The 144179-nt window shown below is 33.3% G+C and overlaps 5 protein-coding genes and 1 long non-coding RNA gene across 11 annotated transcripts in view; 5 read left to right on the plus strand and 1 right to left on the minus strand.

Annotated features, from left to right (window-relative positions):
• The first annotated feature begins 512 nt into the window (after positions 1-512).
• Positions 513-4408, plus strand: LOC129906905 (uncharacterized). 2 transcript variants are annotated; one of them, XR_008770868.1, is made up of 3 exons: positions 543-2441; positions 2544-3303; positions 3421-4389. XR_008770868.1 is itself a non-coding variant. In XM_055982901.1 (2 exons), exon 2 carries the CDS (start codon positions 3708-3710, stop codon positions 4371-4373), a length of 666 nt encoding a protein of 221 aa, XP_055838876.1. In that variant the 5' UTR covers positions 513-3303; positions 3421-3707; the 3' UTR covers positions 4374-4408. The 2 variants fall into 2 exon arrangements, 1 of the variants encoding a protein (XP_055838876.1); XM_055982901.1 differs by having other exon boundaries at positions 513-3303; positions 3421-4408.
• An 8400-nt stretch (positions 4409-12808) lies between these two features.
• On the plus strand, positions 12809-14726 carry LOC129908114 (uncharacterized). The gene is made up of 2 exons (XM_055984417.1): positions 12809-13130; positions 14455-14726. The coding sequence occupies exons 1-2, from the start codon at positions 12809-12811 to the stop codon at positions 14724-14726; spliced, it is 594 nt and encodes a 197-aa protein (XP_055840392.1).
• On the minus strand, positions 14083-16188 carry LOC129908120 (uncharacterized). Its single transcript, XM_055984431.1, has 4 exons — positions 16129-16188; positions 15805-16071; positions 15035-15754; positions 14083-14969 (listed from the first exon to the last, which is right to left on the minus strand). Exons 1-4 carry the CDS (start codon positions 16186-16188, stop codon positions 14823-14825), a joined length of 1194 nt encoding a protein of 397 aa, XP_055840406.1. The 3' UTR covers positions 14083-14822.
• A 40059-nt stretch (positions 16189-56247) lies between these two features.
• Positions 56248-63516, plus strand: LOC129906915 (uncharacterized). 4 transcript variants are annotated; one of them, XR_008770877.1, is made up of 3 exons: positions 56248-56327; positions 61913-63236; positions 63290-63516. It is a non-coding gene; the product is annotated as an uncharacterized LOC129906915 (long non-coding RNA). The 4 variants fall into 4 exon arrangements; XR_008770876.1 differs by lacking the exon at positions 56248-56327 and adding an exon at positions 56345-56486; XR_008770874.1 differs by lacking the exon at positions 56248-56327 and adding an exon at positions 56774-56878.
• A 19207-nt stretch (positions 63517-82723) lies between these two features.
• Positions 82724-89767, plus strand: LOC129908125 (uncharacterized). Its single transcript, XM_055984444.1, has 2 exons — positions 82724-86587; positions 89474-89767. Exons 1-2 carry the CDS (start codon positions 82724-82726, stop codon positions 89765-89767), a joined length of 4158 nt encoding a protein of 1385 aa, XP_055840419.1.
• A 5906-nt stretch (positions 89768-95673) lies between these two features.
• The window catches only part of LOC129906886 (xanthine dehydrogenase), a 148849-nt gene continuing 100343 nt past the window's right edge, over positions 95674-144179 (plus strand). Inside the window, exons 1-2 of one of the 2 annotated variants that reach the window (XM_055982852.1) lie at positions 95674-95953; positions 125023-127620. In XM_055982852.1, coding sequence (XP_055838827.1) covers positions 95879-95953; positions 125023-127620 — 2673 coding nt within the window. In that variant the 5' untranslated portion in view covers positions 95674-95878. The remainder of the gene's footprint in view (positions 95954-125022; positions 127621-144179) is intronic. The other variant, XM_055982851.1, reaches the window with a different exon arrangement.

The following is a 144179-nucleotide window of genomic DNA, read 5'->3' on the forward strand; positions in this document are numbered from 1 at the left end:
CGGATGCCCTTAGTCGCATACCTCATTGTCTGGCTATTTTAAGTAGTCGCATACGTCAAGCGGAGCATTGTCTGGCTATTTTAACTCGGTCCAAAGCATCTAAGACATCTTTGTTAAATTCATCAGATCAACAAGACGCTCCCAATCGAGACTAACCTATCTGGTTAGGACCATTTCAAATAATATCAACAGGTGATGTGAATTCGAGAATTAAAATGGGCAGCAAAACTAAAAGAGTTCACAACAATCAATTAAAAGTTTTTTTTTTCATAACATCCATTTAATGCCAACAAAAACACACCAAAAACAGATACAAAAATATATCTTCTATTTCAAATATATATTTTTAACAATTTTTGTCTTTCTTTTCAGTATTGATCAAGTGAAAACAAAGGAAATACAAAGGAAATACAAACTATTATTTTATTTATAATTATTAATTATAGTTTCTAATTATATTACAATACAATATTAAGATATTACAGTAAACAAAAAAAAAATGTTCAATTTTTATAGTTTTGAAATAACTATGTTCATGGTAATTATTCACATCTACCCCAGGCAGTCACAGAGACCCTACAAAATAACATCATTAGAAGAGAATTCACCGGTAGTTTTCGAAACGGTAGAACATGCGGTCTTCTACAGCGATTCATGGACAATTTTAACAAAGTTCACACCGATTGACTACGAGATGGTGATAAACATGGTGGAGAAGTGTGAAAGAAAACTAGAAAATATGTGCAGCAGCATTCCGGATTCCGATTTTGAGCGATATTGTCACTTGATAGTCCAAGAAACAGAAACGAATATAGTGAACCTTCAGCAAACTGCTAATCGCCTGAAAAAACTACTACACTCAAACCGCCAAAAGCGTGCATTAGATTTCGCCGGAGGTTTTTCGAAATGGGCTTTTGGAACGATGGACAGTGAAGATGCTACACGGAGAAAAATGAATCTAGTATTTTTCACCCCAAATGACTAGTAAGATAATTAAAGTTAAAAGCCCTAGATTTTTAATAAAACTTATCTTACGTGTTGAGAATTTCGTGGCTCCGTAAAGTAATTTTTACAAGTTAATTATAGTGAACAAAATAAAGTAGTACAAACTTTACCTGTAGTAATATTTTCTTTATGTAAAGTAAAATATACTTTCAAGTAAAAAAGTGTATTACTATTTTTACTCCACGTTTCTAGTAAATAATATTTTATTGATTTGAGTAAATATAACCTCATACTAAGGTAAAAGTTATACCGAATTCTAGGAATTTTTCCCAATAGAGATCATTGCCATAGAAACGTCTTAATGCTGTCATTGAAAAGTCTGCCATTTTGCTTTTCTTTTGTTTTTGATGTTTTTTTTTCAATCATAGTTGAGTGCGGAATATCTAGTTGTTTTTATAATTTATTAAATTCTTAAATTTTTCCCGGAAAATGGAAGATAAAATCTGGTTGTCGTAATTGTGTGCGTTGTTTTTTAATAAATAAACCATTAACAAAAATGAACGGTAATTATTACCTAATTGTTTTCTTTGCCTAGTACGCAGATCGATCTAGCTTAAATTTGTTTCTAAGTTTGTCTTCACTTTTTTTCCATGCGTTTAATTGTGTCGGATAAAAAATTTACGGCTGGAAACAAATGCTTGATTTTTAAGCTGAATCAAGCAGAGGAAAAGAAAATTAGTTGCAAGCTATTATTACCTATAATTTGTAACAGGGCGCCTCTTCTGGAAATAGTTCTTAGCATGTCAACAAGTCTTAACATTAAATGTTTCATGGAAGCGCACCATTTCATGTTAGAATTCAATATTAAAGGATTTAAACTTAACTTTACGTAGTCTAACATCAAAATTTGACATCAGATGTAATTTTTCCTTTTTGAAATGTAGTTTTTTTCAGTATTTTTTGTCTTTTTATGAGCGTGGTGATCTCCTTAATTGAGGCTGGCATATTCTTCACATAAAGTCAATTTCATACTACTAATGATAGTTTTCTAAAGAAAATTGTAATGCATGTATAAACCAATATTATAATAAAATAAAGATAATAACAATTTTTGAAAAACATAACTGGGTCACACGTACTTTCTCCTAAATGCCTTCCAGGAGTAAGAACGTGTTACCAAATTATGTTTTTCAAATTTGTATTATTATTTTTACCTTTATTTTATTATAATATTGGTAGATAAATGCATTACAATTTTCTTTACAAAACTATCATTAGTAATATGAAATTGACTTTATTTGAACCAATCTTTAACTAAATTATCGTGAAATATTTATATTCCACAGAAGTTTATTTTACTTTAAAAAGCAATATTTTCAGCCTTACAGTAAGGTAAAATATGTACCTTATTTCTAGTCAATTTTGTTTGAAATTGATACAGGAAAAAGCTTTACTGTAAAGTTAATCAGAAGCCACAAATTTACTAGAACAGTAAGGTAAATCATATTTTATTGGGGAGTCATCCCTATATTGACCTTACATTATAGTTAAATATACCAGAAATAAAGTGGTACATACCTTATTTTCTCTCCGTGTAGGAAGGTCTACCATCAGCTGGAATTCCTTCATAAAAGGGAGGAGGAATCGTTCCAGTTAATGCATCGCCAAATGACTGTCATGAAATCGAACTTCGACACATTGAGCAAGCCCATAGCTCAATTGGCAGCGGAGGTAGAAAACATCACGGCAGGTATGGAAAACCTTAGTGAGACATTCCTTGAATACAGCCAAAACACAAACGAGGAAGTCGCAATGTTAAAGATAAGAAGCGAAGCCAATGTAATGACATCAGTAATTACCGCAAAAATAATTGGAGATCCAAAATCAACAAGCCCTGGAGTTGTCAATAGTAGATGATCTCTACAAAAATAAACTCCATCCTTTTGTGCTAGACGAAGGTAATATCACTGACCTGCTTCGAAGCATCCCCTTTAAAGGAGGGCTGTCATTCGACAACGTAATACATTCAGCGGCTAAAACGACCGTCTTTACAACTCAAGGAAACCTACTTGTGAAAGTAACGCTTCCCCTGCCAGACTCTTTGCGTTACGACACACACAAAGTATACGCCTTGCCAACAGTGTTAGACGAACAATGGGATTTGGTTATCGACACAAGGTTCGAATACATCGCAGAATCTGATAACCACGACCATTTCATAATGTTTAACGAAGAACAGTTTTTCCGATGCTCACACGTGGCAATAGGAGAATCGACAAGAGAGCCCAGTACTCACATCAGGTTCAAATGATTGCCTAATTGAGCTCCTCAAACACGCAGCTACATCCAAAATAACATGTAAATACGTTTAAAATTTAATGCTTTATTGATGATTTTCAAAATAAAAAATAATCTGTATCCTATTTATTTGCAACGAAATGTTAGTTTTATAACAAATTCTTTTTATAATTTAAGGAATATCGGAGACTTTAGATTGCCACTGTACAGAAGAACTGGTACGCAAAACAACCTGCTTTACAAAGGAGTGCAATTATTTAATAATCTGCCTACAAACCTCAAGACTGAAAGAAACCTAAATATATTTAAGTCTTTATTGAAACCTTTATTAAAAAATAATTTAGTCTAAAATCACTTATAGTTTTAAGTATTAACTGATGTTAAGAGTTTTTTAAACTAATAAAATACACAAAATACAAAAAAAATACTCTGCAGTCCCAGCCAGCAGAGGAATCTTCCTGAAGATGACAGCATCGAACGAGTGGCTATTTAAAGTAAAGAATACTTTCGTTTTGAACTTGAAGTGTGCCAGTGAGCAATATACCGCCACTCTCAACGGTTCAGGAATCCTTAAAATGGAGTTGCCATGCGAAGCCAGTGCCAAGGGATTCAAACTGTTTTACGAGTATCACTCCGAGGTCTTCACCGAATACAAACAACCAATGGTGGACCACTCGGAACTTGTACAAGCTTTACAAGCAAGCTCTGTTCCAGCTAAAGAAGCATCTACACCAAAACTTCTTCCGATACGGATTGGAAACCACAAACATTTTTCCAACAATCTCAATATTGGAAGAAAGAGTATAGAAGAGCTGGAAAAAGATTGGAACCAACTGAATGGAGAACGTAAAGCGGCAGATCAAGATTGGGAGCTAACACTACACCGTTACTCCATAATGTCGATGATCACGTTGGGAGCAGTTGCTATCATTGCCATATTTCTAGTCCGTTTTTTCCGATCCAGATCAAAATTCACAAAGTCCACCAGAACAAAAACACCATCACTAACAAGTCTAGCACTCCGTGAGGTGAATTTTTACCAAACACCAAAGAGACGTGCTCCTGCAACACCGTTGGCCGAAACAAACAACAGTACAGCAGTCTTCAGCATCACCTCTGCCCGGGTGTAAGAGCTTAAACAAATTTTTATAAAAAAAAAAAAACAAAAATCAACAAACAAAATACTAATTAAGTATTAATTTCTCTATCATTTAAAAATAATATTTTGTGTTAAAATAAATATAAATAAATAAATAATAATTAACTAATAATAAAAAAAAAAAAAAATTACAAGAAATATAAAAAGTATGAAAATAAAAAATAAATGTATAAAAAATTGTATTAATTTCTTTATTTAATTGTATTTTGTGAAAAAAAATAAATAAATAATTAACTAATAATTAAAAAATAAAAAAAAATGTACAAGAAATATAAAAAGTATAAAAATAAAAAATAAATGTAGAAAAAATTGTATTAATTTCTTTATCTAATTATATTTTTAATACATTCTTTATTTAATATTTTGTTAAAAAAAAAAATATTAATTTCTTGATTTAAAAATATTTTTATTTACAAAATAATAATAATAATAATAATAGTTAACTTCTTTTTATAAATACGTAAAAAATAACATAATAATATTTTGTACAAAACAAAAGAAATTTTATTATTGTATTCATTCATTTTTTTAAATTTGAATAATTGAAAAATAATTTAAATATAAAATGAAACAATTGAAAACTATTATTCAATTAGAGGAAAAAAAAATGTTAGATTTAAGTACTTACTTAATAAAGAAAAACTAACCAGTTCTGGAGACCTGGCCTGAACTTCGGAAGGGGGAGGAATGTTATGCCCCATATTGCATCACTCAGAGCTGACCCGCTCTACTTAAATATAGTTATAATGAAATAATGAATTACAGCAACTTTGTGTCACACTTAATAGGTCTGTTTGGGTTCTTTTTGTACAAAAATTTGAAACCTGTCAAATTTTGAGGAGTGGGGATGAAATCCTCTCAGAGAAAGAAAAATTGTCCAAAAGTACCCAAACGCTTTTTGTTCAAAATTTTCTGCTTCCTAAAAAGAAAAAAAAATAAACAAACAAAAAAAAATCAAAACATTTTTTTCAAAAAATTTTTTATTATTTTATCTTCAAATATTAATATATTTTAAGAATTTAACCACTAAAACTATGTTTTTAGTTTGTTTTTTTTTTTTTCATCAAAAAATGTAAACAACACCAATTGAAAAAAAAAATAAAGAAATAAAAAATATCAAAACACGTCAAACACTTTTTTTTATAAATTTTACTATTCCAACCTAGATTGTTATGTTTCGGTCGCTTACAAAGCATTTCATAAGCAAAAACTTCATGTTTTTCATGTTTTTGTTTTATTTTGTTGACTTTCAAAGCCTTTAATATGGATGCAATTTGAGTTTAACATTGATTCGGGATATTTTATATTATTTACATAGCATATAATTCCAAAAATGAATAAAATACTGCAAACCTGAAAAAGTTCACTAGTGAAAATCAGCCTACTAAGCTACGGAAATGTATCAAAACCTGAACTTAAGATTAAGTAAAGGCTTTGAAAGTCAACAAAATAAAAAAAAAAACATGAAAAAGTGAAGTTTTTGTTTATAAAATGCTTTGTAAGCGACCGAAACATAACAATCTAGGTTGGAATAGTGTTAAACATATAGCTATATACAGGAATAGCTTTTCTCTAAACTAAAAACTGCTTAAAAAAACTTAATTATTCGAAATTATCAGTATTTTAATAGTCCCGACCTAAGATTTTATTTTCGAAATATCTCGAAAACTTGAGCCAAACATTCAAAACGGTTGCCACCACTGAATTCAGCATACTCGAATTAACTAGAATCGATGTGCCTCCGCTCTGTTGCAAAAAAAGTTCTAAAAACTATCACAGTGTAATTATTATATTACCTTATAACAATCCTAGAGCGACAAAATGGAAATTTTGGTGATTTTTTAGAGAAAAATTCGGATATTGCCACTGGGTATTGCGAGAAGAGCGTGCAGGAATATCATAGAGAAAAGAAACATTGATTTATTTACACGATAATATTTTTTAGATCTAAAAAAAACAATTCTTGGGGTAAACGTTAAGAAAATAAACTTACGTTGTTTCGGTAAAATCAAATAAATTGCAATTGCTTTTTAAAAGCCTCCGCCTATTTTATTGTTTTGCCTTTCGACACGTTCTTTCACATCAGCTAATTAAAATATTGAATTGTGCAATATTTGTATTGTTTTTTGTTTACTTTGTGCACCAAATACATTAAATATTAGAGTTGTCAAAATTTTCGAAGATATATGTTTGAAGGTTTTTTGTTTTGTTAAGTTGGTCGTACTTCTTTCCCGAAAACGAAATTCCGATGGAGATTCCCGATAAGGAGATTCCCGGGAGAGAAAATCTAGTCCCGGGGAAATTTCTCACACGAGATTGCCGATAGGGCTGAATATATTGTGAAGCAAAATGTAATTAATATTGAAGTTAAGAACTTATAATATGTTACTTATTATTTACAACTACTTGTTTTTTGTTTTATATATTAAGTTAGTAAATAACACGGTGTTACAAAAATGAGGTTTCAAAATATACGCGGGCGGAGACCTATCAGGTTTTGTAGAGCTAGTCGCACTGATTACGAAACGGTATTTGAAAATCCCCTAACACCCTCAAAATCTGGAGTTACGGGCAAAAAACGGTTTTTTGGACCTTCACCCATTGAAAAAATTCTAGCTTCGACAATTTTTTACCCATTGTCTGAACAAAAATAGTATTAAATGAGTTTTTAAAAAAATTTGTTCGCCTATTTTTAACTTTGAAATCGATTATTTCAAAAACTATTGGTTATGTTATATTGATTTTAAAATTAGAATCAAATGTACAATTTTTCCTTTCGGAAATGGTATCATTTATTACTGTAAGTGTTGCCGTTGTTTTTTAATAATTTTTTTTTATTTTGATAATTTTTTTTTAGAAAACTGCCCCTTCCACCTAAACGGGGGGATATAGACCCCCCTTCCAAAGAAAAAAATGTTTGTATTGAGCTCCTCTACAAAAACCCGTTATCAAATCATAACGCCCAGGTTATCCTACTACGTGCCGAAACAACATTTTTGTTCTATACCTAAAAGTTCGAATTTCTGTATCTGGGTTGAAATCGAAAAATTTTTTTTTCTAAGCCAATTTTGAAGTGATTTTCATAAAAAATACATCGATTGACTGGGAAAAAGATATAGTTTATGAACAGTGGCGTACTATGAGTCGTTGGGGCCCCGGGGCAAGACTAAATTTTGGGGCCCCTTTCATATTTGGGGGCCCTTTAGATACAAAAAAAAGTACGTATACGCCATACATTTTTTTTGTATGGCTTATATATTTTTAGGTTTATTTTAATGTTTAATATGTTCGTAATGCACTTTGCCTAAAATTATATATTTAGAGACTCCTATAATAATTTTTTTTTTAGCTTAGAATTGATAGTTCTTGGGGCCTCTGTTCTGAAGTAATATGTAGGTACATGTACATATTTGATTTTCCATCATCAAACATAATTTTTTTTATTCTAAGCTTCAAACATTTTTATTTTAGGGGCCGCTAAATATATAATTTTGAGGGCCCCAAAATGAATTTTTCAGGGGCCCTCAAAATTTTATATTTAGCGGCCCCTAAAATAAAAATGTTTGAAGCTTAGAATTGATAGTTCTTGGGGCCTCTGTTCTAAAGTAATAAATACATATTTGAGTTTCCATCATCAGACATATTTTTTTTTTTTTATTTTGGGGCCCCTGAAAAACTAAAATTAAATATTAAGAGACCCCTAAAATAAATTTTTTTTGCTTAGAATTGATAGTTCTTGGGGTCTCTGTTCTAAATTAATGTGTACACATTTGATTTTCCATCATCAAACATACTTTATTTCTTTTGGGGCCCCTGAAAAATAATTTTTGGGGCCTCAAAATTATCAAAATTAAGTGCTTAGAGGCCCCTAAAATATAATATAATTTTTTTGGAGCCAAGGATTAATAGGTATTGAAGCCTCTGTTCTGATGTAATATTCGGAATGCTACCAATAACGTAATGTTTTTAGTTTGTGCCCTGATGTATTTATGTTGGGGCAAAAAAAAAATTTTTTTTTTCAAGTACTGAAGTAAAGGCATTTGGGGTCCCTGCAGGGCCCTGGGTTGAAGTTGTTTTTCGCTTTTTTGGGGCCCCTAATGTATTATTTGTGGATGCAAAGATTTTTCAAGTAATATATTTTGGGGCCCTAAAATAAAATTATAATTTTTCTTTTAAAAAAGCACTTTATTTCCTTTTGGAGCCCTTGGGGTAACCTTTTTATCAAATCAATATATATTATGTGGCTACATTATACACAGAGAAAAAATAAGGCAGGGATGACTATGCTTATGGTATATTTAACTTTATTTCTGGTATATTCAACTTTATTCTGATTAAATATACTAGAAGTAAAGTTATCCCTGGCGTTATGTTTTCTCCGTGTACATTACACTGAATGACATAATTTGTCTCCCTTGTATCCGAAGTGATTCAAACTCATTTTAATTTACTTCGTAACTCAATTTATGCTTACAGTTTCCTTCTCTGCATTGTCTTCAGTGGGGGCCCTGAGGTGTACGCCTCTGTTTATGAATATATTTTTTAAATAGCATGTTGTTTTGAAAACATATACTTTAAATTGATGCCGAAGTTGGGCAAATGACGAAAAAAATGGAATTTTTGAACTTTGACAGCTTATAAATTCTAAGTGGTTTAATGTTTTATACATTGTTGAAAAGGTATATTTATCTTCTATCAGAAACTGTAAAAAATCGAAAATGGGTAAAAAATTGTCGAAGCTAGAATTTTTTCAATGGGTGAAGGTCCAAAAAACCGTTTTTTGCCCGTAACTTCAGATTTTGGGGGTGTTAGGGGATTTTCAAATACCGTTTCGTATTCAGTGCGACTAGCTCTACAAAACCTGATAGGTCTCCGCCCGGGTATATTTTGAGTGTTACACCGTGTAATTTTATATCAGAAAATTATTTTTCAATATTAATTATTCTAATCAAAAACTTTGTTATGAGCTGAACTAATATTTCCTTTAAATAAAATTCCAATTGTTATTTGTTTATTTATAAAACTGGCTTTCCATTTAATAAATGCAATAGGTTATGGGACCAGCAGCTATTTTATTAATAAATATTAAACAGATTATTTAAAGAAATATTATTTTTCGGTAACGATAAAAAGAAGATTCATTTTCAAAGAAAAATTAAGAAGATATAAGATAAAGATATGGATCTAATGAAGAATATTAGATTATTAACTGGTGAACAAGATTGGCCAATATGGAAGCGGAAAATGCGAGATCTTCTTGATTATCACGAAGGGGCAGTTGACGTCATTGATTGCAAATTAGTTCAGTCTGAAGCATTGGCAGCCACTGCTACGGAACCTGAGAAGAAAGAACACAAGGGGCCCTAATAGCAAGAACTCATAAGAAATATGATGGAAATATTAAGAAGAAGTGGCCCAGAAAAGACGATTTATGTAATTACTGCAAGAAAAAGGGTCATTGGCTGCGGGATTGTAGAAAATGGATATCTGACGGAAGACCAAATAGAAGTAAAGAGCCATATGTCAACCAGATCGATTCGAAGGGTGTGAATGCTTCGCTTGTTTCAGTCTGCAACGAAGTTCTAACATATGAAGAAAACTCAAACGATTGGTGGGTTGACAATGGGGCAACAAAACATGTCACTAATTCTGCAGATTACTTCTTCGAGTTTAAAGAATTTGAGACTCCGTGCAGTATTCAAGCAGCTGGAGAGGAAACTTTAAAAGCAGTTGGCAAAGGAAACATACTAATGATGTCCCGAGTCAATAGTGAAGAGATCGAAATTACATTGAGAGATTTATGGTATGTACCTAATGTTTCTAGAAATTTATTTTCAGTACTAGCATCTCAAGACAGAAACCAAAATAGCATATTTAAGTCATTGCCTACAAAATGCTGGCTTGAAGAAAATGGTCAAGTCTTGTTATGTGGCCATCGTAAGACGAATGGGTCATTGTATAAGGCAGATATAAGAACAGTCAAAACTCAAGAAAGATGTGGTCTAAACATTGCAGTCACAGAAAGCACAACATTACAACTTTACCACGAGAGATGGGGTCACCAAGACAAACGTCACGTCAAAGCATTACTAGAAAGAGAGTTCGGAATCAATGTAAAACTAGATAATACTATTTGTGAGCCATGTATTTATGGGAAGATGCATCGATTACCTTTTGGAACTCGAAGAAAAGCAACTCAACCAGGCGAGTTAATGTCGACTGATGTTTGTGGACCGTTCAGTGGTTCATTCAAGAACAAGCGTTATTTAGTTGTGTTTAAAGATAGTTTCACAAAATATCGCTATGGTTTTGCAATTGAAAGAAAGTCAGACGTTAAAGATGCCCTGAAAGAAGTGCTAGCAAATGCAAAAGGTTTAGGTCATAATATCAAAGAATTATTAAGTGACATTGGTGGTGAGTTCGACAATGCTGAAGTCAAAAACATACTTCGAGATCATGGCATTGTACAAAGACTGACCGCTCCTTATACACCTCAGCAAAATGGTGGAAGTGAACGAAAAAACAGAACTATCATAGAAATGGCAAGAACTTTCAAATATTCCAACTCAGAAGTTACATTTCCAGAAGCTATTTGGGCAGAATTAGTAAATTCTGCTGTATATATTTTGAACAGAACCGTCAAATCATCAATTCAAGAAAAAAGTCCATACGAGCTCTGGATGGGAAAGAAACCTAGAATAAAACACCTCAGAATCATTGGGTCTACATGTTTTACGCATTTACCTGTACAGAAGAGAAAGGAAATGGATAAGAAAGCTGTGAAGGGATATCTAGATGGATATGATGGTGATGAACGGTTTCGAATATTCAACAAGGAAGATAATAAAGTTGTATTATCTAGAGATGTCCTATTTCAAGAAAGGCCAAGAATTTGTAAGAATACTGTTAATTTACCCCTACATGATGTTAAAGAAGAAAGATCTGACGATGATCCTGAAAACACATTTATAGATGAAGAACCAACTATGACAGAAAACGAAGAATATAGAACCAACAGTGACAATGATTTTGACAATGAAGAAGATATAGAAAGTGATGAATATAATACCGGCCAAGACACTGATCTAGACAATGAAGAAGAAGAAATCCAAAAACCATCAATAGGAAAAGAAAGTCTAAGAAAAAGCACACAATTGAAGAGACCAATGAAGTTCGATGATTTTGTTATGTCAGCGGAAGAATTTGTAAGTAATTTAGAAAGTCCTGAAAATTACCAAGAAGCAACTACCAATAAGAACAAAAATGAGTGGAAAAAGGCAATGCAAAGAGAAATTACATCACTCAAAGAAAACCAGACATGGATACTAACCGAACTACCGAAAGGAACAAAAGCTATACCTTGCAAGTGGGTTTACAATCTGAAGAAAAATCCTGATGGTAGTATCGACAAATATAAAGCCAGGTTAGTAGCAAAAGGTTTTAGCCAGCGTTATGGTATTGACTTCTGTCAAACGTTCAGTCCTGTTGCGAAGTTAGGGATGATACGGTCAATTTTAAGTATTGCTGCAAGTGAAGGCATGCACCTTGCGCAATTTGACGTATCAACAGCCTTTCTATACTTAGAACTTGAAGAAGTCATATTCATGAAGCAACCAGAGGGGTTTGCTGATGACACAGATAAGGTATGTAAACTAAAAAGAAGTCTTTATGGTCTTAAACAGTCGTCAAGGTGCTGGAATAAACGGTTTGGAAACTTTATTTTGAATTTGGGATTCAAAACAAGTGAAGCTGATCCATGTTTGTTTATTCGTGAAAGAAATGGGAATAAACTTATTCTCGTTTTATATGTTGATGACGGCTTAGTTGCGGCCACATATAAGAAAGACCTAGATTTATTCATAAAAGAACTTAAACAAGAATTTAAAATCATTTCGAAGGAAGCTGTTTATTTTCTGGGACAAGAAATCGAGTTGAAAAATAAAAACATTAAAATTAAACAGACAGCACATGCTAGAAGAATTCTTGAAAGGTTTAATTTTTCTGAGTGCAAATCGATTTCAACTCCTATGATCAAGAATACTGAAAGTTTCAAATCAGGGAAAGAAGAAACAGAGAAAAACACATTTCCATACAGACAAGCCGTTGGTGGATTAATGTATTTAATGCTTGGAACAAGACCGGATCTTGCATATAGTGTAGGATTTCTTTCAAGAACACTCGAAAATCCATCACCTGAAGATATTACAAGAGTCAAGAGAGTTTTTCGATACATAGCAGGAACATTAGAGTATGGTATAACTTATCGAAATGATGCAGAAAAACGAATACTGGAATGCTACAGTGATGCAGATTTTGGGGGTTGTATGAAGACAGGACGTTCAACTTCTGGAGCCGTTATTAAATATGCTGTGTGGAGCTATCTCTTGGCTTAGCCAACGACAAGCAATGGTGGCTACATCAACAACAGAGGCAGAAATAGTAGCGGCTAATGAAGCAGCCAAAGAAACCATTTGGTTAAAAAGATTATTCAAAGGCATTTTTGAACTCAAGGATGTGCCAGTCATTCAAGTTGATAATTCTGCGGCAGTACGACTTTCTCAAAACCCAGAATTTCACCGAAGGACGAAACATATTGCCATAAAACATTTCTTCATTAGAGAGAAAGTTATTGAAGGTCAAATTATGGTTCAACAAATTTCAACTGAACATCAACTTGCAGATGTAATGACAAAGCCATTACCAAGCCATCATCGTCTTAAAACATTATGCAAACAAATGGGACAAGATGCTTAAATGTAATTTTCAAGTAACAAGGGAAAGTATTGAAGTTAAGAACTTATTATATGTTACTTGTTATTTACAACTACTTGTTTTTTGTTTTATATATTAAGTTAGTAAATAATTTTATATCAGAAAATTATTTTTCAATATTAATTATTCTAATCAAAAACTTTGTTATGAGCTGAACTAATATTTCCTTTAAATAAAATTCCAATTGTTATTTGTTTATTTATAAAACTGGCTTTCCATTTAATAAATGCAATAATTAATATTCGATGTCTTCCCTTATTTTGTATAGACACTCTTAACGAACATTTTTTAATATCAAATATTAAACGAACCACTTTGGAGAGTTGCCATTTTTGAAAGTACTTCAGAGCTAAACGTCCACACTGAATTTCCGGAAACTATTATATTTTCAGAATATTTGTTCGTGTTTTTAAGATGCTTTGCTAGGGAATATTGTAGGGCTTAAAAAAACGAATTAGGTAGGTGTCTTAAGTTTTCTATTTAGGAAATTAATCGATGGTTTGGGTGAATTTAGAGACCACACCTCATTAAGTATAATTTGGCAATGAAATTTAACATATTTACTTTCGTTTCATATTTGAAACACCGTTGTGCCTCATTTTATATCAATAGGTTCCACAATAGTTTCTTGTTAACTAAAACTTAGTTGTAAAAAAGTTATTTTTTATATTTCGGCATTGGTTTGATTTTCGGGTACTATTTTGATAGGGAAACCTTTATTTTTCATATCATATCTTTCCATAAGATTTTGGTTTCCGAATGTACCTTTCTGACACTCGTTGGGCTCGAGTTTTTCTTTAATTTGAGTATAGAAAACTTAAATGTTTTCATAGTTTTGGTTTATAAAAATAAAAAAATATACAAATTAAATTTTAAAAAAATCTATTCAACTCTTGGCATGTAAGAGATTTAAAATGAATCCTCGCTATTCCGAATAAATTATTGCAAGGCTGTACTTAGATTATCATTATTTTGGATTAATTAGTTCTGGACGAGACAAAAAAAATCTTTGTTGTTTAACAAAAGCCTCGTATTACTATATAGGGAGGTCTCATTTTATATCATCGTAATGTAATGTCTGATTATATTCTTATAGGAAGGAACAACCTTATTAGTTTTTGGATAACAAAAAATAGAAAACAAGTATCTTTCTAGTTCCGATTACGGAAAATACGATTTCTTATTTACCTAACTATTTTTTTTCGACATATTTATTCCATATTTCCGTTAAAATTGATGCAACAACTTCATTTAATATTATACATTTCTTTTTATTTTAGGTCATGAAAATGGTCAAATTTCTTTGTGGGACATCAGAAAAGGCAAGGAAATCAACTCTGTCAACGATCACACTGCCGGTATTAATGACATGCAAATGAACAAAGATGGCACAATGTTTGTTACCGCCTCTAAAGATACATCAGCCAAATTATTCGACTCGGAATCGCTAATGTGCTTGAAGACATACAAAACTGAAAGACCCGTCAATTCGGCTTCAATCAGTCCAATTATGGATCATGTTGTTCTTGGTGGTGACCACCAATGGAGGTGACAACAACTTCAACTAAAGCTGGCAAATTTGATTCACGTTTCTTCCATTTGATCTATGAAGAAGAATTTGCACGTTTGAAGGGCCATTTCGGTCCAATCAACAGTTTAGCATTCCATCCTGCGACAGTAGTCGCAAAGTATAATGATGAATCATATGATGATGTACAGCAGGTACATGCCTTTGTCTGGGTTGAGTTGTCGGTGGGGGTTGAAATGAAATTGACAAACTGACCATTTGATATGCCTGGAAAATTAACTCAATAAATAACTAAATACAACAAAAAGAGAGAATCTTTTTTTTCAACTTACCGGAACCGGCCCTGTTCTACTGTGAACACAAGGACGTATATTTTGAATCTGTCGAGATCGATAACTAGGCAAACTCCGATTCGATGATAAATCTATCGGAGTTGGAGTCAGGTTTCGGCGATGTATTTCCTGCATGGTTTGTTGGCGACACCAATGATTATGATGAACCAGATAGGGTGGTGGAGCTCCTACTTGATGAGGTCGATGATGTGTTGTTCCTGCACTAAATGTTATATAACGGCGTTGTACTCGCATTTGACTCACATCACGCACAAAATATGGCGGATAATTGGAACTCTCTGTTGAATGTGCAGCTGGCGGTGAGCAAATGTTTGCACGTCGCGGTGGTGGTGGTGGTTGTTGCTGTTGTTGTTCAGAACTTATTTCAAAAGTTGATTCAGGTGGTGGCTGAGGAGCTGAAGGTGCTGCTGTTGGTTCTGGTGGTATATTATTATTTTCATGTGCTGGAACAGCAGCATTTGGATGCGGTGCTGTTGTTGTCGATGAAGCTGGACCTCGAAGGCATTGAGGTTCAGAGTATCCCCAAACTGAACTCGTGGATACATGTCCGGAGCAACTGGGTCTGGATATGCATAAGGAGGAACATCTTCGTGAAAACGATCGCGTTGATAGATACCCTGATATGCGTTGATAGGCATTGGAAAATCTGGTGTTGAAACAGTACGTAGTCTTGGAGTTCGTGGCTGATAAGGAGCAAGCCTAGGTGGAACGACAATATTTCCGAAAACATTTGGGCGAATGCGATTTACATTGTAGCGATATCCATCGTAAGAACGACCATTAAATGCGGTCCCACTTGTTGAGCTTGCAGCAGATGTTGAGGAAACTTCATTGAACCGACGTGGGTAGCGATAATCATAGTAAGAACAAGCTTCTGCTGCTGATGCTGCAGCGGCTGCAGCTGTGGCTGCAGCAATAGTTGTTGATGATGTGACTTCAGTTGGTGTAGGTGTCGGTGGCAAGTTTTGATGTATATGTGATAAGAGTTCCGATGTCGATGTGTCTCTTTGGGGTGTCTAGAAAAATAAAATAATTATAATTTAAATTTTATTTAAATAAAAACTTTTACTCACAATTGTTGATGTTTGTGTGGTTTCCCCGCTACCCGCATTCGAACTTTTGCAGAAAGTCATTCTCATGTATAGCTTTGCGTCTACTAAAGATATCTTTTTGTTTGAAACTGCATTTTAAAGCTTAATTTTTGAAAACCTGGTAATTTTGCTGATTTTTCATGGTATTTGGCTTGCTCCAGAACCTTGGCTATTATATGTAGGAGGCTTATACTTACCAAATATTAAATATAGATATTTTTTTGATGAGTTAACAGGATTCTTATTGACTTGTGCGTTGTGGAGGGGCTCTGAAAAAACTTGTGATTTTGTTTTCAGTTTAAAAAAATTAAAATCTTTTTTTTTTATTTTTTTTTTTATTTTATTTTACTATTTCAAACGTCAGTTTTGACGTTTCTAAACAAATTCTAAACAATTTATGGTTTGGTAGCACCGATTTAAGACTCTTCAAAAAGTTAAGCCCAAAGAATTCTCCGGGCTAAACAACTAAGCCCAAGGGGCTAAAGTGTTGTTGTATTTAACATGTAAATTGCTTAGCCCCGACTGCGTTTTTTTTGTCCAGTTAAGACCGGTGGTAATAAAAAAACACACCTAAAAATAAAATATAATACTACATTTATAATTTAGAGGTGTTTTGTCCACCAAGACAAAATGAAACAAAGAGAATACAGAAAAAGAAAAGGACAGTCTGATTATAATTCATGATTTTCTTGTTATGAGATAATGGAATACTGAATGTATGTCTCATTTAGTCAAAAGTTAGTAAACTTTAACTGATTTTGATCCCTTAAGATGGTTCAATTAACCACGGTTATGGCCCGGAGTGGCCGTCAAATAAAAAGATATAGTAGGTGCATCAGGGTCTTGTGGAATGTTCATTAGGGAGACCCCAAGAGCATAGTCTGAGTATTTTCCTTTCCAGTTTGGAAAGAGCTGCTACCATTGTCGGGGAGATGGAAAACCAGATTGGGAATGCATAGGTATTGGCTTGATCAAGGTTTTGTAAAAGAGGAGTTTAGACTTGTTAGATAGAGAAATTTGTCTGAGGAACGGCATTAGGGTATTCGAAATTTTTTGAGCCTTTGTTAGGATAAGTTTCGCATAGACGTTGAATTTCAAAAGATTAGAAAATGTAACACCAAGGTATTTTATCTCGTTTTTTGGTGGAATGATCGTACCATTGAGTCTAAGAAGGAGTTTTTTGCTCTCTTTAATTGCCTCAGAGGAGCCTGGCATTGCGAAAGCAGATTAATTCGGTTTTGAGTGGTTTAATTTTAATACCCCACGATTTGTAATAATCGAAGAATATCCAGGGAAGAGATTTTCGCTAGCAGGCCATCCCTCCACACACTGTCAAACGCTTTTTCTACATCTAAAGAGCACGCAAGGGTGCACTCCCAAGTAACAATTTAACGTGCATAAGGTCCATTTTGTTCGATTCGACAAGCTATAGTTTGTATACGTTTAGTTTAAGGCTTACTTACGCAAGTCATCCATTTTGAAAAGAAAGGAGGTCTCCTTAAGGCTATCTAGAAGTGTTAAGAAGAAGCCTTGTAAATATTAATTAAAGAAGACCTTTATAAGACCTGTTTGAACCGTTCTAAAGAAGCCTTGTATATTCAAGTGACAGAAGGCCTCTATAAGACCTGTTCTAAGAGGTTCTTGTAAGTATGCAATGTTTTCACCTGTAAGTATGCAAAGTTTTTATCCTGCAGATATGCAATGTTTGTAACGCATTAAAAAAAAAATCATTGCATTTCAATGTGAGGCTTCAATTAGCTCCCAATTTTCCATTCATCTTTAATATTCGAGCATGGTCTACTGGTAAGGTGCTGGCTTGGTATGCAGAGGTACGTGGGATCGATTCCTGGCCGGGCCATGTGATGAAAATAAAAAAATGTGTTCTTTTTCAATTAAAATAATATTCTCATCATTTCAGAACAACAGAAAAAGCAACACCTTCAACAACTTCTATAAGGCCTTATTATAACATCCTACGCAAGTAATCCCTCTGCAGAAAGAACTCCGTAAGGCCATTTTAAGCTGTTTGTTACAAGCTATTAGCTAGTGGATTACCTGTGAAGGAAAGTCCTATGCAATTTCGGTAAAATGCGCCAAAATGATTTGCATATCTAAGACCTGTCATTCTTGTTATGAAAGCCAAAAAATAACTTGCATTGACCCTTATGAAAGCTTAATTGTTACTTGGGTTGCTTGTTACGTAGATTTAAGCCATAACTACAATGAAATTGAAAAAGTGAAAAAGAGAAAAAAATCTCCTCTCTTTTTCCAACTCCTTACAAAATTCTATCTCCCTTCTCAGAAAAAAACAACAGTAAAAGTTAAAAAGGTTTGAACTTTCACTTTTTGAAAACACAAACAAATGCAAACAAAATGTTAATCCAAATGACTGCTAGATGTCGCTTATAAAAATAAATCAATGAACACGCCTTTTTTTGACAGCAAAGAAGCCACCAGAATCAGAACCAAAGGGTAAATTGATTTAATAATTATTTGTTGTATGGTATTTTTAACTTTTAAATTAGCAGATTATACATGAAATAAAGGAAAAGGATACATCCTCATCGAAACACTACAATTGTGGTGGTATTCAGTTGCAAGTTAGTAGCATTCATAAGCCGTGAACGGGCGATGATTATTCTCACAACAGCTCATGGAGTTCTTTAGACATAAAATCGATACCTTCCCGTAAGAATGTATTAAGCGACATTTCTAAAATTGTTCAGGAAACGTAATAAACAAAATTATTCTGTGAGGAAATGTATTACTCCAGTCAAAGCGTCGGAAAAAAGGGCCTCACCTTGCGCAGAGAGGCACTGTCTGTTTTTATTTCATGGATCGATGGGTATATTTAAAAGGCTTAAACCCAATTTCTCACCACCTGATCATTCTTTTTAGCGGAGTTATTCACAAAAATGCATTTTTTGGGATATTTTACTTCTAAGCTAATATCTTTGCTCCAGATTATCGTAGACCAAAAAATAAACATACATTCTCTTCCTTATAATATTTTCTATCGTTGTATGTAATTTTATTGTATTTGAGTGAGTAAATATAAAATGGCAGCCATTTAAAGTCAAATTCTTGTTGTTAAAAAACACATTTTTGTCATTATTTCGAAAAAAGCATATATCATGATTAACATTTTTCTAACCTATTTTGTAGCCCTGTTCATGTCCTGCATTTTACAGAAAAAATGAGCTCTTTATCACCAAAGATGGCCGAGATATTGATAAATGAACGCATGCAAAACCGGTGCGAAAACACCCAAAAATATCATTTTTTTGGAAATAACTTGACTTCAGAATGTCCTACGGCAAAAAATAAAGCAATGAATTGTTCGTTACAACGTTTTCTATCAATTTAGTGCACAATCTTTTTGTTGAAACAAATAAAAAAATAAGTAATATTAAGTCAAAGTCGTTTTTTTGTTTAGCAAACTCTTGCCATATTATTTTGCAAACATTGCGAGTATTGGCTAAGAGCCGAGAAATTAATTTTTTAAAAAAGGTCCAAATGACCAACGAAAAAACAAAAGACAAATTCTCTTATAACAAGAAACAACGAAAACAACCCCTCTCACTGAGAACTAGTATTCGAATCATAAACAAGGGAAACTTTTTTGAATTTTCGTACGGATTAATGCTTTCTTAAAATTATAATAGCTCGGCTCCCGTGGGTCGTAGAAAGCAAAATTTTTTTGAATTGTAGATAATTTAAAGGACTACAATAATATTTTATTTTCTTAGCCAATACTCGCACCGTTTGCAAAATAATAAGGCAAGAGTTTGCTAAACAAAAAAACGACTTTGACTTAATATTACTTATTTTTTTATTTGTTTCAACAAAAAGATTGTGCACTAAATTGATAGAAAATGTTGTAACGAACAATTCATTGCTTTATTTTTTGCCGTAGGACATTCTGAAGTCGAGTTATTCCCAAAAAACGATATTTTTAGGTGTTTTCGCACCGGTTTTGCATGCGTTCATTTATCAATAGCTCGGCCATCTTTGGTGATAAAGAGCTCATTTTTTCTGTAAAATGCAGGACATGAACAGGGCTACAAAATAGGTTAGAAAAATGTTAATCATGATATAAGCTTTTTTCGAAATAATGACAAAAATGTGTTTTTTAACAACAAGAATTTGACTTTAAATGGCTGCCATTTTATATTTACTCACTCAAATACAATAAAATTACATACAACGATAGAAAATATTATAAGGAAGAGAATGTATGTTTATTTTTTGGTCTACGATAATCTGGAGCAAAGATATTAGCTTAGAAGTAAAATATCCCAAAAAATGCATTTTTGTGAATAACTCCGCTAGAAAGAATGATCAGGTGGTGAGAAATAGGGTTTAAGCCTTTTAAATATACCCCTATTGATCCATGAAATAAAAACAGACAGTGCCTCTCATCGCAAGGTCAAATGACGCTTTGACTGGAGTATATGGGCTGCACAATTTTATTTTCTCTCTAGTTTCATTTGTATACATGATAGAACAACCAAAATGGTACCAAAACGTGGCGCTCAACTTATAGTATATTTCCACATCAAAAAGTCATTTTCGAAAAAAATCTCGCTTAATACGTTTATACGGGAAGGTATCTAAATTATTTTTGAAATAGTCCAGTGTTAACTGGTACCAGTACACGAGGTTGATTATAATAAAACAGTACGGGGGTAAAGCAGCGTACCCCCAAAATGCATATTCCTTAGAAATAAGATATTCACGTTCCAATATACATATATATTTTTTTAATTATGTACTTCATACTTTTTATATAATAAAATTGATCGAATAATGAATTAACTCACTTATTTGTATTTATCCTTTACGGCCATATTATTCACTCTGGATTTAGTTTGGATTTAAGTTAATTTTAAATCCAATCCATTTAATCTGAATTTCATAAATCCAAGGATTTAATTTTTTGGTCATATTATTCACTCAAAAAAATTATGTGTTTATTCAATAAATTTTGTATAATTTGCATTTATCTTTATTTTTCCTTAACAAAATACGTGAAAAAACAACTGAACACTGTGAAAATTAATTTTACATCTGGATTTATAAAGTTAAACAGACCTCCAGAGAGCAGTTTAAATTTGTTTGGATTTAACGAGATTGGATTTAAAAAATTGGATTTAAGATTGGATTTAAGTAGTGAATATTATGGAATTGGATTTATTTTTGACATTTGACATTGTTTACATCCAGATGTATTTTTTAAGCTAGTGAATAATATGGCCGTTAGTATTTAACTTATTTGTTTTTTTTTTTGTTCTGAATATACTTCTTTTAATTTCACTGCACTCTACAAGAAGTCGATTTAATAAATTTGACTGTGGTATTATTAGAGAACAATAAAAACAATACAATTCGGCATACTGCTGATTAACTTGATAAGGTTTTATAAATTATACCAAAACAAGTTAGCCTCAGAAATGGAACAATACTGGAAGGATCCCTACAGGCGGATCACTTGTGTGAAGCAGATATACTTGAAAAAGTTATGATCTCATCGAAATCGAGATCATAACAGCGCCGAATCAATTTATTAATTAAAGGAAGAAGAAATTACACCAAAACAAATGTAACTTTTATTAAATTAAAACAAACAAAAACCAGGAAAGATCACAAAAAGTATGAAAATATTTTCTGCATTATTATTTTGTATTTGTTTTGATAATTTTGGTTTCTTAGAAGCCCGTGCACCTTAACCCTTTGTTCCCGGAGTAACTTTTTTTTTTTTTATTTTTTTTTACAAAAAAAATACAAAAATCTTGAGAAAAAGTTTTCATATTTCCTGATAACACGTCAAAACAAAAAAATAATGATTGTACTAGTAATAACATTGTATTAGGAAACTTTTGGGCAGAGAGTACAAAAGTTGAAGTCCATTTTTCAGTAAAAGTTAGTAAAAAATAAAACAGTTGTTTTTTACCAATGTGTTTTACCAAAAAGGCTTATTAAACTATTATTTAGGTTAGAAAATTAAATTTTGTTACTAAAAACAATTTAACATATTCTATAGATTGCAGAACCGTCAAAATCATTCTCTTTCAGTGTTACCATTATTTAATTTTGTAGCTTTAAGATTAAGGCTAATTGAAAAATTGAGAAAACCCTCACAAATACTGCAATTTTTAACTAAATATTAACTTTTATAAGGATATTAAATTTGTTGTTGGTCGGAGTACTCATGATATTGTAACGATGAATTACTGAACTACTTTTAAGATAAAAGTCTGAACACACTACCTACTACTGCAAAGGTAGAAATGTGAACGGACCTTTAGTAATTAAGAAACTATCCTCTGAACACATCCCAAAATATCCCACTAGACTGGAAGTATGAAGTACCCCTCCTGGAAAGGAAGTTTCGAGAAGCAAAGACGAGAACCTTCGAAGATATTCTCGAATCTCGAAATTCCGGTATAAAAGGGCAGCGTAGAAACCGACCGGACAAAGTTTAATCTTGAAAGTGAAAGAGTACAGTACAAAGTGAAATAAAGTGTTGCGAATTGTTGGTAGTAAATAAAGTGATTTAAAAGTGTGTTTGTTTGAGCGAATAATAAAAGTAAATTGAGTTGAAATAAAGTGTGTTCTTATTTGAACGGAAATATAAGTGGAAATTAAATAAGTTTTATTGTGAACCCGGAATAAAACATTACATTGGTGTCAGAAAAGTGGAATAAAACTTATTTATTTGTGCGAATCAGATAATTTCGCGAATAAAATAAAAAGTGCGCGTGTGTTTTAACAATAAACAAAGTGTAAAACATTTTGAAATAAGTAAAAGTGCTCGCGTTTTGAAAAGTTAAAATGGGTAAAACACTAAATCAGTTAAGTTTGACTGAGCTGAAGGCGGAATTAACTAAGCGAGGTCTTCCTACTGCTGGATCGAAAAATGATCTCATTATTCGTCTACAGGATTATTTAACCCAGAAAAACGAAGATTTGGATATATTTCAATTCGAAGTTGAAATGATAGAAGAACGAGTAAGTACTAGTTCCGATATGTCATCCATAATGGCTGTTCTCCTTGCAAAATTTGAAGAACAGATAGATCAAATGGATCAACAACGTAAAGAACAAAAGGATGAACAGAGGAATGTTCTCGAACAAATAGAAAAACAACAGAGTAGTGTAGAGACAAAATGCACAGAGCAAAAGAACCTTCTAGATGAACAGAAAACCCTCATCGAAGGTAAGCTAAATATGATCGCAAACAAGTTTGTTGCTTTGATGCTTCCATAAAAGACGTTGCGAAACAATCTCAAGAAAAAATCGAGAAAGTTGAAGAAAAACTCGAGAAAGTAGAAGGAAAATTCGACCAAGTCGATGACAAATTTGAAAAAATAGAAATTAAAATGCAAAGTTTTACCGAAGAACTTGACAAGGTTCGGAAGATTAAGATCCGAAAAAGCTCTGGTGAGTATTCAAAGAAGAGGGAAATGCATCCACCAACCTTTGATGGACAAAGTTCCTGGTCGATCTACAAGAAACAGTTTGAGGCAGCTGCCACAACAAATGGCTGGGATGACGAAGACAAATGTATAGCGCTGACTCTTGCTCTTAGAGGTCCTGATGCTGAGTTGTTACAAACTTTACCACCAGAAAAGAATGGTAACTTTAACGCTCTTGTCCAGGTCATTGAAAAGCGCTTTGGAGACGGCCATATGCAGGAGGTCTTCCGCGTCCAACTCAATACAAGAGTCCAGAAAAGAGAAGAAACTCTGCAACAACTCCAAGCTGATATTGAATGGTTAGCTCATCTTGCATATCCAATAGCAGGAGACGACATTATCAATCAGTTTGCGACAGAAGCCTTTGTTCGTGCTGTATCTGATATAAATCTTCAGCGAGCGATACGAACAACTGGAAAACGTTCCCTTCCTGAAGCATTAGCGTTCGCACTTACTATGGAAGCAGCAGAACAGGCTTCTCAAGGCGTTCATCGGGTAAGAGACGTTGCAGTGGAGGAATGCTCTTGTCAAAAACTCGCATTCCAAAGAAACCAGCGAGACGGAGCTGCTCGATGCTGGAACTGTAACAAGACCGGACATCTCCAGCGGCAGTGCAGATTGCCACCAAGAAGAACTGCTTGCGAACACTGTGGAAACAGGAATATTGCCCAACAACAGGTAAGCGATACAACCAACACTCATGCTCAGCTTGATTCCCATTCGGGGAAACGAGTAAGAACCAACTTCGAGGGGCAGAAGCTGGTTTCTGGTATCGATGGCCCCAGAACCAAAATTCAAGTCTCACAGACTAAACGAGACAACAAAAGTCTGACAGTGGAGGCGACCATAAACAACAAACAACACGTGGCTACAATTGACACCGGTGCCACCGCCTCTATTGTACGAAGAGACTTGGTGAAGATGACATGGCTACATAACACCAACAGCTACCGTCTGAAGACCGCCACAGGAGAAGCAGCATGAGTGTACGGAGAAGTTCGTCTTGAGGTCCGTATAGCAGAACTAAAGTTTTCTAATGTGTTTTTGGTGGCAGATATATGTGACGAGTGCATCATTGGAATCGACTTTATGAAGGAGCATGGAATCATTTTGGATATCGGTAATCAAGTCCTGAAATACAGAAATGTAGAGATTCCAATGGTCTATGGCAGCGAAAACTCGACAACAATTAGAACTGTCATCAAAGAAGATATGTGCCTGCCTCCTTCTTCAGAAGTTTTTGTGTGGACCAAGTTAAAGGGGAACTTTGGAAGCCATCGATACCTCATGGTTGAACCAGAAGTTGAGCAAAGTTCCGAAAACATTATCATCGGGAAGACTCTTGTGGCACCAAAGAACAACATGGTACCTGTACGGATACTAAACATCAAACCGTACCCAATCAAGCTTAAGAAAGGAGAAGTTGTTGGGCAATGTGAATCTGTGGCCGCAATAACTAAGATCAACGAGGTGGATACACAGATGACTATGAACTAGGAGAAACTAAAGAAACAAATTCTCAATTCAGACAACTTGAGTCAACATCAGCTTAATGTTGCGGGAAGTCTTCTTCATGAATACGCTGATATCTTCTCTTTACCCAGCGGGCAATACGGCCGAACACAACTGGTGCAGCATCGAATCGATACAGGGGATGCTAGGCCGATTCGTCAACCAGCAAGACGTCTCCCCTTGGCCAAACAAGGTGAAGTTGAAGAAATGATAACAACAATGAAGAAAGACGGGCTAATCGAAAATTCCAAAAGCCCTTGGGCATCACCGGTAGTTCTCGTCAAAAAGAAGGATGGAAGCACTCGATTTTGTGTCGACTATCGCAGGCTGAATGATGTGACGAAGAAAGACAGCTACCCACTGCCAAGAATCAGCGATACTCTAGATGCAATGGAAGGAGCACAATGGTTTTCAACTTTGAACTTGAAGAGTGGCTACTGGCAGGTAGAAATCCATCCAGAAGATCGGGAAAAGACGGCTTTCTCCACAGGAAATGGTCTGTGGCAGTTTAATGTCATGCCGTTTGGGCTATGCAATGCCCCAGCTACTTTTGAGTATTTGATGACCATTGTGAAAACCTAAAGGCTGTATTCCAAAGGCTACGAGAAGCACATCTTAAGTTGAATCCAAAGAAATGTGCACTTTTCAAGACCGAGGTTAAATATTTGGGGCATATCATCTCATCCCAAGGAGTAAAGACTGATCCTGAAAAAGTTGACATTGTGAAAAATTGGCCGACCCCTCAGGACAAGCATCAACTTCGGAGTTTCCTCGGTCTGGAAACGTACTATCGACGATTCGTGAAGGATTTTTCGAGAATCGCCAAAAGCTTGCACCAGCTTACGGAGAAGGGTAAACCCTTTAAATGGTCAGGTGAGTGCGAGAAAAGCTTTCAGGAACTGAAGCTGCGATTATGTGCAGCTCCTGTGTTGGCCTGTCCGACTCCCGGCAAACAATTCATCATTGACGCAGATGCAAGTAATGTTGGAATTGGTGCTGTTTTATCGCAAGTTCATGACGGAGAAGAAAAGGTCGTTGCCTATTATAGCAAGGTACTCTCGAAACAAGAAAGAAACTATTGCGTGACCAGGAGGGAACTTCTTGCTCTGGTATTGGCAACAAAGCACTTCCATAAGTACATCTATGGACAGAAGTTCCTTCTTCGTACAGATCATGGTGCACTAAATTGGCTTTTTACTTCAACGGAAATCGATACATCCTTGTAGTGATGGACTACTTCAGCAAATGGCCTGAGGCATTTGCCATTCCAAACCAGGAAACCAAAACAGTTGTGGATAAGATTGTCTTTCATTGGGTGAGCCGGTTCGGAGTACCAATGGAACTTCATTCCGACCAAGGAAGGAACTTCGAATCTAAGATCTTTCAAGAGGTTTGCTCACTCCTTGGCATCAAGAAGACGCGAACAACACCGCTTCATCCACAATCTGATGGGATGGTTGAGCGATTTAACAGGACACTTAAGGAACACCTGTCAAAAGTAGTCAATGATAATCAACGAGACTGGGACCGACATATTCCATTATTCTTGATGGCTTATAGAAGTGCAACACATAGTTCTACTGGGCATACACCATCGGAAGTCCTATTTGGCTCAACAATACGCCTGCCAAGTGAGATAAAATTTGGAAGTGTTCCAAACGAGCCACATGAAATGGATGAGTACGTAGATAACCTGAAAGGAACACTGGCTGACATTCACCAACGGACAAGGACAAATATAAAAGTGTCTAGTGACAGGATGAAAAAAAGTTCACGAGCGACAGCAACAGGGTTTCAAGAAGGAGAACTTGTGTGGTTTTACAATCCCCACCGAAAAAAGGGACTATCACCGAAGCTACAACAAAACTGGGAAGGCCCTTACACAGTAATAACCAGAATTAACGACGTGTTTTACAGTATACAAAGAGGGTTAAGAGGCAAACTAAAGGTAGTTCATTGTGACCGTTTACATCGTTATAATGGTGAAAGAAGCAATGGAGTTGTTCGGGACGAACAATCCTAAGAGGGGGGCAATGTAACGATGAATTACTGAACTACTTTTAAGATAAAAGTCTGAACACACTTCCTACTACTGCAAAGGTAGAAATGTGAACGGACCTTTAGTAATTAAGAAACTACCCTCTGAACACATCCCAAAATATCCCACTAGACTGGAAGTATGAAGTACCCCTCCTAGAAAGGAAGTTTCGAGAAGCAAAGACGAGAACCTTCGAAGATATTCTAGAATCTCGAAATTCCGGTATAGACACCGACCGGATACAGTTTAATCTTGAAAGTGAAACAGTACAGTGAAATAAGGTGTTGCGAATTGTTGGTAGTAAATAAAGTGATTTAAAAGTGTGTTTGTTTGAGCGAATAATAAAAGTAAATTGAGTTGAAATAAAGTGTGTTCTTATTTGAACGGAAATATAAGTGGAAATTAAATAAGTTTTATTGTGAATCCGGAATAAAACATTACAATATGATAGCTCATACGTTAATTTTTAAGCTTTGATTATTGCAAGAAAACATAACTAATAGGTGGTTTCATGCTGAAACCATAAGGAAGCAAAGAGGGTTAAGCTAATCGGGCTTTGCCAGTCCGAGTTTTCAACCACTGGCCGATATTTTCTCTTTGATCGCCCTGGAGCTTCAATAACAGTGCCGTTGCTTTCAAATTCCTGAAAAGGTTAAGGTTATAAACAAAGTTCCAAAACATTAATAAAAAAATTAAACAAAATATCTTACCTTTTTACATGCTCGCACCATTTTTTCAGGTCATATTTTGATGAAAGCCCATAAACTGTGGTAAGTGTTTTACGACCATTTCTTTGCTGAATTCTTATGTGTAAAAGACAGTTTGGGCTTTGAATATTGTCATCAACACCCTTGATTGCATAAGCAAAGGGAATCTTTTAGTTTGTTGCCTGTGATTGTCAGATGTATGTATATGACCTTAAAACCCTTGTATCATGTACATGTTGGGTCTTGATTTAAGATTTATGTTTTAACCATGTTTATTTTAGACTTACTAGAAGATCTTCAAAATCCATTCAAGTGCAAGCCAGCCGAATCGAATTCTAAGTCCTTTCACTGTATACATTGTTGCATTATTGCACTGTTTTGTTGTTGGTGTGGCACCATCATACCCATATCACTCCAGTAGGCGATATGAGGCCTAGTTTAACAGGTGAATTTTGATGCGACATACTACTGGGCGACTGTTGAAACTCGACGCCGTCCATCGACGATGAATTGCTATTTGGAGCCACCAGAACTTGGCTTTCCTCACTCAATTGTGGGCCATGCTTTTGTGCTTTTGATGGCTACCGTGTGGCATTGCTTGAATGTGCGTTGGCGAGGTGGTTAGAAGCTGTTCACTTTCTGTAAAGCTTTTCACTTTTTTCACTTTTTCACTTTTTAATCCCATTGTAGTTATGGCTTAATAGTTATGTCGTTGTGAAGTTTCAATAGTGCGTGGACGGTGGAGTGACTTTTACGGAATCCAAATTGGTGGTCCGAAATCGGCTCTATGGGGATGACTTCTGGGTTGTTTAAGGAGTTTAAGGTGATACGTTCAAGAATTTTACCCGTGTTGGAAAGCAAGGAGATGGGTCTGAAGTTATTTAACTCATAAGTTTTAGTTTTTTTTGTGAATGGATAGAATCCTAGCCAGTTTCCAGATGGTTGGAAAGTACTCATTGTTTATGCAATTGAATCGTTTATTTTCAAAACATTATAAGTCCATTTCATCAAAAAAAGTTTCTGACAAAATATTTTTTGTATTTAACAAGTTTGATTTATACTATAAATGCAAATATTATCCTTACACAACAAATTATTTATTTATTAAATTTGAATTCATAAGAATAAATAAAATAATGTTTTTTGTGGGTTCAACATAAAAAAATCAAAATGGACTTATCATGTTTTGAAAATAAACTATTCAATTATTAAGTAATATTGTCAAGAAGCTAATCGCCAGAGTTGTGAGTTTCTTGAGTGAGAAGTTAGAGATCCTGTCCGGCCCAGCCGACTTGCTGGGTTTCAGTGTCCTGATAATACTAGTGACTTCTTCAGTATTGGTGAAGATATGAGTTACAGTGGGACGGAGTGCAGAATTTTCATCGTCAAATAGGAAAATGTTGATTGGTTTTTGTGAGCGGATCTTATATGCCTTAGCTGAAGCATTGTTGGTTACTTCGGGGTTGTGAAGAGGAAATGTTTCCTTGTATTAGTTTTCGAAGGCCGCGACAATGCTGCTTTCGTTTGTTAGACTGAGGTCGTTGACTGTGATTTTTTCACATGAGAATTTTTTGGATTTGTCCAAGAAAAAAAAGGTTTTTTTGAATTCTTGGGGCCCTAGTTTAATTTGGGACATGCGTTTATGAAACATGTTGCTAAGCCAGATTATGACTTTGTCCTGGATAATTTTATTCAGGAGGGCGATTTTGTTAGACAATGATTTATAATGGGGGTTAACTCTACTCAAGGTGTTGTGGTAGATGTGTTTCAGCCTTCTTTGCCATTGGTGTTTCACCGAAAACAGATTTTGAATTTCGTTGGGGAGGTTGTTGTATTTTTTAAAACTAAGTATTACTCTCTTTGAGTAGAGCTCGAGTGAGTTCAATAGAGCTTGGTTGAAGAGAGAGATATATCTGTCTATTTCGGCGTTTGTTAGGCAGACATTTTGTGGTGGAAAGCGTGCTGAGGCCAGGAGATCTAGGTGTTCCCAAAAAGCATCCGAATTTGTACCCTTGTGAAGGGTTTGAGTAGATAATTTGGGCATTATCGACCTGAAGCTTCAATAGTTCCGGGCAGTGTTCCGTAAAGGTGGAGAGAGAATCTATCGAGAAATTGTTGTCTATTGTGTTGATTAGGTTGCTAGAGACTAGGAAGTGATCAAGGAATGAATTGCTCCTTGGGAAGGTGGGAGTGGGCGGAGTGAGGTTACTCAGAGATGGAATGCTTGAAACAAGCCAGTTATCTATGGTTTTCCCATTTTGGTTGAGTTTTGAGTCACCCCAGTTTGGGCTTCTCGCGTTCAGGTCACCTCCGATAATCGCTCCATCATAGGAATTAGCCAATGAATCTATTTTTGAGAGTTCATTGGAAAGAGTTGCTGGCTGACTATAAGAAGGAATGTAGAGTGAACCAAAAAGAATTTTTTTAGGAATATTGTTTACTTTTATGGTGATATTAATGAACAGAGATGGGAAGTCCGTACAGTTCCAGTTAATGATTTCATAAGGCAAGTTTTTTTTTATTACAATAGCAACACCTTGAGATTGATCGTTACGGAGCACATTAAAGGAGTCAAGAAAAAGTTTGTGGTGGGAGTTAAGGTGCGTTTCTTGAACGAATGCGAACGATGATTTACTGGCAAGGAGTATTTTTTGTAATTCAATTCCCCTGCGTGATGAATAAGCGACATAATGTTGAACTGAATAAAGTTAAAAATCATTGAGTGGAGGTGATTAAAAGTTGGTTAATAAGGTCTAGATACGCTAGTTGTAGGCGTTGGCACAGTTTTTTGCCAAGTGTCCAAACTGTTGGCAACGCCGACATTAGAGTACCCCATTGTTACCTTTCGGTTTATACTAGTATACGCGGGTGTTAAAGAGAAATTTAATTTTAACCAGCTCGTTCGGGGAGGTGCCTGGTAAAAGGTGAACCGGGAACAGGTTGTAGTCTATTTTGTTGCTTTTAGATTTAATAGTCTCAAATTTTGAGACAATATCGACATTACTAATTCTGATTTTTATTTCCTCTAGGATTTCTGAGGGAAGAAAATCCGAGGTGAGACCTCTGAGGTCGACATTTGTCGTTTTATCCTCTTTGAGGGTATACCAATGGGCCCTCACCCCCGGGGAATCCCTAATGACCCCCATCAACTCCCTGTGCAACTCTGGGTTGTCGACGGCTGGGGTGCCCTCCATTTATTATTTTGTAAAGAAAATCTACCCCAATACTTCTAAAATCAATTTTCTAGTGTCTACGTTAAATAGAATTATAGGTGGACAAAATTTACCCCTGAGCAGTTTTTTGTTTGGGCTGTCAATCTTTACATTGGTTGGGCTATCACTAAGCTGGGAGCTGAATTCTTTATGGGAAGTTGACTTTGCTGAATTTGTTGATTGTTGGTAGGTTGCTGGAACTGTTGATTGTTGTGATGTTGCGATACGCTGGAGAGTCCCTGGGAAATTAAGATTTCCTAATATGGCGAATCGATTGTTCTCCTTAGTAGGTGGTGTTGCTGCTGAGTACTGATGATCTAGATGGAAGGCAGTATGCCTTCTATCTGGCCGTTGCCATTCCTCTGGTTTATGATGTTGAATTGGATGAACCTCACTGTGGTCCTGAGTGAGGACCACATGTTTGAGTAGTTGTTGAGGAGGGCAAGGCCTTCGAGAAATGCCGCTTTCTCAGCAGTTTGCCCGGGGAGTTTTGAGTTGGAGGTGTTGGAAGTGTTCATTGAGGTGTTACTCACACTTGGATAAGATTGCACTTCGTGAATTATGTCAGGTGGCTTGGCCTTAACTGTGTTGGTTGTTGGAGCAGGTGGAAGTGTCTTTTCTTCGTTGTGGTGGCTTCGTGCAAGCGGGTTTGTCAGTGTTTTGCGTTGCGAAAATTTGAGTTTTGGTGACGGCGAGTGGGGCAGCGTGGTTGGCTCCAGTTGTGACTTGTACGGAGGTGGACGGTTCCTCTGGTGGTGATTTGGCATTTTTTCCTCTGTTTTGACTCAGTAAAATAAGATTGTGAGCAGCTGAAAGTTGCTTCAGGCTGGTCAGATACGAATATTTCGTCTTATTTGGCTTGGCTTTCAGAGTTGTTGCTGGGCCCTTGGAGGGAGTCTTCGATTCGAGGAAATATTGTCCTCATTGTACTGCTGTTTAAATATGCTGGAATTGTGTAAGAGATTGTGGGGGCTGATTCAGCAAGTTGGTTCGAGCGACTATCACTGTGGACTTTAATAATCCACCAATAATCGCTAAAATCCTTGACATCCGTCTCAAATTAGTGAGTTGCTGTGCAGTAAAAAAGTTCAGTGCTGCGGTGGTAAGCTGATTTACTTCGAAAACTTGCTGGAAATTGTAAATTTTTACTATTGTAGGTGAATTTTAACTTTTGTGAATTTTGAGGTTAATAATTTTTAATACCTTATGGGACTCTGTTCACCACTGTGTCTGGCCGCCAAAAAAACTGTGACTGTGCTTTGAGGTAAAAATTTTGAAAATTATTTTGACGTTTTACTTTGCTCTTGTTCATTTTATTGCTATTTTAAGTTCTGTTTGTTTTCGTCGGCCCTAGATATAACTGCTCGCTTCGTCGGTATTATTATTTATTGAATTTATGCATCTTTTTCGGAGTTTGTACAAAAGGAAAGCTCACTTTTTGGCAAGTATGTCAAACGGATTCACTATAGAGACCTTACTACTATCTAGGCTACCCTTCAAGCAAACGAGTTCGACCTGGGTCCGAATCGGCTGCGAAGCGAGTCCGAGCTCGGCCTCGAAACGGGCGTCTCAAATTAGTATGGAAACTATATTCACCTTGGAGCCGATTACACATGCATTGGTTGTGAAATTCTTCATTCCGAGAAAACGGAGCCAAGCTCGTAGCCGAGTCGGAGCACAAAAACAACCACAAAAGAAATCGGAAAAAGGAATGACATTTGGCATTTTAAGCAATTTACAACCAAAAAAAGAACACGATTTATTTTTATTTTTTAGGCCGTGTGTGAATTGGGTTAAAATGTTTTTTAAATTTTCTACCACGGTTAAATTTTGACGTTTGGTTAAAAAAGGTATTAAATTTATTTTTTTTTCTGTGCGAATTGGGTTAAAATGGATTAAATGGGACTTTTTGGCACTACTTTGATTAAAATTCCCTCAAGATACAATAAAATTACCTTCAAAAATGTTTTTTTTTATATTCAATTAATTCTTTTTTAACAAAACTCAGCTGACAAAATATAAAGTTAAATATTCTAGTATGAAAATATAAGAAATTCTCACTGACACGAAACGTTAAACATTAATTTTTTTCTCGTCCGCCAATTTCTTTATTATTAATTGATTGAATTCATAAATTTTTCAAGTTATTTTTTTTTTAATTCTTATTTAAATTGAAGAAAAATTGTTTTATTATTCAATAAAATTGAAATAAATGTGCAAGAAAGCTAAGTTTGTTATAACCATGCGTACATATGTACCTAACAACATAACCTGTAATTACATGGGTTCACCGGCAAAAAAAGATCTCTGCATTTAACATCGCCTGAACAAAATGAAGCCAATAGTTCCGAAAAACAATCTTCAAAATCAAACTCATCAATGGCTAACATCGTAAGATTTCTTATTACCGAACCAGCCGGTGCAGAAGTGAGAATGACATTTGGCTATATAAGTGTCAACAATGACTTATGTCGGTAAGAAGTTTAGTGTGTTTTCGTGAATCGATAATACAGTTTATCCCGGGGAGTTCATGGATTGAAATTTCATTCGATTGCGGATCGAGTAGAGTCCCGGGGAGTGACTCACTGCGTCTTCGGCAATAACCATGATTGACTTTCATAGAATAAACTATGGTATAAACGAGCCTCTTACCCGAATGAGCAAACTTTATAATTTAAACGATATTCACTATAATATGAGCAAGATGAAATTAAAAACATTATTTCGAACCAGTGCTCCACAGACAGACGTGATTGTCAGTTGATGTTTTAATTAGATTTTTAAATTGTATTTATGTTATTTTTAGCTAATATTGATTGTATATTGTGCATGTGGATAGTATTTAATTGTTTTTGTCCTACTAACTACTAACACATGCACTAACGATGAACCCTCTGATAGTAGTATAAGTATAGAGCTTGCTCTAAGCTGACTACATCAAACAATCTGAAGTGGAAAAAAAATTAAAAAAAAGTTGGAAGACGTCGCCAAAAAAGAAATGATCTAACTCTTCTTCGTTTGGAAATCGAACAACTTCAAGATGAGAATACAAAACTCAAAGAAGACCTTGATTTGAAGAACAAAAAGCTGGAACACGTAGATAGAATATCGCGACGTGCAAATTATCATCGTCAGTGGATTGCAAAGTACAAATACAAGGCACGCCACTGAAGAATTTAATGAAGTATAATCTCGTTCTCTTCCATGACGTTGATTCTCGTCAAATAAAATCAAGAAATGGCTTATCCTTCGTATTTACAATTACAACAACAGCCGTTTTTTATTATCTCACTTGATCCACATAGATCATTAATTAACACGTATTACGACAACTACATGAGATCTTGCTTTTCAAGATGGCAATTTGTGAATCTGATGAAAAGCAAGATCACGATTCGTGATCCTGAAGAACAGTGCCAGATTAGCCTCAAGGCAAACTAGGCAGATGCCCAGGGGCCCCACTGCAGCTTAGGGCCCCTCGCCCTTACTACGAACAAACAAAGTTTCTTGGAGTTGTACCTTCAGTAAAAAACAGCATTAAGGCTCTACATTCTCTACATTTACCACTTTTTGAAAAAGTACAAAAGTGAAAATATTTTTTTTCCCACTAGCGCAATTTTTTTATAAAAAAGAGTTTACAAATTGTTTTTAGATGAAAAAAAAGCTTTCTGCATCATTTGTTTTAATTTTCTAGCCCGAAAAACCGTACAAAAGTGCGTTTGAAAATTTTCACTTTGTACTTTTTCACTTTTTGAGCCAATGTAGTTAGGGCCTTAAATTTGTATTTGTTATAAAAATAAAAAAAAAGAACAACAATAAAAAAGAAGAATACAAAATTTTGCAAATACCGTTTCATTGGAGGTGGTAGTTTACTCATGAGTAGATCTAGTATACTATAAATAAACACATGATCTTCTACTGGAGGAGATAGAAATGTGTAGTCGTTGAACAAGATTTATCCGCTCCTGAAAGGCCCAACCCGGCGATGCTAGATTGAGGGATTTTTCCCGTTTTTCGGGATTTTTGAATAGAGAAAAAGGAAAAATCAAATCAAAAAAGGCAAAATCGTTCACGTTTTCATACCAAAAGTTCTTTTTACAACATTTAAAATCAAAATTCATCATATATCGCTGATTGATAACTATTGTCGTGGAAAAATTAAAACAGAGCGGTTGTGTGGTTGATTTTTGACTGAACCTCAAAGTAAAAGTTAAAATCGAATGTGGTGTCAAATAAACAAATAGTCAAGTAAGCAATTCACCGGACCGCGGTCGTGGGAACATCAATATTTTAAAGTTTACGTTAAATCAGCAGTTTAATGTTCTCACGACAAATGAAATGGACTTACTTGAAACGAGACTTCTGTTGTTTATTATAATTTTTTTTTATAAATTATAAATACAAATTTCTATCTATGTACCTATATAAAATATAAATTTACTATGGTTACAATATGTTTTTACTTTCTTTTTTGTGAGTTAAAACTAAAAATTCAAAATGGAAATAATATGTTTTGTCTATATTTGATATAAGGGCTTAAACATAAATTGAAGGGAAAAGCTTGCTATTTTATTTTATTTTATTTTATTTTATTTTATTTTATTTTATTTTATTTTATTTTATTTTATTTTATTTTATTTTATTTTATTTTATTTTATTTTATTTTATTTTATTTCATTTCATTTCATTTTATTTTATTTTATTTTATTTTATTTTATTTTATTTTATTTTATTTTATTTTATTTTATTTTATTTTATTTTATTTTATTTTATTTTATTTTATTTTATTTTATTTTATTTTATTTTATTTTATTTTATTTTATTTTATTTTATTTTATTTTATTTTATTTTATTTTATTTTATTTTATTTTATTTTATTTTATTTTATTTTATTTTATTTTATTTTATTTTATTTTATTTTATTTTATTTTATTTTATTTTATTTTATTTTATTTTATTTTATTTTATTTTATTTTATTTTATTTTATTTTATTTTATTTTATTTTATTTTATTTTATTTTATTTTATTTTATTTTATTTTATTTTATTTTATTTTATTTTATTTTATTTTATTTTATTTTATTTTATTTTATTTTATTTTATTTTATTTTATTTTATTTTATTTTATTTTATTTTATTTTATTTTATTTTATTTTATTTTATTTTATTTTATTTTATTTTATTTTATTTTATTTTATTTTATTTTATTTTATTTTATTTTATTTTATTTTATTTTATTTTATTTTATTTTATTTTATTTTATTTTATTTTATTTTATTTTATTTTATTTTATTTTATTTTATTTTATTTTATTTTATTTTATTTTATTTTATTTTATTTTATTTTATTTTATTTTATTTTATTTTATTTTATTTTATTTTATTTTATTTTATTTTATTTTATTTTTATTTTTATTTTATTTTATTTTATTTTATTTTATTTTATTTTATTTTATTTTATTTTATTTTATTTTCTATAATTTTTTTTTTACTATGTATTTTTACTTTAACATTTTAACTATATATTATTACACTGTATTTTAACTATATATTTTAATTTGTTTTACATTTTCTTTTTTTTTTTATTATTACTGAGATAGTGTTACATTATAGTTTCTTATTCTGTTTTTTTTTTCGTTACAATTATGAATGTATTTTTTCATACATGTATGTTTAAGAATGCTTAGGTATAGGTTCCTACATTTGCTAGAATTATTAACTATTCTTTATTTAAATTTTTTTTTTATTACAATTAGGTCTATTTTTTTTTGTTTACATTAAAGTTTTTTTTTATAAATGGTCATTGTTAATTATATTTACATGTGAGAGATAACAAACAATTCTTCATATAACAGAACAATTCAAAACGAAAACTTTATATTGTATTGAAGATTTTTTTTTTTTTTAATTATATAACTAAGGTTTGTATATAAATGATTTAAATTTTGAGAAAATCGCTCTCCAACGATTTAGACTTGAGATCGAAATAGACAGGAAAACAGAAAAATGGATACATGTAGTAAATCAGACGGACAGTTTTTTACCGTTTTCGCATTCAACAAGTGCCAGATGCAGATACAGCATGCGAATCTGCTAGCCTTGGGTTCCTGCTGGGCCTCGGCTGCGGTCTTTGAAAAAAGTTGTTATTTCTTTGTTTTACACGAAAATACATTATTAATAAGAAAATAATGCCAATGATCATCAAAAGGTTTAGAGCATAATGATTGTAATCATGAATACTAGCCGTTACAGAAAACTCCTTTGAATTTAAAAGTGCTTCACTTATATTGTCTTTAAGCATATTGAAAAACTTTAGGTGGTGCTTTTGTTTTTATAACCGTGCCTCCCAAAATCCATGTACTTTACTTAGGTTAGTACTAGAAACGAAGGCCTCATAAATTGTTTTATTATAATCGGGATAACCTTTAATTTGCATTGTTGAGAGTTTAAACGAGCATTATGATCTAAATAGCCGTTTTTTTATTATCACTTGATCCATATAGATCAGTAATTAAAATGTATTACAACAACTACATGAGATCTTGCAAGATCACGATTCTCGATCCTGATGAAAAGCAAGATCTCATGTAGTTGTTGTAATACATTTAAATTAATGATCTATATGGATCAAGTGATGATAATAATAATAATAATAGAGCTTCTGCATACCATCCTGGCTTAAGCCAAGAGTACCCATCTTCAGAAGATTGGGCTCTATTTAAATCCCTAGCCCTAGATTAAGTAATGAAAGAAACAAAGATTATTGGTTATATAACTTTAAAATAAACGATTGCATATAATTGTCATTTAAATTGTATTTTTTTTTTTTTTTTGTATTTTTAAATAAGCTTTTTTTTGAATTCAATTATTCTGTTTTCACTCTTTAAAACGGTGGGGAGGTTGTTAAAATAATTAATTCCATCATACATAATGGAGTTTTGTATTTTGGTTAAACGACAGCGTTCTGGCCTCAGGTTTTTACTATTCCGTAGAATGTACGGTTGAACTTCCGCTACTTCTAAGATTCCATCCGAGATATATTCCGGCAGCATTCCATTTCTCATTTCGAAGATAAAAACCATTGCATCATAAGTCAGCTTTTGTTTAACACTCATCCACTTCAAACATTCAAGCTTAGCACTAACAGGAGTGTAAATATTCATCTTTAAGATTATTCTCATGCCTTTGTTTTGCAATCTTTGTAGTCTTAATTTAACATCAGCATTCGAACCGAACAGAAGAGTAGAGCAATAATCGAAGTGTGGTTTAACCAGGGTATTATACAAAAGAACAGAAGCATCAAATGTTAAATTTTTTCGTATTCTACTCAAAAAATATGTTTTCTTGGAGATTTTTGAACAAATATGACTCGCATGTTCCTTGAAATTAAGCTTATTATCAATTATAACACCCAAGTACTTTATACTCTCAACACAGCTCCACGACACACCATCCATACACACGTCAATATCATTGTTTACCCTAAATTTCATACATTTAGTCTTGCTCACATTCACCTTAAGTTTGTTCATTTTTAACCAAGTCCTCAAGTCCTCATTCAGTCTCTCGCACATTCTTTCACTATCATTTCCACAGATATAAATAAGACTGTCCTCCGCAAAAAGCTTAATACTACAATATTTAAGACATTTTTTAAAGTCATTCATATACAAAAGGAAAAGAAATACCCCCAACACAGATCCCTGGGGTACACCCAGATCATTACGGATTGGATTAGATATTTCTTCATTTACTTTAGTTCTTTGACTTCTATTTGTTAAATAAGATTTAAACCATTCTATTTCACGCACACCATACAACCATAGTTTTCTTATCAATATATCTCTGTCAATAGTTTCAAACGCTCTTTTTAAGTCCAAAAACACAGCTATCACCGAATTTTCACAGTCAATTTGTCTTTTCCATTTTCACTCAACACAATTAATCGCAGTCTCACATGAATGACCTCTTCTAAATCCCGATTGTTCTTCAATCAACAAATTATTATCCTCCAAGTAATTTTGAAATTGATCGGCTACAATTTTTTCCAATACCTTTTCACACGTTGGCAAAGTATTCACTGGTCTAAATTCTTCACATTTAATATCTTTTCAACTGGAACAACCACCGATTCCTTCCATGTTTCAGGAAATTTACCTGTGCACAGCGAAGTGTTTATCAATTTCATCAGAACCGGACCGATAATTTCAATTGATTGAGATATCATTTCTCTGTTGAGTCCAAATATATCCTTTTTATTATTTAAATTTTTAATTACCGTGTATAGTGAACTTGCATTACAGAAACTGAACGTTAAACTAGTATTGACATTAATATCTGGCGACACAAAAGAAATACCCTTCAAGCAAACAGGTCCGACCTCGGTCCGAATCCGCTCCGCCTGAGTAGGAGCTGAGTCCGACTTCGGATCAGAAACTGGTCCGAAGGCGGCTCAAATTAGTATGGAAATTATAATCACCGCGAAGTCGATTGCATATGTATTGGTGAGGTGAAAATCTCCATTCCGAGAAAACGGAGCCGAAGGCGGACCTGAGCCGGAGCAGCGAAAACCTACCAGAAAGAGGAATAAGAAAGGGATGACATTTCGCATTTGCGACCAAAAAAAGAACAAGATTTATTTTTTTTTCACTGAAACTGTTTTATTTTTTATTTTATTTTGGCAAACGAAATTTTCACAATAAATACAATATAAAATACAATACATTTTTTTTCATTTTATTTCATTTGATGCTGCTGCTGTTGTTGGTGTTTTTTTAGATGCATGTTTCACCTTCTAGATTTTTCTTCATTTTCTTCATTTTTCATCATTAGAGATTACATCTACAACACAAGAAGAAACAACATTTTAACCCAAACACTTTGAGCGATATATAAAACATACCTTTTTTGTTTTCCATATTGTTTAAAATTTAATAAAATTGTTTATAATTAATAAACTAACATTATACAAACAACGACACGAGACACGACGCGACCAAACACTTCAACAAAAAATAACAAAATGACGCTTTGGCTCTTGTTGGCCTTGTCTTTCTTTTCCTTTTCTCATTTTTCACCACGATTCTCGTTCGACTTTGTGTTCATACACAAAAAGTTGCAAGTGTGTGAGTGCAAGCACGATTTTCGCGGTCTGAGGTCGGAGTTTCATTGTTGAACTCGGTTTTCTTGCTTGAAGGGTATATTGTAACGATGAATTACTGAACTACTTTTAAGATAGAAGTCTGAACACACTACCTATACTGCAAAGGTAGAAATGTGAACGGACCTTTGGTAATTAAGAAAATATCCCACTGAACACATCCCAAAATATCCCACTGAACACATCCCAAAATATCCCACTAGACTGGAAGTATGAAGTGCCTCTCCTGGAAAGGAAGTTTCGAGAGGCAGGGACGAGAGCCTTCGAGGACGTTCTCGAGTCTAGAGATTCCGGTATAAAAGGGCAGCGTAGACACCGACCGGATACAGTTTAATCTTGAAAGTGAAAGAGTACAGTAAAATGTGAAATAAAGTGTTGCGAATTGTTGGTAGTAAATAAAGTGATTTAAAAGTGTGTTTGTTTGAGCGAATAATAAAAGTAAATTGAGTTGAAATAAAGTGTGTTCTTATTTGAACGGAAATATAAGTGGAAATTAAATAAGTTTTATTGTGAACCCGGAATAAAACGTTACATTGGTGTCAGAAAAGTGGAATAAAACTTATTTATTTGTGCGAATCAGATAATTTCGCGAATAAAATAAAAAGATAGCGTGTGTTTTAACAATAAACAAAGTTTAAAACATTTTGAAATAAGTAAAAATGCTCGGTTTAAAAAAAAAAAAAAGTTAAAATGGGTAAGACATTAAATCAGTTAAGTTTGACTGAGCTGAAGGCGGAATTAACTAAACGAGGTCTTCCTACTGCTGGATCGAAAAATGACCTCATTATTCGAAGATTTGGATACATTTCAATTCGAAGTTGAAATGTTAGAAGAACGAGTAAGTACTAGTTCCGATATGTCATCCATGATGGCTGTTCACCTTGCAAAATTTGAAGAACAGAAAGATCAAATGGAACAGCAACGTAAAGAACAAAAGGATGAACAGAAGAATCTTCTCGAACAAATAGAGAAACAACGTACCGAGCAAAGGAGTGAACAACAGAGTGTTCTCGAACAAATGGAAAAACAACGTACCGAGCAAAAGGGTGAACAACAGAATCTTCTCGAAAAAATGGAGAAACAAGGCAATGAGCAAAAGAACCTTCTTGAAGAACAGAAAAAATGTCTTAGAGGGAAAACTTGCTGATTTCGAGAAAAAGTTCACTGCTCTTGACGAACGTGTCGAAGAAAAGCTATTGGCGATGGACACAAAGTTCGAAGATAAATTCCAAGACATGGCTAAAGAGTTGGACAAGGTTCGAAAAAATAAGGCCCGAGAAAGTTCTGGTGAGTATTCAAAGAAGAAGGAAATGCAGCCACCAACCTTTGATGGACAAAGTTCTTGGTCGATCTACAAGAAACAGTTTGAGGCAGCTGCCACAACAAATGGCTGGGATGACGAAGACAAATGTATAGCGCTGACTCTTGCTCTTAGAGGTCCTGCTGCTGAGTTGTTACAAACTTTACCACCAGAAAAGAATGGTAACTTTAACGCTCTTGTCCAGGTCATTGAAAAACGCTTTGGAGATGGCCATATGCAGGAGGTCTTCCGCGTCCAACTCAATACAAGAATCCAAAAAAGAGGAGAAACTCTGCAACAACTCCAAGCTGATATTGAAAGGTTATCTCATCTGGCATATCCGACAGCAGGAGACGACATTATCAATCAGTTTGCGACAGAAGCCTTTGTCCGTGCTGTTTCTGACATAAATCTTCAGCGAGCGATACGAACAGCTGGAAAACGTTCCCTTCCTGAAGCATTAGCGTTCGCACTTACTATGGAAGCAGCAGAACAGGCTTCTCAAGGCGTTCATCGGGTAAGAGAAGTTGCAGTGGAAGAATGCTCTTGTCAAAAACTCGCATTCCAAAGAAACCAGAGGGACGGAGCTGCTCGATGCTGGAACTGTAACAAGACCGGACATCTCCAGCGGCAGTGCAGATTGCCACCTAGAAGAACTGCTTGCGAACACTGTGGAAACAGGAATATTGCCCAACAACAGGTAAGTGATACAACCAACGCTCATCCTCAACTTGATTCCCATTCGGGGAAACGAGTAAGAACCAACTTCGAGGGGCAGAAGCTGGTTTCTGGTATCGATGGCCTCAGAACCACAATTCAAGTCTCACAGACTAAACGAGACAACAAAAGTCTGACAGTGGAGGCGACCATAAACAACAAACAACACGTGGCTACAATTGACACCGGTGCCACCACCTCCATTGTACGAAGAGACTTGGTGAAGATGACATGGCTACATAACACCAACAGCTACCGTCTGAATTGAAGTTCGTCTTACGATCCGTATGGCAGAACTAGAGTTTTCGCATGTGTTTTTGGTGGCAGATATATGTGACGAGTGCATCATTGGAATCGACTTCATGAAGGAGCATGGACTCATTTTGGATATCGGTAATCAAGTCCTGAAATACAGAAATGTAGAGATTGCAATGGTCTATGGCACTGAAAACTCGACAACAATTAGAACTGTCATCAAAGAAGACATTTGCTTGCCTCCTTCTTCAGAAGTTTTTGTGTGGACCAAGTTAAAGGGGTACTTTGGAAGCCATCAATACCTCATGATTGAACCAGAAGTTGAGCAAAGTTTCGAAAACATCATCATCGGGAAGACTCTTGTGGCACCAAAGAACAACATGGTACCTGTACGGATACTTAACATCAAACCGTACCCAATCAAGCTTAAGAAAGGAGAAGTTGTTGGGCAATGTGAATCTGTGGCCGCAATAACTAAGATCAACGAGGTGGATACACAGATGACTATGAACTAGGAGAAACTAAAGAAACAAATTCTCAATTCAGACAACTTGAGCCAACATCAGCTTAATGTTGCGGGAAGGCTTCTTCACGAATATGCTCATATTTTCTCTTCCCCCAGCGGGCAGTACGGCCGAACACAACTGGTGCAGCATCGAATCCATACAGGAGATGCTAGGCCGATTCGTCAACCAGCAAGACGTCTTCCTTTGGCCAAACAAGGTGAAGTTGAAGAAATGATAACAACAATGAAGAAAGATGGGCTAATCGAAAATTCCAAAAGCCCTTGGGCATCACCGGTAGTTCTCGTCAAAAAGAAAGATGGAAGCACTCGATTTTGTGTCGACTACCGCAGGCTGAATGATGTGACGAAGAAAGACAGCTACCCACTGCCAAGAATCAGCGATACTCTAGATGCAATGGAAGGAGCACAATGGTTTTCGACTTTGGACTTGAAGAGTGGCTACTGACAGGTAGAAATCCATCCAGAAGATCGGGAAAAGACGGCTTTCTCCACAGGAAATGGTCTGTGGCAGTTAAATGTCATGCCGTTTGGGCTATGTAATGCCCCAGCTACTTTTGAGCGCTTGATGGAGTGCGTTTTGAATGGATTAACCTGGAAATCTTGCCTAGTCTATTTGGATGATGTCATCGTTTACGGAAAAACATTTGATGACCATTGTGAAAACCTAAAGGCTGTATTCCAGAGGCTACGAGAAGCACATCTTAAGTTGAATCCAAAGAAATGTGCACTTTTCAAGACCGAGGTTAAATACTTGGGGCATATCATCTCATCCCAAGGAGTAAAGACTGATCCTGAAAAAGTTGACACTGTGAAAAATTGGACGACCCCTCAGGACAAGCATCAACTTCGGAGTTTCCTCGGTCTGGAAACGTACTATCGACGATTCGTGAAGGATTTTTCGAGAATCGCCAAAAGCTTGCACCAGCTTACGGAGAAGGGTAAACCCTTTAAATGGTCAGGTGAGTGCGAGAAAAGCTTTCAGGAACTGAAGCTGCGATTATGTGCAGCTCCTGTGTTGGCCTATCCGACTCCCGGCAAACAATTCATCATTGACGCAGATGCAAATAATGTTGGAATTGGTGCTGTTTTATCGCAAGTTCATGACGGAGAAGAAAAGGTCGTTGCCTTCTAGCTCTAGTATTGGCAACAAAGCACTTCCATAAGTACATCTATGGACAGAAGTTCCTTCTTCGCACAGATCATGGTGCGCTAAATTGGCTTTTGAACTTCAAAAATCCAGAGGGTCAAGTAGCAAGATGGATCGAGATACTTCAGACGTATCAATGTCAGATTCAACATCGAAGAGGAAAGCTACATTCAAATGCAGACGCATTATCTCGGCGCCCGTGCAAGCAAGACTGCAAGCATTGCACACGACTAGAAGAAAAGGAAGTTGTCGCTGTTAGAAGAACGAGAGCTGATCCCATTTGCGGCTGGAGTAATGAAGAACTCAGAATGGCCCAACAGGAAGATTCGGACATCGAACCCATCCTTGCATGGAAGGAACATCAAGAGAAACCAGAATGGGCCGACATCTCCGACCGAAGCCCCACTCTAAAAGCATATTGGGCACAATGGGACTCACTTCATGTGCAAGAAGGGCTACTCAGGCGTAAGTGGGAATCCGCAGATGGTAAATCCTATGTAATGCAGCTAGTCGTACCTCAGTCAAAGGTAAATGATGTTCTCCGAGAGATGCACGTTGGAATTTCTGGAGGCCATTTAGGCATCAACAAGACGCTGGAAAAGCTACGACAGCAATTCTACTGGTTACGTATGAGAGAAGGCGTTGAAAAGTGGTGCCGAAAATGTGATACTTGTGCCGCTAGCAAAGGACCAGCTAGAAAAATCCAAAGCAAGATGCAGCAGTACAATGTGGGTGCACCTTTTGAGAGAATTTCAATAGACGTAGCAGGTACTTTTCCCGAAACCAACAACGGAAATCGATACATCCTTGTAGTGATGGACTACTTCAGCAAATGGCCTGAGGCATTTGCCATTCCAAACCAGGAAACCAAAACAGTTGTGGATAAGATTGTCTTTCATTGGGTGAGCAGGTTCGGAGTACCCATTGAACTTCATTCCGACCAAGGAAGGAACTTCGAATCTAAGATCTTTCAAGAGGTTTGCTCACTCCTTGGCATCAAGAAGACGCGAACAACACCGCTTCATCCACAATCTGATGGGATGGTTGAGCGATTTAACAGGACACTTAAGGAACACCTGTCAAAAGTAGTCAATGATAATCAACGAGACTGGGACCGACATATTCCATTATTCTTGATGGCCTATAGAAGTGCAACACATAGTTCTACTGGACATACACCATCGAAAGTCCTATTTGGATCAACAATACGCCTGCCAAGTGAGATAAAATTTGGAAGTGTTCCAAACGAGCCACATGAAATAACGTAGATAACCTGAAAGGAACACTGGCTGACATTCACCAACGGACAAGGACAAATATAAAAGCGTCTAGTGACAGGATGAAAACAAGATATGACGCACGAGCGACAGCAACAGGGTTTCAAGAAGGAGAACTTGTGTGGTTTTACAATCCCCAACGACAAAAGGGACTATCACCGAAGCTACAACAAAACTGGGAAGGCCCTTACACAGTAATAACCAGAATTAACGACGTGGTTTACGGTATACAAAGAGGGGTAAGAGGCAAACTAAAGGTAGTTCATTGTGACCGTTTACATCGTTATAATGGTGAAAGAAGCAATGGAGTTGTTCGGGACGAACAATCCTAAGAGGGGGGCAATGTAACGATGAATTACTGAACTACTTTTAAGATAGAAGTCTGAACACACTACCTACTACTGCAAAGGTAGAAATGTGAACGGACCTTTAGTAATTAAGAAAATATCCCACTGAAGACATCCCAAAATATCCCACTGAACACATCCCAAAATATCCCACGAGACTGGAAGTATGAAGTGCCCCTCCTGGAAAGGAAGTTTCGAGAGGCAGGGACGAGAGCCTTCGAGGACGTTCTCGAGTCTCGAGATTCCGGTATAAAAGGGCAGCGTAGACACCGACCGGATACAGTTTAATCTTGAAAGTGAAAGAGTACAGTAAAAAGTGAAATAAAGTGTTCCGAATTGTTCGTAGTAAATAAAGTGATTTAAAAGTGTGTTTGTTTGAGCGAATAATAAAAGTAAATTGAGTTGAAATTAAGTGTGTTCTTATTTGAACGGAAATATAAGTGGAAATTAAATAAGTTTTATTGTGAACCCGGAATAAAACGTTACAATATGGAATTGATGCATTAATTTCTCGAATACTGAATACTGGTTGAATTTTCATCCCCGAATTTAACACATTCAATTTTATTTGTTTTTGCATCTTTTAACACCATCTTTTTTAATACCTTCCACATCTCTACTTGATTACCAGATTTTGCAGTTATCATTGAAGTAATATAATTGCTTTTAACAGCTCTTATTTCACTTTTATAATAATTACGAATACTTCTATAATTGGACCAAAAAAATTGGATAAAAAACGGCTAATGTTAATACTCCACAACCTGATACAGTAAGACTAGTGGATGATTGATTACAAATTAAATGTCCTGTTTTTTGTCACCGAAAAAATCCAAAAATTGGGATTTCTGAGTTTTTTCCAAAAGTTTTGCAGTGAATTGGATATAACTTTTACATCACATTCTTGGAGGTTATTAGATTTATGATTTAACAAAGAAACCTCACAGTTACTTTGATTGGAATTAAAGATAGGTATGTGATTCTCACAGAACAATGCATTTGGTAAGAAACTTTTACAAAAATTAATCTCTATATCAGAAAATGGAAAATATTTATCGCGTGTTAAGGATATGGCCAGTTATGGAGTTGATGTTTCGACAGAATAAACTAAATTCTTATTAAAGAATGGTAGTGGAATAAGTCCAAAAAGTTGATAGTCTTCTAGATTAAGTGGTGGGTACTGGAAAATTTAAAACAAAAAACGGAAGGGTTTAAGCATTTTTTCATGTGATTTTACTCAAATGTTTTCGAAAAAAGGTTTAAGTCTATTATTATGGACTTTTTCGAGTTTTGAACCTCTTAGTATTGTTGTATTTACATCATTGTGTACTTGTTTAAATTCAAAAGAGCCAGTGAACAAAGAATATAATTTGTTTTTCCTAGCCATGTCCTGAAGAAGAACCTTATCTCCTACTTTAAAGCAATGTGGACAAATGTTTCTATCATAATATTCCTTCGTTTTGATCTTACTAGTTTCTAAATTCGATCGAGCTTCTTGGTAAGCATATTGTAATTTATTTCTCAACTGGTATAAATAATTTTCGTCGTCGTAAATTGGAGAAGGAGTTTTCTTTATGTTGTGTGGCATATCAGAGGTGAAACAATATAACACATCCATAGGTGCTAGCATGAGGAGTGTTGTTATGGACATACATGGCCTGACGGAGCCATTCGTAACAGTTCGCTGGATCAGCACTAGAAAACGATCTTAAGTACTCTAGTAGAGGATCATGATTCCTTTCAAGTGCACCATTAGACTGTGGGTGATATGCAGTTGTCTCCAGTTTATTTATTTTCAAAAATTTACAAACCCTTTTGAACAAGTCACTGCAAATATTTGAACCTCTATCTGTTAGTAATTGCTTTGGAATTCTATACCTACATATTATTTCGTTGATGAAAACCCTCGCTTCCCCGTTAGGGAGTGGATCCATAAAGCGATTAAGGTCATCTGCAAAGGTTAAAATGTATTTGTTGCCTTGAACAGTTGTAGGGAGTGGACCTACAATATCCATAAAAACTTTGTCAAATGGTTTTTTAGAAGTGGCTGAAACCATCATTGGCTTAATAGTGCGTCTAGCCTTTTTATTTGTTTGGCAATTTTTACAGGTTTTGGCGTAATTTTTTATGGCTCGGGTCAAAACTCTAACATTAGCATCAGCTACCACGTTCTCTTTACCTGGTTTATGTTAAATATCAAATACGTATTCTCCTACTTAAAATTTAAAATTAGATAACCGCGTTGAATTATTGGTTATTTTAAAAAAATGAATTAAAGGCTTATGATCGGTATAGAGTGCGAACTTTCGGCCCAAAAGATAGCATCGAAATTTTTTACTGCCCAAAACATAGCCAATGCTACCTTTTCAATTGTAGAGTAACGACGCTCAGCCGGGCTTAAGATTCTACTAGCAAAAGCAATGTAGACCATTTTGTTTCTGAGATAAAACAGCCCCAATTGTTGTCCCACTAGCATCAGTAGAAAGTTCAAAATAATTGTTTCAGTTTATTAAACGATTTTTCACACTCTGTGTTCCAGCAAAATTTTCTATCTGTGTGAGTAATATCTCTTAAAGGCTTTCCATACCTAGAAAAGTTTGGAATGCTCCTTCTATAAAAGTCTATCATTCCCAAAAATTATTGGACCCCCTTATCCTTAGTATTGTTTGGACGGGGTATCTGAAGTAAAGCTTTAATTTTCTGTTCGTCTGGAAGAACTTCCATTTCAGTTATTTTATAACCTAGAAAAACTATTTCTCTTCGAAGAAAATGACATTTCCGAGTCTGAAGGCGAAGATTGAATTTCTCTAAACGTTCAACAACTGAGACTAACTTGTTGTTATGATCACTTAAATTGCGACCGTACACAACGATGTCATCTAGATAGACGAAACATTTAATGCCTTGGAGACCACTCAGTATATGATTCATAAGACGTTTAAAAGTACCTGGAGCTCCTTTCAAGCCAAAAGGCATCCTGTTAAATTCGTTTTCACGGTCAGCTTTGTCTATCAATACTTGATGATATCCACTGGCAAGGTCTAAAGTTGAAAAATATCTACTATTTCCCAATTGATCATCAATTCTAAGAAGAGGGAACGCGTCACCAATTGTGACATCATTGATCTTGCGGAAATCAACTACAACTCTGTATTTTCGTAAACCATTTTCATCAGCTTTCTTGGGAACCACTAACAAAAGGACTATTCCAAGGACTTTTGCTATCCGTTATAATTTTATCCCATACATTTTACTAACCTGTTCATTTATGATATGCCTATGGATTTCTGGAAGTCGATATTGTTTCGTATTAAAAGGGTTTTGGTTTTGAGGAGTTGGAATTTGGTGATAGATTGCGTTTGTGTACTCGAGTTTTTCTCCTCCAAGATGAAATATATTGGAAAACCTGTGGCATATTCTTTGAATTGTAGACCTTTTTTCAGGATTAAGATCTTCTCGAAAATTTAGTTCCTAAAATAATTTTTTCTTTCGTTCATCTTTTGTTATTTGATCAAGTGAATAATTACAAATAGGATATACAGTTTTCTTAAGTGTTTCAGATGTTTCATTTGATAATTCTTTAAGGTCAAAGTTATTAAGATGAACAAATTTAATTGGACAGTCTTTTAAACTAACTTCTGATATGCTTGCATTTGCTAAAATTACTGTGGCCATTCTGTATATATATAGCATCTGTGCCTAGAATATCTTCATTAATAAGACTTATATCGGACCCAGTGTCCACTAAAAATTTTAATTTTTTTTTTAAACCTATATCGATTGGTATTTCTGCTATACCGTTCTTAATGTATTCATCATCATGGTTTTTTTCGTCGGATGGTTTACTGATACTGTTTTCACCCATTCGACTGCAATTTAGTTCTTTGTCAAATTATTTTTCTCATCCCAACGTTTTTTTGTATAACAATTTGTTATACTGGGTGGCTGATGAATATCGCTACATTAAAAAGTTCAAATAACTTTTTGTTTAGTGTATGGAATTTATTTTTCTTTTATTCATGTTAAAGCACATTCAATTTTATTAAATATAGCTTGATTAGTTTTAAAAATAATGGATTTAAAATGCCTCCCCTGGTCGTTAATGCATGTGAGGCGCCTTAAAAAAAAAGTTGTTTTTTGAAGATTTGAGACAGGAATAACCGCAAATATGTGTCGAATGGATCGTTTTATTTCATTCAAATTTGTTGGTTTTGCTTTGCGGCCTTCCTGTTTACAATAAGCTCAAAAGAAAATGTCGGAGGCAGTAAGGGCAAGCGATTTGGGGTTCCAAAGGAATGGTAAGATCCTGCATATGAGCGGAAAATTTTCGTAGCAATTCTGCGAAAACATTAGGTGTGTTTTTTATTACCACCGGTCTTAACTGGACAAAAAAAAAACGCCTCGGGGCTTAACCTGAAATCTTGGCAGCACTGTATATTGAATGTTCCGAAAACAGCAGACACAACAAAAATTTAGAGTAGTCATATTTTTCGCTTTCGTCATTTTCTTGTATTTTCCATGTATGTTTTACAAAGAGATACAAAAATGTATGCAAGCAAAACTATTTTATTACATTTTGTCCTTCCAAACGTGAGTTGTAATAAAAAACACACCTATTGTCCATTATCTATTATGCATTTTTGTTAAATCTAAAAACCAATCTTTAAAATAAAAAAAAAAATAACCAGATTCATTAAGTAGAAAAAAAGTTATTAAAGTTTTTTTTGGTAGCGGCTTTCATCAGCCACTCTGTACTATGACCTGTTCTTAAACAGAAATCACATTATCACAGGTAAGAAGAATGCGAAAATGGTTGAGTAAATTGTTGAGATGAAGGTTGCAAAAATGAATGAGAGGGTTGTTGAGATGAAGGTTGCAGAAACGGTTGAGGATAAGTGGCATTGATGGTACAGTGACCATGATGGCTGATAATTACCAGCTTGTAAAGGCCAAGCAAATGGATTCGAATACAAACTATTCGTTTCCAGCTCCAAATTTAGAATTACTTCGCAAAGTTTATTTACTGAATTTTCTTGTGATGTCATGACATATTGCCTTATAACAGGGTTCAAAAAACCTGCTTTGATGGCATATGTCGCTGCTAGCTCGGAATCAGTGATTAGACCCTTTGAATCTTTTGGAAACTGTTCCTGTGCAGAATTTTTACATTCCGCAACCAGGACCCCTGTTCTGTAACTTTATAACTGTAACTCTAAAATCCGTTTTCTGACATATATAAAACAAAATTTCTTTCAAATTCAGAGTTTATGAATTAAGAAATTATGATTTTGAACGAAATTTCTTTTATTTCGATGAAATAAATTGGATTTTCAAGTCATTCAAATATTTTATCGCCAGTGATAAAAGTTACAGAACATGGGCAACGCAACAAAAACCCATTTAAATTCTCGGTGGGGAATTGTCGGCATTGTCTCAACTCATTTGATAACTGTATATATGTTTTCCTTGGTAAGAAATGTCCTCTGAGGGACAGTTGTACAAATATTTAATCCGTGGTTCAGCAACTTTTACCTTCTAAGATCGGTGGTAAGGTTCCGGTTTAGCACTGGTGCAAGGTCCACATATGTAAAAATAGCCACATCCATGCTTGAACCTAAGTTGACCCGCAGCTAACCCGCCGAAATCGGTGGGTTAAATTCCTGATCCGAGGCTGAACCACGTTTGTACAACTGGCCCTGAGTATTTTTTCGAATTCCTCAAAAGATTTAAATGAGGAATTTTGCATTGCCAAGTATGCATTCCCTCTTAATTTTGTCAAAATGTATGGACAAAATGCTGATTCTTGATCATCAGCAATGCAGGACTTAACTTGCCTACAACAGTTTAAAAATTAGTTAAACTCAGTAATAAGGCGATCATTTTGCTCGCCGTAAAATGTAGAAACCAAATTGGAAATAAGTTATATCATAGCAGTTTGAGTACCACCAACTAAAAACGATTCGTCATTTGTCTTTTCTCCGTCTAGTCCCATTTTTGTTGGAGATGCCGTTGGGGTTCGCGAGGGAAATAATTTAACACCTCCAAAATTTTCAAGTTCTGTTTTGAACTCTTCTGTTTGATGAATATGTTTTCTTAAATTTTTCCCTAATGAGCTTGGACTTTCCAATCGCTCAACTATATCTTACAATTATTTATCTAATTTCTTATTGTCTAAAACTAATTTTTTAATCTTACTCGTCTCGTTGCTAAAGTGTTCTTATTTCCATTTCATTTCATTTTTTTTATTTAATCCGTTAATAGCCTAACGTTAGAATTTAAAACTATTTATGTACATACAATTTTAATAATAAAATTTTACCTAAAAAATAAATAATAACTATAATATGTTAAAAAAGTTTTCTTTAAATGTTTTGCTTTTGACATTGTCGTTTACAGATGAGATCAAAAAGTAATATTTATTGAAGACTGAAATCAATTGATTTAATGGGCTATTCACACCATAGTTTGTTCTGCTGAAAATCGGACATAAAGGCAATTGTCTTCTTATGCTAGTTTGACTATAGCTGAAATTTAGACGACACAGAGTTGATGGACATATTATTGAACCATTGATTAATTTGACAATAAAACAAAGCTGAATATATTTTCTATGTTGTAAAAGTGAAGGGAGATTTATAAGTAAGAGTCTGTGAGAATAGGGTGGGTGTATGGATCTTTGGGACCATGGAAGAAAACGAAGGCAAAAACGCAAAAACCTCCTCTGTATACCTTCAAGTCTATTTATATGAACAGAATAGTAAGGAGCCCATATTACGCAGCCGTATTCAAGTACAGGTCTAACAAAAGAAATATAAAGAAGCTTGAGGACATAGGGATCACAGAAATCACGAGAAAATCGTTTGATAAAACCAAGAATCTTATTAGCTTTTTTTACTATAAAGTTATAATGGTCAGTAAACGTCAACTTAGTGTCAAGAATAACTCCTAAATCAGAGAACTCGGAAAGTTTACAGAGAGAAGAAGAATCTAAGCTCAAGTTCCTCGTCTAGTTCCTCTTCTTTTTCTGTCTCTTCTGGTTCTATTTCTATAGTTGGTTGGTGATGAATTTCTGCTGTTGTTAATGTTCGGTTGAGGCCTTCCTCCTCACCTGACATTTTTTTTATTTGCGATGGCGAAAATTTAGTTTTAAAATTTTATAATTGCGATAGTTAATTTTTTTCCACTGAGTCACAATCAACAAAACAAAAAATAACACAAGCGTGATATATTTATTTATTTTACTTTTTTTTGTTCACTTGAAAGAACCTTATGGTTCTCAGCCAGCGATATAACAAATTAAAAAAAAAGTACACGGAAAAAAATTATCTAGTATTTCATACTCCATATTGCTAGTAAGGTAATTAAAGTAAAAAGCCTTAGATTTTAAGTAAAATTTACTTTACGTGTTGTGCATTTCTTGGCTCAGTAAAGTGATTTTCACAAGAAAATTATGGTGAAGAAAATAAAGTAGTTTTTATCTTACGAGTATCAATATTTTCTTAACGTAGAGTAAAATATACTTTCAACTAAGAAAGTATTTAACTTTTTTCATTTTAAGATTCTAGTAAAACATATTTTACAAATTTAACTATTCTAGAATACGTTTTACTTTACACTAAGGTAATAATAATATCGAATTCTAGGAATTTTCCCCTATAGAGATCAGTGCCCTGGATACAAAGAAAAATCTATTAATTCTGTCATTGAAAAGTGTGCCATTTTAAGCTATTGCATAGATTTTAACGCAGGCCTAGGATGGGGTGATAACCAAAAAAGATAGTAACGAAAAATGTAACGAAAAATTATTACGCCGCACACATGGATGATTCACTAAACGTGTATGGTATGTGTGTACATGGTACGAATGTACAATTGTACGAAGCTTCCATGTATCGAGACTAACGAGAGCAAGCAAGCGCTGTTTGTGTGAATGGTTTTTGGTTGACAGAGAGGGTTATATAAATTGTGTTAGACAACAAAGAAAGGAGTAAGGAAGAAGACCATAAATGCTGTGTGTGCTGTATTTTATTATTTTCTTTTCTTTTTCTTTTGTTTTGTTTTCTCTTCCCATTCTTATGTTTCTTGTTCAACTTGTTGTGCTTTGTGAAGGAGTAAGGCGTTGCGTTGCGATTGCAGAGAAAAAGTATTCTTGTGTTTTCTTATTTTTTAGTCTGGAGAAGTTTATGACATGAGATTGTGTGTATGCATGTTTTCATATGTGACCTTGTTGTTGTAGGTATATGAATTGATAGGTAGATACAAAACATGATCATTGGTTTTGTGTAGGGTAGGTAAACAAATTATAATTGCATAAGTTGACAAAAAATGCAATGCAATAGCTTAACCGCGGCGGTCCTCGAGTGCCACAAGTCTTTTTTGTTTTTCATTTGTTTTGGATGTGTCGGGTTGTTTTGGATGTGTCGGGTTGGCTACTTTTCAAAAAGTGAAAAAGTGAAAAGCTTTACAAAAAGTGAAAAGCTTTTACACTCATGCGATAGCGACATCTTCTCGCGAAAAAGAGTTCATTTATTTTTTTTTGCGGCTGGTAACACTGAATTAAAATGACATCTTGAAGGTGCTACCCTTCAAGCAAACAAGTCCGACCTTGGTCCGAATCCGCTCCGCCTGAGGCGGAGCTGAGTCCGACTTCGGCTAAAATTAGTATGGAAATTATAATCACCGCGAAGTCGATTGCATATGTATTGGTGTGGTGAAAATCTCCATTCCGAGAAAACGGAGCCGAAGTCGGACCCGAGTCGGAGCAGCGAAAACCTACCAGAAAGAGGAACAAAAAAGGGATGACGTTTCGCATTTGCGACCAAAAAAAGAACCAGATTTTTTTTTTTTCACTGAAACTGTTTTATTTTTTTTATTTTCTTTATTTTATTTTCACAAAAACAATTTTTATAATTATTTTCTCTTGAAGGCCAGCGGCAGGAGAACTCGATGTAATTCGACAAATTGTGGATGTTGAATGCATGTGGGTTAGGGCGGAGTGAAACTGCACTTTTTTTTCTTTTTTTTTTTTTTCTTCTTCTACATACCAGGGACGGGTGCCATTAGTCATCAAAAAAGAGCATACCAAATCTCAGCCCGATCAAAAAATATCTTGAGGGTTCACAACGCCCTTTAAAATTTACATGCTTGTTGGAAGTAATGTACTGGGAGCAATTTTCAAAAGAGATGGAGCAATGTGCCAAAAAGTTAGAGCGTGTAGGTTCGGTCGAGACAAGAAAAAAATCGTATGGAAGGAGGGTCTATTCCCCTTCGTTTAGCGGGGAGGGGCAATTTAAAAAAGAAATTATTTAATTTGAAACAAAAAAATATTAAAAATCAACGGTTATACTTACAATAACGTGCTATACCTTTATGTAAAGCCAAAAACCTCGTCTTTTACAAAAATGTTTAATATGGCCATTTTCTGGCACAGTTTTTGAAAAATTAATTTTCGAAATCAAAATTTTGAAAAAAAAAAAATTCAAACTAAATTTTTTCAAAATTTTATGTAACTAAGTACTACTTAGGTTAGTAAAATTCGATGCTCTTATTTGGCCTTAAACAAAAACAGAAAACCGCATCCAAAAACATTTTGTCATTTTCGAGAAATTAACAAAAAACCAAAACTATTTTTGTCTAAGAAATTTCTTTATTTTTGGTTTTTACGTGGCTGGATTATGGGGGTTGGGGGTGCTCGCCGCCCATGGATTCTTGCAGAAAGGGCATTAAGTCAATAAAATCGTAATTTTTAAATGAAAATTGAACAATAAATAATAATGTACATGTTTTTCGAATCAAAAAAAACTGAGTAAAACAATAAAAACTCAAAAAAATCCATAAAATAACCTTTATGGTGTTTTCATTTTTTTCAAGTGACTTGTGAACCCTCTAAAACTTCTTTGATTGATCTGAAATTTTTTTCCTGTTATTTAAGTTCCAAATGGCACCCATCCTGGCTATGTAGAACAAAAAATAAGACAACTTTTTTTTTCACTCCACCCTAATGTGGGTGCTGGTGGCGTCAGGCTGCCGAAGAAGATTTCCTAAGAAAAACACAAAATGACTAGTATATTATTTAAAAAATCACTGCGCGAGCACACTCACCCATATTTTATCTATGAATTCTTTTTTTGGCTTAAAATGATCCCATATTATATATAGTAATTTAATATTAAACAAGGCGAGACACGACACGTCACAAACACTGCAAGAAAAAAAAAATAAAATGAAGTTGACGCTTTGTTTTTCTGTTCCCTTTGTCTTTCCTTCGTCAATTTTCCTTTTCGCACTTTTTCACCACGATTCTCGTTCAACTTTTGTGTTCATACACAAAAAGTTGCAAGTGTGTGAGTGCAAGCCCGATTTTCGCGGTCTTAGGTCGGAGTTTCTTTGTTGAACTCAGTTTTCTTGCTTGAAGGGTACCACCAAGTGTTTAATGGCTAGAGTTGCAGTACTGTTGTTGTTCAAAAATTATAATGGAATTGACGGAATAAATAGCAGCCACTGCAAGTATGTAAACATACGAAAAAACTAACACAAAATGACATTTGTCAGTAAAAAAAATTAACAAACAATAACAATACACACAACCAAATTCTTGAAGCAAAAGAATTAAAAAATAAGGAATTCCCGTGTAAAGTTAATTAAATAGTTAATTACAAAGGACAAGTATGTAAACATACGAAAAAACTAACACAAAATGACATTTGTCAGTAAAAAATATTAACAAACAATAACAATACACACAACCAAATTCTTGAAGCAAAAGAATTAAAAAATAAGGAATTCCCGTGTAAAGTTAATTAAATAGTTAATTACAAAGGACAGTGCATGTATAATGAATACAAAGAAGAAAGAAACAAAAATAAACAAATACTATAACCAGCATTAAACAGAATTTAGCTAAACAAATACAAAATAGTAATAAATAAAATATTTTCACACGCACAAACACTTTTTATTGGTTTTCTACAAGAAGTTGTTTTATCATTGCAGTAACCCTTTTTTTTTTACTATATAATCTGTAAATATAAAGGTTTAAAATACCATAAAACAAATAGGTAATTAATAAAAAACTTACGTACTTATAAAAAACAAAGTTATAAAATTCTCCCATCGGAATATGATGCCAAAAACATTTAATATTTTTTTTAAATTCAGATTTGAATTTTTCTTGACAACGAAAATTACATAATCACCAGAAACAAAGAAAACAAGTTCTAATATGTGTAAAATAATTATTCGCATCTTCTCTAGTAATTGAATTAGTTTTCTACTTGTTATTAATGTTAACTTTACGTTAAATCAATTCATACTTTGTATTAAGAAATATTAAAGCTCTCTTTTCGGCTGACTGCACATGCCAATGCTCTTTTGTGAAAAATTTATACCAAACTATGTAATTTCTTCTTATAAATGTAAATAAAAATCACACTTATTACTGTACTACTGATGTGCCGATCTGCCTCTCATCGGCATCACACGTTGTGAAAGTTAGTCTCGTCAAATTAAGTTTTTCTCATTGTGTCTCTGTTTTTGTTGTTGTTATAAAATTAAATCAAACCAAATATTCAATATTTAACTCAACACAAAACATAAATAAATAAATAATAAATAAACACCCATCCATCCATTAAAATAAATTAAATTATTAAATAAGTCGCGCCGCGAAATAAAGTAAAAAAAATAATAATAAAAAATAAATATAAGGAATTCAAAGTGCAAGTGTTCAATCATATCACCTCCATGCAAGCAAATATATAATAAAAACAACAACTAAAATATAAACCACTGCATTAAACAACAACAGCCACACATACACATCATACTTCATCATCAGACAAAAAAATATAACAACAACAACATCCACCACTGCAATAACTGCTTCTCAACAAGCAGCAAAAAAAATCATCATCCATCAGCACCAGTGATCATTACAAAAAAAAAAATCAATTGTGTCGCGATGCGTTATGGCAATGAACACAGTGAGTAATCCTTTCTCCCCCCCCCCTTCTTCGTTCACAATTAGCTTTTATAATAACTGAGGTATTGTGAGTAGAACCTCTTCTCGCAGTGCCTGAGTTGTTGTAAATCTGACTCGGATATATTTATTGATTGTCTTACTAAATAGCCATACAGGGGCGGATCACTTCAAATTGTCACTAAGGCATAACACTAGTAACAATTTGTTTTGTGAAGTTCCAATTGGGATTTTGATAAGTAAATCATTATAGGTAATTGTCCGAATAGGTTTTAGATAGTTTTTGAGTTTTGAAATGGTTTATAAATTCAGGGTCGATTATTCCAACGTTCGTCGGCTTAGATCTAATTTCTGTGACGTGTACATTTATACTGTACAATACAGGTTTTGGCACTGAGCGAAACACAAATACGTGAAAATACGGATTATTCTGAATTTAACCTATTTGGGTATAGCTTGGTGCCATTATTCTTTTCCCACCATGGTCTCACCGTTTATATTAGAAACGATGTCGCATACCAACTCCAACCACAATACGGTCCATGTATAAACACAAATTTTAATTTCATGTGGTTTAAATTCACGGTAAATAAGCGCATCATTCATACGTGTTTTATTTACAGAAGCCCCAACCTAACGAACTTGATGCTCTGTCCGACTCCATTCAAAGGATTGTTTCCCTTCATCCTCGCACTGATATCGTTATTACGGGCGATTTCAATGTACACAATTCTTCGTGGCTTCGCTATTCTGGCCAGACAACAGCCGAAGGAAGTTTTACCGAGATCTTTGCTGAGTTTAACAACCTAACTCAGCTTGTCGACGAGCCGACTGAATATCGGACGTTAATGGTCGAGCTGAAAACACTCTAGACTTGTTTCTTACCTCTGACCCTGATAAATACACTGTTAGTGTATTATCGCTTCTAGGCACATCAGACCATTGTGTCATATCTGCAAATTTCTCGTGCCAAATAAACCCAGTTAAAGAAAAAGAACAAAAGAGAACAGTCTGGCAATACGAGAAAGCCAACTGGGAGGGTCTCAACGATTTCTTTAAAAACTTTAACTGGTCGCTATGCTTCCTCGATAGTGACGTTGGTTCCTGTACAGACATGATCACTTATTTAATTCTCTTCGGAATGAGAAATTTTATCCCGAACAGGGTTAAAACTATCAAACCAAAAGAGAATGCATGGTTTGATTCGAGCTGTAAAGAGGTTATCAGAGTTAAAGAGGTAAGCTTTCGATGTTACAAAGCCAACCCCACTGAGGAAAACCGAAAAAGTTCAAACAAGCTAGAAAGGCCAGTAACGCCCATATTCGACGAACCAAATTTTTACATGATCAAGAATTACGGCAAAAAATACTACAATGTCCCAAAGGTAGTAAAAATGTTTGGTCATTTGTAAAAAATATACGCAATACTACCTCGTCGTCGGTTCCAACGCTCGTCTTCAATGACACTCCTTTTGTTAGCTCTGTCGATAAAGCTAACCTTTTTGCAAGGCAGTTCGCTGCCAACTCAACACTGTCTGATAGTGTCATGACTCCGCCAGTACTTGAGCGCGTAAACGGATTCATGGGACGAATCTTCTTTCGCACTCGTATAGTAGCAAGAGTTCTTCTTAAGAATCTTGACATACACAAATCCACTGGCCCGGATGGTATCCCCCATCGTTCTGAAGAGGTGTTCTTGGCTGGCAAAACCACTGCGTAAGCTTTTTCATCTGTCCTATTCAACTGGTCTCTTCCCGAGTGGATGTTAAACAGCATTTGTCCAGCCTGTCCCTAAAAAAGGCGAATCTTCCTCACCCTTAAACTACCGACCGATCGCACTAACGTCCCTTCTTTCCAAGGTCATGGAAACGTTGATTAATTTTCAACTTAAGAAATAACTTGAGGAACGGAAGCTTCTTAATGACCGGCAGTACGGCTTTCGTAGCAACAGGTCCACTGGTGATCTGATAGTTTATCTCACCGAGCAGTGGAACAAATCTTTACATCGTTTTGAAGAAAGTAAGATTGTTGCACTTGTAATTTCAAAGGCATTTGATAGAGTTTGGCATCAAGCTCTTCTTTCGAAAATGCGTGCGACGATGAATCTCTTCTTACCTTTCGGGCCGTTCAATACAAGTCGTATTGGATGGATTCAAATCTGAAACCCACAAAATAAATGCTGGTGTGCCACAGGGCTCCGTTCTGTGTCCGACACTTTTTCTCATTTTTATAAATGATCTCCTGTCTGAAACTTCTAATCCACTCAACTGTTTTGCTGATGACAGTACCCTCAGTTTTTCATATTCGTTTCCTGTTTCTCGCCCATGTTCTTCGGATGTGGATCTCGAACGGCTTAATATGATTAACTAATTAAATTCTGATCTTGATAGCATTGTCGAATGGGGAATAAAAAATCGCGTAGAATTTAATGCGTCAAAAACACAATGCTGTTTACTTTCATTAAAGCGAAACCTTCCTCCCATGCCACTTTCCATGAGAAGTACTTGCATCGAGGAAACCGACCAGCTTTCAGTTCTCGGTATGTGCATTACAAACCACCTCCTGTGGAATGAACACATATTTGACACGGCTAAATCCGCTGCGAAATGTTTAGGTTTCCTCCGAAGATGCAAGAAATTTTTCTCCCCGTCTGATCTAGCTGTTATTTATAAGGCATATATCCGTCCAAAGCTAGAATATAACTCCCACATATGGGCAGGTGCTCCAATAACCTCGTTGAGTGTCTTGGATAGAATACAAAATAAAGCTATAAAAATGATAGGTCATAGATCAATAACAGATACAATTACGTCTCTCGAGCACCGTCTCACGTTGTTCTATCGTTATTTTTATAAGCAATGCTCAGAAGAAATAGCTTGTTGCATTCCTCCCCTCAAACAGTTTACCCGTGATACTCGCGCTTCAAGAAATGCTCATCAGTTTACCCTAGAGTCCAACTTCGGACGTACTGTCAAATACAGAGATTCTTACTTCAGCCGCACTACATGAATGAGGAACGCATTACCCGCTTCTGTTTTTCCGTAATTTCAAAATTCAGGACTTCAAAACAATCTCCGGTATCTCCTTTCAAACCCCTCCCTATTTCCTAATGCTCGAACTGTGTTCACCATATTAAGGGTAGACTAATCCCTTTAGTGCGCGCTAATTATAAAAAAAAAAAACGTACAAAATGTCTTCCCATTTGTTTTTTTCTTTTGGAAGTGAATTTTTTTCACTACTTTTTGTGTTCTCATATGCGTTGTTATATTGTCTCCGTAATTGCGGATAGCAAATTTTTTTCTTATGTTAGAATAATACATTAATACATTAACATCATTCAATCTAATTATTTCATGATGAATTAGCAAAAATTTCAATAAAAAAAAAGTCAATTTTATTTTTATTTATGATATTTCCTAAATAAAATTGTATGTTTGTATCTCACAAAAATTATAATAAACTAGGTAAGTTTATGTTATTATTGAAAAACATAACAGGGTCATACGTACTTACTCCTTATTGGCTTTGAGGATTAAGTACGTGTTACCGAGTTATGTTTTTCAATAATTACAAAAATCACCTTTTTTTATTTTAATTTTTGTAAGATAAATGCATAAAATTTTATTTAGCAAAAATTTCATCAATAAAAATTAAATTGACTTCATTTGATCTAATGTTTAACTAAATTATATACCTTCCATAGAGAAGTTCAATTTACTTTAAAAATCAGTATTTTCAGCCTTATATATATATAATTTCTATTAGAAATTCATACAAAAAAGACTTTACTGTAAAGTTAATCACAAGCTATGAATTTACTAGAAAAGTAATGTAAATTTCATTTTATTGGGGAGTCACCCCTATTTTAACTTTACATTAAAGTTAAATATACCAGAAATAAGGTTGTTACCACCTTATTTTTTCTACTAACTTGAAGATACTTATTGAACAGAACTTGTTGGAACGTAAGTTCCGACTAAAAAACTTGTTTAAATCTTCCAATTTCAGCCGAAGTTTTAACCTTAATTTTTATTAAATAATAAATTTAATATATTTACATAGAAAAAGATATTTTATAATCTACAACAGTTTTTTCTTCTTTTTATTTTGCTTAGGTATATTAATGTTACGTATCTCCAAACGCTGACATTCTACTGGTCGAAAGCTAACAGCTCAAAACTGCGAACTTGGCAGAAACATCTGTTCTGCCCCATTTCTGGTTTTATACATAAATGTCATATACCCAAAGTGGTTATTCTTTTTTTTTAACACAGACTTCCAAACTATTCGGTCTTCATTTTGTAAGCTCTATAGAAATCAATAAACTTGAATTGTTTTGTATTTTGGGTAGAAGGTTTTCATTTCACTGGAAATACAGTAAGTACAAGAATACAACAGTGGCGACGAGGAGGAGCAAGAACCAACCCAGATTAAGATGAATGCTGAGCAATTGAGGATGCTTTTATCTGCGATCGAAACTGCGATTCAAAGTAACACTACCGGTCAATCAAAGCAAGAAATCATACAACTTGAGAATTTCAATGAAGATAACGAAAGTTGGGAGATATTTATAAAGAGACTGGAACCTTTCTTGAGTTTGAAGAATATAACTGGGACTTCTAATGAGGTATTAAAGAGCAAAAAAGATTGGCTAATCCATGCAATTGGTACAAAAACATTACAACTTCTGTGTAATCTGACAAGCCCGGATGATCCTCAGTCTTAAACTTATGACGAATTAGTTAAATTAGTTAAAGATCATCTACATCCAGCTCCCAGTGTAATCGCTTAACAAAATCAATTCACAAAACGTATTCAACACGAGGGAGAGAGCATATCAAATTTTGTGGCAGATTTAAAAAAGATGTACAAAAATTGTAATTTTAAATGCGCATCTTGTAATGCATCAACAGCCGATGCACATCAAAGGCAACAATTCATTAGTGGACTCAGAAATGCCCACTGGTTAGAGAAACTTATTCAACTCAAGGAACCAAACAACAATTTCATTGATTGCGTCACAGCTACTCTAGCAATGGAGTCAGCACAAAAAGATTCAAAGGAAATCCAAAACCTACAAGCGACATCGACAATGAATCATCAAAATCAGTAATGAAAATTTTATCCTCATGGAAAAGCTAAACTAGTTGTTTTCGTTGTGGAGACAAGCAGCATTCAAGTAATGAATGTAGTCACATTCAAACCATATGTTCGAAATGTAGAAAAATTGGACGACTTGCCAAAATCAGCTACAGCCATTTGATTTGCAGGCAGACGAGCATGAACTTTTTTACATCAATCATCTGAGTGAAGTTATTCTCCCCAAAGAGAAAAACAAACCAAGCAAAATTATGTTAAGAGGTTAGGTTAGATGGTGTCTTAAAAAATTTGGAGTTGGACACAGGAGCAGCGGTTTCATCTATTTCACATGAAGATTTCGTAAGAACGTGGCCTAAAAAAAACATATTAATGAATCCTCTATTCCTTTTCAGACGTACACAGGTGAGGTTATTCATCCTCTGGGATACGCAACCATGCAGGTCGAATATGGGGACGAAGTGCGCAGTGCGAACATTAACGTAATGCCTGGGAAGGTTGACTCAATTTTTGGCAGAGAGTGGCTCAAAATCTTCCAAATTAATAATTTTTTATTTTTAAGATCCTTACCGCAAAATAGAAATAAAATTAAAACAATAATAAAATAAAATTAAAAAACAAACTTTTGATTTTAAATTAAAACAATTTTAAATTTTATTCAAATCGTATGCATTTCGGTTCTAAACAGTGAAACCATCTTCAGCGAATGACACTTTTTACAAGAAAGATAACAAAAGTGAAAGAATACAATGAAAAAGTTTGACAAGTTTAATACGTAATAGATTTAAGTTAAGAAAAAGAAAGAAAGTAAAGAGAAAGTGAAAAAGTTAAAGAGAATGAAAACATTTATGTAAAATGAGTTTTATTTTCTCTTCTTTTTGATGACATTAAACAGCTGAGAATCAATTGGTCCAGGTTCCAAGTTCATCAAATCATCATTTAGATGAATATATCGTCGCCCTAGAATTGAAGTGCCGTATACGCCATTTTTACATTTTTGGGAAATCGCATTTAAATGTTCGGAAGATAATTGCGAAAGAACTAACCGCTGGTATTTTTTGATATTTTAGTATAATATATAATTAAAATGTGTCTTTTATATACATATTATTGGACATCTGCAATTCGTTTAGTTTTCAAAATATTTAAATTTTTTGTGCAAAATGAGTTTGCCGTATACGCCATGAAAATCAGAAGTTTCTTTTATACATATACACGTACGTCAAAAAAAAAACATAACGTACGTCAAAACAATTCTCAAAATTTTCTTGCATTGCATGAAAAATTTGACGTAAATGCCAAAATTTCTTGTTTTTGTCAAAACAATAGTGAATATCTCGGCAACGAAAGAAGATAGAAAAAAACGGATAGCAGATTTGAAAAGTGCAAATTCGAAAACATACGACTGCATACCTAGTTCAAAAAATGCAATTTGGCGTATACGGCACTCCAATACTAGGGCGACGATATATTGATTCGTATGCGTCAAGTTTGTAGGGTTTGTTTATGTGTTTAATCAATTTGAAATTATCCGTGAAAGATGTGATTGTAGGTGCAAAGTTATTATTTGTATCAAACATGTGGGCTGCTATGGCTTTGTAGGTCTCTTTCTTTTTTATTGATTGGAGATGTTAGTTGAATCTTATCTCAGCGGGTCGCCTTGTTTGACCAACGTATTTTTTGTTGCAGTTAGAGCAAGAGATTTCATAAACTCCGCTGCACCGATTAATTTGTGCTTGATTTTTTGTGGATCAGAATTTAGTTTTAATTTTTTTGTTGTTAGTGTGCACAATTTGCATTTCAGCTTTTTCAAAAACTTTATTCAATCGGCAGGTGATATTCGGAGCGAAGGGTAGCGTGACACGGTGTTTGTTTACATTTGTATTCTGTTCAAACAAGGAACTAATGTTGTCTTGTTTAATTTTGGTTGAATGTTTTTTGATTAAATTATCTATTATTGATTTTTGATATCCATTTACACTGGCTATGTGTAATATTTGTTGGTATTCTTTTATGTAATTTTCAACAGATAAGGGTATACGACATAATCTGTATGCCATTGAATATATATAATATATATAAGGGCAATAAGAATCGAATGTGATATAACGATCTGTTGAAGTTGGGTTTCTGAAGACACTAAAATCGAATTTTTTGTCTTTTCGTTTTATTTCTAAGACGAAAAATGTTATTGTGTGAAGTAATTCATCTTCTTTCTCGAATGTAAACTTTATACTTGGAAATCTGTTGTTGATGATATCAAGTATATTTGTGACTTCGGTTCTTTTAACAACTGAAAAAGTGTCATCGACGTACCTGTACCAAATTTGAACATGAATGCTTCTGCTACATATGGTGACAGTGTATTACCCATGCTGCATCCGAAGTTGTTGGAGTAGTATACATTACGAAATTGAAGACAATTATGCTTCATGCAAATTGTTGCTGCTTGCAACAAATTAATTTTGGTTGTTTCTTGCCAAACATCCAAAACATCACCCTATAACATTTTGTTTCGTTTTAGCACAACAATTATTCATAATTCAATGTCAATGTCAACATCGAATGTAGGCCAAGGCCATGCATTGAACTTCGCACAATATCATCACCATCATCGGTCGCTCCCGAATAGCGGTGGTTGCGACCGAAAAATAGCAACATCTTCATCACCGATAACTACATAATAGGTATAACAAGACATCGAACACCTGCACCATCGCCCTTGACCCATAGCAACGATCTCGCTCCCAAATAGCGGTGGTTGCGACCGACGATGACTGAAGCAAGTTCAAGCAAAAGAACACAACAACAACAGGTGTTATGTATACATTGTAAAATAGAATAAAAGCCGAAGCTTTTTGTAATTACGACACAGTCCATTATATCAATCACTCAAGAGTGCATCATAACTAATCATTTTTGTTAAACTTAAATTAAAATAAAGAATTATTATATTAGCAAATCTATCGCATTTCATTTTTGGTTCGTAAACTATTCGCTCTCGTATTCGGCTAAAAAGCTAGCTGATACACAAATATTTATACAATCAACATAAGTATTCAATTCTTCTGATGATAAATTAAAGCGAATTTAATGTTCTTTGATTGCTTTAACTGCGATGCGATGATTGATGGGAATAGAGCAGTGACGTCAAATGATATCATCAATTCATCATCTTCGATTTCTAAATCCTTTATTTTGTCCACTAATTCAAAGCTGTTTTTAACAGCGAATCCATCAAAATTACCAAATCTTTTTAATTCTTTTAAAAGCCATTTTGCAATGTTTGTTAGTTAACTACCAAATTAAACTACTAGAAATACACCAAGTCAAGGAAGAAATCACGCCCAAATGAAAGGAAGAAGCAATTCGTGATTTAAAACCAAAGTTCGCTGATGTTTTTCGATCTGGAGTTGGAAAAATTAATGATTACGAAGCCAAATTATCTCTTCAAGAGAATACACAACCCGTGTACGTTGCTGCCCGGAAGGTTTTTTTTTTTTTTTTTTTTTTTTTATAATGAGCGCGCACTAAAGGGGTTTTGGGTACCCTTTATATGTATATATATACACAGTACGAGCTTTAGGAAAAGAGGAAGGGATGTAAAAGGAGATACCGATGCACATTGGTTTTAAAGTTCTGAACATTAAAATGGGAGGGAAAAACTGGGGCGGGTAATGCATTCCACATTCTAGTAGTGCGACTAAAGAAAGAATCTCTGTATTTGACGGTACGTCCGAAGTTGGGCTCAAGTGTAAACTGATGGGCCTTCCTTGAAGTACGAGTATTACGGTTGAATTGTTTAAGGGGAGGAATGCAGGTAGCTCTTTTTTATTAGAACATTTTTTAAAAAAGTACCAATAAAATAAGGACAGGCATGATACATTCCGGCGGAGCTCAAGAGATGGGATTGTATCAGTAATGGACCTATCACCTATCATTTTAAAAGCTCTATTTTGAATTCTATCCAAATAACTCAAGTGGGTCTTAGGAGCACCTGCCCAGATATGGGAATTATACTCGAGCTTTGGGCGAATATATGCTTTATAGATTATAGCCAGATCAGAAGGGGTGAAATATTTCTTACATCTTCGGAGGAAACCTAAGCATTTCGCAGAGTTTTTGGCTACATCGAATATGTGCTCATTCCACAAAAGGTGGTTTGTAATGGACATACCTAGAATCGAAAGCTGATCAGTTTCCTCGATGCAAGTACCACTCATGGATAGTGGCAAAGGGGGAAGGTTTCGTTTTAATGATAGTAAGCAGCATTGTGTTTTAGAAGCATTAAATTCTACGCGGTTTCTTATTCCCCATTGGACAATGCATTCGAGATCAGAATTTAATGAGCTTATCATATTTTGCCGTTGGAGTTCCACATCCGAAGAACATGGGTGTGAATCTTCAAACGAATATGAAAAGCTGAGGGTACTATCATCTGCGAAACAATTTAATGGATTAGAAGTTTCAGAGAGCAAATCATTAATGAAAATGAGAAAGAGAGTCGGAGACAAAACGGAGCCCTGGGGCACACCAGCGTTTATTTTGAGGGTTTCAGACTTGAAACCATCCAATACGACTTGTATTGAACGGCCCGAAAGGTTATTTCTAATCCAATGAAGAAGAGAATCATCGATACCAAATGCATGCATTTTCGATAAGAGAGCTTGATGCCAAACTCTATCAAATGCCTTTGAAATATCAAGCGCAATAATCTTGCTTTCTCCAAAACGATGCAAAGATTTGTTCCACTGTTCGGTGAGATATACCATCAGATCACCAGTGGACCTATTGCTACGAAAGCCGTACTGCCGGTCATTAAGAAGCTTCCGTTCTTCGAGATATTTCTTAAGCTGGGAATTAATCAACGTTTCCATGACCTTGGAAAGAAGGGACGTGAGTGCAATCGGTCGATAGTTGGAGGGTGAGGAGGATTCGCCTTTTTTAGGGACAGGCTGGACAAATGCGGTTTTCCATCCACTCAGAACGAGTCCAGTAGAGTAGGACAGATGAAAAAGCTTACGCAGTGGTTTTGCCAGCGTGGAAGAACACCTCTTCAGAACGATGGGAGGGATACTATCCAGGCCAGCGATTTGTGTATGTCAAAGTCTTTCAGGACTCTTGCCACTGTACGAGTGCGAAAGAAGATTCGTCCCATGGATCCGTTTACACACTCAAGTACTGGAGGAGTCATGACACTATCTGGCAGTGTTGAGTTGGCAGCGAATTGCTTTGCAAGAAGATTAGCTTTCTCAACAGAGCTAACAAAGGGAGTGTCATTTAAGACAAGCGTTGGAACCGCAGATGACGAAGAGTTTTTAATGTTTTTAGCAAATGACCAAAAATTTTTACTCCCTGTGGGACATTGAAGTATTTTTTGTCTTAATTTTTGATCATGCAGGAATTTGGTTCGTCGGATATGGGCGTTGCTGACCTTTCTAGCCTGTTTGAACTTTTTCCGGTTTTCCTCAGTGGGATTGGCTTTATAACAACGGAAGCTTACCTCTTTAATCCTGATAACCTCTTTGCAGCTTGAGTCAAACCATGCATTCTCTTTCGGTTTGAATGTTTTAACCCTATTCGGGATAAAATTTCTCATTCCGGAGAGAATTAAATTTGTGATCATATCTGCACTGGAATCAACGTCAATATCGAGGAAACATAGCGACCAGTTAAAGTTTTTAAAGAAACCGTTGAGTCCCTCCCAGTTGGCTTTCTCGTATTGCCAAACTGTTCTCTTTGGTGATTTTTCTTTAACTGGATTTTTGAGACATGAGAAATTTGCAGATATGACACAATGATCTGACTTGCCTAGAGGCGATAATACACTAACAGTGTATTTATCTGGGTCCGAGGTAAGAAACAGGTCTAGAGTGTTTTCAGCTTGGCCCACAACGTCCGAGATTCGAGTTGGCTCGTCGACAAGCTGAGTTAGATGGTTTAACTCAGCGAAGATCTCAACATACCTTCCTTCGGGTGTTGTCTGGCCAGAATAGCGAAGCCACGAAGAATTGTGTACATTGGAATCGCCCGTAATGACGATTTCAGTGTGAGGATACAGGGGATACAATCCTTTGGATGGAGTCGGACAGAGCATCAAATTCGTTAGAAGTTGAATTACTGTCCAGGTTGGGGCTTCGATAAATGAAACATGTATGAATGATGCGCTTATTAACCGTGAATTTTAACCACATGAAATTGAAATTTGTGTTTACACACAGGCCGTATTGTGGTTGAAGTTGATAAGCTACATCATTTCTAATATAAATGGCGAGACTGTGGTGAGAAAAGAATAATGGCACCAAGCAATACCCATTTAGATTAAATTCAGAACAATCTGAATTTTCACTTATTTGAGTCTCACCTAATGCCAAAACAGCTGGCCTGTTTTGTACAGTGTAAATGTACACATCGCAGAAGTTCGATCTAAGCCCACGAATGTTGGCATAATCGACCCTGAAATTACCTACCATTTAAATATACTAAAACTTTAAAAAACCTTATCCGACAATTACCTATATTGAATGTCTTACATAAATTCCAATTTGAGCTTCAACAAAACAAATTATCACTAGTGTTATGCCTTAGTGACAATTTGTATCGATCCGCCCCTGGTTATTCATTAATACATACAATTATCTGTCTGGAGTCGAACTGATAACGATTGCGGCATTATGAGAAGAAGCTCCACTCACAATACCACAATCATTAAGCTAATTCGACTGCGAGAATGATGGGGGGAAGGAAAAGAAGGAAAACTCGTTATGCACATGCACTGAAGACTATTATTTGGAGGCGCGAGACTTTTTTTTTGTGTAGGGACAGTGAACTATTGTTTGTTTTTTTTTTTTCTTATTGCGGGAGAGGTACTGAGATGTTGTTGTTGTTTGTTATTGCACTTTTTATGTATTTATTATATATGCACGCCGCGAGGTTATTTTTTTTTTTTTTGGGTTTAATTTGTGGGTTTTATGTATTTATATTCTTTTATTAAATGGGCTATTGTTTTTTTTTTTTTTTTTAATAATTATTTATTGTAACAAAAATAAAAACACAAATGATAAAAACTATTTAAAAAATTAAAAACAAAACGAGAACACTCTTTTCCGACGGGACGAGACTTTCACACGTGCGTTGCCGATGGGAGGCAAATCGGCACCGTACCGTACGCCATGCAAGGTAAAATCGAGCAAGAGATTGATTGTCTAGAGAAGGCAGGGATTATCTCCAAGATGCAGTTCAGCGAATGGGGTACACCAGTGGTGCCAATTCTGAAAAAGGACGGCTTCATCAGACTGTGTGCAGACTACAAAATCACACTCTATAAGGTGCTTAAGAGAGACAACTTTCCTATTCCATCAAAAGAAGCTATCTTTGCAACGTTGATGGAGGGTGGAAAAATTTTCACAACCTTGGACATCAGTGATTCACATTTGCACAGAGGCGGCGCTAGACCAAAATGAGCCGTGTGTGCGAGGATAAATTGGAAAATGATTTTGGAGTACCTATCTATTTTGAAAAAAGTATCAAATCTTCCGTTCAAGTTAAAAATTGTTATAACAAACTTAAGACAATACACTCACACATAGAGAAATTTCTGTAGTAAAATTCACTAAAACGTGTGGTGATTTTTATTAAAATGAAAAATAGTAAAATTCACTACAAAAACTACGAAAGTGTAATACTTGATCATTGTTAAATTCACTTCCAATGGTAGTAGTCATTTACCAGATTTTGTTTCAGAATACGCTTGTGCAAATCACTACAAATGCAGTTAAATTCATTATACATACAATAAAATTCACTATCAGTATAGTGATATCTACTACGTCATGCAGTGAATTTTACTGCCACTGAAGTGAATTTTTGTCCGCCTTTTATAAAGCAAATTCTGGGGAAATCACTACAAATGCAGTTAAATTCACTATTCAATACCATAAAATTCACTATCAGTATGGTGAAATCTACTTCTCTATGTAATAAATTTCACTATCATTGTATTCAATCATTTAGCTGCCTTTTTTAGCACACACTCTGTGTGTCCATCACTACAAATGCAATGAAATTCACTACAAAAAAAATTGTTTTGTTGTCATGCATACAATTGGCCACCATTTTTGCTAATTCATTGGCATTTAATACACACACAGTGAAATTAAAAAAAATAGAAGTAATTTAGAAATAATATAGACGTGAAGTGAAATAGAAGTGAAGTGAAATAAAATAAATATAAATTTACATGAAATTAATACAAAAAAAGAAAAAAATTAGAAATATAAAATTACCAGTTTTTTCGAAAAATAAAAAATAAAAATAAAAAAATTTCCACGTTTGATAAAAAAATCGAAAAAAAAATCAATATGGCTACTTTCAAACCCTTATAACATAAGAACGCTACAACTACACAGAGAAAAATAGACCACATAAAATAGAACAAAAACAATAAGATTTCTCTATGGTTTTCATCCAAGAAGGAAACCTTATTAAAACCATCAGGTTTTCCTTATTGTTTTAAAATCTACCAAAAAATAAAAAAAACGATGACCAGGCTGGGAATCGAACTGGAGACTTCAAATCATTAGTCGCCCACCTTACCACCTGAACCAACCTGCCATGAAAATATTGATCGCGATTTTTGTTCTAGTGCTAAGTTGCAAAAAAAATCAACTTTTCAGTCAAATTTTAATAAGATTTTCTCTATAAAAATAATAAGAAATCTCCTTAAAAAAACCTTATTAATCGTTGATTTTAATAAGATTTCCTTATGAAATGTATGGACGGTAAAACAAAATGGCAATCTGTTAGTTTTTAGCGGGTCATATTTTTTTCTGTGTAATGTTAATGGTTATATAGTCTTAGAATGTGCAAATGTGTTTTGGTTTTTTGTGAACAAAATTTGTTTTGGATCCAACATGGATGCCATGGCCACACAAGTGGTTTTTGGCTTATGTGCAAAAAAATGTTTGCATCCATCATGGATGTTTTGGCCTGGCCATAGCACTACGGATTAAAAAAAAAGAAAAGCAGCGTAAAGTATATGTACAGTGGTGTCAAATATTTGGTTGGATTGCAAATATCCCGATGTTTATTTTTGTGCAAAATTATGTATATAGAGAAAAAAAAAACCTAATACAGAAGTGAAGATAGAAGTGAAATTAATAAAAAAGAAGATTATAAATTTACATGCTATTGTTTATTATTTCGGAGTTGGATTTTATTTCAGAATTTGGCTTCAAAATTTTTTTTTATTTCTGTAAGTATATCACTTTTTTTTTGTAGACCGAGACATTCATATAAAATCTAGATTATATGTACCAATGAATTCTTATACCTACCTAATAAAAATTAAAAATCTATTGCAAATGAAGTAAAAAGTATTCTAAAAACGGCGGAGTCTTCTGATATTACAGCAAAATCTGCTTCAAAAATGCAATACAAATTATTGCATCTAAAATGGAAATCCACAATATATATATTAGGGTGTTCGTTATTCGGGGTAAAAATTAAATTTACCCTTTTCGCTCCTAAATCAGTTCGAAATACGTGCAAAGCAAGGCTTCAATTTTTTTCACATTAAAAAAATGTTTAACCCATTTGCCACGAGGGGAGAATTAATCTATATAAAACACATGCGGATTTTCAAAATATGCAATCACAATATGTATGTAAAATCTTGAAATTTTCAGAAATAAGTCTACAAGCATATTGTAGAATATCTAAAACCGCTACCCTCAAAATGTTGTAGAATTCCAAAACACTCCATTGAGAAATCCTAGATCTGGGTGATGTAATACAAAATTTTGAGCGTAGAGATTTGGGACAAATTTTTCATGCAGCAACATGCTTGTAAAATTTCAAGATTTAGGCCCAAAGTAAAATAGTGAATGCAAACACAGAAAACCCATGTGTTTTATATATTGATAAATTCAACCCCGAGGTAAATATATATTTTTCTAAAAATCGGAACAAATTAAAGGTTTACTTCTTACGTATTTCGAACTGATTTAGGGCGGAAAGGGCAAATTTAATTTCACCCCAAACAACTAACACCCTAATATACATATAAACAAGATTTCATTTTTATTTGCAGTAATTTAACTGCATTTGAAGTGGATTTTACTGCAACGGAAGTAGATTTCACTATTTTATGTAATAAATTTCACTAAAGCTGTAGTGGATTTCATTACCGTTGTAGTGGATTTCACTACAGTCAATAATGACTAAAAACATTTCTCAAAAAAAAAAACTATTTTAAATAAATTTGGTATGAAATTTTGCAGAAATTATTAATCTAATAGTACAGGTAAAATAGTACCTACATAAAATCAACAAATAAAAAAAAATTGTTTCAAAAATGAAACTGGCCAAAAAGTTTGTTTTGGGATAGGAACCAAGGAAAAAAAAGTCTAAAAATAAGTTGGTTGTAAGGGTGTTTTTTCGCGGACAAGAGGGAGGGGGTGAAGCTCAAAAAACTATATTTTTCGTTTTCCGACCGATTGTTTGTGTTTATCCATGGTCTAGTTGGAAGTTTTTCAATTCAGTTATATTGACTAATATTAATTGTTTCTGTTGATGTTTGCTTTCCTCTTTTACATACACACTTATCAATAAATTAAAATTATTTTTTAATAACTAATAAATACATAAATTATTCACTTTTTTTTGAGAAAAATTGTTGATTTAAAACGGGAAAAGTGTGGCAAAATGTGTTCAAATACGGAATACGGAACACCGAAAATTCGAATATTCCACTGAATAAAATGGTCCTTTTTAATCATTTTTCAGAAGATCAAAAACTTGGTGGCGGAAAACAGAAATGTTCTAAGCCCTTAACAAAGTGTTTAAAAGTGTGAAAAATCTGTTATATCAAACAAATTTTTTTAGAGGAAATTAAGTTTACCTATTCCTAAGCTTTATACAAAAAATTATTTCGTACAATTTTAAATACCTTCTTCTTCTTCCTTTTTCTCGGCGCTGTTATGATCTCGATGTCGAGGGGATCATAAACTTACCACGTTACTGCTTCACACTAGTGATCCGCCTGTGGGGTTCGCCGGGTTGACCTCAGAAATTGGCGGCAAGCCTCCCGGTTTTGTATTGTTCCGTTTCTAAGGCCAACTGAATGCTGGTGTTTTTGCATTTGCTTGTACCAGGAGTTTTTAGGCCTACCTTTCTTTTTATTTCGTATTGGAACGTTATATGATATTGCTTTTTTGACGGGGTTCTCAGGATCTCTCCTTTGAACATGGCAATACCAACTGAGTCGGTCGTGTTCAATTTTTTGGGAGATGGTACTTTTAACATGAAGGCTTCCTCGGATCTTCGTACTTCTAATTCTATCAAGCTGTGTTACTCCTGCTGTCATGCGAAGCATCTTCATCTCAGCTGCCGTTAACTTACTCTCATACTTTTTATACATTGTCCAACATTATGAACCGTATGTGAGTGCTGGACGCACAACTGCGGTGTAGAGCCTTCCTTTCAGCTTAGGGGGCATTTTTCGATCACAGAAATAGCAGAATTTTCCCGCCACTTCATCCACCCTACGCTTACGCGATGATTGATATCGTCATCACAAGTACCTTTGTTATTTATCATAGACCCCAGATATTTAAACTTTTCACACTTGGGAAGCACTACACTACACTACAATAAATGTCAGGAATAGGCCTGTGTGGATCAGAAAATGGGCAGCATAGGTATTCTGTCTTTTTCGCGCTTATGCGGTACCCACTACCTTCTAAAACATCCACCCATACATCAAGTGCTCGTTGCAGGGATATCGGGTTTTCACTTATGATGGCTCCATCGTCAGCAAAGAATAACTGATGCACTTTTGGGTCCGTCACTTTGCCTTCGAGCAGGTAATCAAGAACGGTAATAAAGAGCAGAGGACTCAAGACGCTTCCCTGGTGTACACCTACTGTGATTTCGAATTCTTCGGTGACTCCAGCTGCACATCTTACTTTAGTAACTGCTCCATCATACATATCCATAATTATCCGCACATAGGTTTCCTGAACTCCTCGTTGTCTGAGGGCCACCCACATCAGATCTCGTGGTTGTCGATCGAATGCTTTTTCAAAATCAACCAATACCACATGCAAATCCTCCAAGGAATCTCGATGTTTTTCCATAATGATTCTAATACTCTGGATTGCATCTGTGGTTGATTTACCCGCAACAAACCCGCACTGGTCATCAGATAGCCTTATTATTTTTCGCAGTCGGCTACCCAAGACTCGCTCAACGATCTTCATGGTGTGTGACATCAGCTTAATCGAACGGTAATTATCACAGCTTCGAGTATCACCCTTCCCTTTGTATATTGGAAGAAGATAACTTTCCCTCCATTGATTAGGCATTCGATCACCTCGTATAAGCTTGGAAACAAGAACCATGAGCCATCTAGACCCGATGTCTCCCATCTTTTTCCAAAACTCTGAGGGTATTTCGTCTGGCCCAACAGCTTTTCCCTTTTTGGAGTATTGTACAGCCTCACTAACTTCTTCGACTGTGACATCGGATACTTCATTTAAGTTAGGTGAAGCTATTGGAAAGTGTAGCCTTGTTCATTTAGAAGTTCATCACAATACTGTCGCCACCTGTAGAGGATTTCGTCGTTTTCCACAAGTAGTTGGCCTTGAGCATTGTTAATGAACTTTGGCGAACAGATCTCCCGAGCATTTCTTCTTCTTTGAGCGGCTATTTTGAAAATGGTTGCGCCCTTATTCACGTTTTGTCGTAGCTCTTGAATAGCACCAGCAGTCGGGGTAGAAATTTCATCTAGCTCCCGATATAGGTCTTCTGTATTCTTGGCTTGATTTGGGCACATATCTTCTTCGCTTCTTTCTTGCAGTTTCTGTATTCCACTTCGAGGCGTGACTTTTGCTCTGTATTATTAGAGGGGCACTTCGACCAAGCTTTGAAAGCCATTTTCTTTTTACTTACAACTGCTTTAGCTTCATCATTCCACCACCATGTTTCTTTGCCTTGTTGGTTGTGTCCTTTTGAAACCCTAACAGTGGCTTTTCCTATGCAAGTTAGCTGTAGGAGGTCCCACATACTTTGTGCTGTACTCTCTTCATTTCGAAATATATATTGGTGTTGTTATACAGATAGTCTTGCATATTCGAAATAAAAGCTTCGCCTTTTTCCTTATCCAGATTATACCATTTGATCTTCCCAAAAGTCTTTGTCTGTTTGTTGTCGTTCATTGTCTCCATAAAAAATTCTGTCAGTAGGAGACGGTGTTGGTGGGCGATCACTTCTCCCAGTATCACTTTACAATCCTTGATCCGAGGTTTCATGAAACTAGATACCAAATGGTAATCAATCTGGGTCTCATTTCCACCACTGCTGTAAGTGACCAGGTGTCGGCTTTGTTTGATGAACATGGTATTTAGTACGATAAGACCATATGTTTTGCACGAGCTCAGGATGTCTTCACCAGGAGAGTTCCTGATGCCATATCCGAGGCCTCCATGGCAATCTTCATAGTCTTCGTTTGTTTTCCCGACATGTCTATTTAAATCTCCGTCCACGAACAAAAACTCTTCCTTTGGGATGTCCTTAAGTAGGTTGTGAAAATCTAGCCAAAATGCATCTTTTTCCACCTGCTCACACCCGATTTGGGGAGCATATGCAGTGACAATATTCCACAACTTTCCTTTAATCACCAATTTAAGGGACATCAAACGGTCACTGGATTTCGAAATGGACAATATGCTGCCTAAGAGGTCTTTTGCAAGTATGATTCTGATTCCGTTCTTATTATTTTGCTAGCCCCCGGAATCCGTCTAGCTCTGACCCGAGCATTGCTACTCGGTCCAGAATTAGTACCATTAGTAATGGTAGTGCCTGGCGGGGTAGTGTCATTTCTTTTAACGAGTACTTCCATAATGCTTCAGTTCACAAAATCTTGCGAAACGTTGTTGTTGTTTTGTTTCGACGTGTGCATACTCCAGTTTTGTATTTGATCTCTCTTTAACAGCACCGGTGATCTCCAGTCGTGCCAACCCAGGGACTGGCATGCACACTTTTGGGAAAGTTTACAGGTGTTAAGTGTCGCTAGGTTCACCTTGGTGTTTGTGACCTAGATAAATTTGCTCCTTTAGTCGTCTTTTACGACAAGCGGGGAGGCGCTGCAGGAATATTCTAACCCGTCCCTGCACAGGGTACAATTTTAAATACCTATACCTACAAAATTGAAAATTAGCCTTTTTTCTCACTGAGAAAAAAAATGTGTGCATTTCAATAAGTTTAAAATTAAATTGGAAAAATTAAAAAAAGGAAACATTTTAAATAATCCATGTTGTTTGGCAAACTAATTATGTGCTTCACTTGAGAAAAAAATCACTTCAAAAAAATTTAAACAAATCTTTGATTGTTTAATTTTCTTTTTCTAGTGAGCAGGTGGCCTTGGCACAGAGGAATAGGTAGATGACTTCAGAGCCAGACATCGTGGGTTCAAACCCAACGGTCTGCTCAGAAGTTTTTTCTTAATCGCCAGCTTAACTGAAGCCACCTGTGCGATAATATGAGACAATTTTCAACTATGTCTCCTCCTCTGTGCCACGTAGTTCTATGTTATATGTTCTTTCTTTGTGTCTATCTGTCTCTTTCTTGTGTCATTGTCTTGTGTTGTCTCAGCCAAATGGTCTCAGTTGCCCGTGCTGTTAAATGTCTGTACTTCGTACATATATGTGCGTTGTACATTGTAAATAGTAATAGTAGTTTTCTAGTGAAAAAACAAATATTTTTCCATTCTTCCTTTTGCAAAAAGTGGCCAATGTATTAAAGACCATGCTTAGCATTATCTCAATGCAATTATGGAAATCGAGTGGAAACAAGTCAATTTGAATTATTTTATGTTTGATCATATGAATAAAGAAAAGAGACATGAGTGTGCCCCTGCACACAGCCCCGCGCTTGGAGGGGCCCACACACCCCTTCCGCCGCCTCTGTTTGCACTCTATTTTCTTATTTTCGCCTAAGATATCTATCTTTAAGGGGGGGTTTCCATAGCATTTTAATGGAAGACGGTTGACTAATTGTTGTATAACTTTTGCAGTTTATAAGATAATCTTATGAAACGTACTTTTTTGAAAAGGTAATAAACGTAAAAATATTGCATCATTTAAATTTTAGAAACATTTCTTGTGCGATTTTTATAAGGGTCGAAAATGATTTTTTTCCTGCAAATTTAGATTGAATCAGAATTTTGGTTGGGGCACCGTTGTTTATAAACTTTTTATTTATTTTTTTTTTGTTTTATAATGATCAAATGTGTTTTCATGCAGTACGCGAAACTGATTTTTTTTTTTATTAGAAAAAAAGCTTCGTTAATTTGTTGTAATTTCATGTTTTTTTACTCACTCTTCTTAGAATAACTTTACCGTTTATTAGTGTTTTTAGATGAAACAAAAAGAAAACAATAAAGGGAAATTAGGAGAATCCAATAAAATTTCTAAAATTTAATTTGAAGTTAGTTTGAACGGTTAATTTGAAGGAAAGGTGTCAAAATGCACTTTTTTAGCATTTTGGTCGTGGGGCAAAGCTTGATTATTTTTTAAAATGTTTTTGTATTTTTTAATGAGAAGTTAATAAAGTTGTTCATGCAACCCGTTTGCCAAAAAAAAATATTTTTTTTATTTACACACTAAATATTTGATTTTAATAAACCAATATTTGCATTCTGTTTTTGAGGAAGGGGCAGTCAAAGCATCCACAATTTATTTTTATTATTTTTTTTTCATTATATTTCAAATCAGTTTCAAAAAAAAAATATATATTTTTGCTCACAGTATTTTTAATATAAATTGTTGAAAAAGTGTCTATTTTAGCTTTTTTTACTTTGAAAATTCCATTGATCACGCACACATGCAAATTTAGTTCAAAAGAATGCCATGCATAAGCTGGCGCTAATGAACTCTTTTTTTCTGTTCTTTTCTATTTATTGAAAAAAAACTTGCTCTTGCGCTCTCATTTTCTCGTTATATTTTGTTTTTGTTTTTTGTGTTTACATAATATGTACTTTTTTTTTTTGTTTCCTATTTCCTCACTCAGGCAGGCAGAAATCATTCATGAAATTATGAAGATGCTGCAGAGAGTAGGTAGATAGTAGATATTTTTTGCAAGATCATTATCTTTTGTTTTCAAAAAGGGTTGTTTTGTTCTTGTTGACTCTTGGGTTTTTTCTAACAATTCATTTCGTGTTTATAATATCGCACCCGCGGTTGCGAGTTGACACTTTTGGGTTTTTTTTTTTTTGGTGTCAGCGAAATTCTTTGCATTGTGTAATATTCACATCGCTCGTGCGGGGATATAGGTAAAGGATTAGATATGTGGTATGCATTTGTTTGTGTGTAAAAATGTGTATTGACATTTGACATGTGCTTGTGCACAATGATTGATTTCTATATTTAGGTTGATTTCTGGGTTGTATTGTTTATTATACTACACTCGCGCGTGCGTGCGGGGTTATATAATATAAATATATCGTTTTGTTTTTCATAGTCTTTGTTTATATGTTGCGGATTCGGTTTTTTTTTGTAGGTTTGTAGGTATAATAGTTATATTTTCGCGGGGGAATGTGTAAAGGGTTATATAAGTGTATTTGTGGTTAGAATGCACTTGATGGTATTTATAGAAATAGTTTTGAATAGGTGAAGATGCTCAGTATGTTTCCTTAGCAAAAACAAAGTTTTTAAAATTACACCTACTGAGGAAACAAGCAAAAAAGTAGCTAATGCCTATCTGAATTTATAAATAAAATATCAGTTTGAAAAAATAGATCATTTTTTTTTTCAAAGTGTTGAGCTTGAAAATTATTTTTGAAAACTTCCCTAAACTCTGATTACATAGTTGAAAAATTAATTTCAAGGTTTAAAAAAAAGTAACTTATAAGTTAAACTGGTCAACAAGCTTTTTGCCACAAGAACCAAAATATACTTTTCTATATGTTTTTGATATGCTGAACTCGAATCTGAAGTCAGAAAATGTTTATTGGCCTCCGTTTTTGAAATATTACCGTTAGAAAATACCGAAAAACGTCATTTTGGCTGTTTTCGAGGTTATGTTTTTATGTGGGGTAGTTCCTTATGAAAAAATTCGTAACGGTTCCTATAAGAACTGGTTTTATTCTTTCAAAAAATGTTTAAATCTTTCCGATATCTTTTTTACTTCCCGAGATATTTAAAATTTAAGAAGTGGTCTTTGACTCAGAAATAGCACTGGCCAAACAAATTAAACTTTTTTTGCCACAAGAACCAAAATATACTTTTTTAAAGGTTTTTGAGTTGCTGAACTCGAATGCGCAATCAGAAAAATGCTATTGGCAACAAATTTGTTTATAATGAATTACCCCACATAAAAACAGAAGCTAGAAAAGAGCCAAAATGACGTTTTTCAGCATTTTATAACGGTTATATCTCAAAAACGGAGGACTTCAGATTCGAGTTCAGCATATCAAAAACCTATAGAAAAGTATATCTTGGTTCTTGTGGCAAAAAAAGTTCAATTTTGTTGACCAGTGTTATTAATGCTGCCTTATTTTTGTTTCCTAATAATGTAGGTATAGGTAAATAAAAAACAAAATCGATTCAACTGAGTTCATTGCATTGGTGACTCTAAAAAAATCTTTATTAAAAAGGTGTTGAAAGTAAATTGGATTGATATCGAGTCTGTTTAAGTCTCCACTCTTGAACTTATCAAAACTATTAATCTGAACGCCAAACCTAATGTTTGCACCTTAAAATTCTACTCCAATCTCATGTCGTTCCACCCTGACCAAGCAAACCATCACCAACTTCACTCACTTACTGAGTTTGTGAATTTCCTTTTGTCCTTTTTTGGTCATTCTCGTTCATTCTTTTTTCGATCATCAAAGCGTGCAGTATCAAATTCTAAAAAAACCTAAATTATCATTTAAAACCTACAATTAGCCTACTTAAATCTAACTTATAAACTATCTTAGAACTATATTACAAATTAAAAGTAAAAATAATTGTCAAAAATAAAGAGTTTAATAACGAAAAACCGAAATCATTATCTTGTCATCCATTTTCTTTTCGTTTGGACGATTCACCATCCACAAGTAAGCTCAATCCTACACATGGTCCAAATCGAGACGGATTTTGAGCGAAAGAAATCTTTAAAAATATCAGCCATCCGTGTGTAATCGGTGCTCTAAACAAAAAATATCAAGTCAATAAACCATCGCGATTAATTTGTGCAAAATATTTATTAATATTTTTTGATAATTTGTGCAAAAATTCGCCTTTTTCAACCTGTGGAAGAGAACATTGCCAAATTATAAAATCATCCCGCTTGGCATTGTGGCACATTGCTTCCATTTGCAAATCTACCACGTTACATCGAAATTATTGGCTTCATTTGCAAAAAACAAATTATTAAATTAATTTGTGCAAAATATTTATTAATATTTTTTGATAATTTGTGCAAAAATTCGCCTTTTTCAACCTGTGGAAGAGAACATTGCCAAATTATAAAATCATCCCGCTTGGCATTGTGGCACATTGCTTCCATTTGCAAATCTACCACGTTACATCGAAATTATTGGCTTCATTTGCAAAAAACAAATTATTAAATTCTCGTTTGCATTGTGACGCATTGTTCCCGTTCACGATATTGAAATTTTTTGAGACTTCGGCATCTTCAAAGTGCGTCTTTTCTATCATCTTTTCGCACAGTGCCTTCTTTTTCAAAAATTTCATCATCATTCGTCATCATCAGCAGAGTCGTCGACTCTTCGATCTGTGTGATTTACACGGTGCAACTCTCACCTCAGCACAATCGTCGTCGTCATCATCAGAGTCGTCTTCCTGTCGTTCAGTGCTTAATTCACACGAGGCAATCCTAACCTTGACACAATCATCATCAGAGGCGTCGTCTATTCAATCAGTACCAATCACACGGTGCATTTTTCACCTCAGCACGATCATCGTCATCAGATTCATCATCATCAAAGTCGTCATAGTGCAATTTTCATCCAAGCACACTTTTCGTCATTCTCATCATAAGAGTCGTCGTTTCTACGATCAGTGTTTTGATCATAAGGTGCATTTTTCACCTAAACACGGTCGTCATCATCATTATCAGACTTATCATCATCAAAGTCTTCACATCATCAACGAATCAGTCATCATCTTCAGAAAAGTCGTCATCATCTTCACCATCGTTATCATCATCAATTGAATCATCATCGTCATCATCCAAATCATCATCGGCACAAAAAAGTGTTTATTGAAACAAAGTTGTGCCATCATAATCATCTTTAACATAGTGGGACAAAGTAACGCCACCGTGACCGTTATTAAGTCACACCAAAGTCATACCACCGTTAACGTTACAAAGTCACACTATCATCACACCACCGTGACCGTTATACTATCGTCACGTAATCATCAAAGTGGTCATCATCATTATCAAAGAAGTCATCATCATCCTCATCACTATACAAATCATCATCATCATTGGAAAAAGTCATCATCTCAATTATCATCGAACTTATCAACAATATTATCATCATCATCGAAGTCAGCATTAGAATCATCACTATTATCATCATAAATTATCATCATAATTATACATTTTGTGGATAAAGGTACGTTCTATAAATTCATTTTAGTGCGTTTTATTATATTATCTAAATTCATTAAATATATTTACTATATACTATATATATATTCACTTAATATCGTACGTTATTATTTATACGTTTGAACTTTCACTTTTCACTTTTAAATTTTTAAAATCATTTAAATCTCAATCCGTCGTTATCAAATTGCAATTTTCTTGTCAATATAATGGCCTTATTAGAAGAATTAATTTTCGCGTCCGACCAATTGGTTGAGTTCCATGCGGACTTCAAGGACAAACCAAGTGCCACTTTTACGGTTTCTTTATTAGAAGCGTTTAGCGCTGAATTATCCGATCTATGGTCCGAATTTAAACTAGCTTACCGTCAGTTCATGAGAACAGACGATGAAGAGTTAAAAAGAACTTCAGTAAATGAAGTGAAAGCCAAATATCGTAGTGCTTCCAATACGTATTTCATATGCGCAAGCTCCATTTCTGATTTTTTAAAGTCTCTTCAAACTAGTGTTTCAGAACTACCTGAAAAAGATTCTAGTTTAAATTCCTCTAAAATTGAAAGCAGTGGACACAATATTAAGGTTCCTGCATGCGATACTCAAGAATTTCACGGGAACTATTTACAGTGGCCATCATTCCGCGATATGTTTACTGCGGTTTACATTAATCACTCTAAACTTAGCGATGTTCAAAAGTTATTTCATTTACGCGCAAAAACCAAAGACCAAGCATTCGACATTGTTAATAAGTTCGGTCTAACAGACCACAATTTTCAACTCGCATGGAACGCGTTGAAAGATCAATACGAAAATAAACGTATTTTGGTCAACAACCAAATCCAAATTTTATTAACTCAAAAACAAATATTTGTAGAATCTAGCAAAGATATAAAATCACTCCAAAGTAACATTAATGACGCTATAATTGCGCTCAAATCATACGAAATCAATGTCGATTCCTGGAATGCGATCCTAATTTTTCTGTGTGCCTCTCGACTACCAGATAAAACACTTAATCTTTTTGAAAGTTCACTAGTAAAACCCACTGAGATTCCCACTTGGGAACAAATGAATACGTTCCTATCCAATCGCTATCGCGTTCTCGAAAGTGTCTCTGAAATGAAACAGAGCACTCCGAAACCAAATAAAACTCCCAGTAGCAAACCTATTTCACCCAAGGTCAAACCAATTCAAAATTTTCACTTAAAAGTCACTCCCTCTTGTCAAGTATGTTCCGAACAGCACCCTCTACGACTCTGTCCTATATTTTTAAAAATGTCAGTCGATGATAGACATAAAACTGTCCGGAAACATAAATTTTGTTTCAATTGCCTTGCAATCACTCACAATGCACAGCAATGTCAAAGTACAAGCACTTGCCTTCGTTGCAAAGGAAGACATCATACTCTGTTACATTTTGAACGAAAATTATCTACAATTAATAATTCTATTCATCAAAACACTCCACTTCATTCATCTCAGCGTTTTTCACCTTCATCATCTCAACTCGATTCTTCTGCTTCATCCTCACCTTTAGTTAAACTCGATCATCAACATAATATACAGTCCACTTCAACTTCAAATCATATCGTCATGTTTTCAAAAACTTTTCGTCAAGTTTTATTAGCAACTGCTATAGTTAAAATCCATCACTTTGGAAATGATTTTCATTTACGAGCTTTAATTGATCAAGGATCCGAAGTGTCCTTTATAACTGAACATTTTCAAAAACTTATCGGTCTACCAACCCAATCTACTCAAGCCCGAATATGTGGCATGGGTACCACTGAAACTGCTTCATCTTCGAAGCTCTGCACTTTCACTCTTTTCTCTAATAATGTCAGAGATTTTAAAATTCAAGTTGAAGCTTTAGTTCTTAAAAAGCTGACAAGTAATTTACCTGCGGTTTCAATGAATCTTACTCAAACGGAAATTCATTTTGATTTTCCTTTGGCAGATCCGCTTTTTTATCAAAGTTCCAGCATTGACATGCTCATCGGAGCTGACCTTTATCCTCATATAATCTTGGAAGGTTTGAAAAAGAATGTTTTGAGTACTATCATCGCTCAGAATACTGTTTTTGGTTGGATACTTCTAGGGCCTTATGAAACTGCTCCTGTTGTATCAACTTTTTCCACTTTCGTCACCCGCAAGAACGATTTACTAGCAAAAGTAGATCAAAAAATTGAAAGATTTTGGAAACTTGAGGAGTTACCTCAAACTCCTATACTCACTCCATCCGATCAACTATGCGAAGATTTATATCGCGATACAACTTATCGAGATCCATTAACGGGTCGATTTGTCGTTAGACTCCCTTTTAAAAACCCTCCGCAAGAATCATTTTTGGGTGTCTCGCGTTTCAACGCAATGCAACAATATATCCGCAATGAAAAATCAATGTTGGCTAAACCTGCTCTCAAAGGAGAATACGAAAAGGTTTTAGCAGAATATATCTCTTTAAATCACATGACACCCACTTCATCCTATGAATTATTTGATCAAGATAATGTTCAATCTTTTTATCTTCCACATCACGCCGTTTTAAAACCTCAAAGCACCACTACCAAATTGCGGGTAGTATTTAATGCCTCAAGCCACTCTTCTAATGGTAAGAGTTTAAATGATCTTTTACATACGGGTCCTATTCTTCAAAATGATATGGTATTCCTTCTTTTAAATTGGCGATTTTATCGATATGTCTTTAATGGTGACATAGAAAAAATGTATCGTCAGATACATATTCATCCGGAACATGCTCAATTTCAACGAATTTTATTTCGACCAAGTCCCGATCAAAAAATCAATGATTATCAACTCAACACTGTCACTTTTGGGGTAAATTGTGCTCCCTATTTAGCTATACGCACTCTCCATCAACTGGCTTCAGAAGTTCAAGAAATTTATCCTCTTGCTTCAAAAATCTTAAAGACAGAATTTTATGTAGATGATGTGCTTTCCGGCGCTCATGATGTTTTGTCGGCACAAAGAAGCCAAATCGAACTTATCACTGCACTTCAATCCGCTGGATTTAATTTACGAAAATGGACTGCTAACCATTCAATGCTTTTGAATCATCTTCCTACAGATCACCTTCTAAATAAAGATTTTTTGAATCTCGAAGATGATAGTTCCACTAAGACTCTTGGAATTAAGTGGAACGCATCTTCCGACACTTTTTCCTTTGCTATCAATTCTGAAAGTTTTTTAACGACTTCTATCACTAAACGCTCGGTATTATCAACAATTTTTAAGCTTTATGACCCTGTGGGTTGGCTTGCTCCAATCATTGTAAAAACAAAAATTTTAATGCAACAAATTTGGAAAGATAAAACCGGGTGGGATCAAAATCTTACACTTCACTCTGAACAATATTGGAAATCTTTTATCGGTGATTTTGAGGATACTCAAAAAATCTCTATTCCCCGGTGGGTAGAATTTTCTCCTTGGAAAACTTTTCAATTACACGGTTTCTCTGATGCCTCGGAGAAGGCTTATGCCGCTGCAGTTTATATTCGCGTACAGCACACTCCCTTACACTCTTCTTCACATTTATTATGGGCAAAATCAAAAATTGCACCTGTGAAGACCATTTCACTTCCTCGTTTAGAACTTCAAGGGGCATTACTTTTATCGCGAATGATCCATTCACTCCTCAATCAGTTCGATTATTTGAATAATATCCCCATTAAATTATGGACGGACTCAACCATCGTTTTAGCTTGGTTAGACAAGTCACCAAGTTCTTGGAAAACCTTTGTCGCTACCAGGACTTCAGAAATTTTATCAAATGTTCCAGATATAAATTGGAATCATGTTTCATCTTCTTATAACCCCGCCGATCTGGCTACTCGCGGTGTGTCCCCAACAGAGTTACGGGTAAGCGATTTATGGTGGAATGGCCCATTATGGTTAGCGAAACAAGAAGAAAAGTGGCCGTCCCCTGAATATTCTCATCCATCAGATGATTCTATTCCTGAACGTAAATCAATCAAAGTAAATGTTGCACTTTTATCTAACGACTTCGAAAATGAAATTTTATGTCGATTCTCCTCTTGGGATAAAGCTGTTAGGGTAGTGAGTTATATTCTTCGCTTCCGTAATTCAGCTAAAAAATTACCAATCAGAGATACATACCGTTCGAAAACTCTCATGCACGAAGATATTATATCAACGAAATCAAAAATCATCCAACTCATACAACAACGACATTATTTCAAAGAATATCAAACTTTACTTCAAGGCAATAAATTAAAGTCGAAAAGTAGACTTCTCACTCTCACTCCCTTTCTGGACTCTAGCCAAATTTGTCTCATGGTAGACTTGCGGCGTCCACTTTATCATATAATGAAAGATTTCCTATTCTCTTGCCTCATTAGTCTTATCTATCTACACTTGTAATAGCTTATGCACATAAGCTCTCCCTACATGGAGAAATACAATTAATGATCCGAATAGTACGTTCCGAGTACTGGATACCGAATCTCAAAACCTTAATTAAAAAATGTATTCAAACCTGCAAACCCTGCATCTTATATAAAAAATCACTTCAATCTCAAATCATGGGTTTGTTACCTGCCGAACGAACCACTTTAAGTTTACCCTTCACTAATGTAGGCATAGATTTTGCTGGTCCGTTCGTAATACGAAATTTCTACGGACGGAAATGTCGACTAGAAAAAGGTTATGCATGTCTATTTGTATGTTTCGCAACCAAAGCGATACACTTAGAAGCCGTTAGCGATTTATCTACAGCTGCCTTTTTAGCATCATTCAGTCGCTTCGTTGCTCGCAGAGGACTCCCTGCAAAAATTTATACTGATAATGGCACTAATTTTGTGGGTGCATCAAAGTTATTGATGTCTGACTTTCAAAAAGCTCTTAATAGTTATCCTGATAGCTCAACACTTCACTTTTCCCAAATTGTCTGGAATTTCATTCCTCCTGGCTCCCCCCACATGGGTGGTTTGTGGGAGGCAGGAGTGAAGAGTTTTAAAATACATTTTCAGAAAATTGCTGGAAACTCTAAATTCACTTTTGAAGAATTCTCATCACTTTTGGCTCGAATTGAGTCCTGTCTTAATTCTCGCCCTTTATCTCCGGTGTCTGAAAATCAAAATGATTTTCTCCCATTAACGCCAGGCCATTTTTTACGAGGTGGCCCTTTGTTAAGTCCTCCAGAACCCTGTGAAGCTCAAAAAGACATAAGTTTAATACGTACGTTGAACCAAATCCTTACGTAAATACAACGAAAAAATTCGTTGAGCCAACGAAAATTTAATTAATTTTCAGCCGGTGAAAAATTTAATTGGCTCAACGAAATGGCTTTCATACGTTAATGAAAAACTTCATCAACTAACGAAAACTGTAGTATTTTAATGAAATTTTTCATAAAAATTTTGTATCGAGAATTAATGAATTTTTACATCACTTTACGAAATTTTTTCATCAACTAACGTAAACTTTCGTAAGCTAACGAATTTTTTCGTAAATTTTATGAATATTTTAATTAAATTACGAAAAAATATTCGTTAGCTAACGAAACTTTTCGTTGTATTAATTACTTTGTTAGTAGATTTACTACATTCTTTTTGTAGGATTACGAATTTTTTCGTTAACCTACGAAATTTTTCATACATTTTCTTCCCTTAACTTTGGAATAAAAAACCTGGAATTTAAAAAAAAAGGAGCGGAGCAAAAATTTGTAACCTTAAAAAAACACATTTGTTAATTTGAATTTGAGTTTTTAATCATGAGAATGGATATTTGAAACTAAATACATACATGAAATAAAAAAATTAAATTAAATAAGGAGGAGGAAAATGAATATTTTTTATACAGTTGTGCCAGCTAGTCGTCCACCTCTTTAGAGGTTTTACACGTGTAAAATAAAGCTTCTTGGGATTTTTTGATGGTGAACTTTATCTTAGAGGTACATACATCAGAATGACATCTATGGAATCTGAAAAAAAAAACAGATATAGAAAAACCAAACAAAAAGTTAGAATATTTTAAGCAACAAAAATAGTTTTTTTTTTTAATATAGAAAGCAATAATCGAATGGTACCTACTTGCTTTCCTTTTTTCAAACTTAAATATAAGACCTTTTTCGAAACAAATTCCGTTTGATTCCTTCCATTTTTTTTCACCGGTGGGGGTAGAATATAAGTACAGGTAAATGTGTCCCTTTTCCAAAATTTTGAGAACGTCAACGCACGCCTTCTTTTTGAAAAGATGAAAAATAATCAAAACTATTGGGAGTTAGTTAACAATTTATCTTACCTATATAATGCTCGAGTAAATGGCCCAAGTTCCAGCTAAAAAGAAGTTTTTTGTACTCCTCTTGGTTAGTTGGTTATATACTTTAAACTTTTTCAGCACCAAATATTTTTTTTTGTTTCTTCCGCGTGATAGATATGTCTTCGCACTTTCGGGATTGTTGAATATTCACTGTGAGCCTGAGCTGTGACTTCGACTACCAGAAAGGCACAAAAGAAACAAAAATAAAGCGTGCCTTGTATGTGTTTTTTCGTTACTTTCGTAGCTGATGTATTTTTTCTTAAGCCGATGTAATATTTCGTTAGTATATGAAGAATTTTCATAAGACAATTATTTATTTTCATAAACTTATGAAGATTTTCGTTAGTCAATGTTGAATTTCATAAGTTAATGAATTTTTTCGTTACTTAATTAAAACTTTGATAAAGTAAGGAAAAAATTCTTATTTTTATTCTTTAAAATAAGTATGAAATTTTTCGTAAAGCGATGAATTTTTTCATTAAATTGGATTTTTTGGCTCGAAAAAGGGAGAAAAAGTTTATGAAACGTTTTCATTAATTGATGAAGGTTTTCATATTACGAAAAATTACATATTTTCGTTGAGCCAACGAAAGTTTCGTTGGGCCAACGAAAATGTAGTGTATGAAACGATTTTCGTAATTTTACGAAATTTATTATTTTCAGTGTAGGTGGAATACACTTAAAGCCATACATCATCAATTCAGTATACGCTGGAAAGAAGAGTACTTAAAAGAGTTAATCAAACGTTATAAATGGCAATATCCGCAAAGAGATATGGAAGTCGGGGATCTAGTTGTTCTTAGAGATGAACAATTACCTCCTAATGAGTGGCGACTTGGAAGAGTCCTTGAAGTCCACCGTGGACCCGATAATAGAGTCCGCGTTGTCGACGTCAAGACTCAGAAAGGAGTTGTCAGGCGTTCTATCGTCAAGTTATGCATTCTACCTTCGGATTGAAGAGTTTTTTTAAAAAAAAAAAAAACTAAATAAAAAAAACTAATCTTTTGCCTTTTCCAACGTATAACGTATAACGTATTTTCACTCACTTATAAATTTCATTTATAAAACTTATGAAAACGCATATAAATTGAACTTATATTACGTATAACTATTTTCTAAACTTATTTTTTACATTTGAATTACAAAATTGAAATTTGTATCTTATCTCAACTTACAAAAAAAAAAAAAAAAAAAATAAAAAAACAATCAAAATTTTTGAAATATGTTTATCATACAACTAAAATTGCTTAAATTTCACTTCAATAATGCATATATAAATCATATTTTAGTACAAATTATTTTTTTTTCACTAATTTAATTTTTATAAAGCCAAAATTTGATTTAAAATTACTACTCTAAAAATGTAAGATAAAAATTGTTTCATTATATGAATTAAAAACTTGAATACTTAATTTAAATAATAATTAAATTTTATAAACAAGTTGGTGGTTATGTTTTGGTCATGATGGAATTGTTTTGTATCATTCACTTTATAAATTTGCAAATAATATTGCAAGGCGGGCGGTAATGTTTAAGTCTCCACTCTTGAACTTATCAAAACTATTAATCTGAACGCCAAACCTAATGTTTGCACCTTAAAATTCTACTCCAATCTCATGTCGTTCCACCCTGACCGAGCAAACCATCACCAACTTCACTCACTTACTGAGTTTGTGAATTTCCTTTTGTCCTTTTTTGGTCATTCTCGTTCATTCTTTTTTCGATCATCAAAGCGTGCAGTATCAAATTCTAAAAAAACCTAAATTATCATTTAAAACCTACAATTAGCCTACTTAAATCTAACTTATAAACTATCTTAGAACTATATTACAAATTAAAAGTAAAAATAATTGTCAAAAATAAAGAGTTTAATAACGAAAAACCGAAATCATTATCTTGTCATCCATTTTCTTTTCGTTTGGACACAAGTAAGCTCAATCCTACACAGAGTCCATCCTCAAACAACATATAGATAAGAACCTAAACATTCTATATATTGTAAAGCCTGGTACGCTGCTCGCGCTAAATTTTAGCTCCCATACAAATTATCGAAAATTTTTAGCCGAGATAAAATGGATCCCATACAAGTTATCGATAACTTGTATGGGAATTTTATCTCAGCTAAAATTTAGCGGGAGCAGCGTACCAGGCTTAAGTAAATACATTTCCATGTCAGCCGGCACGCGCGTGTGCGAGATAAAAAATTGCTCAACGAAGAACAACTGAAAAGTGAGCAAGAACCTGAAAACCAATCCTTCTGCGCATCTACTCATATTTTTATACAAACTACACAAAGGATACTGTCAAGTATATTATATCAATGCACCCATATAACACATCCTCTACCTGCTTCTCCGCTGAACAACTATAATTATTATTATAATGCAAAAAATTTCTCTGATACACAAAAAACTCAAATGCCATCCACAACAGCAACATGGAAACAAGTTTTCATTTCAAAAATAAATAGGTATACACTCCAGAAATCTTTCATGAAAATATTGAATTTCAAACCAGTTTTCGTCCACAAACACCATATCCATATAAAGATCTATGTAGTATAATACCTACATCCATTTGCATGTCACCCCGCACGCGTGAGTGCGATGGCGATCTCACAAAGAGACAATGAATGAAAACCATAACCAACACCCTGAGAGTAAAAAACCAGAGAATTCGATGGCGAGAGAGCGAAACACATTCACTAATACACACAAATGCTTTTACATGAGATTTGACTTTGCTGAAAAAGGGAACCCAGTCTTAAGACTTGAATCAACAGAAACAGAATAGATACAAATTATAGGGTTTTTCGCGTACCGTACTTGTCCTCGGGTCTTGCTTGTACCTAACATTATTGGACTCGTATAAAAAATAAATGCGTTTTGTAAATCCCAAATACAACTTAAAATTATTTCAATTCCAAAATCATTGGCGATCTTTTTTTTTCACCAAATGTATTTATAAGGAAAATGAGGGAGAATGTTTCCAGTTTCAAAAAAAACTCTGAATTTCTGAATGAATGCAAACAATCTGAATTAAAATTCAATATATAATATGTATAATATATAATAAAATTCAGAACTTTTGGAAATAAAAAAAAGTTTTTAAAATAAGGAAAGAACAAGTCTCATAATTAAGTCTTTTGTCTATATGTCTTAAACTCATGGGCCCTTAGTAATAGGCTCGAATCAAGCAGAATCAATTTAACAAAAAAAAAATATGTTGCTTATTTGCAGTTGCAAGTTCAAAAATTTGAAAATCATTACACAGAAAGTTATTCCGCTTTTTGTTTGCGAAGAAGTTTCAAATTTTAAAAATTAAAAATAAATATATTACATACATTTTCTTTGGAGGAAAAATAAAGACAACAAAGGCCCCCAACTAAAGTCTTGCCCCAGGGACCCAGCAGCTCAACCTACGGCTCTTGGGGTTCTGTTCGCATACTCTATTTATGTATTTAATTATAAGATGTAATTTTTAGAATAAGAAACTTCAAAAGAATGATGTATTGGAAAAATGCATGCAAAAACTCGGTTTGGAAGCACCAAAAATCTTGACCAAAGTATACTTTCTTTTTCCAAGCCAAAACAAAAATTAATTTTTTTTGGTATCTATTGAAGATAACTTTTTTTAGTTCCGTGGAGGAAGCAGCGAGGGCGTCGGGCCCCTTTTATCACTTTGCCATCCGGGCCCCTTTGCCTCAGTCCGACCCTGACCTGAACTGATCTAATTTGCAAAATTATCTCATTTGTGATGTAATGAAAACAGGCTATTATTCAATTTGGATTTAGTTTGGATTAAGGGGTTATATCTAGTTGTAAGTGCAAAAAAAAACCTTCTTTTTTGTGGATTTTTTGTGTGAAGGCATTTAATTATATAAAGATAAAGAATACATATCCATATAGCAAATTTAATAATTCGCTGCGTATTTAAAAAAATATTGGGTTCCGTTATTTTTGTAGTAGATTTCCTAGACGACCTCCAAAAAAAAGGTGTCTGGCGGTGAGCAAAATTTCTCCGAAACGGCTGGAGTAATCGGCTTCAAATTTTTACACAATTTTCTTATATACTTTTGCCAGGTATTGAACGAAGAAAAAAGGTTTTTGACAATAATTCGATTTTTTAAGCCACTTTAAAGTGTAAATTTTAGTGAAAAACAACGATTTTTTTCTTTGGGAAGCCGCCATTTTGTCAAAAATCATAATTTTGACTATTCCTTCGTTCATTACCTGCATTCGTCTATCCTGAAAATGAGTCTTTTGGTTTTTTAAATTTTAAGTGACTTGGATCAGAGATATCTTGCTCACCGCCAGACACCTTTTTTTTGGAGGTCGTCTAGGAGATCTACTACAAAAATAACGGTACCCAATATTTTTTTAAATATTCAGCGAATTATTTTAATACATTAATTTGCTATATGGATATGTATTCTTTATGTTTATATAATTAAATGCCTCCTCACAAAAAATCCACAAAAAAGAAGGTTTTTTAGCACTTACAACTGGATATAACCCCTTAAAGTGAACTTTAAATCCAATTGCTTAAATCAGAATTTCATAAATCCGAGGATTTAAATTTTTGTTCATTTTACTCACTCAAAATAAATTATTTGATTACTGGTAAATTGACAGACTGCATTAACATTAATGTAATGTTATGACGAATTCATAACCCATATCACAAGTAAAAATTAAGAACTTAAACATAAAGGTACCTACATATATGTATATTTCAAATTAATACTTTTATTCGGTTTACGGTTTTACCAAAAAAAAATCCGTTGAAAAAATCTGTCCTTTTCCTTCCATGACATTTCTTAAATCGAAAATTCCTGCTTTAAGCCAGAACCATAATTGGCGGATGGACCCTTCAAGCAAGAAAACTGAGTTCAACAAAGAAACTCCGACCTCAGACCGCGAAAATCGGGCTTGCACTCACACACTTGCAACTTTTTGTGTATGAACACAAAGTCGAACGAGAATCGTGGTGGAAAATGAGAAAAGGAAAAGAAAGACAAGGCCAACAAGAGCCAAAGCGTCATTTTGTTATTCTTTGTTGAAGTGTTTGGTCGCGTCGTGTCTCGTGTCGTTGTTTGTATAATGTTAGTTTATTAATTATAAACAATTTTATTAAATTATAAACAATATGGAAAACAAAAAAGGTATGTTTTATATATCGCTCAAAGTGTTTGGGTTAAAATGTTGTTTCTTCTTGTGTTGTAGATGTAATCTCTAATGATGAAGAAAAATCTAGAAGGTGAAACATGCGATTGGGTATCTAAAAAAACAGCAGCAGCATCAAATGAAATAAAATGAAAAAAAATGTATTGTATTTTATATTGTATTTATTGTGAAAATTTCGTTTGCCAAAATAAAATAAAAAATAAAACAGTTTCAGTGAAAAAAAAATAAATCTTGTTCTTTTTTTGGTCGCAAATGCGAAATGTCATCCCTTTCTTATTCCTCTTTCTGGTAGGTTTTCGCTGCTCCGGCTCAGGTCCGCCTTCGGCTCCGTTTTCTCGGAATGGAGATTTTCACCACACCAATACATATGCAATCGACTTCGCGGTGATTATAATTTCCATACTAATTTGAGCCGCCTTCGGACCAGTTTCTGATCCGAAGTCGGACTCAGCTCCGCCTTAGGCGGAGCGGATTCGGACCGAGGTCGGACCTGTTTGCTTGAAGGGGAGTCGGAAGCTACTGTCAATTGTTGTTGTTTTCTTTGTATTTTCGATAAGTTTTCATCCGTCGAGTGCGGTTGCGAGCGCTGTTCCCCTCCGTTTCATCCGACGCACCCGACAATAATTATAGCTCTGGCTTTAAGTAATTTGTTTTTTTGCTCTACTCATGACCTCGTTGAATTCATTCAGGTAGAATCGTTCGTGGTAAGTGTGCGCAGCCGGTAAGTGTGCGCATTGCTATTTTCTCGAAACTAGTGCAAAAATTTAAATTTCTGTTGATGCACAATTAATTAGATATCTGATCTTCGTCGAAGTCCGTTATATTTATGCTTCTGTTGTTTTTAATGTTTCGAGAAAAAGCAAAAGAAAAAAAGCTAACTTTTCTTAAAATTTTTCACAATTTTCAAACTCTGACAGTGATCTTTCTTTGACTTAAAGTGAAGGCAATTGATTTTTTTATTGAGCTTACTATTTAAACTTTATGTTCCAATTAAAATGTTATTGTTTTTTAGTATTTATTTATTAATATTTTATCAAAAACAATAAAAAACTGCATTTGGGTTAAGTGTACGTAAAAATTTGGGGACAAGTGTGCGCATGCAAATGCATGGGATTCCACTCAAAATATATATATTTGCATAGAATGCTTTAAAATGGATAAAAATTTCACAGTGTACAAAATGGATCAAAATAATGAGAAAATCGTATGGGAGCGAGGGTTTTACACCCATCGTTTGGGTTTTAAATGTCTTTAAAAATTGAAAAAAAAAACAATAGATATTCATCTAGATCACTTAGCAGAAGTAACTGCGCACGCTTACCGTACCCCCAGCGCACACTTACCCCTTCGAAGGGGCAAGTGTGCGCAATATGACCAGTTTTGGTATTCTTAGAAAAACATAATTAATTTAATAAATATTAGTTATATTTTAATTTAATTTAAAAAGTGAAAACATGTATCTCTAATAATCAATTTACTTTTTTATGTACATCCTATATTTTGCTTGTAATAATTCTTCAAAGTCAAAAGTGCGCACACTTACCACAAACGACTCTACCTATAGAGATAACAAAACGTACGTACATACATAATACTTCGCACAGTAGACATATGGGAAAACTAATCAGTGCTTCGAATTACTTAGTTGTGTTTCCTTAAAATGATAACAATAACATTTTGTATGCAAAGCATATATCTTATACCTACATACGTAATTAAGTAACTCGAATGAATATAATCGTCAAAAAATCTTCCAGTAAAAATTATCGCTCTTAAGTTTGCTTTTAGTTGAGATTAACACGTTGAGTGTGTTAAACGGTGTATACAAATACTTCTCGTCGACAATTTTTATATTGGAGTTCTTTAGTTTAACTATTCAGGAATGGAAACTACAAATTATTATTTAAACGATCTTCATAAGGATACGTCTCTTATTTTTTTTGTGAATGGAAAAAAGGTATTTATTTTATAACATTTACAGCCGTTTATGCGAAGGCTATATAAACACTAATATTATTGTACGTATTTTTTAATAAAAAAAAAAAAAACAAAAAACTAATTGGTGGTTGATATTGCGTCAATGCTGATTCGCTTTAAGATTTGCATATAATGAATTTAAACAAAGTGAAAAAAAAAATGAAAATTATTTTTATTTTTAAAAATAATATGGAGTTGAGGTCACTTTTTAATTGAATTATAATGAATTTAAATCAGAAAGAGGGCATTATAAATAGAAACCTAAATTTTTTGTTTTTATGTGTTTGATAGAAAATTTGGTAAGAACAAGTAGTATAATAGGACTCAAACTGCACTCATTAGTCATTACACTGAGGGAAAAAAGTCTTAAACTCTAACTAAAGCAACTACTTTTAAAGTTTTTACACTTCCTACAATTACTTTTCTGAGTATTCACTAAAGACTCAGAAAGCTGTATCAGTAAAACCCATCAGTAAAAAAAAAATTCGTTTTGCTGTTTTAAATGGGGGAAAGATGCAGAGGCGAATTTACAAATTTTCAAGGTATGGCTTTTCAGTTTTTGACGCCCTTACCCCTTCATTTTTTTTTCTCTAACGGTTTATATTTAACTTTGCAGACGGAATACTCAAAAAAGTCAAATAACAAAAAAAAATGTTTTAATTTTACCCTAAATGTCGGCTCTTCCACAACATTTTTTTTTTTTTAGTTTGTAAATATTTATATATAAAAATACATAAAAGTGCATTATTTTGTGCATTATTATTTCAACGAGTTTGAGTTCCGCATTAAAATGATGGGTTGCCCGAAAATCAGGAGTCACTTCGGTTAAACCACAGCATAGTGCGTCGAGTGTATGGGGGGTGTGGACAAAAATCAGAATATATAAAAAAAATGGCTTTCTTTGAATAAGAAAACCTTCAGAAACACATATTTATGGTATATTTCATCAAAGTAATCAGAAATTTCACAAAAAAATAATAAATATTTAAATAATATCGAATGAGAGCCAACTCTGCAGGCAAAATTCCTTAAAAAAGTCCAACTTTTTTAAATTCAATATTAAGAATGTTTTTTTTTTTTATATAATGGTAGATTCCTACAAAAACAAAAAACAAAAGAAAAGAAAACATATAAAATAGAAAAAAAAAAAACAATGTGAGAAAATTGTCCAAAAAATGACAAAAGTGCAATTAAATTCCCCGATATTTTGGAACAAAATATTTTGAAAGGCACTTTAGCATCCACAACTTTTTGTTTTAGGTACTTAAAACAAACTCTTAAAGCACCTTTATATTAAAAAATTTTACAATTTAAGCCAATTTTTCGAAAAAGTCCTTGTTTTTTAGTACTGTAAATGAGTCTACAAAAATGTGAATATTTTGAAGATGAGCAAGTATGGGCAAAAAAGTGAGCATGATTAGAAAGTAGAAATATAAGGGAACGTTGTGGCAAACAAGATTCTACTACAGCTTGTTACAGTCTGATATAAATTTAGTTTTTGAGTCACAAAAAGCAGACTAAATACTCATTCACTTAAAAAAAAAATAAACTGCCATACACACCTGATCTACAGATATTCATTTTGATTATTAACAAAAAAAAACGTCAAGAACATTTGTTTTTACTTAAAAAAAAATGATAAACATCAATTCGAACCTAAGCTTGAATAATCAAAATATCATGAGAAACACAACTAAACTTCTTGAATCTTGTATTTAAGCAGTGAAAAACTGTGTTTTATTATTGTCGAATACAAGCCATACATGTGAAGCACTGGTTTTTCATCATTTAATGGACTTGATTTTTTTTACTTTTTTCTACTGGTCAACTGCACAGGTTTGCTCTTAACATCATGAAAATCTTGGGTAAAATCACAATGCCACGTCATTAAAATCACGGGCTTCCCCGATAAACGGATCACTCCGAAAACATCCCGAATTACTTTGGAAAAATTACATAATCTCTACACTTTAAGAATGGGTCGCTGATGTACGATAGTGTTTTTTTTTTTTTTGCTAAAATCATCTTCTAATCACGTATTGCTTTGGCAAAATATTCCGTAGCCGGAAAAAAATAAATCATGGAACGTGCCGTTTAAAGCACGGGTTTGCCACTAAAACCAAGGGTAGGGTTAGTTCGGTTAAATTAATGATTTGGTTGCCCCTTAAAATCACGAGATTCCTCTTTAAAAGTCACGGTTTTTACCCGAATCTTTGCTGTATTTTCGCCAGTAAAACACGGATAGCTTTGGTAAATTGCTGTTTTTTTTTTGTCCAACCATGGGTTTCCCAAGTAAAATCACCTTAACTTTGTATCGACTTCCAAAAAGGAGGAGGTATTCAATTCGTCTGTATTTTTTTTTAATGTTTGTTACCGCATAACATTGGACAGAGTGAATCAATTTTGATAATTCTTTTTGTATTGGAAAGCTAGTGGCTTCAATGTGGTCCCATTTCAATTTCGTTCAGTTTAAGCTATAGAAACTATTCAAAAAACCATAAAACCCCGTTTTGAATCATGGAAGTCGGTTTTGTTTTTTTAATAAAAATGATTATTCAAATATGTACATTGTACATGTATGATAACTTCATTAGTCCTTCTCATTCTCACGTGAAAACTCCTAAGGAACGTAATTATTAACACGAAGGTTAAAATATGGTTTGTGGCGTGTAATTGTTCTATTTTTTAAGCGTATTTTGTTTAGAATTTCATAAAAAAAAGAAGTCACGGTTTAAAATCACAAAAGAAAAATCACAAAACAATATATATAATCTACCCAGTTTGTAGCCTCCAACCATCAGTTGGACTGGCATGTATGGGTTTTTAGTGGGTAAAGGGGAATACATTCACCCCTATTATACGTAAGTCGTTTGTACTAAAACGACACTAAAAAGACGCCAACATTGAGGCTTAAGTAAAGCAATTATCGTGTCATAGGAAAGAAGGGCGAAGAGCGGAGGGGACTGCCAAGATAAATTTCTAATTTAAGACAAATTGTAGCTCCCAGAGCAAGTCATTTTAGTAAATAAACGACTAACGTAATAGGGGGATTTTCTCATACAAAGTATGGGCAAAAGGTGCAGATGTCGATTACTAGTTGAGGGGCGGCGAACTTGCTGTTTTAGTCTAGAATATGGAATGTGCAATGACTAATAGGGGAAAAAAGTCATTGGAATCAGGGTTGAAAATCGTCTTTGAGCATTGTATCGAAAGTGAAATAAAAAGTGTATCGAATTGTACTTTTTGAATTGAAAAATTTATTTTAAATGAACGAAAAACTTTAAGATAAACCAAAAACTAAATTATTTTTTTTTTTAATTCAGAAAAACATTTGAGGCTATTTTTGATTTTGTTCTTTGTTACTGTGATAAGCAGGGATTGGATCTTGTGGACCTAAAAACGTAAAAAAAGGCAAAATAAAACTCCGATAAAAAGGCATTTATTGAGAGAAAAAATGAAATATAAAATTAATTGTATTAATTTCTAACAACCATGAGTTTTTTTTTTTTTAATTTAAGGTAACAAACGCATTCGATTTTCTCTTAAGAGTGCTTTAAAGGAGCTAAAAGATGTCTCTACATCTGTAGACATCTGCAACATTCGCCTGGAGCTCTAGATTTGTGTCCCCATTCATTTTTCAATTTATTTGTTCAACTCTCTCGAGTCCCTTATTTGGCAAAAAAAAACTGATTTGCACTTCTCAACAACATCTTTTGCGACTGCCCCTTTCCCGGCTTCCAAATCTCTCTTGATTTTGTCCAAAATCTGGAGAACTTCTCCAATCGTATTTTCTTGATTAAAAAAAATTTTAAAATGTTGGATCTTTCTCGGTTCATTTGCATTTCCAAATATAATGACTGGACTTTAGGTAGATCTTTTCACTCGAATTTGTTAGTGTCAGTGTGGGGTAATTAGTGAATCCTTTATTGAGTTTGTAATATAGCTATATTGAGTAAGTTTCCTATTTGTTTGTATATTTGAGTGTTTTGTGTGTAGGCATTACTTTAAAGACGCTAAAAAGATAAAAAACATAGGAAAAGGCAAAAAAAGGCAATAACAAGAGAAAAGGCAAAAAAGACAATAACAAAAGAAAAAGCAAAAAGGCACGAGGGGGACGTGGAACGTTTTTGTTTTGAATCTATAATGTCGTACGATTAAGCAAGAAAAAAAAGGCAAATTCCACAACATCCTATCCCTGGCGATAAGGAATAGGTCATTTACAACTGCAAAACATTGATGTTTCATTACAACTTAAAACTTTGGTCTTATCAAATAGAACCTTTCGTGATTAAATATGTAAATTTGCAGAATTATTGCAGGTGTATTAACTTCAAAATATAGGCTTTAATCTATTCGTCAATGGCTATGAAAATTGAAGTAAATTTTCAAAAAAAAAAAAATTAAAAAACCTAACCTGTGCCAATTTTTTTAAAATAAATCTCACATGCAAACAAAAACTTAATGTTCTGAAAACCAAATTTTATTTCTTTGAAGGAAATTAAATAAAGACTTTTAATTCACCCTTGACCATTTAATGTTCTATTCAAATCAAAAGTGTATTTGACTAATATTGCAGTTTTAACAATATCTTAGAAGAATCGAAAAGAAAATATTGATCCAGAATACCTTTAACATTAATATAAGCGGAAGGACAAAATTGTATCGAATTTAGTAAAAGTGTATTTGTGTACTTTAGCCGAACCAAGTGTATCGAAAAAAGTACAATCGTATCGACTTTTGCAACCCAGATTGGAATTCTTTTTACAGGATTCTATCTGCAAGACATCAGAAAGTCGGTATGGGAAAAATCTTTTTGACTTCTATGAGGTGAACAGATCGGTCTCCACCCCTAAAATCTGTCACCCTAGGCTCCAGCCTACTCAGTCTTCTGGTAAATCCGCCACTGGAAAGGTGCTAACAGTGAGAGATTGCATTGCAATAACCCTTCAAGCAAGAAAACGGAGTTCAGAAAAGAGACTCCGACCTCCGACGAGAAAAACGGGGTTGCACTCACACACTTGCAACTTTTTGTGTATGAACACAAAGTCGAAAGAGAAATCGTGGTGAAAAAACCAATACATATAAAATCGGCTCTGCGGTGATTATAATTTCCATACTAATTTGAGCCGCCTTCGGACCCGTTTCTGAGCCGAAGTCGGCCTCAGCTCTGCCTGAAGCGGAGCGGATTCGGACCGAGGTCGGACTGGTTTTGCTTGAAGGGAAGTGAGACAGTCCATTTTTTTCTTTTCAAAACGTTTATTTCCACTTCTGCGTGTTTTAATTTTGTTCCGATCAAATTTAAGCTGTCCATTTTCCTACACCGGAAAATATAACAGAAGATCAGATGGAATCTGTTTTTGGGTGTTATGAAAAGAGTGTACAACATAAAATAATCAGGCTGATGAACATAACGTTTTTTTTACATATGTATTACATGTATGACCGTATGTGTTCTTTCATAAAAAATAACAATAATTTAGAATTCCTAGTCGTTTTTTGTAATTCTATATTTTTCCGAGAAATGAAAAAAGGAAACAGTGAGACAATTGAAAAAGGAACAAAACAGTAATGCCGTTTTCGATTGGAATCACTAAAGGATTCACTCATTCTGATATTCAATAAAAGGGTTTGAATCGCTTCCACGCAATTCTGAAATTTTATATCTGTATTGGTGAATAAAACTTTTTTGCTTTTCTACTAGGAAATTTGGTTTGACGTTTAATTTATTTAAATATTAGTGATTTTGAGTGAATTCCGTTTTGAAATCAAGAAGAGAATTTCTCTTCTGAGAAGCGTTCTGTCTGTCATATTCGTGCGAATAAAACACTTTCAGAAGTCTTCTGAATGCTTCCGGTCCTTTCCGGACGGCCAATCGAAAACGACATAAGACATAGATAAAAGAAATAGTCCAGACAAAATAAACATAAGAAAAGGCAAACCCAGAAATAATTCGCATAGAGCTGAAAATTGGTACAGAGCATTTAAATGTCGATTTAAGTAAAATGTCAAAAGTCCCATGAGTGCATAAAAAGTTATTCAAGTTTTTTTTCGACAATGAAAATTTAACACTGACCATTTGACGAAAATAGACAAAAAACGATGTCAGAGATGACATTGGTGCCGTTTAGATTAAGAGATTCAATTTCGTGTTGCATTTTTTTTATCTCGTTCCTTCAATTTTAAATGCTCATCTTCAATTTTTAATAACCGAGATGCGAAATTTTTAATATCGGTTTGAATTTCAACTATTTGTTGATCGATATTTACTAGAGTTGATTCGATTTTGGATATTTTGGATGTGATATTAGTGAAATTATCGTTGAGGTTTTTAAGTTGCAGTTGCATGTCCTTAAATAAATTTGCATTATTAGGACTTAACACTTGTGTACGAAGCCGTTGCAAAGGGGAACTTGTGGATTGTTTTGGAGTTCCTTGCAGCTTTGGTCCCGCAACATGTTTCTATTCTACTTCAGCTTTGGGTTTTCTTCCTCCCATTGTGATGGAATATTATATATATATATAAAATATGGTGATTTGATTATTTTGTAATTAAATTACAAAAAAATTAATGTGTTAATCGAAGAACGAATTTAGTCAAACGAAAGAATTGCACTTTGACTAAATCTAGATCGTATTTTCAACCGAGTAGGAAATTTATATATAGCCGTAAAACGTATTTAAAAATTGACAAGAATCAATGTACGACTTAGCTTGAATGTTTCTCAATTAAATTTTCTAGGGATAGACATAGTGAGGCGGCTAAGCATCTTAATCATGCACTTTGTGATAAAAGCATGAAATTTATATCATTGGTAATACTCAATATAAGAGTTATTTTATTTATTTAATCCGTTAATAGCCTAACGTTAGAATTTAAAACTATCTATGTACATACAATTTTAATAATAAAATTTTACCTAAAAAATAAATAATAACTATAATATGTTAAAAAAGTTTTCTTTAAATGTTTTGGTTTTGACATTGTCGTTAACAGATGAGATCAAAAAGTAATATTTATTGAAGACTGAAATCAATTGATTTAATGGGCTATTCACACCATAGTTTGTTCTGCTGAAAATCGGACATAAAGGCAATTGTCTTATTATGCTAGTTTGACTATAGCTGAAATTTAGACGACACAGAGTTGATGGACATATTATTATTGAACCATTGATTAATTTGACAATAAAACAAAGCTGAATATATTTTCTATGTTGTAAAAGTGAAGGGAGATTTATAAGTAAGAGTCTGTGAGAATAGGGTGGGTGTATGGATCTTTGGGACCATGGAAGAAAACGAAGGCAAAAACGCAAAAACCTCCTCTGTATACCTTCAAGTCTATTTATATGAACAGAATAGTAAGGAGCCCATATTACGCAGCCGTATTCAAGTACAGGCCTAACAAAAGAAATATAAAGAAGCTTGAGGACATAGGGATCACAGAAATCACGAGAAAATCGTTTGATAAAACCAAGAATCTTATTAGCTTTTTTTACTATAAAGTTATAATGGCCAGTAAACGTCAACTTAGTGTCAAGAATAACTCCTAAATCAGAGAACTCGGAAAGTTTACAGAGATAAGAAGAATCTAAAATATAATTATAAGTTATAATTGTTTTTTTGCGTGAAAAACACATAGTTTTACATTTGTCTATATTCAAATAAAGTCGGTTAATATTGCACCATTCCCTAAATCTATGTAGATCTTCCTGAAGCTGTGAGCAGTCATTAATTGAGTTTATAATTTTGAAAATTTTAATGTCATCAGCGTAAATTTTGAGATATTGGGCCACCTTGTATTCCATCCGGAAGGGTAGATACAAGACTTTTTCTGTGTTGCACTCGATTTGTTGCATATCATAGTATAGGCAATGAAACATTTGTATTAATATGATACATGATTTCGAGGTATTTTCTAACACACGATCGAATAAAATCAACACCAAAATGTCTCGACCATCATTTAAAAAGTTATTGGACTCTTTATGAATTGTCTTTTACTTAAAGAGCAAGAGTCAGAATATTACAAAGTACTCCTTGAAAATAAGTGATAAGATGTTTCATATACCAGAGACAAAAATAATAAAATAAGTGCATCAAAAAATTTCAGGTCAAAGGGTGTTTTTTTTTTTTAGCGAGAAAGAACACTTTTGAAATGGTACAATTGCAAACCATGAAAATTTTTTGCATTTTTTTGAGCCGCATATATATTTTATACATCGTATGAGAATCCAAAATAATCAAAAAATGAATTATATTTACCATGGAATATTGAATTTTCATGCAAAACTTAAATTGCCTGTTTTTATTTTTTATTACATTTTCATAAAAATTAATGTTTTGAAGGATTTAGGTGCAAAAGTAAAAGTATGAAAAATAATTGTGCAGTTTGTGATAAAAGGATCAAATTAATAGGATTGTTAGAACAATATGTAACCCTCATTTTAAGATATTGGGCAACTTAATATTTCACCTTTGAGGATGTACATGAGCCATCTAATTATCACAAATTTCACAAAACTTCATTTAAATTGCTTTCTGTGCATTGTTATAAACGCCGTTAAAGGTAAAATATTAAGTGGCCCAATGTTTTAAGATGAGGGTTACATATTGTACTAACAATTCTATTAATTTGATCTCTTTATCACAAACTGAACATTTATTTTTCATACTTTTACTTTTGCACCTCAGTCCTTCATAATATAAATTTGTATGAAAATTCAATACAAAATAAAAGGAAGCTCTCTAAGTTTTTCATGAATTTTTAATATTCCATGGTAAATATAATTCATTTTTTGATTATTTTTGATTCTCATACGATGTATAAAATATATATGCGGTTGAAAATATGCAAGAATTTTCCATGTGCTGCAATGGTACCATTACAAAAGTGCTCTTTCTCGCTAAAAAAAACACCCTTTGACCCAAAAGTTTTTGATGGACATATTTTATTATTTTTTTCTATGGTATATGAAACGTCCACACGAAATTTTATCAAGGAGTACTTGGTAATATTCTGACTCTTGCTCTTTGAGTAAAAGACAATTCATAATGAGTCCAATAACTTTTTACATGATGGTCGAGACATTTTGGTATTGATTTTATTCGATCGGGCGTTAGAAAATACCTCGAAATCATGTATAATATAAATAGAAATGTTTCACTGCCTATACCAGGGATGGCGAACCAATGGCACGCGTGCTATTGGTGGCACGCCATAAAATATTTCCGGCACGCCACCAATTAAGTAATCCAAATGCAATGAATAACATTAAAGATTCGCTTAGAAGCAGATTGTCAGATGATTCCAACTGTATCTTTTAGTTCAGCCTGCATTTTGCTTAAAGTGACGAAACTACTTGGCATCGAGTTCACAACAAGAGAAGTCATACTACAATATTTCTTTCACTTTTTATTTTTTGTTTCTTTGTTTTATTTTGTTGAGGTACATCTAAAAATTGAAAGATGAAAAATTTCAAATTCATTTTTTTTTCAAACAGAAAGCTTATTTAAAAAACGCTGCGTAGTTTAAAATTAATTATTTTTTCTCCTAGTGGTCACAAAAAAAACTAGATCAAACCTGTATTTCACGCCTAAGGCACCTCAAATAAATATTTTTTTTTAAATGGCACGGGGCTCTAAAAAGGTTCGCCATCCCTGGCCTATACTATGATATGCAACAAATCGAGTGCAACACAGAAAAAGTCTTGTATCTACCCTTCCGGATGGAATACAAGGCCCAATATCTCAAAATAACTCTTATATTGAGTACTACTAACGATGATAATTTCATGCTTTTATCACAAAGTGCACGATTGAACTTTTTTTAATGCTAAGCCGCCTCATTAACACTCTTATGTCTATTGCTGTGTTTTTGTGAGAATTATGTGAAGTAAAGCAAACATTTTCCACAGGATTAAAAAAAACTTACTTCCAAAATAATTTTTAAAAATGGTCAAGTGTTCAAAATATATGCTAAATTTTAGCTAACATAAAAAATTCTATCCAAAATCTTATATCAAATGCATTTTCGAGAGGATTTTGTTTCGGAGCTTAAATTAAGCTAAATTTTTGAAAATACATTTTTTTAGAAAAAAGTTTTCAGCTGTCAAACATTTACCTTGCTCTGGGACCCGGTTAAACTTTTATCTTCAGAGTAAAAATTGTTTGCAGAAGTATTGATGTATTTTTTTAATAAACAATCAAAAAATGAAAATAAAGAAAGAAAATTGGGAAAGTAATGCCGACTTTTCAGGAGTCGATTTAAGCCGCACGATAGATTACAATAAAAGCAGGATTTTGTTCACACAAAAATTCACACAAGACCTAAAACTAAGACTTGAAATATATGTCCCGTTTTCGAAAAATTGATATTTAAAAAATATATTTATATAATATAAATATAAATATATTAATACAGTAAAATAAGGAGAAAAAAGGGGTAAATCTCGGAATGAATGTTAGTAGAATTTTTTTTTGCTCAACATCTTCCTTTTGCCATTCTATAACATATCTCAAAAGTCTAGAAAAATCTTATGTCCGCTTGTCGCGATTTCAAGGTCAAATCGCGAAAGGAGATTTTCAAAATTAGCAAAAATAGGCTATGGTATTATATACACATATGATACATGATTTCAATGTATTTTTTAATGCTGATTCCAAAAAATCTAAAATCAAGAAAATCTGACGTCTCTGGAAAAAGTTATACCTGTTTTTCATCTGTCAACTCATATTATTATAATAGTTGCAAACTTACTGCCGAAAAACCCTTAAAAGTTATGGTAGATGAACCAAATTTTGCATGAAGATTTAAGAATCCATCATTATTAAAAATCAAAACAATCCATTACAAAAAGTATATATACCTACGAAATAATGGTATTTTTTGATGGAGGGGCAAATTTTTGGATATGCACTAAAGTTTATGTCCCAAAGAGAATATAAACTAGAAAAGTAGTTATTGAAAATAAGGACTTCATGTTCTATAAGGACAACGAATTTAAAAACTATGGGCTGCATTAAGCTCTGCGCTATGAGAGGTTATGCTCTATTCTTAGAGGTGCAATTTATAAGAAATTAAGAAAAAAGTGCATTTCAGAGACATCTCAAATGTTGTATTTAATTTTGTCATGGTTCTTGTTGTTTGTTCCTGCCGCTATAGATACTAGACCTCATCCTCGGTCGCAAGTACCGATCTGACACAATATGGAAGTGGGTGGGCCCTATAAATATGTACACTTGTTGATCTTCTATCGAAATAAAGGCGTTTGGAACCATATAGCAAGCTTTCCTATAATAGACTCGCATTATTGCAGGGCTAGTACAAGCAGGAAGTAATTTGAAAGCTACTTAAATATAAGTAAATAAAATATAGGGCTTTACAAGAAATCTTCATATAATCCCGTCAAACAACATAATTTACTGACGGGAATTCAATTACAATTTTAACTTGTCGTTTTATAAGCCAACAAAGGATCAGTGTGACTGCTGTTAGATTTTCAACGCGAACACAAACCCAAGTTTTTATCAAATGAGTGAGTTCAACAATTACAAAATTGAAAAGGCATCGATGAAGGCAGAGAGAGAAAAGAAAATTAAATGTTTCGACAACCCTTACCCTTTCATTAAAACTTTGACTCTTTGGAGTGATTCCTGTGTCCCCCAAAACAAAAACAAAGTGATGTCTACTGCTTTTATTTCTTTTTTGCAATATAAAACGTCTCTAAAAACAATAACATAAAAATTTTCGGAACCTGGATCCTGGACATTCCTTGATTCAAGAAATAGACTGCGTTCATAGCTCCATCGACAAGTACCTTCGGCACTTAGAAGTATTTAGTCAGCTTTCTCTTGTGACATCTCAAAAATAATATGAATTTTAAAAACGTTAAATTAAAATTTATTTAAATGCTGCCTAGAGACTTCAAAGCATTCAGTGGTCAGCTGGTCAGTTAAACTTCTCTTCTATTCCATTCAGTAAAATTAAATTTATCAAATATGTTACAGAAGTGGAATATAAAAGAGCATCAATATTTAAAAGATACAAAAAGCCTACCATAGCAACTCCTGTAAATTTGTTGAACCAATGTCTTCAAATTACTAAAAACTCTAACTCGATAACTAAGGATAAGAATAATGGTATTAAAAGCCTTTTCATATTTATGCCTAAATCAGACCAAGATTATTATGAAGCGTTATTCAAATCAAAAAATTAGAATAAATTCTTAAATTTGATATTTGTTTAATTTTGCTTTTATTTATGATCATATATTTAATTATTAATTTAACCAAACTTTGTTTTTTTTTTTCATGTTTTACAGTCATAGGATGACTTTTATTTATTGTTAAAAAAATATTTTTTTTTTTATTTTTTTTAAATTTTTTTTCATGTTTATCGTCATAGGATGACCCATTTTGTTTTTTCTTTGTAATTAAGACTCTAAGTCAAACCAATACTACTTCTATGTAATAAGAAACTATTTTTGTAATGTTTAATTAATAAACAAAAACGAACTAAGAAAATTGAAAATTTATATTGGAGTGTCGTACGTGCATCTACTTTGTCGTACGTGTATGGGATGGAAAAAAAGTTGATTTTGGTGGCGTTTACGACAAACTGATTTTGGGTAAAAACCTTTATAATTTGAAAACCAAACCAGATGTGGCAGTTTTGACAACATAAATAAGAAGAAGATATCGCACAAAATATTCTATTTAAAATTGAAAAAAATCTATCGGACAGTTTTTTTTTATAGAAGCTCAAACCTTAAAATGCGATTTCCCAAAATTCCAAAATTGGCGTTTACGACAAAACAATTCTCGCGCGACGATGTGTTGAATATTTAATGGATATATTTTGAAGTGGCTTAAAAGTTTTCTTAAGCTGCAAAAAACAGATTTACAACTTCAAACTCCCAAAACGCGTTGTGGTTTTATGTTTGGTCAACGTTCTTGAATTATTTTTTCAAATTTCTTTGCTTATTTTGAACATTTATTTACAAAAATACACAAAACCCCTTTTATTTAAAATGTATTCTCTGAAGATACAAATTTAATCTGCACCCGGAACAGGATAAATCTTTAATAACAGAAATTTTATTTTTTTAACTCTATAGTGTCTATATCCTTGGCTAAATATTTAACTCAACTCACACACGGCCTTAATATCGAATTCAGATTGAAATCTTCCACCTCAAACAATTTTTTTAAATTTAAAGTCTATGTAAAATAAACTGTACACTGAAAATAATAAATTTCGTAAAATTACGAAAATCGTTTCATAAACTACATTTTTGTTGGCCCAACGAAACTTTCGTTGGCTCTACGAAAATATCTAATTTTTCGTAATATGAAAACCTTCATCAATTAATGAAAACGTTTCATACACTTTTTCTCCCTTTTTAGTGCCAAAAAATCCAATTTAATGAAAAGATTCATCAATTAACGAAAAATTTCATACTCATTTTAAAGAATAAAAATAAGAATTTTTTCCTTACTTTATCAATTAAGTAACGAAAAAATTCATTAACTTATCATTAACATTAATCTTCATAAGCTTATGAAAATTCTTCATATAGTTATGAAATATTACATCGGCTTATGAAAAAATACATCAGGTAACGAAAAAAAAATCGTTGCCTTACAAAAAAAAAACAACGTAGACTTGGGTGCATTTCTGTTTTAAGGATTAAAAATTTAATCTTGCTGGATTTAGTTTACATTAGGTTTTTGTTTAAAAATCTATGTTAGTTGAGCTGAATATAAAAAATATTTGCGTATTGACAAGGTGTCTCACGATAAGTCAACTGATGAGTCCAAGTGAGCTCCACCATGACGAAACGCCAATTTATTAAAAAATTCAAAATATGTTTTCTTTTATGGTTAAAAATTTTCAGCGGATTTTCTGAATTTCAGGTTTTTTTATTCCAAAATTAAGGGAAGAAAATGAATGAAAAATTTCTAGGTTAACGAAAAAGTTCGTACCTAATTCTACGAAAAGAATGCAAGCATAATCTACTAAAAAAATAATTAATACAACGAAAAGTTTCGTAAGCTAACGAATATTTTTTCGTAATTTAATTAAAATATTCATAAAATTAACGAAAAAAATCGTTAGCTAACGAAAGTTCCTTTCATAAATTAATCTAAAAATACATTGACTAACGAAAAATATGACCGTGGTTAAATAAATTTTACGTTAATCGATGAAAAAATTTCGTAAAGTGATGTAAAAATTCATTAATTCTCGATCAAAAATTAAATTAAATTTTTCATCGGCTGAAAATTAATTAAATTTTCTTTGGCTCAACGAATTTTTTCGTTGTATTTAGGTTAGTATTTGGTTCAGAGTATATCACATGATTTTGAAAAATCGATTTTTTAACCCCTAATTCCGAAGTTCAGAAAAAAATTTTAAAAAAATTTGTTTACTTTAACGCCATTTAAGATTTAAATATTTAATATTATAACATTTAAAAATGAAAGTTTCCAATATTTAGGCTGAAGGAAGAATATTTCGTTTCTTGTTTATATTCAGCTGTTTCGACGCAAGCCCTAACATATTATTTAGTATAGAGCTATTAAGCATGACATTCCCAAGTAAAAACAAAAAATGCATATTTTTTTTGTTTATGACGTATTATTAAGTGAACTCTTCTAGCAAAAACAAATTGTTTACAAAGAAGAGACACTCAATTTATGTTTATCCACTTTTGTGTATACGACTTATACATAGTTACCAATTATTATAAGAGGGTTGAAAATTCCATACAAATCGGAATTTTATGAAAAAAAATACTTTTTTCAGATACTTTATTCTGTTCAAAGCTTTTTGAAACTTAACCGGGACAAAATTGGAAAAGTCTTAAATGGAATTAAGGTATACCTAATAAACTAAAATATGAAATCAATCCATCAAGATCTGCATACATTATGTTGTACATTGTACAAATATGTGGTTCGTATTTGTTCAAATTCTTATCATATGATTTTCTAAAAAAAATTTCGGGGGGGGGGTTAAACCCTGTAACCCCTCCCCTAAATACGGCTATGGGTTCAACTATACTAAAAGTACGAAAATAATTCAGAAATGTTTTTCTTCCACATTCGTGTTTTGGGTAGAACTCGCCTGGTGCGCTTCACTTAAAAAAAAAACTGAAGTTTCGATTACATCGATGTTTCCAAGAGCGATGTTTTCAGGATCATTATTTTTTTGCGGAAACATCAAACCATAAACATTTTTTTCTAAAAAAAAGTACCGAGTAAAAATAGTATAATTATAATTAGGTATGTTTAATACGCATTTTAAGAAATGTGATCTCTGAAAGCAAAAGTTAACTTTAAAAAGAAAAAAAAAATGTACAAATTAAAAAATACATAGGTATGTTACAAAGAAAAACGTATATCTTCTTAAACCAAAATATCAAATTAAGTAATTGCGATTAGTTATGATAAGGGCCCGGATTTTTATTCCCTAAAAAACACGAAATATGCGCCTAAAATATGTTAAATTGGAGCATTCCTAAACCTTCTTACGAAACCAGATGCTTATTATTTGGAATAAAAACTCTGGAAACAAGACGGAAATATTTTTCAGTCATGTTTGTTAGAGATATTTTAACCGGTCATATACAATGCCCTCCTTTAAAAAACCTATTTTTTGAATTAAATGCACCATCTAGATTAACACGTGAACGTTTTGTAATATATGAACAGTATCATCGCAGGAACTATGGGCGCAATGAACCTATTTCCCGTGAGAGGCTAATACTATATGCTCAAGAGTAGATTTTTTTATGATTTGTACAAGAGATACTTTTAAATCAATTGTGATATCTCTTATTTAATGTTATTTATATTTTTTACCTGTTTTACTTTGTTATTTATGTATTTTCAATTTTAATTTGTATAAATTCCTATGTTCCTTTTTTGTTTTGCTTGTTACAAAAAACTGTTATAATTGTTAAATAAAGTATAGCATTATTAATTTTTTTTATAACCCACCTACTAAAATATTTGTTAATATGTATATATTAGTCTGTAAGAGTTTATATCTCTGATTGATGAAAATAAAAAAATAAATAAAAAAAATAAATAAATAAATAAATAAAATTACTAAATATGCCAACAAAAATCTAAAATATGCCTTAATAAATCCAAAATATGCTGCAAAAATATTCAGTACAATACAAAAGTAAACAAAAAAAAAAATTTAAATAAAATACAAAATAATTCAGTCTTCTATTAATGGAATGTTTTCACAGCAAATAGTAAATAAAATTAACATTAAATTCAGGTAGGCTAGGAGCATTTAGGTAGGTAGGAGCATTTATTAAAGAGCTAATCTGATTTTTAAAATTTTGACTACCCAGGCACTCTTCATTTTCATTTAGGGATAACATGGTGGAGAAATTCTTCATTTTTATGTACCCTTCATTTTCTATTTTTTTACAAATAGACTGACCCATTGAAGACTCTACTGCATTTATTTTCGAAATTGCTTCCTTCATCAAACTTACTTGTTTACTAAGCCAGTTCCAACCCTCTAGTTTTACTATAGTCTCACTGAGAAACCCATAGTTTAAACTTATGAAAGTCAGCTGGAATTGTGTTAAGTGCGTCATGACCCCCACGACCCCCCTATCCAGGCACTGGCTGGCACATTTGACTAAGGTAGCTCTTGTAAGGCTAAAAATTCTTACCGTGGTAATTTTTAACATGCTAAGTTAAAAAATCTTGGTCTGACAGGCCTCAGCGGTGCACATCATACATATCCCAACTAACAATTTTGCTTCTATAAAGCTTTATAGAAGCAAAAGAAGCATGTATAAAGCCTTACAGAAGCAAAATTGTTAGTCGGGATATATGACCTTGAAAGTGTAATTTTCAACTTTTTATTCCCAAAATTTGACTTTGAAATCGATTATTTCAAAAAGTATTGAATAAAATAACTTGATTTAAAAATTAAAAAAAAATGTAATATTCTGCCTTTTGAAAAATGTGTCATTCATAACTGTAGGTGTTGCCGTTTTTAAATATTTTTTTTTTTATTTTGAGTCATTTTTTTTAGAAAATTGCCCCTCCTTCCTAAAAGGGGGGAGATAGACCCCCTTCTCATAGTAAAAAATGCTTGTATTTAACTCCTCTACAAGAATCCGTTACTAATTTCCCCCGCCTTAGTTATCGTACTTTCCCCAAAAAATATAAATAAAAAAATGAAAATCTGAACCAAAAATGGTTTTCTAAAACCAAAAACTATCGCTTAAGAAAACTATTTGAATGAAAAAACTATCGTGTTAAAAAACAATTCAAATGAAAAAACTATCGTTTAAAAAAACTATTTGAATGAAAAAACTATCGCATTAAAAAACTATTCAAATGAAAAAACTATCGTTCAAGAAAACTATTTGAATGAAAAAAACAATCGTATACATCGTAAAAGGGGAAGTTCACAGTTTGTGTTCTTGGGTTTTGCGTTAGATTTTATCTAATGTGTAAAACATGTAAAAAACGTAAAAATGGTATAAAACGGTAAAAAACTTAAAAAACGCATTCATTTTGACAACTTGCCATTCGAAGTACCTACATAATTTTTTGTATAGAACACCTGAATTCATTGAATTCTAACTAACGTTTATAAATCATAATTAAAATATCAATAATTAATGGTCTGTTTTTTCTAGGACCAAAATGAGATACATATTTTCACAAATAATGAACTTGTGAAATTATTTCATTTGGGCTCTAGTGAAAGTTCCTGTTCCACAAACAATAAACTTTGAAGCTTGAAGTTGAATTTTGTGCTCCTCAAATCCAATACATAATTTTTTGCAAACCTTTTAGAAAATGGATTATGCTCTCTCTTTATATTATTTGTGTCCATTTATCTGCAGCAAAATTCTGACATATTATCAAATAACTTTAGCTTTCTTCTAAGAAACTTGTCATAATTTTAAACAAAAAAGTGGACTAATTAAGGAATGTGATGTTTTTAGAACCACGACTAAAATAAAACGCGGCAGGCTTTCCATCAACCCCAATTGCCCAAAATTTAAATTTGCTGAAAATCCATTAACATTTAAAGGTCGATGAAATTAATTCACATTGATTTTAATGAATTTAATGAAATTAAATAATTAACCATCGTACAAAAATTGTAGTGTTTTTCTTTCCCTCCAAATAGTTGAAAAAAAGCATAAAAAGATCGTTTTGTTTTGATTTTCTAAGGAAATTTCATTTTTATCATTTTTTACGTCAGTGAGTTTTTTTTTTAACATGTAATTTTGAAGTTTTTACATCGAGTTTCTTACATGTAAAAAACCCTGTAAAAAACTCGATGTAAAAAACCAACACAACACTACTCTCATACCATCACAAAAATCATGAATTAATATTTCCAAACATGCATTGTATACTGATATTCAGAGCTCAGAGGCACCACACTCACGGGTTAATATTTGGTGTGTTTTTATTACAACCGGTCTTAGGGGTGTGCTATAGAGCAGCATTAAAAAAAGCAGCTTTTGATAGCTGCTATTGAATCACTCTTTAAATAGCTGTTGAATTTCTTCATTCCTGATTTGAAATATGGTCAGGTTTTTGAACAAAATGCAACCAAATGTCACTTGTGGCTTTTCCCACAATACTTTTTATAAAATGCATTTACAAACAAAAATGCCCAAGACAACAACATACCTACACAAATTAATAAAATAGAAAATAGAAAGAGAAACCAGAAAACGAATTTGTGAAATCACCTGCATAAATAATGTAGAATGGATAAATCTCATTTCACTACCAATAATTAAGATTTCACTTTAGCATTTAGCTATTTTAGCTTAAAAAGAAAGACGATTATCCCAATTCATCGCTAAGACCTCAAAAGAATTAAATAGAATGCGTCTGGATTGTTCCGATTCACAGTCATTCATGTACATTATACAACAGTGTAAAACTTACAACCAACAATCTCTCTCTAAAACAAACCGTTCTCACATAGGTATATAATATTCACTCACTTTTTAACCGACTTCCACAAAGGAGGAGGTTATCATCAATTCGTCTGTATTTTTTTTTTAAATGTTTTTAACTCATAACCAGGGCCCGGATTTTTATGCAAATGCATATTTTTTTTTGGACGGCCTAAGAAACAAATGAATCAGATAGTTTTTGGAATCGAGAAATTTGCTTTAAAGTGGCATTCAATCGTTAGCGCATATTTTTGCATATTTTGGTATAAATGGATATTCTGGCTTAATGACCATATTTTCACAATAAATGCATATTTTTCGAGCATATTTTAAGAAAAATAAACTTTAAAGACCTAAAACTAATTTCTCCGACAAAACATTTCTATCTGTTGAGAACTTTGCAGCACTAAACACAATTCCAGCTGACTTTCATAAGTTCAAACTATGGGTTTCTCAGTGAGACTATAAAAAAACTAGAGGGTTGAAACTCGCTTAATAAACAAGTAAGTTTGATAGAGGAAGCAATTTCGAAAATAAATGCAGTAGAGTCTTCAATGGGTCAGTCTATTTGTAAAAAAATAGAAAAAGTTCGTAAAAAAAAGAAGGATGCATAAAAATGAAGAATTTCTTCACCATGGGACCAATTCTGGTTCTGTGAAAACGTGAATCGAAAGGAAAACTTTTTCATTTTCGCTTTCAAACATTCTTTTCACTTTTTCGATTCATTTGAAACAAAACCGACTCTCGTCCTATAATATTATGAATAATTTAGTGAAAGAAATATAATTATATGAATATTTTTTATGTTTGTTTTCATTTTGTCACAGAACAAGAATCAAAGGAGTGAACAAGTGAAAAGCTATTCGTTTCACTTATTCACAGAACCAGAATTGGCCCCCATACCCCATGTTATCCCTAAATGAAAATGGAGACTGCTTGGATAGTCAATATTCTATAAATGGGATAAGCTCTTTAATAATTGCTCCACTAACGTCTGTGGACGTGGAGAGGTCATTTTCCATGTATAAAAGTTTTTTAAGACCAAATCCCATCGGCTTACTTTTGAAAACTTCAGGAAACATTTCATGATTCATGCTAACAAAACCTTTTTACGAAACTAATGTATTAACAGGGGCGTACACTCCCTTGGGGCAAGCGGGGCGGCGCCCCGGGGCCCCCGACCGAATCCAGGGCCCCCACTGGAGACAATGCAGATAATATAATATATTGATTTAAAAAAAAGGTTACCCCAACAAAATAAACTGCTATTTTCAAAGAAAAATTATAATAATCTTAGGGCCCCAAAAAATATTACTTGAAAAATCTTTGCAACCACAAATAATGCATTAGAGGCCCTAAAAAAGCAAAAAAAGTTTTGTTAATGGCATACCAAATATTACTCAAGTCAATACATTATGGGCCCCAAAAAAGCAAACATCTTCAGGTCAGGGGCCCCAAAAGCCTTTACTTCAGGGCCCCCAAAAAATTAAATTTAAAAAAAAAATAGTTTTTTTAAATTAAATTACATTTGTTGATGGATTACTAAATATTACTTTAGGAGCCCTAAAAAAATATGACTTCGGGGCTCCAAAAATATTATATGAAGGGTCCCAAAAAATAATTTTTCAGGAGCCCCGTTAGTTGAAAGGCAATCAAATATTAATTGGGGGCCACAAACTCTATTACTAAGGAGCCCAAAAATATTCATCAAATTTTTTGATGGCATGACAAATAATATTATTTGAGGATCATCAAAACCTTTTACTTCAGTGGTTCAAAACAATCAAATGTAAAATTAAATATCAATTCAGGGGCCCCAACACAAATACATCAGGGCCCAAAATAAAAACATTACGTTATTGGTTGCATTCCGAATATTACTTCGGAACAGAGGCCCCAATACCAATAATATTTTAGGGGCCTCTAAGCACTTAATTTTGAGGCCCCAAAAATAATTTTTCAGGGGCCCCAAAAGAAATAAACTATGTTTGATGATAGAAAATCAGATGTGTACATATTACTTCAGAACAGAGGCCCCAAGAACTATTAATTCTAAGCTAAACAAATTTTTATTTTAGAGGTCTCTAAATATTTAATTTTTGGGGCCCCTATTTCAAGTATTTACTACTTTTATGATAGACATTTTAAGTAAGTATAGCAAAGTGCATAACGAACATATTAAAACATTAAAATAAACCTAAAAATAAATAAGCCATACAAAAAAAATGGGTATGGTTTGTTTCGCTTTTCTTATTTCGGTTTTTGGTTGTTTCGTCTAAGTCGATTCGCTATTTTATTGTTTTGTATTTTTGTTGTTTAGTTTTTTATTTATTTCGTTTTTCCTTATTTCGACAAACTTATACTCCGTTTTCTTATAACTTCGTTTTTAGTTTATTTTGTTATTGATTACTTCGTTTTTTCATTATTTAGTTTTGGAATTAAGTCGCCTTTAGTTCAATTGGACTTTAATTATTTCGCCACCATTTGTTTCGCCCATTTTTTTGTGGATGTTAATAGCCTAAGGGCGTTAAAATTCGCGCGAATTTTAACGCCCTTAGGCTATTAACATCCACAAAAAAATGGCGAAACAAATGGTGGCGAATAATTCGCGTCATTTTGAGTGCCTGTTAATTTTAAAAATGCCCAAAAAAAAACAACGAATTCGTTACAATTTAAGGTAACAGATCTTTTATATTATAAGGATTTGCTTATCTTTATCCAAAAGTCTTCAAAACCCAAAACAATCCACAAAACTGAAGACGGAATAACCAGATCCCAAAATAAACTAAAAGCGAAATGAACCTTGACGAAACAACTCATTGGACTTGTAATGAAAATGCGAAATAAATAAAAATCAAGAAGACACAAGGCGAAGTTATAGTTGGGCGAAGTGATCGAAATACGAAGTAAACGAAAACCTAAATAAGGGATGGCGAACTAAACAAAAAAAATTGTGTCAAAAACGAAATATAAGAAATCGAAGTAAAAAAGGCGAAACAATAGGCACCCAAAAAAAATGTATGGCGTATACTTACTTTTTTTTGTATCTAAGGGGCCCCCAAATATCAAAGGGGCCCAAACTTTAGTCTTGCCTCGGGGCCCCGGCGACTCAACGTACCCCACTGTGTATTAACATATTATATAATATAAATAGTATATTTTTTGCTAAACCAACCTGAATTTTATGTTAATTTAATTAACTGTTTGCTGTGAAAACCTTCCATTAATAAAGGACTGTATTATTATTTATTTATTTATTTATTTTATTTTTGTTGGAATATTAAGTAATTTTAAGCGCATATTTTAGGCGCATATTTCATTTTTTAGGGCATACAAATCCGGGCCCTGCTCATAACTATGGACTGGGTGAACCAATTTTGATAATTCTTTTTGTATTAGAAAGTCGCTGCACAGTGGGGCAGCCCCCATATAGTGTGGTGATATAAAGATTATTTTTTAAACTAAAGCTATGGGAAAAAAAGATCACGATTTCTAAACTTAATAGTAAAATTGATAAGATGAGCATATTTGTCTTTGATTTATGTTTATTCATGCGGTTGAAATTGAGAGTTTTAGAGCAAAAATTCAGTTTTAAATAATTAATAAAAAAAGGTGTTCTTTTGTTTATTTGGTTAAAAAAAAAATTCTTTGAGAAAAAAATAAAACACAAACTTCTCGCATAGATAAAAGTATGTAAATAACTATTCTTCTGAAAAATTTTTTTTTTATAAATTTCTTATACTTAAAAATTGAATGAGAAAATAATGAATTTTTGAAACGCACCTTAAAATTTTTTTTCAAAATCTTCTGTTCAGGCAAATATTTAGAATACAAACACTTTTGCTAAATGTTTGCCTAAAATATTTTTAATGAAATTTTGAACATCAAAAGACGGTTTTTTTTAAAGAAAGTGCTTTTTTGATTTTATTAAAATAAATTACAAAATCATTCTTTTTTGACAATCATGCACTGATTACTTATAAACAATGTTTTTTTTTTCTTTTTGGAAGTTGTTTTTTTTTTATTTTATTATAAGAAGTTTCGTGAAACAAGTCGATTTGTTATATAAAGTTAAAGTGCTTTTGTTTTTTGCTTTTTTTTTTATTAAAATATTTTTTAATTTAATTTATTATTAATTTTTTTCGAATTAAAATTGATGCGGCTATAAGGTTTTTTAAAAAAAGTCCCACCTCACTAAGCAAATTTGAAAAAAAAAAAATAACTTGAACATCAAATTTGACAATTTTTTTCAAAGTTTTGTCTTTGAAATTTTATTTCACAAAAAGTATTCGCGAAAACTACTTAAATCGAAAAGCATATGCGCATAGAGTATAAAAATAATTTATTGAAAACAATCATTTTCATCAAAAAAAAGGCAAAGAAAACATGAATTTGTATCTTCTCACGTCATTAATTCCATTTTTTTCCCTAACAACCTATAACAAATTTTATACCATCTGAAAGCTTATTGTCTAAGCTCAAAATACATATCGATCAGGTCTATGAGACATCTACAAAAAGAGCTAGAATTTTTTGAACTCGATCAAATTTCATTAAAAAAAGCAAAAAAAACATTTATTTTTATGTCCTCAAGCTATTTTATCAATTTTTTTCGATGACAACCTATACAAAATTTTACACCATATGAAAGCTTATTATTTCACCTTTCATATGACGTATTAAACTTATTTCATAGATGCCTACAAAAGAAGTAAGAATTTTTTAAAGTCAACCATGTCGAATTTCCAGACTGATATTACGGTACTTCCCACACTGGTGGCTATTCATGATCAACAGATCTCCACTGTAGTTTTGAGGTTTTTCGCAAGTTTCTTGATTTAACATTGTTTAGCTTGTAATTAGTCTACCGTTATGTGTTATATACATAAAAGGTAATTGTATCACGATGCTCATAAAAGTTTAATAAAATTTCTAAAATACTCTTATAATATAATATTTTGAATTCTAAAATTTTATTTTACCGTTATCTCAAAATTGTGTTTACGAAAATGATTGAAACTTCGCACACATTTAGTCGTGGTCATGGTCTATCATTACTCCATGCACTTTATTCCTCTATCTATTAAACAAAAAAATATAAAAATAAAAAATGAAGCAAATCGGTTAAAAACGGCCAAAAAACGTGTTTTTAAAAAAAAATGTTTCTTCCGTTATTCAGTCAAAACTCACTAAACGATTCCAATGTATGCACATGTATGTATTAGACCAAAACCTACATGTCCTATTAGTTTGAGATTTTTTGAACGCTCCAAAAAAAGGCTAAAAATCAAAAACTACCCAAAAATACCCCTACAAAACAAGGTGTTTGTCAAAAATTCATATTTTGAAACGCAGAGTGTTGGAAAAAAATCCTTGTCAGACCCCTAATTTTTTTTCTCTTATCTTTCACTTGGCATCCTTAGAATTGTCAAAAAAAAATTTCCCTACCCAAAATCATCATTTTGTCATAGCCCCAACAAATGTACTTCGTTCAAACAAAACGTTAAAGCTTAGTTTTTCAAAATGCTTTAAAATTTTTTCTTAAATGCAGTTATTCTTAAATTAGTCTCATCTATCTATAACAAAAAAAAAATCAATTCTCTACGATTTCGCGTTTAGATTTTAGCCCAAATTTCACCTTTCCGTTTAACCCCTGTTTACCCTATTAAATGACGGAATTTTTAAAAATCCTTCATTTGGATTAAGCTTTAGGTTATTATTTTTCAAATAAGCTATAGGAGATTTTTGTATCTCTAATAGTTTTTTTTTTAAATTTTGAATTGAATTTTTTTGCCGCCCGCGAAAGTGCGAGAGTGTAACGCTAGAAATTGGCGTCACTTTTTTGTGGTGGCTGCCATGGTTCATCGATTAATAAGACGTTATCACGTCAAAAAGTCCATAAAATTCAAGAAGTCTGTTAACTTTAGTTACAAAACCAAATAAAGTGACAAAAAATGTCTTATTATTAGTAGAAGTAATTAATATCACAAATCGACCTATTCTGCCCCACTGTGCGCCGGTGCCTGCAGTGTGGTCCCATTTCAATTTCATTAATTTTAGACTATAGAATCCGTGAGAAAACCAAAAATCCAAGTTTCGATCAATATAAGTCGGTTTTTTTTTTTTTATAAAAAGGATTATTCCTTAACTTTTCTATACATAACACATCTCTGCTCTTGTCGTCATTAATCTTATATGAAGAACAGAAACAGAATGCATATAATCTTTTTTTATCAAAAAAACAAAACCGTCTTCCATGGGTCGAAACTAGGTTTAATGGTTTTTCTCATAGTTTCTAGAACCAGGCCAGAACTGGGCGAAATTGAAATGGGACAACACTGCAGGCATCAGCTTTCCAAGTCATAAAGAAAGTGCTTTTTTGATTTTATTAAAATAAATTACAAAATCATTCTTTTTTGACAATCATGCACTGATTACTTATAAACAATGTTTTTTTTTTCTTTTTGGAAGTTGTTTTTTTTTTATTTTATTATAAGAAGTTTCGTGAAACAAGTCGATTTGTTATATAAAGTTAAAGTGCTTTTGTTTTTTGCTTTTTTTTTTATTAAAATATTTTTTAATTTAATTTATTATTAATTTTTTTCGAATTAAAATTGATGCGGCTATAAGGTTTTTTAAAAAAAGTCCCACCTCACTAAGCAAATTTGAAAAAAAAAAATAACTTGAACATCAAATTTGACAATTTTTTTCAAAGTCTTGTCTTTGAAATTTTATTTCACAAAAAGTATTCGCGAAAACTACTTAAATCGAAAAGCATATGCGCATAGAGTATAAAAATAATTTATTGAAAACAATCATTTTCATCAAAAAAAAGGCAAAGAAAACATGAATTTGTATCTTCTCACGTCATTAATTCCATTTTTTTCCCTAACAACCTATAACAAATTTTATACCATCTGAAAGCTTATTGTCTAAGCTCAAAATACATATCGATCAGGTCTATGAGACATCTACAAAAAGAGCTAGAATTTTTTGAACTCGATCAAATTTCATTAAAAAAAGCAAAAAAAAACATTTATTTTTATGTCCTCAAGCTATTTTATCAATTTTTTTCGGTGACAACCTATACAAAATTTTACACCATATGAAAGCTTATTATTTCACCTTTCATATGACGTATTAAACTTATTTCATAGATGCCTACAAAAGAAGTAAGAATTTTTTAAAGTCAACCATGTCGAATTTCCAGACTGATATTACGGTACTTCCCACACTGGTGGCTATTCATGATCAACAGATCTCCACTGTAGTTTTGAGGTTTTTCGCAAGTTTCTTGATTTAACATTGTTTAGCTTGTAATTAGTCTACCGTTATGTGTTATATACATAAAAGGTAATTGTATCACGATGCTCATAAAAGTTTAATAAAATTTCTAAAATACTCTTATAATATAATATTTTGAATTCTAAAATTTTATTTTACCGTTATCTCAAAATTGTGTTTACGAAAATGATTGAAACTTCGCACACATTTAGTCGTGGTCATGGTCTATCATTACTCCATGCACTTTATTCCTCTATCTATTAAACAAAAAAATATAAAAATAAAAAATGAAGCAAATCGGTTAAAAACGGCCAAAAAACGTGTTTTTAAAAAAAAATGTTTCTTCCGTTATTCAGTCAAAACTCACTAAACGATTCCAATGTATGCACATGTATGTATTAGACCAAAACCTACATGTCCTATTAGTTTGAGATTTTTTGAACGCTCCAAAAAAAGGCTAAAAATCAAAAACTACCCAAAAATACCCCTACAAAACAAGGTGTTTGTCAAAAATTCATATTTTGAAACGCAGAGTGTTGGAAAAAAATCCTTGTCAGACCCCTAATTTTTTTTCTCTTATCTTTCACTTGGCATCCTTAGAATTGTCAAAAAAAAATTTCCCTACCCAAAATCATCATTTTGTCATAGCCCCAACAAATGTACTTCGTTCAAACAAAACGTTAAAGCTTAGTTTTTCAAAATGCTTTAAAATTTTTTCTTAAATGCAGTTATTCTTAAATTAGTCTCATCTATCTATAACAAAAAAAAAATCAATTCTCTACGATTTCGCGTTTAGATTTTAGCCCAAATTTCACCTTTCCGTTTTACCCCTGTTTACCCTATTAAATGACGGAATTTTTAAAAATCCTTCATTTGGATTAAGCTTTAGGTTATTATTTTTCAAATAAGCTATAGGAGATTTTTGTATCTCTAATAGTTTTTTTTTTAAATTTTGAATTGAATTTTTTTGCCGCCCGCGAAAGTGCGAGAGTGTAACGCTAGAAATTGGCGTCACTTTTTTGTGGTGGCTGCCATGGTTCATCGATTAATAAGACGTTATCACGTCAAAAAGTCCATAAAATTCAAGAAGTCTGTTAACTTTAGTTACAAAACCAAATAAAGTGACAAAAAATGTCTTATTATTAGTAGAAGTAATTAATATCACAAATCGACCTATTCTGCCCCACTGTGCGCCGGTGCCTGCAGTGTGGTCCCATTTCAATTTCATTAATTTTAGACTATAGAATCCGTGAGAAAACCAAAAATCCAAGTTTCGATCAATATAAGTCGGTTTTTTTTTTTTTATAAAAAGGATTATTCCTTAACTTTTCTATACATAACACATCTCTGCTCTTGTCGTCATTAATCTTATATGAAGAACAGAAACAGAATGCATATAATCTTTTTTTATCAAAAAAACAAAACCGTCTTCCATGGGTCGAAACTAGGTTTAATGGTTTTTCTCATAGTTTCTAGAACCAGGCCAGAACTGGGCGAAATTGAAATGGGACAACACTGCAGGCATCAGCTTTCCAAGACATAAAAAAAAAATACAGTATAGGTACAGACGAATTGAATATGTCCTCCTTTTTGAACGTCGCTAAAGAGAGCAGATAACTTTCAAAGAGCATAGAACATATTGTAAAAAGAGTCGCGAAGTTAAGAACAGCATTTTTGATTAAAAAAGCAGGGGAATGGTTAAGAGCAAAGAACATGTAATGTTCGCTCTGTTCATTTGATCGCTTTATTGTATGGGGGAAAAAACAGACCAAAGTTATTGAACAATTTGTCTATTTTTTTTGGGTGCTTCTATGTTGATTGAATTCGTTTGCAAATTCAGCGCAGACAAACAAAGATAATATTAAAGAGTAGAAAAATGAATAACTGACACTGAATTGCGTTTGCTCTATAAAGACAAGTAGCGTTTTCAATATGGCTATGTTCACTTGTAGATATGAGGTATTTATTGTTTTTTTTTGGTGGCATTATCAATATAATGCGTCTGCTGTTCTATTTTTTTGAACAGTTTTAAATCTGTGCTACCAAACTTATTTCTTCATAAATTGTTTAGAATATAGGCTTGCTAGCATACATGTTTTTATTTATTTGGAAAACAGACATGAGTAATACCAGAAAAACCTGAAAGCGAAAAATATGACAACTCTAAATTTTTGTTGTTTCTGCTGTTCTCGGAACATTCAATATACAGAGCTGCGCAGATTTTAGGTAAAGCCCGATGCGTTTTTTTGTCCAGTTTAGCCCAGTGGTAATAAAAATTACACCTATTGTTATGTTTTACTAAGGTTCGCAATAAAACTGATTTCGTTTATTTAATTTCAACTTTTTCTTTCCATTCAAATAAAAAACACACTTTATTTCAACTTGATTTACTTTTATTATTTGCTCAAACAAGCACACTATTTAAATCACGTTATTTACTACTAACAATATCCAGCACTTTACTTCACCTTGTACCGTAATTTGAAAATTTCAAAATTAAACTGTCCGGTCCGTGTCCGCGCCATCAATTTATAGGTACCCATGTTCTAGAAATTTCCTTTCCAAGAGGTGGCGCTGTAAACTTCCCCACCAGTGGGATATTTTTCCAACGGATGTGTTCAAAAAAGAAGGAAGGTTCATATTTATTAAAAGGGCGTTCAGATGTTTACCTTCGCAGTAGTAGGTGGTATGTTCAGACATTTATCTTAAAAGTAGTTCAGTAACTCATCGTTACAATATACATATATTTATTTGTTTTTGTTTTTGATAAACTATGTATATAATAATTTTTTTACAGATTGTGGATTTGAATCCTGATCCGGAATGTACTTTGCTGAGTTACTTAAGAGAAAAACTTCACTTATGTGGAACAAAATTAGGCTGCGGTGAAGGTGGATGTGGTGCTTGCACTGTAATGATATCTAAAATCAATCACAAGACAAAGACCATTAAACATGTATCTGCCAATGCATGTCTGACACCTGTGTGCTCAATGCATGGCCAGTCTGTAACGACGGTTGAAGGAATTGGAAGTACTCGAACTCGTCTTCACCCGGTTCAGGAGCGAATAGCTAAATCTCATGGATCACAATGTGGATTTTGTACGCCAGGAATTGTGATGTCAATGTATGCTCTTCTCAGAAACTCCCCTCAACCAAAAATGCATGACTTAGAAATTGCATTTCAAGGAAACCTATGTCGCTGTACTGGTTACCGGCCAATTCTTGAAGGATATAAAACTTTTACTCAAGAACTTGCATGTGGCATGGGTGAAAAATGTTGTAAGATTAACGAAAAAAAGCCTGACAAAGTATCCGATGAAACCAATAAAGACAGTCTTATTATGAAGTCAGAATTTGAACCTTATGATGCAAGTCAGGAGCCAATTTTTCCGTCTGAACTTCAGTTGACCGACAAATATGACAAACAAAGTATATACTTTAAAAGTAACAGAACTGAATGGTATCGCCCCACTTGCCTAAAAGACTTACTTGCAATTAAATCAAACCATCCAGATGCTAAGATCGTCGTAGGTAATACAGAAATAGGAATAGAAATCAAAATAAAAAAATGTCTTTATCCTGTTATGATTCATCCCTTGGAGATTCCAGAAATGATTAAGATAGAAGAAACCTCTTCTGGAATGTATTTTGGGGCAGCTGTCAGTATTGCAGATATTGAAGATACTCTTAGAGAGCAAATTGCATCTAAGCCAGAGGTAGAAACAAGATTTTATAAATGTGCACTCGAAATTTTTCAATATTTTGCGGGAAAGCAAATTCGGAATGTAGCATCATTGGGAGGTAATATTATGACATCGAGCCCAATATCTGATATGAACCCTGTATTGGCTGCTGGTGAGGTTACACTTACTGTTTGTAGCTTAAATGAGGGTATTTTGAGAACCAGAAATATTAAAATGGGACATGGTTTCTTTACGGGTTACCGACGAAACAAAATTGAGCAATATGAAACTTTGGTAGGCATTCTATTCCCAAAAACAACGAAAAATCAATTCATAAAATCATTCAAGCAGGCCAAAAGGAGAGAAGATGATATTGCGATCGTAAATGCAACAATTAACGTCAGTTTTAAGTCAAATAATATTATTGAAAACATACATTTGGCATTTGGTGGCATGTCTGCAACAACTGTTCTTGCTCCAAGGACTTCAGAAGCTTTAAAAAACACAAAATGGGATCAATCGTTAATAGATACAGCTATAAGATCACTTTGTGATGAATTGCCGTTGTCATCTGATGCTCCGGGTGGTATGGTCTCTTACAGACGGTCGTTAGTCATAAGCCTATTTTTCAAAGCCTTTTTATTCATAGCTAATGAGCTTATTAGATATGACATGATAAAAAACTTTATTTCCAATGAAGAAAAAAGCGGATCAGAAATTTTTAAGACACTTCCATTAAAAAGCACTCAACTTTTCGAAAAAGTATCACCTCTACAACCTAAAACTGACCCAATAGGTCGTCCAAAAGTACATGCATCGGCCTTAAAACAAGCAACAGGAGAAGCTATTTACTGTGATGATATTCCAAAGATGGATAATGAGCTTTATTTGGCTTTAGTGTTAAGTACAAGAGCTCATGCAGAAATAATAAGTATCGATGCATCAAGTGCTTTGAACTTAGAAGGGGTTCATGCTTTTTACAGCAGCAAGGATCTAACTGAGGAAGAAAATTCTGTGGGAGCAGTCTTTCACGATGAGCAAGTATTTGCATCCAAGGTCACTTGTCAAGGTCTTATAATTGGAGTTATTGTAGGTGATAACCAAACCATAGCGCAAAGAGGTGCATCGCTTGTCAAAATAGAATACAGAGATATTTTACCAACTGTCATTACTATAGAAGATGCTATAGCGACCAACTCTTACTTCCCCAACTACCCTAAAATCATAACTCAGGGAGATGTAGAAGAAGCATTTGAAAAAGCTGATTTTATAGTTGAAGGAACCTGCCGGATGGGTGGCCAAGAACATTTTTATTTAGAAACTAATGCTGCATTAGCTGTGCCACGCGATAGTGACGAAATAGAACTTTTTAGTTCAACTCAGCATCCGGCGGAAGTTCAAAGATTAGTAGCTCATGCGCTGTCCATACCAGTGTCGCACGTTGTGTGTAGAGCAAAACGGCTTGGTGGAGGGTTTGGCGGAAAGGAATCTCGTGCATTTATAATAGCTATCCCGGCTGCATTTGCGGCATATAAGCTACAGAGACCAGTAAGGATTATGTTAAATAGAGACGAAGACATGATGATAACAGGAACGCGGCACCCATTTTTATTTAATTACAAAACATGTTGTTTAAATGACGGCACTATAACAGGTTGTCAGATAGAATGTTATGCGAATGGAGGGCATTCAATGGATTTATCATTTTCGGTAAGTATTGTATTTGTTTTACTCATGAAATAGAGACCAACAAGAATTTTTTTAGCCGGGGCACAGTGGTCAGATTAAGATTTTAGCGTAACAAAACTATTTTGGAAAGGAAAATCATGTTTTAAATTAGTTATGTCGTTTTCGATTGGTTTCACTCAAGAATTGACACTTTCTGAAATGCCACAGGTCATATCGCTTCCAATCAATTCTTTTTTTTTTGTGTTAAATTTCAAGTATCAAATATTTGTATTATTTTGTTTTTCTTACAAACGAAAGTCAGGACAAATTATTTAATATTGGAATAAAATGGTAATGTATCCATTTAAATTCTGGGGTGGAATCGGTTAAGGTGACTTGCGTAAGTTGACAGTCACATATCACAAAATCGGTCTGCGTAGGGTGATTGTCACATGTGATAATCACATTTTTATGACTTTTTCTTGTGACACCTAATTTGCTATCAATTTCATAAAAAATAATATTTATTTTTCCAATTTCCAATGCAAAACACTATTAAATAAACAAATTTGAATTAAACTCTTTCATTTTACATACAGGTACACAATATAAAAAATATAATTCACAATAATCATTTCTTTTGTCTGAAAAAAAAGTTATGCTATGAATTTTCCAAGCATTTGGTGACAGCCTCCCGGGAACTCGAACTTGGTTAAACCATTTGGACGCTTTGTTTTAACAACACCAAAAAATATTTATAAAATAATAGATATTCTCAGATCGACATGAATGTTTTGCATCTTTTCTTATCAATCACGTATGAATTTATGTCTTTTTTTAAAGGAAATTGCTTATAAAACACAAATATAGCACTCACGTCGTGTAGAAAATGTTACGCGACCAAACCTTAGTAATATTATTATTATTTTCATTATCATTATCATTATCATTATCATTATCATTATCATTATCATTATCATTATCATTATCATTATCATTATCATTATCATTATCATTATCATTATCATTATCATTATCATTATCATTATCATTATCATTATCATTATCATTATCATTATCATTATCATTATCATTATCATTATCATTATCATTATCATTATCATTATCATTATCATTATCATTATCATTATCATTATCATTATCATTATCATTATCATTATCATTATCATTATCATTATCATTATCATTATCATTATCATTATCATTATCATTATCATTATCATTATCATTATCATTATCATTATCATTATCATTATCATTATCATTATCATTATCATTATCATTATCATTATCATTATCATTATCATTATCATTATCATTATCATTATCATTATCATTATCATTATCATTATCATTATCATTATCATTATCATTATCATTATCATTATCATTATCATTATCATTATCATTATCATTATCATTATCATTATCATTATCATTATCATTATCATTATCATTATCATTATCATTATCATTATCATTATCATTATCATTATCATTATCATTATCATTATCATTATCATTATCATTATCATTATCATTATCATTATCATTATCATTATCATTATCATTATCATTATCATTATCATTATCATTATCATTATCATTATCATTATCATTATCATTATCATTATCATTATCATTATCATTATCATTATCATTATCATTATCATTATCATTATCATTATCATTATCATTATCATTATCATTATCATTATCATTATCATTATCATTATCATTATCATTATCATTATCATTATCATTATCATTATCATTATCATTATCATTATCATTATCATTATCATTATCATTATCATTATCATTATCATTATCATTATCATTATCATTATCATTATCATTATCATTATCATTATCATTATCATTATCATTATCATTATCATTATCATTATCATTATCATTATCATTATCATTATCATTATCATTATCATTATCATTATCATTATCATTATCATTATCATTATCATTATCATTATCATTATCATTATCATTATCATTATCATTATCATTATCATTATCATTATCATTATCATTATCATTATCATTATCATTATCATTATCATTATCATTATCATTATCATTATCATTATCATTATCATTATCATTATCATTATCATTATCATTATCATTATCATTATCATTATCATTATCATTATCATTATCATTATCATTATCATTATCATTATCATTATCATTATCATTATCATTATCATTATCATTATCATTATCATTATCATTATCATTATCATTATCATTATCATTATCATTATCATTATCATTATCATTATCATTATCATTATCATTATCATTATCATTATCATTATCATTATCATTATCATTATCATTATCATTATCATTATCATTATCATTATCATTATCATTATCATTATCATTATCATTATCATTATCATTATCATTATCATTATCATTATCATTATCATTATCATTATCATTATCATTATCATTATCATTATCATTATCATTATCATTATCATTATCATTATCATTATCATTATCATTATCATTATCATTATCATTATCATTATCATTATCATTATCATTATCATTATCATTATCATTATCATTATCATTATCATTATCATTATCATTATCATTATCATTATCATTATCATTATCATTATCATTATCATTATCATTATCATTGTTTTAGAATGATTGAAATTAAAGACAAACGCAAAATATTTCAAAACGTTATAATTTAATCTTTTAATTAAACAACAAATCAAACTAAACAAATCAATTAATTTACAAACAAAAATCCATAGGAATATTCCCTATGCAAAATCGACCGGCTGGTTTGGTGGTTGCTAAGAAAGTGAAATAGTAAAACTCTTATCACTCATATGGTACATACACATTTGCTAAAACCATTGCACACGTCACCATTAGCATTGATCTGCATTCACATTGCGGTGATTTGTTTTTCCAATGACCAACGGTTTCAGCAAATGTGTATGCACTGCATTTGCAATGAATACACAAAAAAAAAATACAATGCTTATGATGAGACCAAAGATAAGAGGATTAACTCATTTAACAAAACCAATGATTTACAAACAAAAACCGACATAGGAAACATACCATAGGGTAATGCAAAAATGTTTGGCAATTGTAGAAAAAATTAATACATATGTGTTAAGAAATTAAATGAAAATGAAATTATAAATTAAATTGAAAACTAATTGAAAATAAATTAATTAAATGTAAATAGAAAATTATTTAACTGAAAACAAAAAATAAATACATAAACAATAACTGCTGCGTTCCTCAACAATCATTATCATTATCATTATCATTATCATTATCATTATCATTATCATTATCATTATCATTATCATTATCATTATCATTATCATTATCATTATCATTATCATTATCATTATCATTATCATTATCATTATCATTATCATTATCATTATCATTATCATTATCATTATCATTATCATTATCATTATCATTATCATTATCATTATCATTATCATTATCATTATCATTATCATTATCATTATCATTATCATTATCATTATCATTATCATTATCATTATCATTATCATTATCATTATCATTATCATTATCATTATCATTATCATTATCATTATCATTATCATTATCATTATCATTATCATTATCATTATCATTATCATTATCATTATCATTATCATTATCATTATCATTATCATTATCATTATCATTATCATTATCATTATCATTATCATTATCATTATCATTATCATTATCATTATCATTATCATTATCATTATCATTATCATTATCATTATCATTATCATTATCATTATCATTATCATTATCATTATCATTATCATTATCATTATCATTATCATTATCATTATCATTATCATTATCATTATCATTATCATTATCATTATCATTATCATTATCATTATCATTATCATTATCATTATCATTATCATTATCATTATCATTATCATTATCATTATCATTATCATTATCATTATCATTATCATTATCATTATCATTATCATTATCATTATCATTATCATTATCATTATCATTATCATTATCATTATCATTATCATTATCATTATCATTATCATTATCATTATCATTATCATTATCATTATCATTATCATTATCATTATCATTATCATTATCATTATCATTATCATTATCATTATCATTATCATTATCATTATCATTATCATTATCATTATCATTATCATTATCATTATCATTATCATTATCATTATCATTATCATTATCATTATCATTATCATTATCATTATCATTATCATTATCATTATCATTATCATTATCATTATCATTATCATTATCATTATCATTATCATTATCATTATCATTATCATTATCATTATCATTATCATTATCATTATCATTATCATTATCATTATCATTATCATTATCATTATCATTATCATTATCATTATCATTATCATTATCATTATCATTATCATTATCATTATCATTATCATTATCATTATCATTATCATTATCATTATCATTATCATTATCATTATCATTATCATTATCATTATCATTATCATTATCATTATCATTATCATTATCATTATCATTATCATTATCATTATCATTATCATTATCATTATCATTATCATTATCATTATCATTATCATTATCATTATCATTATCATTATCATTATCATTATCATTATCATTATCATTATCATTATCATTATCATTATCATTATCATTATCATTATCATTATCATTATCATTATCATTATCATTATCATTATCATTATCATTATCATTATCATTATCATTATCATTATCATTATCATTATCATTATCATTATCATTATCATTATCATTATCATTATCATTATCATTATCATTATCATTATCATTATCATTATCATTATCATTATCATTATCATTATCATTATCATTATCATTATCATTATCATTATCATTATCATTATCATTATCATTATCATTATCATTATCATTATCATTATCATTATCATTATCATTATCATTATCATTATCATTATCATTATCATTATCATTATCATTATCATTATCATTATCATTATCATTATCATTATCATTATCATTATCATTATCATTATCATTATCATTATCATTATCATTATCATTATCATTATCATTATCATTATCATTATCATTATCATTATCATTATCATTATCATTATCATTATCATTATCATTATCATTATCATTATCATTATCATTATCATTATCATTATCATTATCATTATCATTATCATTATCATTATCATTATCATTATCATTATCATTATCATTATCATTATCATTATCATTATCATTATCATTATCATTATCATTATCATTATCATTATCATTATCATTATCATTATCATTATCATTATCATTATCATTATCATTATCATTATCATTATCATTATCATTATCATTATCATTATCATTATCATTATCATTATCATTATCATTATCATTATCATTATCATTATCATTATCATTATCATTATCATTATCATTATCATTATCATTATCATTATCATTATCATTATCATTATCATTATCATTATCATTATCATTATCATTATCATTATCATTATCATTATCATTATCATTATCATTATCATTATCATTATCATTATCATTATCATTATCATTATCATTATCATTATCATTATCATTATCATTATCATTATCATTATCATTATCATTATCATTATCATTATCATTATCATTATCATTATCATTATCATTATCATTATCATTATCATTATCATTATCATTATCATTATCATTGTTTTAGAATGATTGAAATTAAAGACAAACGCAAAATATTTCAAAACGTTATAATTTAATCTTTTAATTAAACAACAAATCAAACTAAACAAATCAATTAATTTACAAACAAAAATCCATAGGAATATTCCCTATGCAAAATCGACCGGCTGGTTTGGTGGTTGCTAAGAAAGTGAAATAGTAAAACTCTTATCACTCATATGGTACATACACATTTGCTAAAACCATTGCACACGTCACCATTAGCATTGATCTGCATTCACATTGCGGTGATTTGTTTTTCCAATGACCAACGGTTTCAGCAAATGTGTATGCACTGCATTTGCAATGAATACACAAAAAAAAAATACAATGCTTATGATGAGACCAAAGATAAGAGGATTAACTCATTTAACAAAACCAATGATTTACAAACAAAAACCGACATAGGAAACATACCATAGGGTAATGCAAAAATGTTTGGCAATTGTAGAAAAAATTAATATGTGTTAAGAAATTAAATGAAAATGAAATTATAAATTAAATTGAAAACTAATTGAAAATAAATTAATTAAATGTAAATAGAAAATTATTTAACTCAAAACAAAAAATAAATACATAAACAATAACTGCTGCGTTCCTCAACATGCCGCCCCCGCTGAAGGAATTTCAGGACATGGCAAGAGGGAAAGTTTGGTTACGGGGCGCATGAAAGTGCCACGTACGTGTCCATCTTCACCTGGATGAACTTCGGTAACTCTTCCAAGAAACCATTGAGAAGGTGGAAGATTTGGTTCTTTTAGAATGACTAAGTCACCAACTTCAAAATCTCTTTTGGCTTCTCTCCATATTGGGCGCTGCTGCAAAGATGTGAGGTAATCGGTTTGCCACCTTCGCCAGAAACCTTGCATCATGTTTCGTAGTAGCTCCCATCTTCCCAATCGGTTGATAGGTGTTTCCAAAAAACTTGGCTCGGGTATCGCCGTATAAGGTCTACCTATAAGAAAATGAGAAGGTGTTAATGGATCAAGATCTGAATCGGAAGAAGCACAAAGGGGTCTAGAGTTCAAAAGGGCTTCGATTTGGGCTAACAAGGTACACATTTCTTCAAAGGTAAGGACACTATCGCCAACGACGCGCCGAAGATGTTGCTTTACCAATTTAACCCCCGCTTCCCAAAGTCCACCAAAGTGAGGACTATGCGGAGGGATAAATTGCCAATCAATGTTTTCGCCAGCCAACATTTCTGCAACCTTCTTGTTGTGGGTTTGAGATTGCACCAATTTGTAGATTTCTGATAAAACTCGAGCTGCTCCTTGAAAGTTCGTACCATTATCAGAGTACATAACGCTGCATTTACCACGCCTGGCGATAAATCTTTTCAGGGCAGCCAAAAATGCATCCGTGGTTAGGTCCGAAACCAATTCGACGTGCAGCGCCTTAGTTGTCATGCAGACAAACAACGAAATGTACCCCTTTGACATTGTTGGTTTCCTTCCTCTCGAAGAACGAAGCGTAATGGGTCCAGCATAGTCACATCCTGTATGGGCGAAAGCAAATGATGGATTCACTAGAGACGATGGCAAATTTCCCATAAGCTGTGTAGAAGCATTTTTTCGATGACGAAAACACGTAATGCAATCGTGCACCAGTTTACGAATAAGGTTTCTGCTCCCGAGGATCCAATACTCCTGACGAATCAATGTGAAGAGTCCCGAAACACCAATATGTTAAAGGTTCCTGTGGGCATCGAGAAGAATCAGCTGAGTTATAGGATTATTTTTGGGTAGAATAACAAGGTGTTTTATCGCGAAGGGAACATTTCTGGCGTTCGAAATTCTACCACCGACACGCATTCCTTTCTTCAGGAATGTCTTTTACCTCGATTTCGCGATGATTTGGCCACTTATCAAAGTCCTGAGACAACCATTCTGGACCATTCCACCACATTTTGTAATCCATTAGATCCTTAGGCAAAAGACCCCGCGAAGCACAATCAGCAGGGTTATCAGATGAAGAGACATGATTCCAAGACGAACGAGGCAAAGAAGACAAGATTTCGGAAGTACGATTTGCTACAAACGTATTCCATTTTCGCGGCGGAGACGAAAGCCAGGACAAAACAATTCGGGAGTCACAAAACGCTGATACTCGAACTGGTTTTACATCCAACGACGACCGAATGAGCTCAATTAAACGACACAAGAGGAGAGCTCCACAAAGTTCCAAACGAGGAATCGACAATTGCTTAACGGGAGTTTTGGCTGCGACCAACTGAATCTCTGCACCATCTCCTGAACAACTACGACAATGCACAACAGCAGAATAAGCCTTTTCCGAAGCATCCGAGAATCCTATTAATTCCAAGCCTTTAGAATTTTGGGTACCTTCAAGAAATCCTAAAGTTCTCAAAATAGGTCAAATTCTCCCGGTGCAGCTTCCATTTTTCTGCGATTTCAGAGGGCAAAGGATCATCCCAGTCTATCTTCGTCTTTGCGGTCCACAGCTCCTGAAACAGTATTTTCAACAAAATAGTGGAAGGAGCGAGAAAACCCAAAGGATCGAAAATCTTTGCAACCTCGGAAAGTAGTTTTTGTTTTGTAGGCACGAATTGTTCAGGCAAACTGATTTTATAGGTAAAGGTGTCGCGATACGGGCTCCAAACCAAACCGTGAACCTTGGTGCACTCCGATGAACTATCTAAATCGAGTGAAACAGCTTCTTTACAGTTGATCTCGCGCAATATCTCCCAACAATTAGAGCTCCACTTGCTAAGCTCTAACCCTCCACAAGACAGCATTTCGACGATCTGCTTCTTCAGCTATTTGACGAAGAACTTTCATGGACAAATATGGAGCTGGAGAAGTACCATATGTCACAGTTGACAATCGAAAATGCGAAATGGGGGCATCAGAAGATTCCCTCCAAACAATCCTCTGAAAATCACGGTGCTTTGAATGCACCCAAATTTGCCGAAACATTTTGACAATGTCAGCACAAAACACGAAGCGAATAACACGAAAACGAATACAAACGTTTATCAAGTTGCGTTGAAGAGGAGTTCCAACATGAAGCATATCATTAAGGCAACTATTTTTGGTATCCTTATGAGACCCATCGAAGACAACGCGAATTTTGTTGGTGATAACGGCGTGGTGAGGCAAATAGAAAACACTTCCCGAAGTAGGTTCTATTTCATTATCTGGAATACGCTCCATGTGGCCTAGATCCAAGTATGTTTGCATGAACTTGCAATATTCTCTTTTGAGGTCTTTATCACGACAAAAACGACGTTCCATGGCGAAAAGTCTAGACAAAGCTCCTGAGATGGTATTAGCAAACTTTACATTGTCCTGCCGAAAGGGAAGTTCAACCACGTACTTTTTATCAGCTGAACGAGTGAGGGTTTTTGAAAACTGTTTATCAACCTCATCTTCACCTACTGTCAACGACGAACTATGCGAAACCTCTTCAATTTCCCAAAAGGATTTCAAAATCACATCAAGGTCAACACCTGCGTGCAACGAAACTAAGGAATTCCCTGGCAAACAACCCGTAACAACCCATCCAAACAATGTCTCGTGTGCAACAACTTTTCCTTCTGGATCTGAATGATGATCACTAAGCAGAATGCTCCAAGCCTTATCAGCCCCTAACAACACATCAATGGAACCTGGGTTTTTGAATCCTACATCAGCTAACAAAAGATCGTCGAGGAAGGTAAAATTGCTAGCTTCAAACGAAAGCGATGGTGTTTGAGAAGTAATTTGGTTGAGAATATATGCCTCAACTTGCATAGTATGCGGAGTAATTCGGGATTTTAACTGTAACTCAACAGCACCTTGAGTCACACCAGCTTCAACCGGTGAAATCCCAGAGATAGGCAAACGGGCATGGGAACGACGAAGGCCAAGCCTTTTCACCAAACTATCGGTCACGAACGAAACCTGAGAGCCACTATCCAATAAAACACGCACAAGATGAGTCTTTCCGGAATTGTCAAAAACTTTCACCACAGCCGACGAACGCGAATCATTTTTCATATGGTTGCTCACAACGGAAGCTGAGTTCTGGGTAGGATCAACAACACTTGCAGAAGCAGCTGGATTAATGTTATCTAAGCTATGATGGCGAGATTTACATAAGGTACACCGTGCCTTAACTCGACATCGAGTTCAAAAGGGCTTCGATTTGGGCTAACAAGGTACACATTTCTTCAAAGGTAAGGACACTATCGCCAACGACGCGCCGAAGATGTTGCTTTACCAATTTAACCCCCGCTTCCCAAAGTCCACCAAAGTGAGGACTATGCGGAGGGATAAATTGCCAATCAATGTTTTCGCCAGCCAACATTTCTGCAACCTTCTTGTTGTGGGTTTGAGATTGCACCAATTTGTAGATTTCTGATAAAACTCGAGCTGCTCCTTGAAAGTTCGTACCATTATCAGAGTACATAACGCTGCATTTACCACGCCTGGCGATAAATCTTTTCAGGGCAGCCAAAAATGCATCCGTGGTTAGGTCCGAAACCAATTCGACGTGCAGCGCCTTAGTTGTCATGCAGACAAACAACGAAATGTACCCCTTTGACATTGTTGGTTTCCTTCCTCTCGAAGAACGAAGCGTAATGGGTCCAGCATAGTCACATCCTGTATGGGCGAAAGCAAATGATGGATTCACTAGAGACGATGGCAAATTTCCCATAAGCTGTGTAGAAGTATTTTTTCGATGACGAAAACACGTAATGCAATCGTGCACCAGTTTACGAATAAGGTTTCTGCTCCCGAGGATCCAATACTCCTGACGAATCAATGTGAAGAGTCCCGAAACACCAATATGTTAAAGGTTCCTGTGGGCATCGAGAAGAATCAGCTGAGTTATAGGATTATTTTTGGGTAGAATAACAAGGTGTTTTATCGCGAAGGGAACATTTCTGGCGTTCGAAATTCTACCACCGACACGCAACAAACCGACGACATCAATAAAAGGTGAAAGCGAACATAATTTGGACATCTTGTCAACACAACGATCAGCCTTAAGAGCTTTTATTTCACCAAGGAACTCATTTTGAGACCACTTGAGACAGGCCTTTCTGGCAAGGCGAAGTTCAGAAAGCGAAAGATATCCATATCTTCTATCTCCTTTTGGCAAACGACAAAAATATATGAAGCGACGAATATAGCCAACTATTCTCACAAGCTTTCTCCAACTAGAAATTTTAAGCGAAAGGTTTTCAAGAAAATGCTCAACCGTAACCGAAACGCAAACTGCAACGACCTTTTTCCTTTCTTCAGGAATGTCTTTTACCTCGATTTCGCGATGATTTGGCCACTTATCAAAGTCCTGAGACAACCATTCTGGACCATTCCACCACATTTTGTAATCCATTAGATCCTTAGGCAAAAGACCCCGCGAAGCACAATCAGCAGGGTTATCAGATGAAGAGACATGATTCCAAGACGAACGAGGCAAAGAAGACAAGATTTCGGAAGTACGATTTGCTACAAACGTATTCCATTTTCGCGGCGGAGACGAAAGCCAGGACAAAACAATTCGGGAGTCACAAAACGCTGATACTCGAACTGGTTTTACATCCAACGACGACCGAATGAGCTCAATTAAACGACACAAGAGGAGAGCTCCACAAAGTTCCAAACGAGGAATCGACAATTGCTTAACGGGAGTTTTGGCTGCGACCAACTGAATCTCTGCACCATCTCCTGAACAACTACGACAATGCACAACAGCAGAATAAGCCTTTTCCGAAGCATCCGAGAATCCTATTAATTCCAAGCCTTTAGAATTTTGGGTACCTTCAAGAAATCCTAAAGTTCTCAAAATAGGTCAAATTCTCCCGGTGCAGCTTCCATTTTTCTGCGATTTCAGAGGGCAAAGGATCATCCCAGTCTATCTTCGTCTTTGCGGTCCACAGCTCCTGAAACAGTATTTTCAACAAAATAGTGGAAGGAGCGAGAAAACCCAAAGGATCGAAAATCTTTGCAACCTCGGAAAGTAGTTTTTGTTTTGTAGGCACGAATTGTTCAGGCAAACTGATTTTATAGGTAAAGGTGTCGCGATACGGGCTCCAAACCAAACCGTGAACCTTGGTGCACTCCGATGAACTATCTAAATCGAGTGAAACAGCTTCTTTACAGTTGATCTCGCGCAATATCTCCCAACAATTAGAGCTCCACTTGCTAAGCTCTAACCCTCCACAAGACAGCATTTCGACGATCTGCTTCTTCAGCTATTTGACGAAGAACTTTCATGGACAAATATGGAGCTGGAGAAGTACCATATGTCACAGTTGACAATTGAAAATGCGAAATGGGGGCATCAGAAGATTCCCTCCAAACAATCCTCTGAAAATCACGGTGCTTTGAATGCACCCAAATTTGCCGAAACATTTTGACAATGTCAGCACAAAACACGAAGCGAATAACACGAAAACGAATACAAACGTTTATCAAGTTGCGTTGAAGAGGAGTTCCAACATGAAGCATATCATTAAGGCAACTATTTTTGGTATCCTTATGAGACCCATCGAAGACAACGCGAATTTTGTTGGTGATAACGGCGTGGTGAGGCAAATAGAAAACACTTCCCGAAGTAGGTTCTATTTCATTATCTGGAATACGCTCCATGTGGCCTAGATCCAAGTATGTTTGCATGAACTTGCAATATTCTCTTTTGAGGTCTTTATCACGACAAAAACGACGTTCCATGGCGAAAAGTCTAGACAAAGCTCCTGAGATGGTATTAGCAAACTTTACATTGTCCTGCCGAAAGGGAAGTTCAACCACGTACTTTTTATCAGCTGAACGAGTGAGGGTTTTTGAAAACTGTTTATCAACCTCATCTTCACCTACTGTCAACGACGAACTATGCGAAACCTCTTCAATTTCCCAAAAGGATTTCAAAATCACATCAAGGTCAACACCTGCGTGCAACGAAACTAAGGAATTCCCTGGCAAACAACCCGTAACAACCCATCCAAACAATGTCTCGTGTGCAACAACTTTTCCTTCTGGATCTGAATGATGATCACTAAGCAGAATGCTCCAAGCCTTATCAGCCCCTAACAACACATCAATGGAACCTGGGTTTTTGAATCCTACATCAGCTAACAAAAGATCGTCGAGGAAGGTAAAATTGCTAGCTTCAAACGAAAGCGATGGTGTTTGAGAAGTAATTTGGTTGAGAATATATGCCTCAACTTGCATAGTATGCGGAGTAATTCGGGATTTTAACTGTAACTCAACAGCACCTTGAGTCACACCAGCTTCAACCGGTGAAATCCCAGAGATAGGCAAACGGGCATGGGAACGACGAAGGCCAAGCCTTTTCACCAAACTATCGGTCACGAACGAAACCTGAGAGCCACTATCCAATAAAACACGCACAAGATGAGTCTTTCCGGAATTGTCAAAAACTTTCACCACAGCCGACGAACGCGAATCATTTTTCATATGGTTGCTCACAACGGAAGCTGAGTTCTGGGTAGGATCAACAACACTTGCAGAAGCAGCTGGATTAATGTTATCTAAGCTATGATGGCGAGATTTACATAAGGTACACCGTGCCTTAACTCGACATCGATTCGAAGAATGCTTGGTACCGAGGCAGTTGTAACATAATCGTTGATCTCTAGCAAACCCGCGACGCGAACTAACCGACATTGAAACAAATTCTGGGCATTGGGGGAGATAATTTTCCCCTTTACACTTTGGACAAGAAGTATTTACTACGGCTAAACTTTTAATGTTGGTAGGATTTGACGCACGACTGTTCTTAACACGACTAGTTTTCGGATCACTGGCTTCTAAAGCATTAGAACGATTTTCTAGAAAATGAATGAGATCCTTGATGGTTGACTCTTCCGACATTTTGTTTTCTACCGCCCAAGCCTTTTTGGTTTCTGAGTCTGTTTTATTGATCAGCAAATAAACAAGCCACGGATCCCTACCTTCCGATTTTACCGCTTCTAGCCCACGAATTACCTCATCTGCCTTATCAACTAGCTTACGTAGGTGAAAGCCATCTCCCGAAACAACGTTTGCAGTTTTAAAAATTGTTCTATAAGCGCGTTAATTATATAAAGAGGTTTATCATAACGGTTTTCTAATTTCTCCCAAGCGAGCTGATAATTAGAATCCGAAACACTAACACCGTTCAATAAATTGAAAGCATCTTCACGCAAAACCGATTTCAAATATCTAAACTTTTGAGCACTTGAAAGTTTCGTATTGCAGTCCACGGTTTGTAAAAACACATCACGAAAACCGGGCCATTCTCGATAGTCACCAGAAAAAGGTGGAATGTGCATAGGTTGCAGCTTTATATTGGTAGGATTCTTATCTCCATTATTGGAAGAAGCTACCTGCCCTAACCTATCTAACAATTCAGCTTGAGAAGCAACTACCTCTTTAAGCGCATCGGATTTATCAATCTCATCAACCGGGTTAATGTCTTTAATGCGTTTTAAAAGAGCACATTTTGACGATATGTATTTCGATTCTAGAATCTCAAACTCGGGTTCAGGGTCTACGTATCCCTCCTCAGCAGAAAATTCGAAAAGAGCCGATTGAGAATCGCAAATGTCTTTAAAAGCCTTTTCTAGTCTATCTAACCGCACTCTCAATTCCAAAACGTTCAAATTTTCAGGAATGTTCTGCACATAGGTAAAAACCCTTGTGATAGCACCTTTATAATGTCCGCGAGCTTGCTTTAAAACTTCCATGATTTAATTAAGTTTAGAAGTAAGTACCGTTAGCAATAAACGACCGATCACGTGATAACAAAAGTCTAATTCACTTCACACAATTCCCAAAATTTGTCCAATAAATATTCCAGCAATAACCATCAACAGACAGACCAACAACAGCAGCTACAAATCGAGCCCCCCAAAAAAAAAAGCATCCATGAACAGCAAAAAGGAGCACCAGGCAAAATCAGATTTCTGCTTTATACTTATCTGTGTACCGGAATCCAAGTCTAGCAAACCACCAACCAGAAAAAAAAAAAAAAAACGAAAAGCCAATTCAAAAATATCCAAGGCGTAGAAGGACCAACTTTGTTTTAGAATGATTGAAATTAAAGACAAACGCAAAATATTTCAAAACGTTATAATTTAATCTTTTAATTAAACAACAAATCAAACTAAACAAATCAATTAATTTACAAACAAAAATCCATAGGAATATTCCCTATGCAAAATCGACCGGCTGGTTTGGTGGTTGCTAAGAAAGTGAAAGAGTAAAACTCTTATCACTCATATGGTACATACACATTTGCTAAAACCATTGCACACGTCACCATTAGCATTGATCTGCATTCACATTGCGGTGATTTGTTTTTCCAATGACCAACGGTTTCAGCAAATGTGTATGCACTGCATTTGCAATGAATACAAAAAAAAAATACAATGCTTATGATGAGACCAAAGATAAGAGGATTAACTTATTTAACAAAACCAATGATTTACAAACAAAAACCGACATAGGAAACATACCATAGGGTAATGCAAAAATGTTTGGCAATTGTAGAAAAAATTAATATGTTTTAAGAAATTAAATGAAAATGAAATTATAAATTAAATTGAAAACTAATTGAAAATAAATTAATTAAATGTAAATAGAAAATTATTTAACTCAAAACAAAAACTAAATACATATGCAATACAATGCAAAAATGTTTGGCAATTGTAGAAAAAATTAATATGTTTTAAGAAATTAAATGAAAATGAAAATATAAATTAAATTGAAAACTAATTGAAAATAAATTAATTAAATGTAAATAGAAAATTATTTAACTGAAAACAAAAAATAAATACATAAACAATAACTGCTGCGTTCCTCAACAATCATTATCATTATCATTATCATTATCATTATCATTATCATTATCATTATCATTATCATTATCATTATCATTATCATTATCATTATCATTATCATTATCATTATCATTATCATTATCATTATCATTATCATTATCATTATCATTATCATTATCATTATCATTATCATTATCATTATCATTATCATTATCATTATCATTATCATTATCATTATCATTATCATTATCATTATCATTATCATTATCATTATCATTATCATTATCATTATCATTATCATTATCATTATCATTATCATTATCATTATCATTATCATTATCATTATCATTATCATTATCATTATCATTATCATTATCATTATCATTATCATTATCATTATCATTATCATTATCATTATCATTATCATTATCATTATCATTATCATTATCATTATCATTATCATTATCATTATCATTATCATTATCATTATCATTATCATTATCATTATCATTATCATTATCATTATCATTATCATTATCATTATCATTATCATTATCATTATCATTATCATTATCATTATCATTATCATTATCATTATCATTATCATTATCATTATCATTATCATTATCATTATCATTATCATTATCATTATCATTATCATTATCATTATCATTATCATTATCATTATCATTATCATTATCATTATCATTATCATTATCATTATCATTATCATTATCATTATCATTATCATTATCATTATCATTATCATTATCATTATCATTATCATTATCATTATCATTATCATTATCATTATCATTATCATTATCATTATCATTATCATTATCATTATCATTATCATTATCATTATCATTATCATTATCATTATCATTATCATTATCATTATTATTATCATTATCATTATCATTATCATTATCATTATCATTAT

The sequence above is a fragment of the Episyrphus balteatus genome, chromosome 1 (assembly GCF_945859705.1).
Source record: "Episyrphus balteatus chromosome 1, idEpiBalt1.1, whole genome shotgun sequence".
Classification (NCBI taxonomy): Eukaryota; Metazoa; Arthropoda; class Insecta; order Diptera; family Syrphidae; genus Episyrphus; species Episyrphus balteatus.

Coding starts and splice junctions, on each gene's coding strand:
- LOC129906905 (XM_055982901.1), top strand. CDS start 3,708: ATGACAGCATCGAACGAGTGGCTATTTAAAGTAAAGAATACTTTCGTT.
- LOC129908114 (XM_055984417.1), top strand. CDS start 12,809: ATGGTGGCTACATCAACAACAGAGGCAGAAATAGTAGCGGCTAATGAA. Junction 13,131..14,454: donor TCATCGTCTTAAAACATTAT/GCAAACAAATGG, acceptor TTTTTATTTTAG/GTCATGAAAATGGTCAAATT.
- LOC129908125 (XM_055984444.1), top strand. CDS start 82,724: ATGGCCTTATTAGAAGAATTAATTTTCGCGTCCGACCAATTGGTTGAG. Junction 86,588..89,473: donor GGGATAAAGCTGTTAGGGTA/GTGAGTTATATT, acceptor TATTATTTTCAG/TGTAGGTGGAATACACTTAA.
- LOC129908120 (XM_055984431.1), bottom strand. CDS start 16,188: ATGACTTTCTGCAAAAGTTCGAATGCGGGTAGCGGGGAAACCACACAA. Junction 15,755..15,804: donor ACGATGGATATCGCTACAAT/GTAAATCGCATT, acceptor CGTTCCACCTAG/GCTTGCTCCTTATCAGCCAC. Junction 14,970..15,034: donor GTAGAACAGGGCCGGTTCCG/GTAAGTTGAAAA, acceptor TTAATTTTCCAG/GCATATCAAATGGTCAGTTT.